This window comes from Hyperoodon ampullatus (assembly GCF_949752795.1).
Source record: "Hyperoodon ampullatus genome assembly, chromosome: 2".
NCBI lineage: Eukaryota > Metazoa > Chordata > Mammalia > Artiodactyla > Ziphiidae > Hyperoodon > Hyperoodon ampullatus.
In genome coordinates, this window is record NC_136915.1 from 84440399 (window position 1) to 84584577 (window position 144179).

Genomic DNA, 144179 nt, shown 5'->3' on the forward strand with positions numbered 1-144179 from the left:
TTCCTGAGTCAGTCTTGGTAGGTTGTGCATTTCTAAGAATTTGTCCATTTCTTCCAGGTTGTCCATTTTATTGGCATAGAGTTGCTTATAGTAATCTCTCATGATCTTTTGTATTTCTGCAGTGTCAGTTGTTACTTCTCCTTTTTCATTTCTAATTCTACTGATTTGAGTCTTCTCCCTTCTTTTCTTGATGAGTCTGGCTAATGGTTTGTCAATTTTGTTTATCTTCTCAAAGAACCAGCTTTTAGTTTGGTTGATCTTTGCTATCGTTTCCTTCATTTCTTTTTCATTTATTTCTGATCTGATCTTTATGATTTCTTTCCTTCTGCTAACTTTGGGGGTTTTTTGTTCTTCTTTCTCTAATTGCTTTAGGTGCAGGGTCAGGTTGTTTACTCGAAATCTTTCCTGTTTCTTAAGGTGGGATTGTATTGCTATAAACTTCCCCCTTAGAACTGCTTTTGCTGCGTCCCATAGGTTTTGGGTCGTCGTGTCTCCATTGTCATTTGTTTCTAGGTATTTTTTAATTTCCTCTTTGATTTCTTCAGTGATCACTTCGTTATTGAGTAGTGTATTGTTTAGCCTCCATGTGTTTGTATTTTTTACAGATCTTTTCCTGTAATTGATGTCTAGTCTCATAGCATTGTGGTCGGAAAAGATACTTGATACAATTTCAATTTTCTTAAATTTACCAAGGCTTGATTTGTGACCCAAGATATGATCTATCCTGGAGAATGTTCCATGAGCACTTGAGAAAAATGTGTATTCTGTTGTTTTTGGATGGAATGTCCTATAAATATCAACTAAGTCCATCTTGTTTAATGTATCATTTAAAGCTTGTGTTTCCTTATTTATTTTCATTTTGGATGATCTGTCCATTGGTGAAAGTGGGGTGTTAAAGTCCCCTACTATGATTGTGTTACTGTCGATTTCCCCTTTTATGGCTGTTAGTATTTGCCTTATGTATTGAGGTGCTCCTATGTTGGGTGCATAAATATTTACAATTGTTATATCTTCTTCTTGGATCGATCCCTTTATCGTTATGTAGTGTCCTTCTTGGTCTCTTCTAATAGTCTTTATTTTAAAGTCTATTTTGTCTGATATAAGAATTGCTACTCCAGCTTTCTTTTGATTTCCATTTGCATGGAATATCTTTTTCCATCCCCTTACTTTCAATCTGTATGTGTCTCTAGGTCTGAAGTGGGTCTCTTGTAGACAGCATATATATGGGTCTTGTTTTTGTATCCATTCAGCCACTCTGTGTCTTTTGGTGGGAGCATTTAGTCCATTTACATTTAAGGTAATTATTGATATGTATGTTTCTATTCCCATTTCCTTAATTGCTTTGGGTTCGTTATTGTAGGTATATTCCTTCTGTTGTGTTTCTTGCCTAGAGAAGTTCCTTTAGCATTTGTTGTAAAGCTGGTTTGGTGGTGCTGAACTCTCTCAGCTTTTGCTTGTCTGTAAACGTTTTAATTTCTCCATCAAATCTGAATGAGATCCTTGGTGGGTAGAGTAATCTTGGTTGCAGGTTTCTCTCCTTCATCACTTTAATTATGTCCTGCCACTCCCTTCTGGCTTGTAGAGTTTCTGCTGAGAGATCAGCTGTTATCCTGATGGGGATTCCCTTGTGTGTTATTTGTTGTTTTTGCCTTGCTGCTTTTAATATGATTTCTTTGTGTTTAATTTTTGACAGTTTGATTACTATGTGTCTTGGCGTATTTCTCCTTGGATTTATTCTGTATGGGACTCTCTGTGCCTCCTGGACTTGATTAACTATTTCCTTTCCCATATTAGGGAAGTTTTCAACTATAATCTCTTCAAATATTTTCTCAGTCCCTTTCTTTTTCTCTTCTTCTTCTGGAACCCCTATAATTAGAATGTTGGTGCGTTTAATGTTGTCCCAGAGGTCTCTGAGACTGTCCTCTATTCTTTTCATTCTTTTTTCTTTATTTTGCTCTGCATCAGTTATTTCCACTATTTTATCTTCCACCTCACTTATCCGTTCTTCTGCCTCAGTTATTCTGCTATTGATCCCATCTAGAGTATTTTTCATTTCATTTATTGTGTTTTTAATCGATGCTTGATTCATCTTTAGTTCTTCTAGGTCCTTGTTAACTGTTTCTTGCATTTTGTCTATCCTATTTCCAAGATTTTGGATCATCTTTACTATCATTATTCTGAATTCTTTTTCAGGTAGACTTCCTATTACCTCTTCATTTGTTAGGTCTGGTAGGTTTTTATCTTGCTCCTTCACCTGCTGTGTGTTTTTCTGCTTTCTCATTTTGCTTATGTTACTGTGTTTGGGGTCTCCTTTTTGCAGGCTGCAGATTCGTAGTTCCCGTTGTTTTTGGTATCTGTCCCCCGTGGCTAAGGTTGTTTCAGTAGGTTGTGTAGGCTTCCTGGTGGGGGGGACTAATGCCTGTGTTCTGGTGGTTGAGGCTCGATCTTGTCTTTCTGGTGGACAGGTCCACGTCTGGTGGTGTGTTTTGGGGTGCCTGTAGCCTTATTATGTTTTTAGGTAGCCTCTGTGCTAATGGGTGGGGTTGTGTTCCTGCCTTGCTAGTTGCTTGGCATAGGGTGACCAGCACTGTAGCTTGCTGGTCGTTGACTGAAGCTGGGTGCTGGTGTTGAGATGGAGATCCCTGGGAGATTTTCGCTGCTTGATATTATGTGGAGCTGGGACGTCTCTTGTGGACCCGTGTCCTGAGGTTGGCTCTCCCACTTCAGAGGCACAGCACTGACTCCTGGCTGCAGCACCAAGAGCCTTTCATCCATCCGGCTCAGAATAACAGTGAGAAAAAGTAGAAAGAAAGAATTAGTAGAAGAAAGAAAGAGAGAGGGAAAGAAAGGAAGGAAGGAAGGACGAAAGAAAGAAAGGAGGGGGGGAGGGAGGAAGGATGGAAAGAAAGAAGGAAAGAAAGGAGAGAGGGAGGGAGGAATGAAAGCAAAAGGAAGAGTGAATGGAAGAAGGGAGGGAGGGAGGGAGGAAGGAAAGAAAGAAAGAAAGGAAGGAAAGAAGGACGAAAGAAAGAAAGGAGGGGGGGAGGGAGGAAGGATGGAAAGAAAGAAGGAAAGAAAGGAGGGAGGGAGGGAGGAATGAAAGCAAAAGGAAGAGTAAATGGAAGAAGGGAGGGAGGGAGGGAGGAAGGAAAGAAAGAAAGAAAGACAGGAGGGAGGGAGGGAGGAAGGAAAGAAAAAGAAAGTGGAAAGAAGAAGGGTGGGAGGGAGGGAGGGAGGAAAGAAAAAGAAAGAAGGAAAGGAGGAGCGGAGGGAGGGAGGGAGGAAGGGAAGGTAGGAAAAAAAGAAAGAGCAGGTAAAGTAAAATAGAATAAAGTATGAAATATAGTAGCGTTATTAAAATTAAAAAGTAATTATTGAAAAAAAAAACACGGACCGATAGAACCCTGGGACATATGGTGGAAGCAAAGCTATACAGAGAGAATCTTACACAGAAGATTACACATACACATTCACAAAAAGAGAGCAGGGGGAAAAATCAAAAATCTTGCTCTTCAAGTCCACCTCCTCGATTTGGGATAATTCGTTGTAAAAAGAGGAAAAGGGCGAGAAGTCTGAAATCTTGCTAAGTCCACCTCCTTAATTTGGGATAATTCGTTGTAAAAAGGGGGGAAAGTCTTAAATCTTGTCCTCAAAGTCCACTTCCTCAATTTGGGATGATTCGCTGTCCATTCATACACTCCACAGACGCAGGGCACATCAAATGGACCGTGGAGCTTTAATCCACTGCCTCCGAGGCTGCCCAGAGAGATTTCCCTGTCTCTGCTCTCACAACTCCCGGGTCTCAGCCTTGGACCTGGCCCCGCCTCTCCGCATAGGTCGCCGGAGGGCGTCCGTTCTTCGCTCAGGCAGGACGGGTTTAAAGGAGCCGCTGATTCGGGGGCTCTGGCTCACTCAGGCAGAGGGGAGGGAGGGGAATGCCCTCTCCTCGCGCACCAGGCAACAAAAGGGAAAAAAGTCTCTTGCCTCTCCGGTAGCTCCAGACCCTTTCCTCGGACTCCCTCCGGGCTAGCACTAACCCCTTCAGGCTCTCTTCCTGCCGCCAGCCCCAGTCCTCTCCCTGCGCTCCGACTGAAAGCCGATACCCGAGCCTCAGCTCCCAGCCCCGCCCGCCCCGGCGGCGAGCAGACAAGCCTCTCGGGCTGGTGTGTGCCTGAGGGCACCGATCCTCTGTGCCAAAATCTCTCCGCTTTGCCCTCCGCACCCCTGTTGCTGTGCTCTCCTCCGCTACTCCGAAGCTTTCCCCCTCCGCCACCTGCAGTCTCCGCCCTCGAAGGGGCTTGTAGTGTGTAGAAACCTTCCCTCCTTCACGGCTCCCTCCCACTGGTGCAGGTCCCGTCCATATCCTATTGTCTCTGTTTATTCTTTTTTTCTTTTGACCTACCCAGGTATGTGGGGAGTTTCTTGCCTTTTGGGGGGTCTGAGGTCTTCTGTCAGCGTTCAGTAGGTGTTCTGTTGGAGTTGTTCCACGTGTAGATGAATTTCTGATGTATCTGTGGGGAGGAAGGTGATCTCCGCGTCTTACTCTTCCGCCATCTTCCTCCGGCTCTTTTGTCTTCTTCTATTCCGTATTTGTATGTCTTTTCTTCCTCTGTGAGATCTCCAGCTCCCAGGAACATCAGTACATTTGTTCAATCCTGTAATATATTCTAAAATAGCTTCAGTATTTTCCCATACTACTACAATAAACAAATCTCTAAAATGAGCTCAGGATTCACTTGTAATTCTTTCCTAGCCCCCACCCTGTCCAAGACTCAGGGTGTGTAGTCAAATATTTGTTCATAAGTGTCTAGGCTTCCTTCTTTCCTTGGCTCTTTCCTTCCTTTTTCTTCCCTCAGTGTGGTTATGGTATTCATTTGAAGTACAATTAGATTCATTTGTTTTATTTTGCTTTAAGTTTTTGATTTTCTCCCCATTCTTAGTGGTTGAATTTAATTTTTGAATATGTAGAACATAAACATGCTTTCAAGTATCAAAATTATGCAAAAAGGTATCCTCAGAGAAGGGATACTCTCTTCACATTCCTTCCACCCTATTTCCTCCTATCCTTGTTTGCCACCACTTTCACTGTTACCTGGTTTCTCCTTCAGTGTTTCTTTTCGTAAAGATAAGCAAAAATGGGCTTCCCTGGTGGCGCAGTAGTTGAGAATCTGCCTGCCAATGCAGGGTACACGGATTTGAGCCCTGGTCCGGGAAGATCCCACATGCCGCGGAGCAACTAAGCCCGTGCGCCACAACTACTGAGCCTGCACTCTAGAACCCACGAGCCACAACTACTGAGCCCGTGTGCCACAACTACTGAAGCCCGTGCGCCTAGAGCCCGTGCTCCGCAACAAGAGAAGTCACCGCAATGAGAAGCCTGCGCACCGCAACAAAGAGTAGCCCCCGCTCACCACAGCCAGAGAAAGCCCGTGCGCAGCAACGAAGACCCAACGCAGCCAAAAATAAATAAATTAAAGGAAAAAAGATAAGCAAAAAAAGTATGTATCCTTGTTTTCCCTTTTTTCGTACATAAAATATAATATCCTATGTAAGCCCTTCTGCTTTTTCTAAACTTAGTCATACCTCCTAAAATTACTCCATTTCAATTCACAGAGATCTTCTCTATTATTTTTTTTAAAGCTGCATAGAATTTCTTTGTGTGCCTGTATCAGAGATTCTTCAATCAATGTCCTATGCTTGAATCTTTGGCTGGTTTCCATTATTTTGCAATTTCAAATAATGCTGCAAGAAAGAATTTTGTGCACATGGATTTTTGTATTTCTGGAAGTGGATCCACTTCGTTGGGCATTTAAGTTCCTAGAAGTAGGATTTCTGGGCAAGGGGTAAATGCATGTATAATTTTGTGTTTGTATTTGTATTGCCCAACTTCCCTCATTTTTTTTTTTTCCATTCCCATGGTGATGTATGAAGGTGTCTGTTTTCCTCATATTATTGCCAGAGGGTAACTTGATAAGCTTTTGAATTCTTGCCAATGTTATTGGTAAGAAATTTACTTCCATTAATTTCTCTTATTAAACATCTTTCAATATGTTTAAAGGCCATTTTTTATTCCTCTTTTTGTAAATTGTCTGTGTTTTGTCATTTGCCCATTTTTCTATAGGCTTTTTTTCTTTCAGGTTTTATACGTTATTTATAAATTAGGGATATTATCCCATCAACTGGAATGTAGGTTGCAAATATTTTCTTCTAGTTTATCATCTGTCTTTTGACTTTACTTATGCTGTTTTTTGGACATATCAAAGTTTTTAAATTTTTAGTCCTTATATTTATCAATCTTTTTCTTTTACTGCACCTGGATTTTTAATTATAGTTAGAAAGACTTTTCTGATATCTGTGTTATAGAGGAATTCACTCATGTTTTCTTGCAGTACTTCTGTAATTTATCTATTTATTTTTATTTAATTTATTTTTTTAGTGGTACGTGGGCCTCCCACTGCCGCGGCCTCTCCCGTTGCGGAGCACAGGCTCCGGATGCGCAGGCTCAGCGGCCACGGCTCACGGGCCCAGCCGCTCTGCGGCATGCGGGATCCTCCTGGACCTGGGCACGAACCCGCGTCCCCCGCATCGGCAGGCAGACTCCCAACCACTGAGCCACCAGGTAAGCCCTGTAATTTATTTTTTACATTTAGATATCTGATCCATTTGGAGTTTATTCTGGTGTATGGTGTGAGAAATGGACTTAAATTTATCTTTTCTCAAATGGTTACCCAGTTGTCTCAACACCATTTATTAAAAAATAATTATATTTGCCCAGTGATGAGAAATAACACATTTATCATATGCTAGACTGTTATATGCAGTTGGCTCCATTTCTGGATTTTCTATACTATTCCATTGGTCTATCTATTCATGTGTCAATACCACACTTTTAATTATAGAGGCATTATAGTGTATTTTAATATTTGAAAGGGTTAAACGCTTTCTTGTCAGCTACTCTTGCATGTTTATTTTCCCATATGAACTTTGGGATTAACTTATCTACTTCCAAACAAAGCTCGTTGGGATTTTTCTTGAAATTGCAGTGTTTACTAAGGGAGAACTCACATATGGATGATGTTGAAACATCCTAACCAAGAATGGGGATGTCTTTCTATTTGTTCAAAAACTACTATTGTGTCTTTTGGGAATGTTTTATAATTTTCTTCATATCGGTTTCGAACATTTATTACTAGGTTTATTCTGAAATATTTTTTCTTTTTTGTTGCTATTTTAAATGGGGTTTTCTCATCCATTATATCTTCTAACTGGTTGTTATTTGTGTATATGAATGTTATTGATTCTTGCATGGTAAATTTATATCTTGCTACCTTTTGTAATTCTTTTATTGTTTGAGATAAATTTACCATTGATTCTCTAGGGCAGAAGTCAGCAAACATTTTATGTAAAGGACCAGAGAGTAAATATGTTAGACCCGATGGTCTAAAGGTCTCTGATGCAACTACTCAACCCTGCCATTGTAGTGCAAAAGCAGCCATAGACAAGTCACAAATGAGTAGACATAGCTGTTTTCCACTAAAACTTTATTTAAAACACAGATGAGGGGATGAATTTCACCTGTGGTCCATAGTTTGCTGACCCCTATTCTAGGGTTTTCCAGGTATATCACCATCTTATCTGCAAATAGATAGATTTACTTCTTATTTTCTTCTGCCTCATTGTTTCCAGTAGTCTAATTACACTGGATAGTAACTCCAGAGAATGTTAAATAATAGTGGAGATAGCAGGCAACTGTTGTTCCTGACTTTAGTGAGAATGCTGCTAGAGTTTCCTCATTTAGGAGCTGACTTTAGGAGTAAGGTTCATATATTTTGTCATGATGAAAAAATATCCATTCATTCTTGTAGCACAAATGAAACTATGAATAAAACTGCTCCAAGATGCTATCAGGGATATTAGGAAACAATTAATTGAGACCAAGAGAATAGAATAAATAGATCATAAGATGAAAATAAACAAAAATTTTAAACAAAACTATCAAAACCTTCTTAATGGTCACGGATTGGTAATCAAGTCAACTTTCCTATGTATAGCTTTCTTTAAAAAGATATATTTAATTGGCAATTTCTTAATTTGTTTAATGAATCTCATTATTTATTTTCTAATAATCCAGCTTTGATTATTAAAACCTCAAGTTAACAACTTTAAACAGAAATATTTGAATTCAAGTGGGTACCAACATTTATACACTACTGTGAATGGGTCTGTCTTCCTGTAACTATATTACAGAGGAAGGAACTGGGAAGAATATAGAAACAAAAAATAGAATAGGGAAAATTATACTGATTTTGTCACTAATTAGTCACAGAACATTGGCCAAGTCACTTCACCTCTCCTTAACTCAGTTTCTTCATCTGTAAATAAGGCCATGGGTCTAGATGTAAAGGTCCATTTATCTGTCAATGGACATTTAGGTTGCTTCCATGTCTTGCTATTGTAAATAGTGATGCAGTGAACATTGGCGTGCTTTTTGAATTATGGTGTTCTCTGGATATATGCCCAGGAGTGGGATTGCAGGATCATATGGTAGCTCTACTTTTAGTTTTTTAAAAACTAAATGCCCATTGACAGATGAATGGATAAAGAAGATGTGGTATATATACACAATGGAATATTACTCAGCCATAAAAAGAATGAAATTATATAATTTGCAGCAACATGGATGGACCTAGAGATTATCATATTAGGTGAAGTAAGACAGACAGAGAAAGACAAATATCATATGATATCATTTATATGTGGACTCTAAAAAAAGTGATACAAATGAACTTATATACAAAACAAATAGACCCACAGACATAGAAAACAAACTTATGGTTACCAAAGGGGAAAGAAGGGAGAGGGATAAATTAGGAGTTTGGGATTAACATACACATACTACTATATATAAAATAGATAATCAACAAGGACCTACTGTATAGCACAGGGAACTCTACTCAATATTCTGTAATAACCTATAAGGGAAAAGAATCTGAAAAAGAATAGATATAGATACTTGTATAACTGAATCACTTGCTATACACCTGAAACTAGCACAACATTGTAAATCAGCTATACTTCAATTTTTAAAAAGCATTAGCATCAAAAAAGGTCCATTGTAGCTTTAGAATCTTCTGCTCATGCTTACCTTTTTATAGCTTTCCCCCTCATAGTTATCATTATGATTTAAATAATCATCTTCTTGAACCTGTTTCACAAAGTAGGACCCAAGTAAATATAGGAATAGACATGAAGGCATAAAGTAAATAAAGTAAACTAAGTCAGTTGAATAAAGTAAAATACCTACATGTTGGTGGTATTTTTCTTTTTAATCAGTGCTAATTTTTAGGCTTTAAAAATTGTTCCACACAATCAAGGATCATGAGCACACAATCAAGGATTATTAGACATCCAAGGAAAATCTCCTATGTGGAAGATAAAGCCATGATAGAAATAACAACTTGGGGAATTCCCTGGTGGCGCAGTGGTTAAGAGTCTGCCTACCTAAAGCAGGGGACATGGGTTCAAGCCCTGGTCCAGGAAGATCCCACATGCCGCGGAGCAACTAAGCCCATGTGTCACAACTACGGAGCCTGGACTCTAGAGCATGCAAGCCACAACTACTGTGCCTGTGTGCCAGAACTACTGAAGCCCGCGTGCCTAGAGCCTGTGCTCCACAACAAGAGAAGCCACTGCAGTGAGAAGCCCGCGCACCGCAATGAAGAGTAGCCCCTGCTTGCCGGAACTAGAGAAAAGCCTGCACGAGCAACGAAGACCCCATGCAGCCAAAAATAAATAAATTAAATAAATAAATTTAAAAAAAAAGAAATAATAACTTGGAGAAAACAGAGTGTGCAGAGAGAAGACAACTTAAAAATAACTATCATTCAGGCTTCCCTGGTGGCGCAGTGGTTGGGAGTCTGCTTGCCAATGCAGGGGACGTGGGTTCATGCCCCGGTCCGGGAGGATCCCACGTGCCGCAGAGCGGCTAGGCCCGTGAGCCATGGCTGCTGAGCCTGCGTGTCCGGAGCCTGTGCTCTGCGGCTGGAGAGGCCACAGCAGTGAGAGGCCCGCATACCACAAAACAAAAACAAAAACAACTATCATTCATAGTCTCAGAGAGATAAGAAATGATACCACAACCATCATGTAAGAATAAGAGTCTATAAAAGGAACATTCAGAGAACAGAGAACTTTTCACCATACTAATTCCATTCATATTATTCTGCTCCTTTTTGAAACTTCTAAGGCATTTTTGCCTATGCTCATTTTTACATTAAATAAGTCACCTTACAGTTTTAAAGGTTTTATGTTTCAGTCCTTTTTCCCTAAAGATCACTGATAGATCTTTGAAACATTTTATGAATAGGCAATTGAGAAAACAGAGGATGAATTAATTTAGATCTACAATTTTATTATAAGCCAATTTACATTTTCCTTATCTCACAATTTATCACTACAGTATGCAGCTACACAGTTGACCGTTGAACAATGTGGGAATTAGGGGCACTGACCCCCCTGCCCAGATGAAAATCAGTGCTGCTTTCTCTGCCTCAAGAACAAAGGAATTCCACAGCTAGCCGGGAGGGAGTCCGGGAAAACTCTGGAGCTGCCGAAGAGGCAAGAGACTTTTTCTTCCCTCTTGGTTTCCTGGTACGCGAGGAGAGGGGATTAAGAGCGCTGCTTAAAGGAGCTCCACAGACGGACGCGAGCCGCGGCTGAAAGCACGGAGACCAGAAACAGGCGTGGGACGCTGGGGCTGCGGCTGCCGCTGCCAAGAGGCCTGTGTGCGAGTGAGGTCACTGTCCACGCCGCCCTTCCGGGAGCCTGTGCAGCCCATCACTGCTGGGGTCCCGGGATCCAGGGACGGCTTCCCTGGGAGAACGCACGGCGCGCCTTGGGCTGGTGCAACGTCACGCCGGCCTCTGCCGCTGCAGGCTCCACCCGCACTCCGTGCCCCTCCCTCCCCCCGGCCTCAGTGAGCCAGTCCCCGAAGCGGCTGCTCCTTTAACCCTGTCCTGTCTGAGCGAAGAACAGAAGCCCTCCGGCGACCTACATGCAGAGGTGGGGCCAAATCCAAAGCTGAGACCCGGGAGCTGTGAGAACAAAGAAGAGAAAGGGAAATCTCTCCCAGCAGCCTCAGAAGCAGCGGATTAAAGCTCCACAATCAACTTGATGTACCCTGCATCTGTGGAATACATGAATAGACAACAAATCATCCCAAATTGAGGAGCCAGGAGTCAGTGCTGTGCCTGTGAGGTGGGAGAGCCAACTTCAGGACACTGGTCCACAAGAGACCTCCCAGCTCCACATAATATCAAACGGCAAAAATCTTCCAGAGATCTCCATCTCAACACCAACACCCAGCTTCACTCAACGACCAGCAAGCTACAGTGCTGGACACCCTATGCCAAGCAACTAGCAAGACAGGAACACAATGCCACCATTAGCAGAGAGGCTGCCTAAAATCATAAAAACTCCACAGACACCCCAAAACACACGACCAGACGTGGACCTGCCCACCAGAAAGACAAGATCCAGCCTCATCCACCAGAACACAGGCACTAGTCCCCTCCACCAGGAAGCCTACACAACCCACTAAACCAACCTTAGCCACTGGGGACAGACACCAAAAACAATGGGAACTACGAACCTGCAGCCTGCAAAAAGGAGACCCCAAACACAGTAACATAAGCAAAATGAGAAGACAGAAAAACACACAGCAGGAGAAGGAGCAAGATAAAAACCCACCAGACCTAACAAATGAAGAGGTAATAGGCAGTCTACCTGAAAAAGAATCCAGAATAATGATAGTAAAGATGATCCAAGATTCTATTTCCAAGATCCAAAATCTTGGAAATAGAATAGACAAAATGCAAGAAACAGTTAACAAGGACCTAGAAGAACTAAAGATGAATCAAGCATCAATTAAAAACACAATAGATGAAATGAAAAATACTCTAGATGGGATCAATAGCAGAATAACTGAGGCAGAAGAATGGATAAGTGAGGTGGAAGATAAAATAGTGGAAATAACTGATGCAGAGCAAAATAAAGAAAAAAGAATGAAAAGAACAGACGACAGTCTCAGAGACCTCTGGGACACCATTAAACGCACCAACATTCTAATTATAGGGGTTCCAGAAGAAGAAGAGAAAAAGAAAGGGACTGAGAAAAGATTTGAAGAGATTATAGTTGAAAACTTCCCTAATATGGGAAAGGAAATAGTTAATCAAGTCCAGGAGGCACAGAGAGTCCCATACAGAATAAATCCAAGGAGAAATACGCCAAGACACATAGTAATCAAACTGTCAAAAATTAAACACAAAGAAATCATATTAAAAGCAGCAAGGCAAAAACAACAAGTAACACACAAGGGAATCCCCATCAGGATAACAGCTGATCTCTCAGCAGAAACTCTACAAGCCAGAAGGGAGTGGCAGGACATAATTAAAGTGATGAAGGAGAAAAACCTGCAACCAAGACTACTCTACCCAGCAAGGATCTCATTCCGATTTGATGGAGAAATTAAAACGTTTACAGACAAGCAAAAGCTGAGAGAGTTCAGCACCACCAAACCAGCTTTACAACAAATGCTAAAGGAACTTCTCTAGGCAAGAAACACAACAGAAGGAAAAGACCTACAATAACGAACCCAAAACAATTAAGAAAATGGGAATAGGAACATACATATCGATAATTACCTTAAATGTAAATGGACTAAATGCTCCCACCAAAAGACACAGAGTGGCTGAATGGATACAAAAACAAGACCCTTATATATGCTGTCTACAAGAGACCCACTTCAGACCTAGAGACACATACAGACTGAAAGTAAGGGGATGGAAAAAGATATTCCATGCAAATGGAAACCAAAAGAAAGCTGGAGTAGCAATTCTCATATCAGACAAAATAGACTTTAAAATAAAGCCTACTAGAAAGGACAAAGAAGGACACTACATAATGATCAAGGGATCGATCCAAGAAGAAGATATAACAATTGTAAATATTTATGCACCCAACATAGGAGCACCTCAATACATAAGGCAAATACTAACAGCCATAAAAGGAGAAATTGACAGTAACACAATCATAGTAGGGGACTTTAACACCCCACTTTCACCAACGGACAGATCATCCAAAATGAAAATAAATAAGGAAACACAAGCTTTAAATGATACATTAAACAAGATGGACTTAATTGATATTTATAGGACATTCCATCCAAAAACAACAGAATACACATTTTTCTCAAGTGCTCATGGAACATTCTCCAGGATAGATCATATCTTGGGTCACAAATCAAGCCTTGGTAAATTTAAGAAAATTGAAATTGTATCAAGTATCTTTTCTGACAACAATGCTATGAGACTAGATATCAATTACAGGAAAAGATCTGTAAAAAATACAAACACATGGAGGCTAAACAATACACTAGTTAATAACGAAGTGATCACTGAAGAAATCAAAAAGGAAGTTAAAAAATACCTAGAAACAAATGACAATGGAGACACGACGACCCAAAACCTATGGGATGCAGCAAAAGCAGTTCTAAGAGGGAAGTTTATAGCAATACAATCCCACCTTAAGAAACAGGAAACATCTCAAATAAACAACCTAACCTTGCACCTAAAGCAATTAGAGAAAGAAGAACAAAAACATCCCAAAGTTAGCAGAAGGAAAGAAATCATAAAAATCAGATCAGAAATAAATGAAAAAGAAATGAAGGAAACAATAGCAAAGATCAATAAAACTAAAAGCTGGTCCTTTGAGAAGATAAACAATATTGATAAACCATTAGCTAGACTCATCAAGAAAAAAAGGGAGAAGACTCAAATCAATAGAATTAGAAATGAAAAAGGAGAAGTAACAACTGACACTGCAGAAATACAAAAGATCATGAGAGATTACTCAAGCAACTCTATGCCAATAAAATGGACAATCTGGAAGAAATGGACAAATTCTTAGAAATGCACAACCTGCCAAGACTGAATCAGGAAGAAATAGAAAATATGAACAGAACAATCACAAGCACTGAAATTGAAACTGTGATAAAAAATCTTCCAACAAACAAAAGCCCAGGACCAGATGGCTTCACAGGCGAATTCTATCAAGCATTTAGAGAAGAGCTAACACCTATCCTTCTCAAACTCTTCCAAAAGATAGCAGAGGGAGGAACACTCCCAAACTCATTCTACGAGGCCACCATCACCTTGATACCAAAACCAGACAAGGATGTCACAAAGAAAGAAAACTACAGGCCAATATCACTGATGAACATAGATGCAAAAATCCTCAACAAAATACTAGCAAACAGAATCCAACAGCACATTAAAAGGATCATACACCATGATCAAGTGGGGTTTATTCCAGGAATGCAAGGATTCTTCAATATACGCAAATCAATCAACGTGATACACCATATTAACAAATTGAAGGAGAAAAACCATATGATCATCTCAATAGATGCAGAGAAAGCTTTCGACAAAATTCAACACCCATTTATGATAAAAACCCTGCAGAAAGTAGGCATAGAGGGAACTTTCCTCAACATAATAAAGGCCATATATGACAAACCCACAGCCAGCATCATCCTCAATGGTGAAAAACTGAAACCATTTCCACTAAGATCAGGAACAAGACAAGGTTGCCCACTCTCACCACTCTTATTCAACATAGTTTTGGAAGTTTTAGCCACAGCAATCAGAGAAGAAAAGGAAATAAAAGGAATCCAAATCGGAAAAGAAGAAGTAAAGCTGTCACTGTTTGCAGATGACATGATACTCTACATAGAGAATCCTAAAGTTGCTACCAGAAAACTACTAGAGCTAATCAATGAATTTGGTAAAGTAGCAGGATACAAAATTAATGCACAGAAATCTCTGGCATTCCTATATACTAATGATGAAAAATCTGAAAGTGAAATCAAGGAAACACTCCCATTTACCATTGCCACAAAAAGAATAAAATATCTAGGAATAAACCTACCTAAGGAGACAAAAGACCTATTTGCAGAAAATTATAAGACACTGATGAAAGAAATTAAAGATGATACAAATAGATGGAGAGATGTACCATGTTCTTGGATTGGAAGAATCAGTATTGTGGAAATGACTCTACTACCGAAAGCAATCTACAGATTCAATGCAACCCCTATCAAATTACCCCTGGCATTTTTCACAGAACTAGAACAAAAAATTTCACAATTTGTATGAAAACACAAAAGACCCCGAATAGCCAAAGCAATCTTGAGAACGAAAAACAGAGCTGGAGGAATCAGGCTCCCTGACTTCAGACTATACTACAAAGCTACAGTAATCAAGACAGTATGGTACTGGCACAAAAACAGAAAGATAGATCAATGGAACAGGATAGAATGCCCAGAGATAAACCCACTCACATATGGTCAACTTATCTTTGATAAAGGAGGCGGGAATGTACAGTATAGAAAGGACAGCCTCTTCAATAAGTGGTGCTGGGAAAACTGGACAGGGACATGTAAAAGTATGAGATTAGATCACTCCCTGACACCATACACAAAAATAAGCTCAAAATGGATTAAAGACCTAAATGTAAGGCCAGACATTATCAAACTCTTAGAAGAAAACATAGGCAGAACACTCTATGACATAAATCACAGCAAGATCCTTTTTGACCCACCTCCTAGAGAAATGGAAATAAAGACAAAAATAAACACATGGGACCTAATGAAACTTAAAAGCTTTTGCACAGCAAAGGAAACCATAAACAAGGCCAAAAGCCAACCCTCAGAATGGGAGAAAATATTTGCAAATGAAGCAACTGACAAAGGATTAATCTCCAAAATTTATAAGCAGCTCATGCAGCTCAATAACAAAAAAACAAACAACCCAATCCAAAAATGGGAAGAAGACCTAAATAGACATTTCTCCACAGAAGATATACAGACTGCCAACAAACATATGAAAGGATGCTCAACATCTTTACTCATTAGAGAAATGCAAATCAAAACTACAGTGAGATATCATCTCACACCAGTCAGAATGGCCATCATCAAAAAATCTAGAAACAATAAATGCTGGAGAGGGTGTGGAGAAAAGGGAACACTCTTGCACTCTTGGTGGGAATGCGAATTGGTACAGCCACTATGGAGAACAGTATGGAGGTTCCTTAAGAAACTACAAATAGAACTACCATATGACCCAGCAATCCCACTACTGGGCATATACCCCGAGAAAACCATAATTCAAAAAGAGTCATGAACCAAAATGTTCATAGCAGCCCTATTTACAATAGCCCGGAGATGGAAACAACCTAGGTGTCCATCATCGGATGAATGGGTAAAGAAGATGTGGCACATATATACAATGGAATATTACTCAGCCATAAAAAGAAATGAAATTGAGCTATTTGTAATGAGGTGGATGGACCTAGAGTCTGTCATACAGAGTGAAGTAAGTCAGAAAGAGAAAGACAAATACTGTATGCTGACACATATATATGGAATTTAAGAAAAAAAATGTCATGAAGAACATAGGGGTAAGACAGGAATAAAGACACAGACCTACTAGAGAATAGACTTGAGGATATGGGGAGGGGGAAGGGTAAACTGTGACAAAGTGAAAGAGTGGCATGGACATATATACACTACCAAACGTAAGGTAGATAGCTAGTGGGAAGCAGCCGCATAGCACAGGGAGATCAGCTCGGTGCTTTGTGACCGCCTGGAGGGGTGGGATAGGGAGGTTGGGAGGGAGACACAAAAGGGAGGGTATATGGGAACGTGTATATGTATAACTGATTAAATTTGTTATAAAAATAAAAAATTAAAATTAAAATTAAAAAAATAAAACAAAACAAAACAAAGGAATTGATCAATGACTCACCTGAGATGAAAGGTGAAACAGTTTGGATAGAATCAGGACTCAAACCCTACTTCTTTTGATTCCATATATTGTAACCCCTTATCGAAGATAAACTTTCCCCCAAACTTGTTAATTTAAAGACCTCCAAAATGAAAATACAGGTGTATATTTACTGAGAAAAATTAGTATGAAAGTGGACCTACTCAGTTCAAACCCATGTTGCTCAAGTGTCAACTATATTGGTAAAACAGTATGCATTTTCAGTTTTTAAAAAATTATATAAATGAAAATAGTAAAGACTTCATTGGCCTTTTTATAGCTTTTATATTTCATATCTTTCTGGCTTTATTATGGTTTTTCTGATACACCAAATTTTAGCAGCCTTTTAAATTTCCATTCCGGTGGATAGCACAGAGTGGTAGAGAATCCAGGAATCAGACAATGGCCAATAGTCATATAAAGGGACTGGGGAGCAGGATCCTAGGCTGGCCATGGAATTGTGCAAAGTTCTATTCCTGTGAAGGAGACCTGAGAAGACTCAGCATAGTGTCCAGTCCCAGCCTGGGTCAGGGCAGCACATTAGTCTTAAAAGACAGATGGTGGTATTCAGCTGAATAATGAATCAAACTTTGCTTTACTGAGGCCCAGGAGCTGTGTCTGGTTGACTGGATCCCATATACAAGTGGGTGACTGAGAATTTAGCCTGTCAGGGCATCAATACTGTAACTACTATTTAAATCAGGATTTGCTTAAAAATGATTGGAACTGAGCATGCAAGTGTGGGGCACAGTGGACCAGACAGAGAACTGAAGTGAATGTAAATGTAAAAGTAAATACAGAAATAAATGTTATCAGAAACTTGGTGCCTTATAACTCCCTAGCCTGTGTTTGTCCTTACATTGTTAATTTCAAGAGGGTGGGGACTATCTTATTTGCTTTCAAATTTCTTGTAAGTAGGTTCCCAATACATGGGTAGCAGCATAATATCAGTTTATGTTTTCCCCCTATCGTTTTCCCTTTCCCTTTCCCATTCATGGAGCAAGCTCTATGCTTCATTGTTTCAGTTGGGCTTGGTAGGATGGCTTTATGACTTTTGATTGTCAAAGCTTAAACTGAGACTGAGGTTTGAAGAGAACTAAAAGATTTTGCCTGGGACAGGAGGAGAGAGGGGTTCTTTAGCTGCAGAGTGTACCAGGTCAGCTAAATGCTAGGTTGGAAGATACTAGCCTCATCCAAAATCTCCTGGCATGGAAGGAACTGTGCAGGCTGAGACAATGATGCTTCAGTCACAGCTAGTACAGACAGAGAACTGATAAATGAAGGGGCCTCTACAATTCCTTAGTGATGTATGAGACCCCAAAACTTTTACACCCCCAAAAGGAGGAAAGCCTGAAAAGACTAAGTTTATCTATTTGTTTTATACTTAAATTTCATTTAAAAAATATAATAAGTTCAAAAATAGTTCTGGGATAACTGGATATCCACACAAAAAAGAAGAAAATTAGACAACTTCATACCATATGCAAAAATTAACTAAAAATGGATCAAAGGTCTAAATATAAGAGCTAAAACAATAAAACACTTAGAAGAAGATATAACTTCTTCTTTATCATGAAGATAAATCTTCATGACCTTGGATTTGGCAATAGATTCTTAGATATGTCACCAAAAGCATAAGCAACAAAAGAAAAAACAGATAAACTGGACTTGGTCAAAATTAAAAACTAATGTTCATTAAGGGACATGATCAAGAAAGTGAAAAGACAACCTAAAGAATGAGAGAAACTACTTGCAAACCATATATCTGATAAAGATCTAGTATCCAGAATATATGAAGAACTCTTACAACTCAACAACAAAAACAACCCAATTTTAAAAAGGACAAAGGACTTGAACAGACATTTCTCCAAAGAAGATACACAAGTGGCCAATAAGCACATGAATATGTACTCACCATCATTAGTCACTAGGAAAATACAAATCATTACCACAATGAGTATTCACACTTACTAGGATGGTTATAATCAAAAAACCAAACAATAACAGGTGTTGGTGAGAATGTCAAGGAATTGGAACCCTCATTCATTGCTGGTGGAAACACAAAATGGTTCAGTTGCTGTGAAAAACAGTTTGGCAGCTCCTCAAAAAATTTAAGCATAGAATTACTATATGTCTAGCAATTTTACTCCCAGGTGTACACCCAAAGGAATTGAAAACAGGTACTCAAGCAAATACTTGTACATGGATGTTCATAGCAGCACTATTCACAGTAGCCCAAAGGTAGAAAGAATCCAAATGTCCTTAGCTGACAAGTGGATAAATAAAATGTGGTCTATCCATACAATGTAACATTGTTCAGTCATAAAAAGGAAGGCTACAATGTGGATGAACCTGGAAAACATTATGCTATGTAAAGGAAGCCAGACACAAAATGTCACTTATTGTATGATTTCATTTTTATGAAATATCCAGAATAGATAAATCCATAGAGAAAGAAGATTGGTGGTTGCCAGAGGCTATGGGGAGGGGACAGTGGAGAGTAACTGCTTAATGGGTATGGGGTTTTCTTTTGGGGAGATGAAAATATTTTAGATCTAGATATAGGCGGCAGTTGTATAATATTGTGAATGTACTAAATGCCACTGAATTGTTGACTTCAAAATAGTTAATTTTATGTTATGTGAATTTCACCTCATTAAATTTTTTTCTGAAATGTAATAGATGATATATTCATATGGTGAAAAATATAAAAGGTACAAATTTATTCAGTGCAAATATTTCTTCCTGCCTTTCACCACAATGTTACCCTTCCTGCAACTAGTCAATATGATCAACTTCATGAGTATCCTTCCAAAGATATTACATTCATCTATAAGCAAGTAAGTATCTATTGCTCACCTCTCCACTCCTTTTATGAATGGTAACACATTTCACATACTATTCTGCTCCTGTTTTTCACTGATAGAAATTAAAGAATATTCCCAATTCCTTTGTTTTACAAAGATGCATTATATCTATGACATTTCACTTATATGAGAGTACATCTACAGAATCAATTCCCTGAAGTGAATTACTAGGTCATAGGGTATGTGCATTTCTGACTATTTTAAAGTTTTTTTAAAAATTAATTAATTTATTTATTATTTATTTTTGGCTGTGTTGGGTCTTCGTTGCTGTGCGCAGGCTTCTCATTGCGGTGGCTTCTCTTGTTGCAGAGCATGGGCTCCAGGCGCACAGGCTTCAGTAGTTGTGGCTCGCGGGCTCTAGAGCGCAGGCTCAGTAGTTGTGGCGCACGGGCTTAGTTGCTCCACGGCATGTGGGATCTTCCTGGACCAGACCTCGAACCCATGTCCCCTGCATTGGCAGGTGGATTCTTAACCACTGAGCCACCAGGGAAGCCCTATTTTAAAGCTTTTGATCAATTATTTTATAGTTTGCTCTAATTTACCTGCCCCTCAGAAATATTAATTTAAAAATTTCATAGTATGTTTTAAAAAATTTGGGATCTTTGCCAATCTGGTAGGTGAAAATTGCATTTTAGTATAGTTTTATTTTGTATCACTTATCATGTGTGACAAAAAGCATCGTTTCATATTAATTTTAATTTTTTATTCTATGAACTATATTTCATATTATTTACCCATTTTCTATGTAGCTATGGTCTTTTTCTTACTGATTTGATGTACTTTTAGGAAAATGAACCACTAATCTATGAAGTAAAGTGCAATTGTTTCCTACAGTTTTCTTTCTGCTCAGTTTATTGTGTTTTTTGTCATGAAGAAATTATTTTTAGTAGCCAAGCATCAATTATTTTCTTCTACAGTTTCTGGATTTTAACACTTGTAAAGGTCTTCCTCATGCCAAGGTTATAAGATAATTATTTCATGAATAATTATTTTATGTTTCCTTCCAATAGTTTTATAGTTTCTTTAAATTTCTTTTTTCTTTTTATTCATTCTTTGATCAATTTGGAAATTATTCTCTTTATTTTGTTTGGAGTATGAGGTATGGATCCAATTCTTTTTATTGAGATGATGCAGGATTAAAGAAAAATAAGACTTGGTTTCTTCCCTTGTAATGGTTACTGCCATTTAAATAAATAAGCATTATAGGAGCTGTGACAGAAATCAGAACAGTGTGCATTGGGGACACCAAAGAGGAAAAGAGAGTCCAGAAAAGGCTTCACGAGGGAATGTATCTCCAATACTTACTGATCAGAATTAATGCTCCTATATACTTCTGGAACTCTCTTTTATCTTGACTTCTCTGATTCTCATGTCTCTGCATTCCCATACTACCTTTTAAAGTATTCTCACTGTCCTGGCTCCTTTTCCTTCCTTTATCCTTAAAATGTAGGTGTTTCATAGGATTACACTCCACTTCTCAACTGCCCATTCTTCTTTTTAACTCTTATTCACTTCCAAGGATTCATCTGTTTTGTATATGGAAGACCTCTAAATCCATGTATATTTTTTCTAAATGTGTGTTTGAAACTCTTATTATATTTGGGATTTTATATTTATTTGATTATTTGTTTAGTATCTGTTCACCTACTAGACTGTTCTGGGTTAGGACTATTCTGTTTTTCTCACCTCTGGCCTCAGTTCCTGGCACATAGTAAGTCATTAACAAATATTTTCATATGAATAAATGTTTAGTACTGATCTTTTTTCCTATGAACTAGATCTTAATTTTCTGATTACCTACTGGGCATTTCCACTTGGCATTTCTCTTAACACTCCAAAATATTTGTTCAGGTTAACAAACATTTTCTGTGTGCCAACAGTATATAGGGCCTAAGGATATATCTTTTCTAAAGAAACAAAAAGCACAATTGTGTGTGTGAGTGCTTTTAATCAGTATGACCTGCTCCATCAGTTTGGGGTAAAAGTCACATATCATTTCATATCATTTATTTTTCCAATTAATTGCTCAATTTAGGTCCTTATTAGGAAAACCTGTGTCTTACCCTTGAGGCTGCCTTTCTCACCTAATTCACCAAAAACTGCAGGCAGTAATTTAGTCCAGAGAAGTTTAAAGTTGTCTGTCTCCAGGTAAGAGGGAACTACTGCCAAAACTCTTTGGGTACTAGCTGCTGTTGCCATTGCCAGTTGGCTCTCCTCAGCATCCTTGCTCCCCTGTCATGTTGTCCTGGGTGCACAGCTTGTAGAGTGGCTGAAGCATGGACTCCCAAAGTTTTTCTACACCTGGATACTGTTCCCAAAGAACACGGGTATTCCTAGATGGCTGAATTTGGATGGCCTTCATGACTTAGCCAAGTACTGTGCTGGAACCAGCTCTCCTTGTGGTCATGAGGCTGTTTTTGAACTAGTTCACCAGCCCAGGCTTCCTATTTCCCCTGGGAGTTTCTCTTTAGGATCCCGAGCTTATGAGACAGGACTATCTCAGTCTATCAGAAGGTTCTAATAATATGGAACCTCAAAAGGAAAGAGGTTGACATCTCAGTCTTTCTTCCCAGAAGGCAATCCTAGGCAAATTTTCACATTACCAGTTTGGGCTAACTAGGGTTATTTGGAGGAATGGTCTTGTCCAGATGTCCTGTTACATTCTTTCCCCAATCTAATGGGTACCAAACTCTCCTATAAATGTGTTAGTAAGAAGCGCTTCTCAAGTGTTTCTTTTCTAAGCAAAGATGAATTGTTCCTTGTGACCAGAGGTGTTTACCTTGTCAGAGAAATGATTGGCTGTTTCTCTTTAAAAATGTTTTAAGATCTGCCTCCCCGACACCCTACTATACATTAATAGAATTACATGTGAACATAAGTAGTACAAAGGGGGGAGTGATTAACTTTGCAGGGAGTGGGGGTGGCAGGGGGGGAAGTGGTCAGAAAACAGTTTGGGGTCGGAGACCATCAAAGCTTCATCGTAAAGGATGTTAGGGCAGAACGGGATTGGTATTTCAGGTAGAAGGAATAGCATGCTCGAGGGAAAACCACAGAGGGGAATAGAAGTGCGTCCTGGGGCAGGGGTAGAATATACCTACTGGAGGGGAAGAGTGCCAGGTTAGGAATTCAGAGAGGTAGGCAGAGCTTATATCATAACTGCCTTTCCGTAAGATGCTAAGGATCTTGGGGTCTATCTTGGTGATGAGGAACCAGTGAGGAATTTATTCATCTGCATCTCAATATCTTTCCTGACAAGCATGTGCCATTTCTGTGCCCCTGCTCTCTGGTAAATATTATTATCCTCTCAGGCACTCAACCAGGAAGTTTTGGAGTTAATAAAAATTTTTTCTTCCTACTAAGTAATGATCTCACCCATCCCCACCCAACTTGAATCCACAAAGTCCTTTCCTTCCTGTTTGCTCTGTGCTGCACTCTCTCAGATGCCCACAACATTTTACCTAGATTATTTCAGGAGTGTTCAAACTGGTTTCTCTACTTGATGTTTCGCTCCTTCAATCTGTCCTACACGCTGCCACTAGCATGGTCTTCCTTAAATGATAGCTGAGGTCACTACCCTTCCCCCAAAGCTGCAATACTCCCTCTTACATGCAGAATAAAATCCCACCTGGTTAACTTAGTGTTTTAGATCTTCCATTAAACATTTCATCCTTTTCTCTCATTTCACACCCCTTCTTGAACCTCCATCCACACCAGAGTTAATCACCTTCCTGAATCTGCTTTGTACCTTCTTGTCTCTGTAGCTTTGCTCCTATTATATCTTCTCCTAAAGCCCTTTTCTTCCATCCATTTTTCAAGGCCTGGCCCAAATCACATCAGCTGCATAACATATTACTCCAAAATTTAGTAGTTTAAAGCAACGACCAGCATTTATTATCTCCTACAGTTTGTGTGAGTCAGGAATTTAGGAGCGTCTTGGTTGAGTGTTCTGGCTTGGGATGGCTCATGAGGCTGCAGTCATCTGAGGCTTGACTGGGGATGGCAGATCTGCTTCCTAGGCTGGGAACCTGGTGCTGGTTCTTGGTAGGAGTCCTCAGTTCTTCCCTAGGGCTATTTGTTCTCTGCGCAGCTGGCTTCCCAAGCAGCAGCAATCTGAGAGACCAAGGCAGGAACCACGATGCCTTTTATGATCTGGTTTCAGAAGTACATACCATCACTTTTGCCATACTCTTTTGGTTACACAGACCAGTCCTAGCATGAGGGAGATTACACAAAGGCATAAATACCAGGAAGCAAGGATCATCTGGGACAGTGTTGGAGGCTGGCTGTCACAACATCTCTTCAAGAGGCTTTCTAGATTCCCTAGCTCCATATGCCCCTCTCCTCCCTATTCCCAAAAGTTCAAATTCTTTAAAAATCAGAGCTCCTGAAGATCTCCCAATTAATTCACACTTAAAAAAATCATTTAACATTATAAAGTATAAATCCAAAAAATTGTTTTGGTTAATTATCAAAGGACACAGTGCTAAGGAACCTTCTCTAAAATCCTAGGTTGACAGAAACTTCATTGTTTGGAACTCATATTAGTGAGCAGAACATTCCTTTCTTGCCTGGGGGATTTATACCCTCCAGGTCACTTTGATTTAGAGAATTGGCTTCAATTTTCAGTGCGGGGGGTTTGGACACAATACTGTACATTAATCTTAAATTTATCTTTCAAGAAAATAGAACCACTAGTCTGCTTCTCAAGCCAGGTCTGATATTAACCCCTTTACATACAGATTTGATTTGCTCTGAGCCTATTAACTACTGTTTTATTTAGAATCTACCTAAACTCTTCCCTTCCCCTGATACCATAATGATCCCCATTTCCTCCCTTTTTTGGAGACATACCCACAATTCCTCTGCTTCCTCTGCTGTGTGGTTTCCTTTGCTGCAGCAAGTTAATAAACCTAACTTTGTTGGGTTACAGGTTTGTCCCTGGTGGTCTTTATATGATGGGCTTATGAAGAACTAAAATTATTTGAGCTCATTATTAACTAATTTCATTTTTTAAGAATCACTCATGCTCCTTGAAGAAGGGTATCTTTTAGAATATCTTGCCCAATGAGTCATTCTTATCTTTCCTCTGAACTATAGTCTACTTCTTAAATATACCTTTTCTTTGAAATATAATCTATTTACTAATTAGACATGTTTTGAACTAACCTTGCATGCCCTTCCTTCAGTGCTACAAACTCCAAGATGATACAGTCACTTTCTCCCAAGGTCCCTAACACTTTCACAGTACTATGCAATTTATTAGTGAATTAGTAACTTTCCCTCTTGTCTTACTGAGTGACTCTTGTAATCTTTATTAGGCAACTACCAATTTATATTGAGAAAACACCTAGGAAACCACTGTTTTGTGGGCTACTTTAAAGTGGGCTACTTTAATATGTGTATTATGCAAGGTTTTATGTACTTATTTTCTGACTGACACACTTGCTTTTTTCTCGTTTCCTCAACTAAAGACAGGGACTCGCTAGTCACTGTACATATCCGAGTCTAAATGCTAAGGATAAGAAATTCTGTATCATAGGGCCTGACAGAAGAATGCTGTAATCTGTAATGCCCTTCTGATTCTGAGAGTAAGGCCAGCATTAATACAATGCACTCTTGTTATGTCTGAATGTCCCTCTGCAAAGAACAGTGTTTCTCAAACTTTTTGTTTGATCAGATCCACATTAAGAAATACTTTTTTTTTTTTTTTCTGTACGCGGGCCTCTCACTGCTGTGGCCTCTCCCGTTGCGCAGCACGGGCTCCGGACGCGCAGGCTCAGCGCCCATGGCTCACGGGCCCAGCCGCTCCGCAGCATGTGGGATCTTCCCGGACCGGGACACGAACCCGTGTCCCCTGCGTCGTTAGGAGGACTCTCAACCACTGCGCCACCAGGGAAGCCCAAGAAATACATTTTGTATCACCCCTCGGGACACATAGATATAAAAGACTGGTATAAAAATTTCTCAAAACAACTCCTTTACATGTAATGCACTCTGAGATTGTTCTATTGTGTTCTATTCTTCTAGATTTCATTAAAAAAAAAAGTGGTGGTCTCCATCTATCAAACCGATAACACAATCCCCTAGAGATTATAATCTATGGTTTAGAAAACACCGCCTTGGCAAAAGGTTTTTGATTTGTAGTCATTCTTTCCACATTTCCGTACACCTCGGAGAGCTCCCCACAGCTGTTTTCATCTAAAGGATTACTGTGCCCTCAGTTTTGTGTAAACGCTCTGTGACGGGGCCGTTTCCCTTCTTCCTGGCTCCTTTAAGAGGGTGGTAACGGCCCATACTGGAGGTGGAGTGGCAGGTCCCACCAATTCCCCGGCGCAGGCCAGGCCCGTTTTTCCAGTTCGTGTGAAAGCCTGCGCGTGTGTGCGCGCGGAGGTGGGGGGTAGGGGTGAGCCAGTGGCGACACACTGACCCAGCAGTAGCCAGGAGCAGCACGAGGGAGGCCCAGGGCCGTTTCCGAGCCCGCGTTCTCGGAGACCCTGCGAGGGTCCACGCGTGCGCAGAGCGCGTCCCGGGACCTTTCCGGCCTCCGTGGCGCCCGCGCGCGCTCCCCACGAGCTAAAGTCCGACGTGGGTTCCGGCGCGCGGCCGGTGCGGCGGCGCGCGCCAGGGGGCGGTCCTGCGCGGCCGGCACTGCCCGCCCCCCGCGCGCTCCTCTCCTCCCAGTCTCCCCCGCGCTTCCTGCACTACGGTAGTCGCCGCCGCGTCCCCGTGCCTGTCCCTGTCTCGCTAGCACAGGCTGTGCCATGGCGGCCTTCAGCAAGTACCTGACCGTGCGAAACTCCTCGCTGGCGGGGGCCGCGTTCCTGCTGCTTTGCCTGCTCCACAAGCGACGCCGCGCCCTCGGCCTGCACGGGTAAGAAGGCCCGTGGCCGCGCCGCCTTCCCGGGCCCGAACGTGAGCTCCCCGCGTTCTCTTCTTCGTCCGGCGGACGAGTCCCTTTGCCCCGCGGGGTGAAGCGGAGAGGGGGCCGGCTGCGGCCGCTGCCAGGCTCCAATGTCAGGATGTCCGGTGTCCCCGCGGCGCGGGCGTCCCCCGTGCTCCCTGCGCTCCGCCGGCCTGTCCGGCTGCTCACTCTGCCCCCGGGTGTGCGAATCTTTTTCCTGCGCCCGCTAGCAAACCCGTGCCTCTGCCCTGAGGCCGTCGCCCCTGATGTCCTCCCCTTTTTTGCATCAACACCACCACCTCCTTTTTGCATCAACTTTATGGGTGTATTCTTGTTTTGCCATCTCATCTCCTGACAGACCGTGGATTTGCTTTGTGGACGTGTATGTGTGATTTGAGGATGGGGATTGGACTCACCAGGCTGGCGGCTGTTGTCTAAGTCATTGGATGAGTGAGATTTGGCACGATTCCTTAGTAGTTGCTGGTGAAAGTCGCGAGGATGGTTCGTGTGAACTATCCTGGGTCCATTTGGCAAAGTTGCTTTCTAAAGTGGTGTCCCCTTCGAGTTGGCCAGTGAACGCCCTAGCATTTCATCGGAAAAGCTGAATCGGTTCCGAGGTATTTGGAGGGCAAGGTTCGTTTCCCTGACTCGCAGGTGGAACGTGAAAGTGTGTTCTAGATAAGGGTCCAGATCCCTTTTGATGATATGCCGCTGCTTCTCCCTCGAGAATTTTAATGTTTAAATTTAACTTTGGGAGATTATAAGATTAGAGAAGGAAGAGAGAGAATTGAGTTACTGTTGTGGCGTTACAAGACATTTTTTATTTGCTGGGAGTCACTTTCATTCAGCAAATGAGTGAGAAAAGGCTACTTTCAAAGCATTCTTGCTACTATTGGATATTTCATATTAAATCTTAGCATAGTGCTTTCATCCATTTTACTTCATTTCTTTGGGCAGGTACTGTTGCCTTCTGTTTTGATTTGCCTAATATATCTTATTAGTAGTAGATTTGGGACTAAAACACTGACAAGTGGCCTTCCTTCCCATGAAGTTCTTATTAACCTTCCCCTGGCTTCTTTATCTTATTAGTCTGGAGCAGCGGTCTTTCTTTTCCTTCCTAAATCTGCTTAACAAAGTTGAAAATGATTTGCTTCTTTGTCAGGACAGTACAGTACCTATTCACTTTTCCTCTCTTCAGTTTGCTTTTAAAATGATTTATTCTAGAAAATATAAACAAAATTTTCTGTTAGATTGTGTGCTTTCTGACCTCCCAGTTGCAAATGGAAGTTATTTGTTATCTGGGAATATGCCAATAGAAAATGCTGAATGCTATAAAATAACTTTGAATTACATTTTTGCAGAGAAGTGTTTTAGTGCATAGAACAGGTGTTTTAGTATGGGAGAGGGGGATTTGAGGACAACCCTAACAGCTCTGGCTTGCTTTTATGATTTTTTTAATTAAAAACTTTGTTTTATTGGAGTATTACATACTTGTAGAAAAATACACATAAGTGTAGAGCTTGAAGAGTTTTCACAAATAGAACTCACTCATGTAATCATCACCCTCATCTGCACCCAGATAAAAATATTATCAGCAACCCAGAAACTCTTTTCAAGTCCCTTCCAGTCACAGCTAAAGTAGTTACTGATTAATAAGGCCATAGATTATTGAGCGAGGGAAATTTTAAACATAATCTAATGGGAAATAGTAGCAATAATAGCAAGATGGTATAATGCAATCAGTTTTATTAAATAATTTAAGTGTTTATTCATTATTATGTAAAATGCTTTACAAACCTCTTTTTGAGAAACTTTGTAAACTTTTGGGGGGATTAAATTATGCAACTGTTAATTTACTGAACAAAAGATTGTTGTTAATCTTTTGCACTGGCAGTAGTGAGGAAAATCTTTATTTTACACATTAGTTTGTGGGAGGAGAATGCAAATTATGAGCAGATAAGCATGTTGTTTAAATTACTGAGGTAAAATGGTTGAATTACTATAAAACCATTAAGAATGGTGTCAAATCTATCTTTGTAGATAATATGCTTCCATAATCATTTGGATATCTTTCAGCTGCTATCTTTGGCATCATAGTTTGAAGATCAGAAAATTCTAACTTTATATTTTACTGGCTTTTTGGGTAGCTTTGATAACAGGGCTAATTAATTTTACTATCTAGTGCCTAATTAAGGAACCTGTGACTGCTTGACCTTTATTTGTCTATGCTATTGACAGTAGATTTGTCTTAGAAGATATTCCTTAGAACCAGATAGTTAATAAAGATAATAAAATCACTTTAAAAGTTACAGTGTCATTTTATTCCAGACATTGGGAGAATGAGTAATTTAATGTTCTGAGTAAGTTTTTAGTTACATATGATTTGACTGGGTGAAATTTACTTTTTATTATGGAAAATTTTACACATATTCAAAGTAAGCAGAATAACATAATGGACCTCCTATACACTTCACACAAGAAGTACCATTAACATTTTACCATTCTTGTTTCTTATAGCTCCTTGCTCCCCACCCCTTATTTTTACAGATTTTTAGGTAAAATTTATATATATTGAACTGTACACATCTTGTACATTTTAAAAATAAATGGATACAATAGTATAACACATCCCTTTCATAAATTAGAACATTTTCATCTCCCCAGAAAGTTCTCTTGTATTCATTCTACATGACCACCATACTAACCTTTTTCACCCTAGTTTTGCTTAATCGTACATCTTATTTTGTTTATTATTTATATGGGGAATAGTGGAATCTTTTTACTCATGGATAAAGGAGACCATGTATTTCAGTTCAAAGGAAGTATCTTGTTTCAGAATGTTGTATTACTAGGTGCTATGGGTTGGAGAGGTGTGTGTGTGTGTGTGTGTGTGTGTGTGTGTGTGTGTGTTACACATACATTAAAGAAATATATGACATCTTTAAGTGTGAATTAGTTAAAAATGTAAGATGATGACAATGCAGTGTACAGACAGTGATATTAAAAATTCTGAGAAAGAAGAGATTAATGTGTTTGGGAAGAGTTAGGGAAGGTTTTATGAAGGATGTGAGCTAAGCCTAGAAAGAGGGTAGGAATGAGTAACTGGAGATAAATTGAATGTCAGTAGCAGCCCTTATCAGATTTTTGCTGCCTTTTATGGGAGGAAGAAGCTTGGTGGTACTCTTTCAGTTCAAACACAAATATAATCATGTTATTTCGTCATTAAAATCTTTCAGCTATTCTAAAATACAGAATTCTTAGCATGAGTGAATGATGTTCATGATCTGGTCCTTTGCTACTTCTAGTCAGCCAGCCATATGGAATTAACACACTCTGAGTAGGAGAGGCTCTGCCCAGCAGTTGCCGTCTTATTGTAATCACTGTCATCCCCACCACTTCTTCCCACCCTCTGATGTTTATTTTCCTTCAAGACTCAGTTCAGTTAGCACTTTCGTGTCTTTTCCTTATCTCCAAACTGATGTTGTTGTCCTCTGCTCTCAGGCTGCTCTAAGCATTCCCCTACTCAAGTTACCACTCTGTATGGTAGTTTATTTTCTTGGCTTCTACCTGCATCAGACTGTGAGTTTCTGGAGGGCATGGACTGAGTCATCTTTAAATTCCTAGTTTGCACATGTCATAGGATAAACATTCAGTAAGTATTTATAGGGTGGACAAATGATGTAGAATAGTTGAAGAATTTTTAAGGGTAATTGTCTGACAGGCAGTTGGAGATGGGGTACTAGTTCAAACATGAGTAAAGGCATTACCTTCAGAGAAGTGATAGTTGTGTACCTGAGATTATATAACAGGAACTGGGGGTAGGAAATCAGTGGGCCAGTATTAGAAGGCAGGGAAGAGACCAGTCTACATTGCCAAACTATTTTATGATCTTAATAAAACCAAACAAAGAACAAAAACAGAACAAAGCAGTTTTCTTTCTCTTCCCATGAATGCTTGTCAAAGTTCAGATTTCTCTTCCTGGATTTCAGAACCTTCCTTTATCTGGTCTCACCTTACCTGGCTAATCTTTTATTCCATTGCCTGCCAGTGACTACTCTCTGTTCCAAATAGGCCAGTTTCTGCACTGTTTTCTGAACAGGCCACACTCATTCCTGGCTTTGGAGCCTTATTCATGATATTAGCCATACCTGGAATATCTATCTCTTCCTGTATCCTCTGTTGTTCAACTCTTATCCTTTAAGGGTTACATCAAGGTCACCTTTTCCATGAAGTAATTTTAAACAACCCCTTTTTAATCTTATGAACCATGTATTTAGGTACTTTTCATCTATTAATTGTTTGACTGGGTATGATCTAGTTGTTAGCCATCAGAGTGTAGCCATGTCCACCAGCTTATGGGGTCCTCCTTCGTCCTTTTTCAAATCCCCAATCTATAGATGGTAGGAATAACCAAATATTTTTGGAGAGTTTCAGGGAGCTTTTGTTTCTCTTAGTCATGCCTTACTTCTATGCTTCTGCTCTATTTTAGATCCCACTTGTATGTTGTCTCTTGAGCCTGTCATTTTGGTATCTGCCTTGATTCCTCCAAAGCATCAGTCACAAAGCAGGTATTTGTAGTAGAGCTTTACTGAAAATTTGGGAGTAGTGGCAGGAATTATATTGCAACATAGGGAACAGCTTAAAATGGAGAAGTTCTTTTATTTACAAGTTTCTTTTTTTTTTTTTTTTTAAACACAAAGGTGCTTTATTTCAAGTCCACGCCATCTAAATCTACTGAGTACAGTAACCGGGACCGGAGAGGGGACGTATTAGAACCTAAACAATGACATTTATAAGTTTCTTGTACATTCCCACTGTTGGAAATTTGTTGGCTATTTTCCCCTGAGACTCAGCCCTGTGGCCTGTTGCTGGGTCTTTTCTGTACCCCTTGGATGTTTCCATATCTCTAGCTTCTACTCCCTGTACTCTCTCTCTCCCCACTAACCTCCCTACAGCTTTCCTGCATACTGAATTCAGCTTTCCTTCTTGAGATCTGCTCCTTTCATATCAAGCTTTAGAAGGGGCTGGCTTCACTTTTCTCAGTTTCACGGGCTCACTGAATGTTCTGAAAAGTACAGGCGTGTGTCAGGTGAGGGGCTGGAGTTGAATGAGACTCTTAGGATGAACCATGAGTGGATGTTGTAGGGTTCATCACCAAATGGATCCTCAGAATAAAAAGGAGATGCTTAAGCAGCTATAGGTAAAGAAGGCCTTAAAGGATTTGCCAGGAAAAGCAGCTCTATACAGAAACCAACTGATGCAGGTCATGTTCTCAGAACTGTGCAGCTGTCTGTGGTATGCGGGGGGTAACTGGGTACTGACTGTTTAATTATTATAATTAAACTTCTCAGCTTTGGGCACATTAACATCATTGGCCAGGCATTCCATTTTAGGGCTTTTGCAGTTGCTATTCCCCTGCCTGGAATTCTCTTTCCCCATACATCCTCATTGTTTTCCCTCCCATTTTTCTTAGAGCTGTGGTTACTGTTTGTTTAAATAACAATTTTTTTCTTGCTACAAATGTAAATGTTGTCTCCTGAAGTATATTATGAGCTCTTTAGGAGCCAGGCCCCTTCTATATGCATGGGTAAAGCAAGTCTTAGAAATTTATAAAAATAGTATCATTATTTTATGACCTGCTTTTGACACTTAACAATAGAGTAGAAACACTAAAGACAATTTTAAGAAATTAAAAATCATGTACTTTGGTGTACAACAGACACTAACACAGTATTGTGAAGCAGTTATACTCCAATAAAGATCTATTAAAAAATCATGCATGTCATCACCATAACACACATATTGTTTTATTTTTATTACCTTTTATTATTTATATGCATATATTTTTACACAGTTATATACATGGTTTGCTATTTTCATTTAAAGCATAGACATCATTCCTGTGTTTCTACATGAACCTCATTACTATATTTTAAAAGAAATACATAAATACTCCTTTGTGTGACTATATCATAATTTATTTTACCCTTAAATATTTGGTATCTAGATTGCTTCTGTAATTTTTACAGATAATACTATGTGTGTTTGTGAGTGAACATTTCTGTTTCTGCTGAGTTATTTCCTTGGAATAAATTGCCAGAATTAGGATTAATGAATGAAGGTTATAAGCTTTCTTTAGTGTTTGTGGAAAAGGAAAACATAAACATTCTGGAGCTACACAAATTCCACATATTACTTTTTAAGAATTGTGCCATAGAATACTATGAATGGGCGCTAATTTAATTCTCTAATCATCATTAAGGGATGTTTGAATTTTTTTGGAGGGGGAACTACTTTAGAGATGTAAAATAATGTTTCAGGATTATTTTAATTTCCAAGAATGCATATTTTTATATGCAGAAACCTGTCTTTATTATGGAGGCACTCAGCATAGTATAAAACATGGTCTTTGGTGTTAGATATGGGTTCAGGTTTTTATTCAACCATCTGCTAGACCTGTGATCTTGGTCAATTTACTCAGCCTCTTTGAGCCTCAGTTTTCTCATCTGTAGAACAGGGATAATAGTATTTACTTAATCAGTAGTTGTGAGGATTAAATGAGAAAATGTCCTAACTCAGTAGCTGGAACAAAGGTCAGTAAACAGAAGATAGCTTTAGCTTTCCCTTTGCTTACCAAAGGACAGCAAAACATCCCATTGTTATGTACTCAGTAACTATTGAGCCTTCATAAAAATTTCCTCAAATATGCCCACGAAAATCTCCCTAAAGAAACCTTTCTAATTGATAGACTCATTCAGAGTTGGAAAGTATTTAAGTTACTTTTATGTGACATGGTTTCAGTCCTCTGTTTTTTTTTTTCAGTTGTTGCTTCCTGAATATGATACTCTATTTCTCCACCCCTTAAAGGGAGGTGTGAAACTGAATTCATTATTCTAAGTGTGGTCTAACTGACAGAGTGGAGTGGGCTGTTACCTGCTTTGTAAATCCAAAACTTTTGTTAAAATAGGTGAGGTTACATTCATTTTTGTGACAGTCAGTATTCTTCACTCATATTTTAGCTTGCACAATTGTTTTCCCTTCCTTTCCCCTTCTTAGCTTGCTGTGTTTGATTTTTTTTTTTTTTAAACCTGGGTGTGGGTATTTACAACTTATCTTTGGGCACATCACTTTCTCCTAAATTTTTTTTCATCATGCACATTTAAAAAAAAATTTATTGGAGTATAGTTGCTTTGCAATATTGTGTTAGTTTCTATTGTACAGCAAAGCGAATCAGCTATACATATACATATATCCCCTCTTTTTTGGATTTCCTTCCCATTTAGGTCACCTCAGACATTGAGTAGAGTTCCCTGTGCTATACAGTAGATCCTGCACATTTAATTAGTATCCTTTCTGTATATTTTGTCAATAAGTTATTGGACAGGACTAAGTATAGAACAATGTATTTATGTCACTATAGCCTTTCTTTTAAATGATACCTTTTGGGGGTTGTATTGGTTCTTATCTTTAACTTACCTGGTACCTTTTCACACCTTTCCTTCTGGTGATATTTTGCACTCGGACAGTAGGGCTAGGCGTTTGATCCATACTGGGCCAGTCAGAATCCTTCCTCCTCTGCGATGTTTCTGCTGTGGAGTCAGTGCGGAATGGTCTTCCTTTTTCGGTCATGGATGATGAATATCACCACCTTCTAATCTGTTGCAATAAAATATAAACTGGACTTATTATTATTATTATTTTATTGGCCTCACCACGCAGCTTGCAGGATCTTAGTTCTCTGACCAGGGATTGAGCCCATGCCCACTGCAGTGGAAGCGTGGAGTCCTAACCATTGGACTCCCAGGGAATTCCCTAAACTGGAGTTATGAAGAAGAAAGATAGGCTCTCTTTATAATTTTCTTTAGAGTTATATATGGCAAATTAAACTTTATGCAAAATGGGTGCTGTATTTCCCTATTGTTTTTTTTTTGGAGTGATTTTTTTACAGAGTGTTAGAGTTGTTTATAAATGACATTTGTAGTCATTTCTACAAAAAATTAGACATAAGGCCCTTGCTTAAGAATATGGCTTTTATCATAACATTCTTTTTATGAGGAAATAACTTTTGTTTTAGGCATCTCTTTTAAGAATATAGCCTTCCATAAGCATTAGGATAAAATGGTCTGGATAACTGATGGTTGTGTGTTTTTAAAAAAAAAAACATGCATTTGTTGTTTGGCTAATTAGCAGTCCTGAATGATTGCAATTAAATTAATAAAGTATAAAATTGAAAATAAAGCTCATCAAAGCATTCAGCTAATTTGAAATCTGTGAATAGACGCAACAATCTCACATACCACTGTAATGGTACCATAATAATAGACATAAACATGGGTTGTATGATTTACTCTCTGCTGAAGAAGTTATTGGCGTTAATTTAGTGCCAGTAGTTATCTGTTGGCATTAAAAATAAATGTACTGTGTGGAATGAGGCAGCTTCTCTAGGTAAATCATAATTTGGTTATTTAATCAGCATACTGTGTCTGTAGGTCACTACATGTCGCTATTTAAAACATTTACACTTTCATAAACCTATGAAGTAAGCAACAAGACACATAGTGTCTCCTCAGAAGGAAAAAGTATGGTCCTATAAATTTATCTTACTTTAGTGAGTAGGACTTTTTTTACATTTCAGCTTCTCTGAAATTAGGATGCAATTTACAGCTGACGCATCTTAGCTTTGATTAATATGGTATTGGCATATTGTTACATTTCCTTTTTACTGTGCATGTTTTTAATTTGCTTATAAAAATGCTTCATGGTAATTTACATCAAACTCAATCTTCTGACTCCATATTCAGTGTTACTGTCATTCTTTCTTCATTATATCTTAGAGGTTAACTTAAGTTAACTTAAGTTGAGGTAGAATCAGATCTTTTCCTCATTCCAGAACAAGGACTGGAGGAAGTCGGGTGGCATGGGAATCAATGAACCACTCAAAGAAAGGGACCCAAAGATCATGCACTAACTCATAAAACATCTCGTGCCTGCTACGTGTCAGATGCTGGGTTTTTTGTTTTTTTTTTTTTGCGGTACACGGGCCTCTCACTGTTGTGGCCTCTCCCGTTGCGGAGCACAGGCTCCGGACGCGCAGGCTCAGCAGCCATAGCTCACGGGCCCAGCCGCTCCGCGGCATATGGGATCCTCCCGGACTGGGGCACGAACCCGTATCCCCTGCATCGGCAGGTGGACTCTCAACCACTGCGCCACCAGGGAGGCCCAGATGCTGGGTTTATAGAGATGAAAAAAAGGTCCTATTCTCGAGAGTTGGGGGGTATGATACAAGTCTGTACCTTCATTCAACATTTAGTGCTAGGTGCTGAGGACACAGTAGTGAATGAGAGTAGGTCTGTTTCCTAGATGGATCCTGTAGTGAGAGAAGACAGAGCCCATTTCATTTTAGTTTTGTATTGGGCACTTGGGAAGATTAAAAATTAAATCAGGCAAGATTTTTGCTGTTAAGAAACCCACAGACCATTAAAAGAGAGAACCCTGTGTCTAGACATTTCACACCAAATTTCTAGTTAAGAAAAGAAACTCCTGGTATATTTTATTTAAAATATTATTCTCCATTTATCTGTGATACAATTTTGTTGCATCAGGAAATTAGATTTAAGGTGTTTTCAACTATGGTATTCATTTTCTTTCCCCTGCAGTAATGCCCAAGATGTGTTGTTTAGTAAAGCAGTGGAGGCACGGGGGGAGGCAAGTGTAGGACAGAATCAATGAAATGATCCCATTTTTAATGTAAGTATCAGATAATTTCCAATTTAACTATTGATGAGTGAATGCATTTCTCTCTGTATTTTATCACTGGTTCAACAAAATAGCTACTTCCCCTTACTTCATTGAAGAAAATTTCAATGTGGAAGGAAATGTTTATCCAGTACATTCTATTGAATGCTTCTTGTATGTCTCTAAGCTAGGCATTGAGATACCAAATTGATGAACATTATTTCTAACCCCTGTCTTGTGGAAACACAAATACATAGAAAAGTCGTACAAGTCAGTATGACTAGACCTGTGGTCTAATAATAATTCTGTGGAAGGGAGCGCTGAATTGGGAATGTTTGATTGTTTTGGTTGTTACCTGGGGAGGTTTCACTTTTGTGCCTGATCTTAAGAGATAAGGCATAAAAGGCATTCTAGGTAGAGAAAATAGCATGAGCAAAGGCATGGCGTTAGTGGAGTTATGATTTGAGAAGAAGGGACTGCAAAGACATGAAGCTGGTAACCTTACTATTAACTATTTATTGAGCACTTGCCATATTATAGGTTCTAAATATTTTACATTTATTCCTCACAACAGTCTTTTGAGATAGTTGTTTTTTTATCTTTATTTTATCGATGAGTAATCAGAAAGGTAAAAATGGTACCTGATTATAAGAGTTCTTACGTTTGAATTAGCCAGGTGGAGGGTAAAAGACAGAATAAAACATTTTTATCAGACCCTTCAGATAGATTTGTAACCAAGCAAGGCCTCATGCGCCCATGGACAGAAAGCCAAACTCTTGACAGCAGGTGTTTTCAGCAAAGTAAGGGTTTATTGCACGGCACCAAGCAAGAGAGTGAGAGACAAGCTTCAGATCCACTCCATCTTGGTCTTTGAGTTAGGGACTTTTTTTTTTTTAAAGGGGAAGAACAAAGGCTGGGACTAATAATCATCTTGTGACATTTCTTCATCATAGTTTCGGGAGTTGGAATGTTCTGGTTTATGAGGCTCAGACCAGGTGGTCCGTGGCTTGGGGGTCCATTAGCTCATCTTGCCCTGGAGAAAAAACCTGGGTTTGTATGTTAATGATGATATATATAATAGCAATTTTAGTACATTAACGATGTTATCGACAATAGCAGTTTTCGTCATCTGACTCTGGTTGATTAGTCTTCAGTTAGCACAGGATTGAGGTCAGAGGGGACAAAAAAGGCAATAAAGAATTGGATAGAGAGAGTAATCATAAACTCAGTGAGGGAACTCGGTTTCAGATTCAAAAGAACAGTCAAGAATCATTCAGGGGCTAAGAGAAAGACTTATGTTAAATTCAAAGTTATGTTAATTGTTAGATTAACAATTTTATTGTATATTAATTTTAAAATATAGTCATGGTGAAATACTCTTAAGATTTTTAAAACATTTTTATTGTATATTATACAGCAAATATAGAAAAGTGCATAAAACACGTATATAAATTAATGACTTTTTTTGTAACTGCCACCCAGGTCAAGAAATATCTTTGCCATCCACCCAGAAGCCACATGCCCCTTCCCAGTCACAGCCCCTTCCCTGTACTATCCTGACTTCTATAGTAATTACATTGTGGCATTTCTTTATAATTTTATCACCCAAAGGTGCGCTCCTGAGCACTATAATTCAGATGTGTTTGTAGGATTTTTTGTTCAAGTCTCTCTTAATCTATGAGTCTGCATGCCATTTCTCTTTCCCCTTTGTTATAGTTTATTTGTTGAAGCAACCAGGTGTTTTCACCTATACATATTCTGTAATTTGGATTATGCCAGTTGTATAATTTTTCTTCATTCTCTGTATTTCCTGTAAATTGCTATTTGGATCTAAAAGCTTGATCAAGTTTAGATTTTGTTTTTATTTTTTGGACAAGAATGCTTCCTAGGTGTTGATGTGGTATACTCTCTGTCATGAGGTATATAATGTCTGGTGGTTTCTTTTTGTGATTTGAGCAGCCACTGATATTTGACACCTAGAACAATGAGTTTATTAGGTCTTACAAAATGGTGATATTTGAATTCGGTTATTACTTCATTTATAAGGTGGAATGCTTCTGTAAAAAGGAAGTTTTCTTCATCTGTTTGGTTCCCCAGTGGTACAGTTCAGTTAGGAAAGGCAGGATGGATATTTGCTTCTTCATTATACATCAGTTTCTTGTTATTCTCTGGAGGTGACCAATGAATTCTTCTTAAGTGTCATTATGAACCTAATGATTCACTACTTGTAAATAAGTAGTTAATGCTGTCTTATAGATGCTTTGGAGGAACCTTTATGAATGCAGTGAATCTTATAAAAATATGAAATGTGCCTCAGTTATCAACTCTTGCATTGGTTTTATTTCTATTTAAATTTTAGAATCAGCAAGTTGGGATTTTGATGAGGATTTCATCTAACTTATAGATTAATTTCTAAAATTGGTCATAGTGCCCTTTTTTGTTGATCAATCTTGCCATGAGTTTGTAACATGTGTCAATTTTTTTAAAAATCTGACTTTCAGTTTTGCTTACCTCTGTTGAGTGTCTTTTATTTGCTTTTATCTGTATTCTTTTATTCTTTATACTTCAGTTAATTTTGTTCTTTTTCTAATGTTCACATAGATGATGAATTTTCAGTCTTTTCTAATGTATTCGTTTAAGGTTATTTAAGTTCTCTAAGCACTGTTTAGTTGCATCCCACAGTTTTTTTGATATGTAAACTCTTATGTTGTAAACATATCATTTGATATGTATATCATTCGTTTCAAATATTTTAAAAATTCCTTTGACCCATGACTTTTCACAAACCAAAGCGAATCTATTTATGTCAGTTACCTATTGTTGTGTAACAAACCACCCCAACAGTTATTTTCCCCCCTTATTTCTATGGATGGCTGGGTAGTTCCTTTGCTTGTTTTGTTTGGGTTCCCTTATGAGGAACCCAGTAGAGGAATAGCTGCACTGGAAGGTTCATATCTGGTAGTTGGTGCTGGCTGGTGGCTGGATGCCTTGATTTTCATCTAAGTGACTATATCATTCAGTAGGCTGTACCAGTTCCTCACATGGTGGTCTCAGGTCAGCATTCCAAGAAGCCAGGGTGAAAGCAGAAAGGCTTCTACCCATTCTGTTGGCTAGAGCAAGTCACAAGCCTGGCCCAGATCCAAGGGTGGGAAAAAAGATTCCTCCTTTTTAGGAATTTGTCTCAGTATTTAGTATACCAGAATTTCAAAACATTTGGGAATTTTTCTTGTATTTTTCTTTTTGCTGTTAATTACCAGCATAATTGCTTTGTGGTTAGAGTATTGATTTTTTTCCTCATTTCATTTTTACCTCTTTTAGTTGTTTGGAAGTTATTCTCTATATAATTTTTAAAAAAATTTTACTGGTTACCCTAGAAATTTTGTCATCTGTTTACCTTTTCAAGTCTAAATATTAATCAATAAGAAATACTTCATCATTCTCCCAGGCAGTAAAAGGACTTCAGAGCAGTGACCCCATTAACTTTTCCTCCTTATTTAGATGCATTTGTTGTGGGGTTTTTTTTAGTACTATAAGACATTATTATTATTGTTTTATATAATATTTACTTAGAGTTAGTTATATATTTACCACATTCTTTGCTTTCCATTCCTTCTTGCAATCTATACCTTTCAACTGAGATCAACCCTCCTCTCCCCCATAATATGTCCTTTATAAATTTCTTTAGTACAAGTCTGCTGATGATGAACCCTCTCCATGTTGCCAGGGAATGTCTTTATTTGCCTTCATTCATGTAAGTGTCTTTTTTCCTGAATGTTTAATTCTAGATTGGCAGTAATTTTCTTTTTGTACATTGAAGATTTGATGCCACTATATTCTGGTTTCCATTATTAATGTTGAGAAGTCAACTGTTAGTTTGTAACTGTTGCTGCCTTGAAGGTAATTATTCTTTTTTGCTCCCGTAGAGGCTTTTAAGGATTTATGTTTGTCTTTGGTTTTCTGAAGCTCACTATGATTTGGTTAGGTGTGGATTTATTTTTTATCTGTCTTGCTTAGAATTCACTGAGCCTTTTAATTTTTGTGGATTGGTGTCTTTCTTCCATTTTGGAATATTCTCAGCCATTACCTATGCCTTGTTTTCTTTCTTTATTTTTCCTGGACACCAACTAAGATAGTCTTATTGTAACCACTGTCTCTTATTTCTTTGTTTGCTGTCTTTTTGTTTTCTCCTTGCTATACTCTGTATAGTCAATTCTGACTTAGCTGCTAGATTATTAATTTTCTCTTCAGCTATGTGAAATCTATTAAACCTATTGATTAAATATTTAATTTTAATTGTATTTTTATTTTTAAGAATTCTATTTGGTTTTCTTAAGTCTGTGTAGCTTTTGATTATTTCCTTATCTTGGTAGATATCTTTGTTTTATTTTATCTATTTATTTCTTGAAATATAGTCTGCCTTGTTTTATAGGGTATGTTTGGAAATTCCAACATCTGAAATCTTTTTGGGTCTGCTCCTGTTTTCTGTAATTTCTACTGGTTCTTGGTTATGGAGTGTAGTTTCCTGTGTGCTTGGTTATTTTTGATTATGGTCTAGACATTTTATTTAAAATTACTTGTAGGAATAATTTTGAGGCTTATAGTAAACATACTTTCATTTTAAGAGGAAAGTTTACTTGTTAAAGTACCTGGGAACAGTATCAGTCAGGGAACAACTTAAACCAAGTTTCTTAAGAGCACCTACTAAAATTTTTAGTACAGTAGCTTAATAAACAGGTGCAAGACTCACATTTCAGATTTCATATTTTTGTTTCCCAAAGGAGTTATATCATTGTATATTCACGGTATTGTCACGTTAATTCCTGTCAAATCAACATCTCCACTCTTGAACTTCAAATCTAAACTTAAAAAAAAAAATCTTCTGGACAATTCCATATAGTTATCTTATTGGAACCTGAAATTTAACACATTTATAATGAGTCCAATTATTATTTCCCTGAATGCTTCTACTGTTATTCTTTATTATGGTAAATGGAATGACTGTCCTCGGGTCGCTTAGGGTGCAAACTGTTTGTGAGACCTGAGGAAAAATGATCTTTGCCTTGCAGGGCATAAGTTTGGAGCCGAAGGTTTCTCATACCTCCTGTATCTTTACATAGTTCTTTAAGTCTTTGCTCGTCTTCTCCTCTCTTTTCCATATTCAGTTAGGTCTTAGCTCTTATCTATTCCCTCACCCTGTTATTTCTAGCAATTTTCTTTCATCTTTCCATTTCTATAGCCACCACCTTTGTTCAGGTCTTCATCATTTCTGGGCCCTGATTGACCTTGGTTGTGTGCGTGTGCATGTGTGCCCCCACACACAAACACACACACACACACACAGAGCTATATTTGATATGGCTAAGGAAGTGAATTGGGGAACAGTAGAAATGATAAGGAACCTACTTAGAAAGCAGGTGAGAAAATTGTTAGTTTACATGAGAAATTTTGATAGCCTGAACTGAAGTCGTTGCAATAGAGGAAAAGGAGAGCATGGAGAGAGATTGGATAGGGAGAGTATGAGAAAGGGAGAATATCTAAGAATAATTCCCAAGTTTGTGGCTTGGGTGATTGGATAGAAGAAGGTACATTCACTGAGTTAGGGCCCAGCTCAGATTGAGAAGGTGGAAGGGTAGATTTGGGGTGGAAATGTAAGTTCAGACATAGAATGCATGTTGAGTTTAAAATGATTTCAGTAGATCCAGGTACAGATGCCTTATTTAAAGTCAGGAGCTTAGGAAAGATGAGGGAGCTAGGGATTTGGGGAGTCATTAGAGAATGGGTGATAGCTGATATCATGGTTTTGACCAAGGTGTTCTAAAGTAGTATCTCTAGGGCCTAGAGATAATGGATCTAATGATTCATTCTTCAGGGTCCTAAAGTCTATGAGAATTTTCTAACTTTGTGTTTTCATCTTGGTGATAAATTATAAATAAATTAGTATAAGCACATTCTGGATCATCTGAATGACTACCATAGTATTGCAGATTTTTGTGCCCGTATTTGTGTTTGAATTGTTGCTTAAGTGATCATCGAAAGAGACCACATGTATGGTAGACAAATCTGCTGCATTAGAACCTGCATCAGGCTGAAGGGTAGTAATGTAAAACTAAGAAAATCATCTTCAACCTTAGTATTCATACTGAATTATTTTGCTATTAAATTTTTCTCTTGTAGTGATAATTATAGGTGAAAGGTGTTTTCATAGAATTTCTAAGTAACTGAAATCTTATAATGAAGCTTTGGTTTGAAATCATGAAAAAGACGTAGAGCAATTGAGTAGTGTATTACTTTGTCACAAACTGGTAAAAGAACATAGAGCTAACATGTAGATTATGTGTTTACACCAAGTGAATGCCTCATAAGATGTCATGGTGTACTCTGAATAAGGTATTTCATGGTAGCTTGAAGAGAGAAAAGTGATGGGAGAGCTGACTGATCATGTGGCCCGTTGTGGGTGTGTGTATGTATATGTATTGTGGGTGGATATGTGTGTATATATGTATATGTATGTTTTATATATATATGCAAATTATATTTTTGTGAGCAGTTACATTGCATGGATCTCCATTTGTCTCTATAAATACCAATTTGTAACACTTATTATTAGTAGTATTATTAGCAGTAAGTTCTATGACATTTTCACTGAGTATTTTAATTTTTAGAATTTTGTTTTGGGGTATACTAATAAATTGATTATCCCATCAACATTACTGAAGCAGTGATTTAAGGCCAGTTCATTGTTTACAAAAGAAAAATAATGAAGATTATTTAAAAATCTTGGCTATTAACTGGAACATATAACACATAAATAATTCCTTCTACTCTTTTACTCCAGCACTGGTGATTAGTTGTAGCAGTGTTATCTCATCTATCACTTTAAATGAATGTTGATTCCATTTTTATTGGCTTTAAAATTTTTGCAAGTTTTTAAGTGATAAATTTTATTTTGTGGTTGTAGAAGAGCTGTAAACAAAAGGAATGTATACAGTTGACCCTTGAACAACATGTTTTCGAACTGCGAGGGTCCACTTATGTGTGGATTTTTTTCACTACATATGTACTTCCATACTACATGATCCATGGTTGGTTGAATCCAAGGATCTGGAACCTCGGATACAGAGGGCTTACTGTATAGTTATAGGTGAATTTTCAACTACAGTGAGGGTCAGTGCTCCTAACTCTGATGTTAAGGGTCAATTAACTTAATTTTATGCTTATACATTTTTAAAAATTTTATTTATTTATTTTTGGCTGTGTTGGGTCTTCGTCGCTGCGTGCGGGCCCCCCCTAGTTGAGGCAAGCGGGGGCTACTCTCCGTTGCGGTGCGTGGGCTTCCCATTGCGGTGGCCTCTCCCATTGTGGAGCATGGGCTCTAGGTGCATAGGCTTCAGTAGTTGTGGCGCCCGGGCTTCAGCAATTGTGTCTCATGTGTCTCATAGAGTGCAGGCTCAGTAGTGTGGCGCACAGGCTTAGCTGCTCTGTGGCATGTGGGATCCTCCCGGACCAGGGCTTGAACCCGTGACTTCTGCATTGGCAGGCGATTCCTAACCACTGCACCACTAAGGAAGCCCGCTTATACATATTTAAGGAAGCACCAAATTAAGTCAATGCTGGGGTCTGTAAGAATTTTTTTTCCTTCAGGAGAGGTTCATATATTATCTGGAGTCCAGGAAACACTGGCCTAGAAAAATGAACTAAGTGAGAAATTTTAGGGTCACAGTTATTGTTCTGGGTAACTAAACTCTGATCAAAGTTTTCAGAATTGTTTTCTTTTTTTTTACTTAGTCTGAAAGTTATCTGAAAACTTCTCTTTTAATTTTTGTCAGTTTCTTTTTCCTAGTCTCATAGTTTGTTGGGGGAAGTTTCTGCTTAATAGTTTTACATATTTTGTTGGCATTATTAAGGAATAGTTAACTCCATCTCCTTCTCCCTCACCCCTCCAACAATAAAGAACAAACAAAATGTACTTTTCTATCGTGTTCTTAGGAAAAAGTCCCCCCTAGGTTTTGGTCATCTTTTTCTTTTATAGCTTTATTGAAGCTTTACTGATGTACAAGAAACTGCTTATGTTTAAAATACACAACTTAATGAGTTTTGACATGTAAGCACCTGTGAAACCATCAGTCCCATCAAGATAGCAAACATTTCCATCACTCCAAAGATCCCTCATGCCCCGTTGTAGTCAGTCTTCTCCCTTGCACCAGCCTGAAGCGACCACTGACCTGCTTTCTATAACTGTAGATTAGATTTGACTGCTCTAGAATTTCATGTAAGTGGGATCTACACTATGTACATTTTTGTCTAGCTACTTTTAGTCGGCACAATGATTTTGAGATTCATCCATGTTGTGTGCATCAATAGTTTTTTTTTTTAATTGTTGAGTACATTTTATGGAAATAACTACAATTTTTAAAATCCATTCACTTGTTGATGAACATTTGGATGTTTCCAGGTTTTGGCTATTAAAAATAAAGCAGCTATGAATATTTGTGTAAGGTTTATATATGGAAATATGCTTTTATTTTCCTTGAGCAAATACTTAGTAGTGGAATGGCTGGCTTGTATGGTAGGTGTATGTTTAACTTTTTAAGAAACTGTTTTCCAAAGTGATTGTACCATTTTATATTCCCATCAGCAGTATAAGAAAATTCCAGTTGCTCCACATCCTTGATAACACTTGTTATGATCAGTCTTTTTAATCTTAGCCATTCTAGTGGATGTGTGTAGTGGTTTCTCACTGTGGTTTTAATTTGAATTTCCCTATGAACTAATGATTTGGAGCATGTTTCCTGTGTTTATTTTCCATCCATACATTTTCTTTGACAAAGTGTCTGTTTAAATCTTTAAATGAATTGCCACCTTATTTGATTGTAAGAGTCTGTTATGTATTCTGAATACACGTTTTTTCTTGGGTATGTATTTTGCATATATTTTCTCCCAGTTGGTGGCTTGTCTTAATTTTCTTAGTAGTATATTTTGAGAAACAGACATTTAGAATTTTGATGAATTCTAGTTTATTGATTTTTTTTTCTGTGTGTAGTTTGTACTTTGTTCTATTTAACAAGTCTTTAACTCAAGATTACTGAGATCTTCTGTTTTCTTCTAGAAATTTTGTAGTTTTAGCTCTTACATTTAGGTCTCTGTTTCACTACAGGTTAATTTTTGTATATGGTGTGCAATAACATCTGAGGTTCCTTTTGATTTTTTTGCATATGTCTGTCCAGTTGATCCAGTACCATTTGTTAAAAGATTATCCTTTCCTCATTGAGTTGCCATGGCACTTTTGTCTTAAATCAATTGACCTTATATGTGTAGGTCTACTTTGGACTTTTCTGTTTCTTTGATCTCTGTTTATACTCCAGTATCAAACTCTTGATTAGTATAGCTTTATGATAAGCCTTGAAATCAGGTGCAATTCCTCCAACTTTGTTCTTCTTTGTAAAAATTTATTGATTGTTCTATGTCCTTTGCATTTACATACGGATTTTAGATTCAACTTGTTATTCTCTATAGAAAAGTCTGGTACGATTTTGATTGGGATTTCATTGTATTTCTAAATCAATTTGGAAAGAATTGACACTTTAATAATATTGAGTCTTCTGATCCATGACCATGATATATATCTATCTAGTCTTCTTTGAACATTTCTTTGCCATGTGTTGTAGTTTTCAGCATGCAAGTCTTGCACGTCTTTTTTTTTCTTTTTAATTTTAGCCCTAAGTATTTAATATTTTTGATGATTTTATAAATGGTATGTTTAAAATTTCAATTTCCAATTGTTCTTCACTCATATGTAGAAATAAAATTGGTATTTATATATAGATGTTGTATCCTGGAAACCAGTTGAACTCACTTAGCTTTTTTGTAGATTCCTTAGGCTTTTCTATATAGTGTTTATAGAGTCTGCAATAAAGATAGTTTTACTTCTTCGTTTTCATTCTATGTGCCTTTTGTTTGTTCTGCTTACTTTATTGCACTGTGTCCTTCAGTAACAATACTGAATAAAAGTGGTAAGTGTTGGCATCTTTGTAATGTCCCAGATCTTACAGAGACTCGGTCTTTTGTTAATTGGTATGATGATAGTTGTAGGTGTTTGGTGATGTCCTTTATCAGACTGAGGAAGTTCCTTTTATTTCTAGTTTGATGAGAGTTCTTAGGATGAGTAGGTGTCGGGTTTTATAGGCCTTTTCTGTATCTATTGATGTGATCATATGTTTATTCTTCTTTAGACTGTTAATATGATGAATTACATTGTTTTCTCAAATGTTAACCTGACTTTACATTTCTTGGATGAAACCTTCCTATACTTTTTATAGCTGGTTACTGATCTTGTCTTTTCTTTTTTGTAATGTCTTTGCCAAAGAAAAACGAGAAATTTGCAAAAGCACTTCTCGTAACATATCAAGTACAGAGGTTGTCTTGAGGGAAAGCACTGTGCAGTTGTTTGAGTTGTGAACTGAACTAGCCACCTTTTTTTTGTTGTTTTTTTGGTGGAACATCATTTTTACTTGAAAGAAAGACTGAATAACTCTGGTTATTCAGCCTTGAATGTTGCAGACATTTTCTTGTAATGCCTTCAAGGAAAAACAGCTGGCAGTGTTTGTTGCTAATGTTACAGTTTAAGCTTTCAAGTGAGAATTAGAATTTGGAAATCTTGTCTGTTACCATGAGCTTGCTAGCTTCCCAGTGCTTAAGACCTTTCTGATGAGATTGGTGGTAATGTTAACAAATATAATTAAAAAATATTGTATAATAAAATGTATTACATTTGGGAGGCCTACTATATAACTCAGTGAACCAGCATTTTCCAAATGACTAATGCATGATCTTAGAGAATTTTGAGTGGGTTAAAAGAGCCACTGAAAGTGTAATATAGGGGCTTCCCTGGTGGCACAGTGGTTGAGAATCCGCCTGCCAATTCAGGGGACACGGGTTCCATCCCTGGTCTGGGAAGATCCCACATGCTGCAGAGCAACTAAGCCCGCGAGCCACAACTACTGAGCCCATATGCTGCAACTACTGAAACCCGTGTGCCTAGAGCCCGTGCTCCGCAACCAGAGAAGCCACCACAATGAGAAGCCTGCACACCAGAACGAAGAGTAGCCCCTGCTCACCGCAATTAGAGAAAGCCCGTGCACAGCAACGAAGACCCAACAGAGCCAAAAATAAATAAATAAAATAAATTTATTTTTTTTAAGTGTAATATAATATAGACCAGTGAATTTTATTGTATCAGAGTACAAGTTCAGTGATATAATTATCAGACTGCATTGCAGCATTATAGTATCACAGAAGAATATTCACAGTTATTAGAATACTCCTGTTTTACAACTACCTATCTGAATTGCAGTAGATAGAACAAATACGGACTCAGATATGAGAATCCATTTGTCGTCTATTGAGCCAGACATAAAGGAGATTTGCCAAAATGCAAAAACAATGCCACTTTTCTTACTAAATTGTTTTGTTTGAGAAAATATAGCTGTTTTTATAAAAATTTTATTTAACATGTAATGTGTTTGTTGTCTTTAAATGAGTAAATAAGTATTTTTTAAATTTATGAGGTTGAAATTTCATATGATAAATATCCGTGTAACACAAATATATAAAAGTTCTTGGGGATCTTGAGACCACGAGGTTTGAGAAATGCTGATCTAGAATAGTGCCTAGCATGTAGTAAGCAATTAGTAGATGTTTGAATGCTTCTTGACCATGTCACTTTTATAATTTACCTGTCTTTTCAGTACCACATGCACTTGATAATGTATCTTTTCTGTATGCCTTTGTTTCATACTCTAGCAACCAAGTTGTTTTTATATATCTTATCCTGGTACTGCGATTCTCTTTTCCTTGCCTTTGCCCATGCCTGGATGTTGGGCAAGGCAATGAAAAGGATTGATGCAGGAGTGCCGTCGTATTTTGGAAAGTGTGCTGATTTATTGAGTGAGAAGAAGATAGATGAGCAGCTCCTGACTGAACATGACATTGATATTGGTATAATAGATTGGCTTAAGGTCATCATTCACATAGTCACAAAATTAGATTTAAAAATAACTTCAGTTGGTTATACCCTGAAATGTAACAAGATAACTGATATTTAGTGATTGTTCTAGATATTATAGACACCTCGCCATTTTGTGTGCATATTGATAATATATTTCAAACATGTTGAATACTTTTATTTTAATGGATTTAGCTCATAAATATAGTATACTGCTCTAATTTATCCTAAGTAATTTATATGTATTTATATAGCTGGTATCTTCAAAACTGAGGAAACATTAAAGAATTCTTTAAAAAGAGGAATTTAGAAAGCCTTATTTATAAAAGGGGCTCATAATTAACTGTGCATGCTTGAACATATATATAAAAGGCATTCTGTGAAACAGTTTTGCGGTCTCATGGAAATTTAAAAACAGATGAACAATCCTGCAGTATAATTGAAACTAGAAACAGTAATAAACCTAAGCACTTTAAAAATGATAGCATCTACCGAATTGTATCAATAGTTGTTTGCCTTTCTAGCATTATTCAGTGATGTGGTATCCTATTACTGAAAACATTCACTGATTGCTGTACAGATTGCTGTGGCTCAACTAGGTATTGAACCTATAGGGTTGGGTAATATATGACCCCTGTAGTAGACAAGGAGATATGCTACCCAGATTCCCCTTCAAAGAAGGGCTCATTGTCCAGCTATGAGGAGTGCGGATTACCAGGTAGCCCCTTCTGCACACATCTCTGGGGTCTGCCTTACCTGCAGAGCTACCTCCCTCAAGGTCATGATCTCCCTGGAGCAGCATACATTTGCATACTGAGCTAGAAAAAGGTTTAAAGACCTGACCATTTCATCCCATCACAGAGCACTATGATGGACAGTATTTGATTCAGGGCTTCCCACTTGGTTGGCTGAAATTTTGTTGGCCTATATCACAGTTTGAATTCTGCCCAAACTTTCTTTCTTTGCCTTCCTTTCACAGATACTGATCTCTAATAAACATTTTGTACTCCAAACACCACCTCACCTCTACTTTGGAGAAGCCAACCTGCAATAGCTCCTGATCTCATGGAACTAATATACTGGGAGGAAATATATGTTAAACAAGAGATTTAAAATGTGATTAATGTTATATAGAAGCATAGGGTGCTATGGTAGTGTGTATAAAAAGTAGCCAAGCCTGGTTATTATGTTGTTTTGGGGGGAAGCCTGGGTTAATAGTCAGACCTGCGTTCAAGTGCTAGATTAACTACTTTGAGTAGCGTGAACCTTGGGCGTGGTACTGACTTTTCCAAGCCAGTTTTTTCTTTTTTTTTTTTTTTTAATTAATTTATTTATTTTTGACTGCGTTGGGTCTTTCTCTAGTTGCAGTGAGCGGGGGCTACTCTTGGTTGTGGTGTGCGGGCTTCTCATTGCGGTGGCTTCTGTTGTTGCGGAGCATGGGCTCTAGGCACGTGGGCTTCAGTAATTGTGGTGAGCGGGCTCAGTAGTTGTGACTCACGGGCTCTAGAGTGCAGGCTCAGTAGTTGTGGCACACGGGCTTAGTTGCTCCGCAGCATGTGGGATCTTCCCAGACCAGGGCTCGAACCCATGTCCCTTGCATTGGCAGGCGGATTCTTAACCACTGTGCTGCCAGTGAAGTCCCCCAAGCCAGTATTTTCATTTGTAACATAGAAATGACACATGGTCTCCCATCCTTTAGGCAACTAACCTGGGATTGCTCACGTGGCTGGGAAAAGATTCCCAGCAGCAAGAGAGTGAGCCAATGCACAAACGTTTTTCAAGCCCTTCCTTGTGTCAATTGCTAATGTCACGGCCAAGCCTTGATTCAAGGATGGAAAAACAGACTCTGCATCTCCATGGGAGAATTTGTAAAATAAGTGTATTTGTGTGTGTATGAAAAAATTACAGTGTAATGCCTGATATATTATAGTAGTAGTTAACATTCATTGAGCACCTTTTGTGATTTATACTTAGTAAGAGGACTGTGGATTATACAGTTGGACTATTGTATTTAATATATTCTATCTCAGTATGAAATGTAAAAGAAGAAATTCATTTGGAGAATTTGGTATATTCTTTTGATATCTTAAAATAATACTTTATGATGGGAACAGTTTGCAAATAAAGCTGTCTTGCTCTTTTTTCCTTTTCTCTGCAGTAAGAAAAATGGAAAACCACCATTACGGAACAATGAGGTAAAATTTATGTTGTCTACTCTTTGGGATTTCGTGCATTTATTTCATTTGTTTCATTATATATTTTTGAATTAGGATAAAATCATGGAATTTAAGAATTAGAAGGGAACTTAAATATCACCTCTAATCCACTACATATTATAGGAATTTTTCCTAAAATAGGAATCCTTGGTAGGTCACTTTTCGTATTTACTTGAATCTGTTCATTTGATGGAAAGTACTACCTAGGAGATAGCCATAACTGTATTAGTTCAAGTCCATGATGGAATTAATCTTCCCTCTCTAAGCCTCTATTTTGTCATTTGTACAAACACAGGACAAGTTTACTCTATTTTCTCTTAATAGACTCTCATATTGTTTGAAGATGGTTGTATTTTCTGAATCTTTTTCTCCTGCTAAGCAATCCTCATTCCTTCAAGTGTTTCTCAGGTGACATGGTTTCTAATTTTTCTTCAATTATGTATACATTCCTCTGGATCTATACTAGTTAGTTCCTCTAGACATCATGTTTAGGATAGAATGTAGTCTATGGTCTATAGAATGTAGTCTAATGTAGACGTGGTCTGACTAGCGTGGAATGCATCAGCACTACTACATTTCTTGATATGATGTGTTGATATGTTGCTAAAATTCAGCCTAAAGTTGCTTTTACTTCTTTAGCCATTACTTCTGTTTATATTAAGTGGAGTTTGTGATAAATTGTAAGCCTTCAGGTGTCTTTCTGATGAACAGCTCTTTTGACAGACGTCTGTATTCATTAGTTGATTTCTTTATTTCTTTTTTAATAACAATTTTATTGAGATGTAATTCATATACCATAAAATCCATCTATTTAAGTGTACAATTCAGTGGTTTTAGTATGTTCACAGAGTTGTACAGCCATCACCACTATCTAATTTTAGAAAATTTTCAATTGCCCAGGAGGAAATTCCATACACATTAGCAGTCATTCCTCATTACCCTCTCCTCCTGGCCCTTGGTAACCACTGATCTACTTTCTGTCTCTATTGATTTGCCTATTTTGGACATTTCATGTAAATAGAATCATGTAATATGTGGCCTTTTGTGACTGGCTTCTTTCACTTAACATGATGTTTTCAAGGTTCATATGTATTGTTGAATGTATCAGTATTTCATTCTTTTTTATTGCTGAATAGTATTTCATTGTTTAGATATACCACATGTATTTATCCATCAGTTGAGGGAAATTTAAGTGGTTTCCCCCTTTTGGTTATTATGAATAATGCTGCTATGAACATTCATGTACAAGTTTTTGTGTGGACATATGTTTTCATTTCTCTTGGGTATATACTTAGGAGTAGACTTGCTAGGTCATATGGTAACTCAGTTGTTTCCCTGTAAATGTCAGCTTATAGGGTCTATACTATTAGTCTATTCTATAATATGTCTATTCTATTACTGTAATTTTCTTTTCTTTTCTTTTCTTTTTTTCTTTTTGGCCACACTGCACAGCTTGCGGGATCTCAGTTCCCTGACCAGGGATTGAACCCGGGCCATGGAAGTGAAAGCCTGGAATCCTAACCACTAGGCCACCAGGGAACTCCCTAGTGTAATTCTGAATGTAATTCTAACATCTAGTTTGTTAAGTGGAAGGTATTATCTACAAACTTAATTTGTCTTCTCTATCTTCCTCACAATTGCTGATAGTATTGACTAGGTTAGGACCAGAAAATTCCTCTGTGGCATCTCTTAATCTTTGTTTTTTTAGTTATGGTTATTCAGCTGTGACTATATCCAACTGCAGAAAAATCTGGTCTTTATTTCTCCATTAAGGCCACAATAGTTTTATAAGAAACATCAAATTCCTTGATTAATTTGTTAATTCATTTATTAAGTCAGCCTGTCAACAAATATTGATTGAGCCCCTCATATACGCCTGGCATCGTTCTTGGTTCTGCATGTATAGCAGTTAACAAAAGTTCCTACCCTCATGGAGCTTAATGTTGTGCATGTCAGCTAATATACTAGCACAGTATCCTTAACAAAGAAGGAAATTAGAAGGCTTTGACATGACTTCTTCCTAGTAAACTTCTGCTGGCTTCTAGTGATTAGCGTCTCTTAGGTCTTCCTAAACCCTCAATATTAATGTCTATTCTCTGAATATCCTGGAGATTGACATCAAAATTGCTGTACTTCAGTTTCCATAATCTTTGAAAAATGAGACAAGATATGCTTATCTCCAGTCATTTGGCAAATTTCCATCTTCATAATCTCTCATATCTAAATTATACTGAGTAATCAAACCTTAGTTATCTTAGTTATAGCTACTATTTGTATACCGCCGTATCTGAAAGTTCTAGGACATCAGTGAAACTATCCAGTACGGCAGTATTCATTCACTCATTTTTTAATTCTTCCTATTTTTTTGGTACATTTAAAAAATATATACTTGTTTGCTAGTCATATAGTGTAAGCAAAATAAATTTAGTTTAGATCAAATGGTTGGCCAAAAAAAAGGTTTAAGGCAGTGTACGTCCTGATACCACATTTGTGAAATCTATAGGAAGTGCACACACAGACATATGCTGAAATGAAATTTGGCAAGAGATGTGCCAAATATTAACAGTTGATGTCTCTCAGTAGTAGCCATAGGCTCCTTATTTTTGCTCATCAGAATTTTCTAATTTTACGACAGTGAACGTGTGTCACTTATGAGGGGACGCAATTGAAAAGAATTTTTTATTGAAATTTTTTATAATCTTTGGTGGGATGGGTTGAAGTGAGACAAGTTTCATAAGACATGAGATTTAAGGAGAAAAATATTTAGATAGAGAATAGTATAAAGAGATAGTTGACTTGATTTTAAAATATTAATTCTTTTTGATGTAATACACAGGGTATAAAATTCAAAATATACCAAGGTAGCACTGTGCTGGGTTTGGTCTTCAGCATTCCTATGCATATTTTTGTACTTTTGGGGTGTGTGTATCTCCATAAACAATATAGGTAGAATTATTTTGCTTATTGAAAAATTTTATAAATTGAATCATTGTATGTATCATTCTCCTTTTTTTCAGCATAATGTTTTTTTAAGATCCATCTATGTTGATAGCTATAGATCTAGTTAATTAACCACTCTATAGTATTCTCTTGTATGAATATGAGCTGCTTCCTTTTCTACAGTTGTGTAGAATCTTCATTGCATAAATTTACCATAATTTATGTAGTATCTCATAATTGATGTACATTTAGGTTTTTAATTTTATAGTATTATAAAACAATGTGCAAGTTTTTTCATTTATGTGTTTAAGCATATGTTCAGGAATACCTCTAGGATAAGTTTCTAAAAGTAAATTTGCTGGGTTGTTTTACATTTTGCAATGAGTGTACATTTTATATTTTGATAGATGCAACATAATAGTTATGTTGATTTATACTTCCTCTAACAATATACAGAAATGCTTACACATTTGTCAGCACCACATGACCTTTTATTTGCTATTTCAGACATCTGTCTTTTCTGGTCAGTTCCGTTCATGTCACCTTTCTAAGTTGATTGACACATCAATAGGAACTTCTCATTGCCCTTTGACCTTGTTGCCTCCTGAATGTTAGGTACATTTTTTTTTTCCTGACTGCATTATTACTTTAGCTTCTTAAATGGTCTTTAATGGTTGTTGTTTTTTTTCTATGATTTGCATGTTATATTTATATCATAAAAGTGTTTTTTATATTTTTAAAAAATTACTGGGAAGTTTAAAGGTGGGGAAAGTCAATTGTGGTTAAAATGAATTCTTAGGAGAAGCTAGTAGTGTTTATGAGATGTACTGTCTCTGTAAGTATTTGCATTTAGATTGGTTTCAGGTATAACTTTTATTATGTATCAAGAAGAGTACAATGCTCGCTTCGGCAGCACATATACTAAAATTGGAATGATACAGAGAAGATTAGCATGGCCCCTGCGCAAGGATGACATGCAAATTCGTGAAGCGTTCCATGTTTTTTTTAAAAAAAAGAATGGTACAGCATCTTGATTATTTCTTCAGCCTGAGTCAGCCCTCCAGTCCAGATGTTTGGTGTTTCCTGACTTTAGGAAGTATATCGTTCCCTTTATGGATTCAAATGTAATGAAAATAATAAGGTCAGCTTTCAGACAGCTTAAGAAATAGGAGCAGTGACAACAGGGACAGAAGAAAAAGAGGAGGAGGAATTAATACCAGGTAAACTGCTAATTGTATACGACGTGCTTCATTGTTACTTTCTTATAACTTTTTTTTAAACCTACCTCATTGTTGGCCCTAGATCATTTCTTGAGAACAGCTGGAAATAGTTATCCTCAGTTTAAGTCAGAAGGTGGACGTTTCACCTTGGAATTATTCTGTCTAAGGCTCAAGCTAGGGATGGAGAAGGTACTGACTACAGGTGGGATGAAGTGAGGTAGGGAGGCAGTGACAGGAGGGAAAGGAGAGTAGAGGTCTAACTTTCTTTAAAGGTAGTTGATGTACATTGCTTTCTCTTTATTCTTTTCTTCCTTTCTCCGTTTGGGGAGGTGAAAGGGGAGATTTAGGTTGAAGTTGTAAGGTTTAGCTTGAGGAGAATAGGCTAGCTAGAGTAAATAGACTGTGAGTAGGGCGTTTTGTGTCTTGTTCACTGGTGTGTCCCCATGGTTTAGAACAGTGCCTTGGGCCAAGTAAATATTGAATGAATGAATACATACATGTGTGCATGAAGTAGACTAGGCCTGTGACTCAGGGGGATGGGGTTTAAAATCTTTGTACGGTTTGAAAGACCTGAACTCTGTTCCAGCCGTTACACAGTAGGTTGGTTCTTATCCAGTTCTTTCTGTCCTAGTCTTTCTGATCTAACTCTACACACCCAGTGCCTTCATCTCTTGTCTACAATTCTGTACGATATGCAGTGTCTATTTATTAGGATTACATATATAAAGCCCTTAGCACAGTGAGTGACATATGGATGGTAGCTTATTATTCTAATTCAATACACAAACAACTCATTTAAGGTTTATCAAGTTAGATATTAATTTAATTAAAACATATTTACAGCAAAGTTTGTCTAACTAATAGAATTTACTATACCATGGGTATTTGTTTATCAAGAGCACAGTAGTTAATACATAAGTGAGCTGTGATTATAGGAGTTGGGGAAAGGAGCTCAACTGGGGATGGAGTCCTTCTGGAGAGTCTTGCCTATTAAGTTTCTTCTGCCTGTTCTTCCAGACAGCCCAAGGGTAATGAAGTAAATAACATCCACTATACCCAGTTTGTGTCACTCTTTCCTTATCCTTGCAAATGGTTTTATAGCTCTATTTCCTTGGACCAGTGAAAATGAAGAAATATCTGAGGGTAATAAAATGATTTACTGCTCTTAATTATTGTCAGTGGTTTCCCTCTACACTAACAGTAAACTCTAAATCCTTCTATGGCTTCAGGGCTCTGTTTTTTTATAGGTCCTGCCCATCTCTTCAGCTTCCCTCCTTTTGTCCCCTCTGCTCTAGCAGCACTGTCATCTTGCTCTTCAGTGTGCATACCCATTTTATTCCTGAACTGGGTTTTGTGCTTGGTGTTCCCTGTGCTTTACTACCCTCCCCCAAAGAGACCTTTCTTCTCATACTTTCTGGATCATTCTTTTTCTCTTGACCCTGCCTAGTCTATCTGTAACAGTTTATTTATTGGTTTATTTTTATCTGGATTTCTCCTGCTAGAATGTAAACTGTATAAGTGAGGGAACCTTGTCTGTCTTTGAATTTGTAAGGAAGAGTGCATATTAGAAATGTTAAATGATAAATCTAGGAATCCAAAAGTTTCCTGTAATAGATAGCAGGAAAACTCCTGTTCAGGATTTTTTAAAAATTCTGTTGTTAATAAGGAAGTGGATGATGAACAAACAGTAATGATATGGATAATGGCCATTTCTTAGCTGTCCTCTGACCTCATCTTCTACTTTCTCTTGCTTACAGCTCCAGCCAGATTGGCCATTTTGTTATTAAACGATCTTTTACCTTGGTATTTGGCATTTGCTGTTTTTTCTGTTTGCAGTGTTCTTTTTCCAGATATTTCTGCAACTTCACTTCTGAAAGAATTTCTCACTTCCTTATTCAGTTTTTGGTAACAACTTAGTTTCTTGAAAGCATGTTTGAATATGAAGAGCAGTACAAGACTATGTTCTTCAAATGCAGTATCCATCTTAGTAGTTGTTTATGTTGCCTTAGATGAAGCATGGTTCTTTAATCTTATTTGTTATAACTATTTTAAAAGCTTTCTTTCTTTTTTTTAATGTAGAAAGAGGGGAAAAAAGAACGAGCTGTGGTGGACAAGGTGTTTTTTTCAAGGCTCACACGAATTCTGAAAATCATGGTCCCTAGAACATTTTGTAAAGAGGTAAGTCTTATGAAACGATAATGTTAAGTGTTCAACTTTAAAGCTTATGTGAGATCAGAACAATAGAATTATAAAGCCTTTGTTCTACTGCAGGTCAAGTGTCTCCTCGGTAGGTAATGAAGACTAAATTTTTGTCTGAGTCATTGCCTGTCATGCAAGTACCCTTGTTGTTCAGCGCCAGTTTTTAAATGATTTTCTCTTGTTTATGAAATATTATTTTATTATATTTTATGTGAAATACTAGAGTACTTCAGTACAGCCAGCCTAAATGGTGTTGCTTTATTATAATATAATGAAAACGAGATTAAATTTAGAAAGACCTTTTTATTACATTAAGATGTTAACAAGTAGCATTGATATGGCATATGTTTGAGAGTTGCTTCATATTTGATTAAATATGTTTTTAAGATACCTGAATTCTTCAAGTATTTTCAGGAAGTGAACTGGTTGTAAGAATAAAGTTTTATTATTCTTTCATTTGCTCTTTTGTCAAGATTATCTTTGTCATGATTTTTTAAGTATTTTAATGATTAAAAAATAAAATAATGCTGTGTTCTCCATCTTTAATTACCTTAGTATTCTCCTTTTGTACAACTAGAAATATTATCACTGTTGACTCTTTCTCCTCCCCATACCTACCTCTCATCCTTTCAGTCACTGTTATCTGCTAATTTTTCTTTCTAAATATTCTTACCTAGATATTACAGTGTTCTTAATTAGTCTCATTTCAAAGAATCTCTCCTTTTTAAATCTTTTCTGCCAAGTTTGTCTTCTTCAAACATAATTGTTTCCCACCGTTCAAATTTTAAAAAGCATTAGGCTTGTAATCTGTTGATAGCAGGAAAAGGATAAGATGTTCCAAAAGCACTATAATTCTCAAAGGAAAGGCACATTCCTCCATCACACTGGACTTGCTCTCCTTCCCCCTCACTTCAGCGTCATGTCTTGTTGACTCTGCCCTTAAAAGAGACTCTAAAAAATAATTTAATAACATTTGGTTTTTTTCTAATTAGATAGAGATCCTACGTGTTTCTTGAAGAAACATTGGAAAATGCACTTTTTAAATCTGCTTCGTCCCTTATATTTTAAATGTTTTTTCCAAGCATCCTTGAGTTTCTCTTCGATTAGTCCCTTACTTTCCATTTTTACTGTTCTCACTTGCTTGGATTATTATAATCTCTTCTCCTTTTCCAACTAGTCTTCTTTCTAAAACCTGAATAAGAACACTTGGCTTCTTTTCTCCTATGGGGTAAATCACAACGTGACTTTGCCCTTCCTTTGCATACCATCTACTTGGAAGGTTCTTTGCTGTTTTGTAGCCAGGCCTTGTGCCCTCGTACTTTCATGACACCATTGTTTGTGACAACACCCCCAACAAAAACAAATATGTTTAAAAAACAGCTTAATGCTCTTTATCTTCTTTGTGAAGGCGTCCCGTGACTCTCTGGATATAATTAATTGTTTTCTCATTCTACAATTTACCTGACTTTGAAGAATCTTTATTTAAAATACAAGCTCTTCTCTGGAAAGATTTTTGTATTACCCACCCCCCCCCCATCAGTTAACAGCTTAATGGTCATTTAACCTTTTAGCAGAGGTTTGCTGAATATGAAATGAATGTGAGACATTGAATAGATCTCTGGGAGTTAGTAAGAAGGTAGATGGGCCTAACTTGGCCAACCTCCCAGTTCTGTCAAGGTATATCCATGCCACAGAGCCACTTTATGAACCATCTTTGAGGGATATAAAAATCCGGGCTTAACCCCAGTTCAAGAAAGTGAAATAAACTCCAGTAGAAATCACAGATAACTGGAGGTAGAGATAGATTAATTTAATCAATTTATGAAATAAAAATACTGCATATGGGGCTTCCCTGGTGGCGCAGTGGTTGAGAGTCTGCCTGCCGATGCAGGGGACACGGGTTCGTGCCCCGGTCCGGGAAGATCCCACATGCCGCGGAGCGGCTGGGCCCGTGAGCCATGGCCTCTGAGCCTGCGCGTCCGGAGCCTGCGCGTCCGGAGCCTGTGCTCCGCAGCGGGAGAGGCCACAACAGTGAGAGGCCCATGTATCGCCGCAAAAAAAAATAAAAATAAAAAATAAAATACTGCATATGAACATATGGAAGTTCATCTGTATCATAAGGTGAGGGACTGCCTAAATCAAGCCTATCTTTAGTTTCTGACATATTCTACGAACCCAGTAATGGAATTATGGTGATTCTGAGGACAGCCTTTGCATAAAAAGGCATTTCAGGACTGTCAGTAATCAAAGTTCGGCAGATTTTGCTAAATGAGGCAATAAACTTGATACTTATTTAAAGAAAAAATTAAGCAAAGTATATAAAATAAAGGAAAAAATAAACTATCTTTGTCTAATGTTACCTTTATTCCTCAAATGATTAATTTAGGATTGAGGCTGTACTTAAGGTCTGAATTAAAAGTTAACATTACCGTTAAAGTGTCATCTACAGATAGGATTTATTAAAATCAGTAGGTTCTTCTGTTGTCAGTTTAATACCTAACTTCGAGATGGTGGGACAGGGTAGGAAGATGGTATCTTCCTTGCTGGACAACTCTGGCAAACGTTGGGGGAGCAGCTGTCACAACTCAGTCGTGTAGACTTTCTTTGACATTGTCCTCTTTCTTATGGATTCATTTATTACTTCCGTGTTTATGACTCCCTGCCTTGTCTTTCACTTAAGGGCTGTATTTTCAGTACCTTCACCTTTTTTAAAAAACAAGATTTGTTTTGCAAAAATTACAGAAGTCATAGATGCATTTGCCCCTCAATTCCATAACTTTGAAATCAAACACCTTATCCAACAAACATTCCCCCTGCCACACACCCTCTTCTCTGACTTTAGCTTCTATGCTGCTGTCATATTTTTCCCATTTAGAAAGTTTAAGGTCACCTTTGAATGGGTGTGTGTTGCAATTGGAGGCTGGAGGGTAGATTTTCATCCCACACAAAGACAATTGACTCCTATCCAGCCACTCAGCCTCTCATCTCTCCCCCACGATGATCCATCTTGCCCAGCATTGCTTAAGTAATGCTCTGTAAACAACACTTTTTAATATTTCGTTCTACCTAAAAGCTTGCAGTAGTTTTATAAGCTCTGCTGGATATGCAATACCATAATTCATATGGTTTTAACCTATTTTTATTTTCTGTTAAATCTTTTTTTTTTTTACTCATACTCCTCATTTTCTCCTTTGTTTTACTTGGTTTATTTAATGTATTTCTAATGTCATAAGCCTTTTTTGCTACCTCAGACCTTTCGATCCTGCCACGTATCACATGAAGTGATGCAAATATCCTTACCTACACTGGTCTGTTTTCTTACATTTTATGTGTAAATCTTGCCTTAATAAATAAATTGAAAGCCCTGCAAGGGCAGGGACACTATTAAGAGATTTTTCTAACAAACCGAACCAAATTTATTCTACTTAAGCAAAATTTTAGGCTTCAGTATTTGTTCTTAACTGTATATTGGTAGTTGTCATTTTTCTTTATTAGATTTGTATATTAAAAACATAGGACAATCACAATACACTGTGATTTAGGTAGTCTAAGTTATACTGCTGGTTTCTGTCATTGACTAATTATATGAAGGGAAGTCATTTGACCTGCCTGGGATTCACTTTTGAATCTGGATGAAAAATTAGATTAAATGATCTATAAGGCCTTTTCCATTTACATTATATTTTAAACTTCTTTCAAAATTATATTTAAAAATAACCTGTAGGTAAAATGTCAGCCAACTACATTAAAGCTAGAATAAAGCTTTGAATTTAGAAACCAAAAATCTTTACCAAAGTAATGTTTCTTTTAACTTTCTTAAATTCATTTAATTAATTTACCTGGTTTATTTTAGACAGGTTACTTGATACTTATTGCTGTTATGCTGGTGTCTCGAACATACTGTGATGTTTGGATGATTCAGAACGGGACACTCATTGAAAGGTATTTTTCATCTTCCTCCTGTATGTATGAAATACTAATTTGTGTCATATTTAAGTACTATTTTAAGCAAGAAATAGATTCTAAGTTAGGTATAAATACTTAAGTCAAATTATGTCTTTGTTCATTTACTTAGTAGATATTTATTGTCTCCCTTGTGCCACAGGCAGTGATAGGGATGTACCCATGAGTGAACAGGAGAGACCCTGTACCAAGCCCTGCAGAGCTGCCCGTTTATAGAGGGTCAGAGACAAGTAAACAGAAAATTATGGAACTTCCCTGGCGGTCCAGTGGTTAAGACTCCATGCTTCCACTGAAGGGGGCACAGGTCCGATCCCTAGTTGGGGAACTAAGATATCGCATGCCCCCGGGGCACGGCCAAAAAAAAGAAAGAAAGAAAATTAATATGCAGTATAATAAATGCTGTAGTGGGAACTTAAAAAGTCACCAAGCTGGATGTCTGAAATTAATGAGATAATTTGAGGAAAATATCAAAGCATTTCAGGGAATCATGTTGAGAATGTTTATTAAACAGAAAAAAATTCTTAGACATTTTCTTCAGTTTCTGAAGTTAGTGCTTTATATATTTTTTCATTATAGTCTTTGTACATATATTAATCACTGCAATTGATGATTTGGAATTTAAAAACAAAAAAACAGTTGGGATATTAACATTTATCTGTTAATAAAGGATTTATTCCTCATGATACCAATTTGAATGTCAGTAAAAAACTTTTTCTTGGAATTTTGTTTCCTGGCATGCAGTATTTTATCAGAAAATTTCTTAAAGTACTTAATATAACATAACTGTTTGAATGACAGTACTTAAAATTTTTAAATGCTCCCAAATTTTGTAAGTTTTTTTCTGACATCCTTGATTTGTGTGTGGCTTAGAGGATTTGTAGGAGAGGCAGAATGCTTTATGCAGGCGTTTTCTGACTCATCTCTCTAGAAGAACAAAGACTGTTATCTGCGTAGGATTAAAGCCGTGACCATGTGCCTCTGAATATGTGTAAATGGTATAGATGCCAATATTCAATTCAGGTCTCCCTGAATCCTTTGGTCAGTCCCATGCCTTTTTATTTTAATCAAAATAATATATGAAAAGCTTAAAAAGTAAAACATGAATATAGTTTAATATCAAATAGCCTTACAGGACTTAATCACAAAAACATTAGTTCTGTGCCCCATTCCTCCCACCTGTAACTGTCATTCCTGGAGCCAGTTGTCTTCTGTTCTTTTTACTGTTTCATCTCTTATTTTGTCTCTGCATTTCATTGTAACACACTTATGTTACTGCCTCTAGATTTTTCAGTCTTAGAGAATATGTGTGTATTTATTTCTCTTTTGGAAGATGAGAATTACCTCTTTTACACTCCTACCCATGTCTGTGCTCATTCTCTCAATGTTATATCACAGTTTTTTGTTAAATCAGAATTTATTGTTTACATGATTTTGACTTTTGTTTATAGCTGAGCCAAATGCTCTTCTTTGGTAGTTTCTTTTATATACAACTTCTTTTCCTGGCATTTATAAATTGCAGGTTTTTGTGTACATTAATATTTTGCCTACTTCTTACTAATTCAGCTCAAGCTTATTGACAACACTATAAAATCTCACTATTTGGGGGCTTCCCTGGTGGCGCAGTGGTTGAGAGTCTGCCTGCCGATGCAGGGGACACGGGTTCGTACCCCGGACCGGGAAGATCCCACATGCCGCAGAGCGGCTGGGCCCGTAAGCCATGACCACTGAGCCTGCGCGTCCGAGCCTGTGCTCCGCAACGGGAGACGCCACAACAGTGAGAGGCCCGCGTACCGCAAAAAAAAAAAAAAATCTCAGTATTGTAATATGTCAAACACTAGATAACTTACTGATTTTTATCTATTACCACCCCACCCCATACCTCTTGTTAGTTTTCTGTCCTCCGGCTCTCATTAGGATTGATTGTGCTTTAGCTTCACTAAATAGCAGTCATGTTTGAATTTACTTTTATCATGATCTTAGGAATTTTTTTAATCTTTCTTTCCTGCATTAAATAACTCCTATGTTCTGGATCTTTTGTTTTCCTCTTCCTCAGTTTACGTTCTCATTTTGGCAGAGGCAGTTTTTTTCTGAGAAAAGGTTACAAGGGAAGTAAAATTTTGAGACCTTGTGGGTCTGATAAAGTCTTCTACTCTCACACTTGATTGATAATTTAGCTGTATTTATTCATTCTAAATTGGAAATCACTTTTTTTCAGAATTTGGAAAGCATCACCCTGTTGTCTTCTATAGGGCTCTGTGGTTCTCAACCTCGGCTGCAGTATAATTAGAATCATCTGGGGAATTTTGAGACCTACTAATGCCTGGGCCCACCCCTAGAGATTCTGATTCAGTCATTACTTTTTGAAGCATCCCAGGTGATCCTAACCTTGATCCCAGCCAAGGTTAAAAACTACTGATCTAGCTTCCACATTTGGTGTTGAGTCCCATTCCTGTGCTGATTGCCCGCCCTTAGCAGTGGATCTCTTTTACCTGCTTTGGAAGCTTTTATTTCTTTATTGTTGATGTATTGCTGGTGTTATGGGAATTTCACTGAATGTTGGTGTGAATTTTTTTTTATTCCTTGTGTTTGTGCTAGGCATTAGGTGGGCTCTTTTCAATCTAGAAACTCATTCTTCATTCTGAAGAATGAAATTTTCTTGTGTTCTTAAAAAAGTTCGTCCTCTCCAGTTTTTTCTGTACTTTTTCTGGAATCTTAGTTGAGTGTTGGACTTCCTGGACTGATCTTCTGACTATAATTTCTCTGTTTACATCTCTGACATTTTATATTATAGGAGATTTCTTTTAACTTTATCATCCAGTGAATTTGTATTTGTTTTAATTTTATTTTCAGGAGCTATCTTTTTGTATGAATGTTCATTTTTGTAGCAGTCATTCTTTCAAGTCTGTGACTTTCAGTGTCCTTTGTTGTTCTGATCTTTGTCATTCGGTTTAGAGCTTTCCTTAAGCAGTCACTCTTGGCTGTGTATTCATATTTAACTTGCTAGAAGCCAAGTTGTGGGATTGTTGATTGTCTGGTTTCCCTGAAGGGAATTTGTAGGGGGAGTCTGGTCAGTTTTGTGTGTTTGTGCCCCAGTGAGGAATCCTCTAACGAATTCTAAGAAGTTAAGCATGAGTGTAATTGAAGTATTTGTTCATTGCTGCTAGCACATCAGCTTTAGCAGGATCAGTTTTGTTAAGTTCTCTTTCTATGAGCTTTGTGCACAAGTAATTTGAGTCATTTGTATAATTAATATAGAGAAGACATTTATGTCCTTTTACATGATTATAGAATTTTATATTTTTTTCCTTTGATGGCTTTACTTATTATTTAAATGTCATATCTGTTAATAAAAATACAGGCTCCCCAACTGTAGTGTTATTAATTACCTGTGACAAAAATAACAGGTTACATCCACTGTGAATAACATTATATTAGATATCTGTGTACAGTCAGTCACATGATACATATAAAGAACCCTGTACAATCATGGTATAGTATAGAAGATTATTTTTTAAAGTTTTTTCCCTTTTATTCAGATTTTGTGATTTCATGTTTTTGTAACCTAAAAGAATAATATTTAATTTTCTAAACTAGGGATTCCCAACTTTAATTAAATAGGTGCTTATTTTAATTTTCTCAAAGACTGAATGCTCTAGAGAAAATCCATCACTAAGAGTATGTGGTGCATTAATTTAATTGGTAATGATGAATAAGAGGAAAGTTATTATGTAGCATGAGCCAACTTATAATTCTACTAGAGTAATCAACTTGTTGGGTACTCAGCCTTAAAATTCAGTTATGAGATGTAGAAAAAAATAAAAAAACAAAAACTTTAAGAGTTTTTAAGAAACATATGATTTTGACATAATTTAAGCTTGCAGAAAAGCTGCAAGAACAGTACAGGGAGCTTCCTTATACTCTTAACCCAAATTCACGATTCCGAAGCAATCATTTTATTTATTTGTTTGTTTGTTTGTTTATTAGCCGCATTAGGTCTTTGTTGCTGCGCGTGGGCTTTCTCTAATTGCGACGAGCAGGGACTACTGTTTGTTGTGTTGCGCGGGCTTCTCATTGTGGTGGTTTCTCTTGTTGTGGAGCACAGGCTGTAGGTGTGTGGGCTTCAGTAGTTGCAGCAAGTGGGCTCAGTAGTTACAGCACGCAGGCCCTAGAGTGCACGGGCTTCAGTAGTTGTGGTGCGTGGGCTCAATAGTTATAGCTGCAGGCTCTAGAGCACAGGCTCAGTAGTTGTGGCACACGAGCTTAGCTGCTCCGCGGCATGTGGCATCTTCCTGGACCAGGGATCGATCCCGTGTCCCCTGCATTGGCAGGCAGATTCTCAACCACTGCACTACCAGGGAAATCCCTGAAGCAGTCATTTAAAAATTAATTGTTGAGGACTTCCTTGACAGTCCAGTGGTTAAGACTGCGCACTTCCACTGCGGGGGGCATGAGTTCAATCCCTGGTCGGGGAAGATCCCGCATACTGTGCAGTGTGGCCAAAATAAATAAATAAATAAAATTAATTGTTGAGTTTGGGTTTTTTTTGAGCATGAGCCACCTCTTCTCCTTGCTTGGCCCTGCAATAAAGCTTTCTCTGCTCCTCCCTCAAAAAAACAAAAACAAAAGTTAATTGTTTACTTTCTCCTGAGTAAAGATTTTTGAGCTTCTGCTATGCATGAGATCTTTTGATATTTGGTCAAATTAAAAGTTTTAAAATATTGTGAATTCATAATATAGAACAGTTTTATTTGAAAAATTAACACATTTCTCTAACTTGCTACTAAAGCTACATTGTAAACTTTGTCTTTTCCATTTTGCCTATTGCAAAGTATGTTTAGATTTATGTTCTTCTGCTAAAATAGAGTCACAAAGAGACTTGTTATGGTCCTTAATGTACTTAATTTTAATATCCTTTACATCTTTTAGGCTTACTTGTTAGCAGTGACTAATGACTTCGGAATGGGGCATATTTTAATAGGGCAGACCCCTTCTTTAAGGTAGAAACTGGCAATTCTGTGATATGGAAGGTAATATTTCATATCTTGTTGCTGCTGCTGGGGAGGAAGAAATTCCCCTCTGCCCTTCTAGGTTATTCTGGCTGGTCTAAGAATTAAATGGGCGTGAGACAGATTAACAGGAGAAAATCAAACAAAAGTATAATAACATGTACATGGGAGAGACCCAGGAGAACTTAGTAACTCGCCAGAATAGCTGAAGCCCTCATCTTGAATACCATCTTCAGCTAATGACAGAGAGGATGTTGGGGGTAGGGGTTTGGGACTTCACAGGGGAGGAAGGCAATTCACATGAAGATGGAAAAGCAAATGTTTGGTAAACAAATGTTTGCTGGGCCATGTGGAGACTCTGGGACACAGCATGGACTCTGATCTCTAGGTCCTGCCTACTTTCCCCGCACACACCTAGCCCATATGCGTTGCAGATATCTCTGGTCATAGCTCTGTTCTGGGAGCAGGCCATTTTATCTAAATTCTTTAGGCAGCTAAGGGGGAGGCAAAAAGAAAGACTTCCTGAGGCTTCTGTTTCTTAAAAATAATCAGCCTAAAATAATCCTTATGCCAAAGAAACACATTTTGGTGTGGCAGAGTTTGTTCCCCTATACTGCCGTATGTAATCATAAATATATATTTTATTTTTAACCACTTGGCTATAAGTAGCATTTCAAAATTACCAAACTATCTTAAGATTCCTGTATGTTTTAGAAGTAACTATGATTGGGACTGCTCTAAAATTACTTTATTGATGATTATTTTTCTTTTGCAGCGGACTAATAAGCAGAAATAAAGCTTTATTCAAGAAACCATTTTTTAAATTTGTAGCTGCTACTCCAGTGGTAAACCATTGTTGAATGATGGCATGTGCTTTACCAAAGTTTGATAATCTTGTGTGTTTCACAGCTTGGGCAGCACTAAAGCACTTTGGTTTTATGTAAAGTTTGGTTCAAATAATTTTAATTTAAACCTCTAAACTTTTGTACTTAATTACTTTTCGTCTCTAATATTCTTATTGCTGTAAACAGCATTTTTGTGTGGCTCTATTTTAACTTTTTTCTAGTTCAGCTTTAAAAAAAATTTTTTTTTACACTTTTTAGCAGCTGTGTCAAAATTGGACTATTAATTTTTCTATCGGTCTAGAGTAACATTTCCCAAAGTATGTTCTTTGGAATCTTAGCTATGATGGAGCAAATGCTAGTGCTACAAAGCCCTCTCAGAGAGTTTTACAATGCATATTATACATTAGAGCTTTGAGAGGGCCTTTGGTAAAGACATTTGTTAGCGTTAACTCAGGTTTTTGCAAATTTATTTGACCATGGAACTTTTTTGCTCTAAAAGATCAGTTCATATTACTTGGCATTATTCATCTACTCCCTCATAATAAGAAATTATTTATCAGTATGTATACCAGTCATTTTTTTTGTGTAGAGCTAGGTTTGAATCATTTAGCGCATTGTTTTTCAAAATATGGTTAATTTACTTCTGGGAATATTAACATTATCTTTGCACTAGACCACAGACATTTGGTAGTCAGAGATCCTTTACTTATAATGATATAATGGCTTTCTAGCTTTTTAAAAAAGTAGTGGAACCCTTTAAATAAGTTCTTAGTGGATATTTTTAAAACAGATAAATATTTAAAATAGATTAAAAATAGATAAAAGATCTGGTTTCATTGAAATCCCGCTGCCATCTTTTTTGGTAAAATTTTCTTAGGACCACAGTCAATCTCATTCTTAGCTGTTTTAGCTTTACAATAGCAGAACTGAGTAGTTGCAACAGAGACCTTATGGCCCACAAAGCTTAAAATGGTTGCTCTTGGCCCTTTATAGTAAGAATTTGCTCATCTGTCATTAGTCTGTCTCCTTGCCATTAGTTCATACAAATGACAGGATGTTAAACTATTTAAAAGAAAACAAAGAAATAGTACTTTGTTTTATCCACAGTAATCCATTCCTGGGTGTATAAAGTTGTTAATTGTTTCATCATATAAAACCCCTTTTGTGACTGCTTAAGTATAAGCCTGCTGGGGGTTTTTTTGTGTGTTTTTTTTTGCGGTACGCGGACCTCTCACTGTTGCGGCCTCTCCCGTTGCGGAGCACAGGCTCCGGACGTGCAGGCCCAGCGGCCATGGCTCATGGGCCCAGCCGCTCCGCGGCATGTGGGATCTTCCCGGACCAGGGCACGAACCCGTGTCCTCAGCATCGGCAGGCGGACTCTCAACCACTGCGCCACCAGGGAAGCCCAAGCCTGCTGTTTAATTACCATTTTTACGAAGGAAAGAACTAGCTATCATTCTTATTTAATTTTGCCGTTTGTAGAGTGATTTCCAAGCAAGCTGTTTAAAATGACAGAATTTCAAAAGTTAATGTTTTTGTAAGAAAATGCTTTTAGCATCTTTTTTCTTACTGATTCATTTGATTCAATGAAAATTTCCAAAAATAGTTTTAGAGATTTAGAGAGGTTTTTTTAGTGTTAAATATTGCTTCTTTTGCAACTAATGCATTGCATGTGGTGGTTTGCAGTGGTATCATTGGTCGTAGCAGAAAAGATTTCAAGAAATACTTATTCAACTTCATCGCTGCCATGCCTCTCGTAAGTGTTAATTCTTTAAAGATTTTTACATAGGGAAAAAATTGCATCTTACTGAAATCTTTTAGGATTTTTACTTATTAAGTTCTTTGAAGATTTATATACTAAGTTTTTTCAAGTTTAGTTTTGTAACTTAATAGTGGAGTTTTTCAGTGCGCAAACCTTTACACTAGATAAAAAAATTTAAAGGAATTATGTTTGGATCAGTTTCTTTGTGTACATATGTAGATGTATACAAGTGTAGATGATTTTTTCTTTGACCATTAGGCCAGGGTTTCTCAAATATTTAGTAACATGCCACTAGATGGAAATAGTACCCCTCCCAGTTGTGACAACAAAAAAAATGTCTTCAGTGTCTCCAAACATTGCCAAGTGGCCTGTGGGGGGCTAAGGTGAGGTTGTGGGTCAGTGAGCTGAGGGCAGAAATCCTGGGTGAGAATCATTGCTGTAGGCCATAAACTGTTACAGTAACTCGAACCACTAATGTAATGTAATGTAATTTAATTGGAATTTATTGTCCGAATTTACTAAAAATAAATGTTAAGTGGTCCAAATCATAAGTAATTTTCTTAGCTTGAGTCTTATCTTTATTCTATTTTATCGGCACGATAAGAATTTTATTATTGTATGTGTGGGAGTAAAAGGGAGGAGCTTGATTATACAACTTAATTAATTAGAACATAGGTCAGATTTAATAAAGCTTGAGGATAGACATACATGGAAGACCTTTTAAAATAGAAAATTGAGAAAAGCAGCGTTGATATCAATCAAAGATGGAGATTCAGCAGAAGACCAGTGTTTTCTTGAGAAAATTTTTTTATAAATGTGACCTCAGAACTATGGAAGAATTACTTTTAATATAATGGTGGAAAAGAGTAGTAAAGTTGACTCCAGAAATAATCTAGAAGATGGCATTAGTTGGTATAAAACTTGTAGTAATTTTTTTAGCAAATGCAAATACAGTGGGTATAGAGTTCCATTGTCTAGGGTTGTAGTGCTGGTAGCAGGAAAAAGAAGATATACTAAGCATAAATGTCAGTACTCCTAAAGTAAGTTCTTTACACTGGATAGAAAGGTGACAGATTTGCTCTCTGGCTTGTTTATATCTCCTCCCCCCCAAAAAAGAGGTAACAAGGTGCTTCTCATAATTAATAATATTAATATGTTCTAATATTAATTTCCAAGTAAAGGGTAATATAGCTAATTGCATTTGATTTAGCATGTTCTCTTTGTGTCTTTGGAAATGTTAAGTAAAACAGAACTGAATTATATCAATTTGTATTATCAGTTATAAAAAATTTATAGGATTTGGAGACAAAATCAATGATAGGGAAATAAATTATAATTTAGTAAGTAGAAATGAAGTAAAACCAATAATATGTGTTTATTTGTTTTAGATTTCTCTGGTTAATAACTTCTTGAAGTTTGGGTTAAATGAGCTCAAACTGTGCTTCCGAGTAAGACTAACTAAGTACCTCTATGAGGAGTATCTCCAGTAAGTGATAACCTACTTTTATATTAAAAATACGTAAACAATAATACTTATGATATTGAGATGTAGAAGTTTTTCTTTTTTATTTGATATGTATTTCAAGAGGATTGCTCTTAGACCTAGAAGCATATAGGGAAAGACATCAGCTATTTGGAATCTAATCCTAGCTCTTCCATTAATTGGCCAGTGATCCTTCTCCAGACTTGCATCTGCATCTCTAAAATAAATTAGGACAATCTTTAGGGCCTCTTCCAGCTCCAGATTTTTCTGTTTCTATGAATTTGCACTACATAGTATAATGTGAATTTTTTTGTTTTTAAAATCATTTGTTTTAAAGTCTTCTTCTTATTGTTATTTTAGAACTTTCACATATTATAAAATGGGAAATCTGGACAACAGAATAGCCAATCCAGACCAGCTGCTTACACAAGATGTAGAAAAGTTTTGTAACAGTGTAGTTGATCTGTATTCAAATCTTAGTAAGGTAAGTTTTTCTATTTTTATTGTTGTTACTTTGCTTATTTTTGAATCTAAGCAAATTTATATGGAATTGATTTGATGCACATAACAGTAGCATGTAAGTATTTAATGCTTTTATAAGAAAATTATAGAGTTGTTATAATAGTTTTAACTACAGTTACTTAATTTTTTATATTATTGGTGTGAGGTGCTTTGGCCAAGAACTGAGAATTTAGTGTCTTATAAAGGTTTTATAAGAACTTTGCAGGCTGATTTCAGTAAAACGACAGAAACTTGGATTTTTATCTCTTGACCTGTGTACTTCTGGCAGTTGTTAGAAATTCATGATCAATTTATTTTTAATTCCACATTCATAACCCTAGGCTAGGACATATTCCTGCCCAATTCTCTGCTTCAGTATCTCTAATAGATCATTTAAGTAATAGTCAAAAAATTTTCACAAGATATTAGTACATTTCAGTTTTTTCTAATTACTGTTTTTTCCCCCTTTCCAGAATATTGCCAAAGCTTTTGACTCTGACCTTAACTAGTTTTCTTCCTGCTGATTATGTCAGCTCTTAACTTCCTCTTCTTATCTCACCACCCTTACAGTTTTTGCTGTGGTCTTCTCATTAAGCCGTCTTCTTTGCCGTTACCTCCTGCATTGGCTAGCACATGTAGAGGGCATCTATAAGACTGTCTGCCCAGCATTTCCCCCGCCACTCTTCATCTTAGATGCCCCATTTCCCATCCAGTCCACATGACTGCTCTTGGTTTGTGGTCGGAGCTTGTCTCAAACTGGACCATTTGTAGTATCTTGCCTCTGACCACAATTGATCCAAATACCCAGTTTTGAGACAAAACACTATATACTACAAGGGGCTGGGTCACATTGTAAGAATAGGAATGCTCCCATTTCAACCATGTGGATGGAAGGAGGATAGGCAGTTCTAAGAAAAGCGATGTGTATCCATAAGAACTTCACCCCTCTTGATAGGCCCACTGCTAGGACACCTTTTCACTTCATGCCAAACTTTGTTCTTTATTTAGCTCTCTTTAAGTCTTTACTGATCCAGACTCTAGAAACTCAGACAGCTGCAAGTTGTTCAGTAATTCAGCTGCTTTTTTCCCTCCGCCCATCACCACATTTTAGTTTGTTCTCTGTGTGTGTGTAGGGAGGAGGTGCTGTATATAATATTTTTCATGTAATTCTGTAGACATTGTTGTGTATTCTTTATTACATCTTGGCACTTGAGTAAGTCCATAGCTCAGGACTTGTCACAGCTGCAGTAAAGAAAAATATTATCAAATTAATTGACAGTATATTTAGCTTATAAAATATCTGATTGTTTGAACTCTGACTTAAATTGAGTCATTATTTTTGTCAGTAACTTAAGCATACTTGAATTTTATATATCTAAGTATATGTCTAAATATATCTAACTTCTTGATAACTCATAAGACAAGAAAGAAAAGGTTCATCTTAGTACAAGCCAATTAATAAACCAAGCCACCTATCCTAATATAGTCAGAAAGGAGTGGCTATGGACTTAAAGTAAATGAACACAGTTTGGGTTTCTTGAAAAACAGTTCAAAATATGTACAACTTCTGGTATGTTAGTTGAGTTGTCTCTGTGTGAGGAGCAGTACATTAATGTATTATTTTAGTTCTAGGAGCTTGAGTTTTAGGTCAGAAAGTTAGATTCATAAGCTCACTCACCATATTTCAACATATAGATGTTGTGATAGAATCAGACAATGTTAAGAGCAGAAAGAGTCTCTCATTTTTCAGGTGAAGATATATAGAAACCAGAAAAGCTGTTAGTAGATTTGGGGTTAAAACTCAGGTCATTTTATTTAGTGTCTTTATACTACATTGAGAAATTGCTAAGTAAGTAATGGCTAATTATCACAGTAGAGCTACCTTAGTTGATGGAAAGTGGTAAATACTTTTCCCAGTTGATGTTCAGTAGACATTGGTCAGGCTGTCTCCATTTTGAGTTTCTTGAGAGTAAGAACTGTGTCTTTTATGTATTCATTGAGCTGCATACTGTTCCAGTACATTATACCTAGTGGGAACTCTGCATGTTGACAATTATGTGTTAAATGTTGAATAGCATTTTGTATTTAACATGTTTATTGGCTATCAGTCTAGGCAATCTAGTTCTTTTTAATTCTGAACCTTCTGATGTTTATTTTACAGCCATTTTTAGACATAGTTTTGTATATCTTCAAGTTAACAAGTGCAATAGGAGCTCAGGTAAGTTTACTTTTATTCTGTCTTTTAAATGGCTACAGAACTGGGCTGTGAATAGCTGGATGGTTTGTAAGAATTTTTATGTATCTCAAAGAATGTATTTTTTACAAGTGTAGCTAATAAAGTCTGTTTATAAAATAATACCATACTAGAGATTTTTAAAGTTTTCTAATTTAGCTTTTTAATTTTGCTTAAGCCAGACACTGGAAAATTTTTGTGGCTTTAACAACCAGAATTGCTTAAACATTGAACATACATGTATTTATTGTTGCAAAGTAATGTCTAAAAAGAAATTTGGAGACAGCTATTTTACTATGAAATTTGAATGTTTAAATACTTTTAGAGTGGCCATAACAGTTTCAAGAATATTTTATAATAATATAAATGGTTGACTATCCCATGAGCCTTATTAGGTGTCTCTCTGACATTTGTGTTAGTAAGAATGACCTTTATATTCTGAGTATTCTCGTTGAAGTCTAACTTTAGTCATTTAATATGTAGTATTATTGTTATATATTTATAACAATCATATGATAGTGTGGTTGTTTTATGTATATATGTACATGTGTATGTATATACTTTCTGTAGTTGATTAATAAATAATTTATGTAGTGATTTTTGTTCGTTCCAGAACATTGGGGAAAGCAGTTTTTTATTTTAATTTTCTTGTCTATCTTCCTAACCTTTTGATATCCCCTAAGCCAGGTTTAATCATTCTTAAAACTTGTTTTTACTGTAAACAAGTGAATAGGCTTAATGCCTCTTATCAGTATATTGTAATATTTTGATGGTACTTATTACATGTTTATAATACTTAAGTATTATATTTATATTTAAATATATCTCCATGTGTTCTTATTTTCTGATTTTGTATTTCTTAGGTGGAAACTATGTTTTAGTTAACTCTTTTGCCCATACTTCTAGTAATTGTTGAAATGCATTGAATCAATCATATTGAATTTAAAAATAATACACACTATATTCCATACACACTGTCTGAATAAAAAGATGAGTAAGACACAGTTCCTACTGAAGAGGGATTATGATCTGGTGAAAGGGTAGATATTCAAACAATTGTAATGCAGAGTGATAAGTCCAGTAATGGAAGTGTGGAAATGTATTTATTGTCCAGAAGAATTGGAGGTGATATTTGCGCTGCTTTGAGGATGATGAGTAGGCCTCCATTAGACATGTCAGGCTTGCCAGACATAAGAACAACTTCATTGAAAGGCATGTTCAGGAAACAGTTATTTCAGTATGGCAGAACATAGGATATATATATGGGAATGAGGGAAGTACTTTCGATGAGCTTGGAAAGGCAAGCTTGAAGCTTCTCTCTTAGAAGGGTCAATGCGTGATGAGGTACTTTACCACATTAGAAAGTACGGCAGCTAGAAGCAAGACGCAGGAGAAGGGAAAGGCAGATTGAGCTCATTTGGGGGAATTGAGCTTGAGGTTCTACAGAGTAGTAAGCTTCAGATGTACAGTAAGTATTTGGAAATAACATCTTGGATTCTTAAGAGTGATGGGATTAGAGGTATAAATTTGGGAGAAACGAGTGAAAGAGGAAACCTCAGGGCGTATTAACATTCAAAGAGAAGGCAAAAAAGAGGTTTGCGAGTTATTGTGGAATTAAGAGAGTATCAAGAAGAGTTCCATCAGAAGAGTTTTAGGTGCTGTAAAAGAAAGAGTGAGGACTACAGTTAGGAGTTTTTAAGTGAGCAAATTTGGGAGAGCTGGGGAAAGAGTGGTGGGAGGAGGAGGAGATGAGTAGTAAAAACAAAGAAGACCCAGTGTGTAATTTCTCAGAAAAGAAACAATTAAGGGAAAAAAATTAGTCAAAAGAGTAATTTCTCTCAAAGTAACTGGAGTTTATTATAATAAATTGTGAGTGTTGCATTCAGTGAATTTATTATATCCTTGACCTTTGTATATTTTTCTCTCCCAATAATAACAGGGCCCAGCAAGCATGATGGCCTACTTGCTTGTTTCTGGGCTATTCCTAACTCGAATTAGAAGACCCATTGGTAAGATGACAATAACTGAGCAAAAGCTTGAAGGAGAGTATAGATATGTTAATTCTCGGCTCATCACAAACAGGTGTGTACAAATGTATTAAATGTATTTGGCTGTACTAAAAATTCCTTTGTATGGATACTGAAGTCCTGTAAGCTGACTCTAAAAAGTCTAGTAACACTGTTACTGAAATTATGTCTGTGTGTATTTACTTCTTTTGAAAATATACATTATGAAGGATATCAGTTTTATAAAGTAGTAATCCTCTACGTTTCTAACCCTTTTTCTTGTTAAACTGTTTAGTATCCCTGATTTACCTCTTCATGTCTTCTATTGACTAACTTTCTGTTGATTTCACTTTAAGCAAAGTCAAAAAACAATTTCAATTCAAATTTACCTCTTCAAAGAAAATTTTGTCTCAATTTATCCACAAATGTTTTTTGTTTGAGACTATATTTGGAATACTCAGAGTTAATTCAGTCTCACTGCATGTGTCTCTACCTATTTTCCAGACAGTTTAAAAATCCAAAGAAGGAAGAAGTATTGGGCGTTGGAGCCAGCCTGACTAGTTTCAAAATCTACCTTCTCCACTTACCAGTTATATATGACTTTTGGCAAGTTATTTATAGCCTCACTTTCCTTGTTGATGCTAGGTAGATAATATAGGGTTGTCATGAGGATTAAATATGAAATATATATAAAGCTTCCAGCACTGTTTTTAATATGTAGCAAGTGCTCAATAAATTTTCTCGCATATTGATGATCTGTCAACCTTAAGTCATCTTGAGGGTCCTAATATTTATTTACTACCCTGTGTTGGCATTACAAAATTATTTAGGAAATTATTCTTTTAACAGTTCCCTCTTCCTTTATTTCCTTGGATTGCTAAAATAGTACCAATTCTAAATAGGGTTTTTGTGCTGTAGGGAGAGAGAAGAATAGAAGGTTGAGTAGAGCGGTGATCTGCCAAGTGAATGAAAGATGGTATCAGCTAGGATGCTTTCCATTGCAAGAAACAGAAAACCCTGACTCAGGTGGCTCCAACAATAAAGACATTTACTACTTCACATAAAAACTCTTAAAGATAGAGCAGTACCAGGCGCAGCATGATGGGGTGTCTGGGTCTTCTCTTGGCTCTGTCCTCCTCTGTATGTTACCCTTTTCCTCTGGCTAGTTCTTTTTGTGATCACAAGATGGCAAAAGCAGTTTTAGATCTCACCAGCCCTCCTCCCCTGCAAAAAGTCCAGAAACAAAAACAGACCATTTCTGCTGTCTCTTTAAGAGAGCAAGGAAACTTCGCCAGAAGCCTCACAACAGACTTTCTTTCACATCTCATTGGCCAGAATTATCACTAAAGCAATTACAGCAAAGTGATTGGCTTAGACCATTGGGAACTCTTCCCCTGTGGATGGGGTTGAGGCCATTCCTCAACCATTTGGATGCATAGAAAAGGAGAGAGAACTTTAAGAAAATTGGGGTTCTCTTAGGAAGAAGGACATGGAAGAGAATAGATGTTGGATAGGCAGTTGTCAGTATTCTGGAATGTTCTGTTCTTTCAGGTTTTAGGTTTAGGCTAAAACGTTCAGGAGAAGTAGAATTATCACCTCATCTTTCTCCACTGACTTAAATGTGCAGATGAAGTAAAAGGAAGTAAGAAAAGAAATTATAGATATAGAATTGTGTTAAACTGGGATTCTGATACCCTGGGGCCCTGTATTATTGTGTAAAGGAAATTGTGAAAGGCAGGTCAAACACGAAGCAACTTTATGGAAAGTTAATTTTACTTGAATGGGTTGAGGTAGGGGCTACCTTGTTTTTATGATGGAAAAAAATACAGGTACATTTTGGACTAGAATATAAAACTCACATAAATTTTTAAGGGAAAAAAGAGACTTTAAAGAAATATTGTGTGTTTATTAAGAGCTGTTTTAACTGTGCCTTCTAGATGCCTATGTAAATCTTTACTTTCCTCTGCTGTAAGAGGTACTTTGCTGGGAGAGTTTACATTATACTGAATAGAGTGGAAAACTAGACTTTAGTGTCAGATATGAGTTATAATTTCAGCTATTTGACTTGCCAGCTCCATGACTTCTGCAAATTTAGTTAACTATATTTAACCTTTCTTCATCCGTAAAATGACCCTTTTTTCCTAGTTAAGATCCTTGTGGCCCCTGTGTACCCATTCACATCAGCTCAAAGAAAGAGGAGTTGCGAGGCTATGCTGGGGTTCCAAGAATAAGAACAACTGTTCAGCTAGGCCTCCTGGGAACTGGCACTGTGAGGCGGGCAGGACTTAGTTTGCTGTTCTGTCTTTTAAAGGCTGTATGTCATGGCATCACTACCTTATTTTTTTTCTAAATGTTGTTTTCTCCTCTCCCTTCTGGTTAGATCTGAACTCAGTTTGTAGTAATGGCTGCCCTAGTCCTGCCTCCCTATATGTCATGGCAATTTCCTTCTTACTTCTTATTTCTTATTATATTTCTTATTTCTTTATTCACATTTCTGAGAATTAACCCAGCACATCTTTTCCAGCCAGGCTATATGTGGCATATGCAACATATGTCAGTAGTGCAGTCTGTGATCCAGTCAGGTGTGTATTCCTGTGCTCTGATCAGTTGAGCTAGGTACAAATAGTGGCTTGAGATGTACCCAGTAAGCTCATAGTCACAAAATGTCCAGTTATATACAAATATTCAGTCATTAAATATGGTATTTCAGTTATTTTTCAGGATTAGGTAACATTAAAATTAATTGCTAAATTATTTTCTTTAATAGTGAAGAAATTGCCTTTTACAATGGAAATAAAAGAGAAAAGCAGACAATCCACTCAGTCTTCCGAAAACTGGTAAGATAACATGTTGGAGGTTCATGTGTTTATGGAAAAAAAATTGGGGGCCTTTGCCAAGATACATACATATACCTTTAATCTTTAAAATATTTATTTTTTAAATAACTAACTATGAAGAATTTTTATACTGTGTTTTCCTAAAAACTATCAAATCAATGTATTAAGCTGTCCAACTATAAAAATGGGTAGGTTTTATTAACATAATTGTCTGTACTTTTAAAGCGTTACTTAGGAGTCTTATTTAGTGATAAATTTAGTGATTATTACAGAAAGAATTTGTTCCTATAGCATTCATGGAAATACTGTGAGCACAGTTCAGCAAACATTTTCTGTAATGGGCAAGATAATACATGTATAGTTTAGGCTTTTCAGGCCATATGGTCTCTGCTGCAACTGTTCAACTCTGCCACTCAAGAGTAACCATATTCTATATGTAAATGAATGGATGTGGCTATGTTCTAATAAAACTTGATTTACAAAAATAAGTGACAGGCTGGATTTGAACTGTGGGCCATAGTTTGCTGACCCTTGATTTAGAATATAAATGTTGTTTCTTATGAAAACTATACCTTGGTTTTTATTTACTTGCCACTTGGAAAATTTGAATTTAATTAATTTTATTGATTATTCATTCAAAAGATATGGAGCACCATCTAGGTGTCTGTGCTTGTCCAGGTGATTAGTGTGGTAACAGTGGTGTGTGTGATGGGCTACATCCTCCCTTTAAGGAGCTTACATTTTAGTGGAAGTCTTTGAAATTAAATACATATTTGAGGTGATTTTTAAAGGTTAAAGAAGTTATTTTAAATTATTTCAGAAATTGAATTTTTGCCTTTTTTATATTTAACATGACTGAACTTTGATAGTATTCACTGATAAAATGCATTTAAGGTAATGTTCTAGGGGACTGCTGTTAACTAGTTCGCTCTTCACATGGCTTGCCCATGCTTATCCTTTACATTTCAGCCCAAAAGTTAACACCTTTTTGAGGCCTTGTCTTCTCTGATGGCCTCCACCAGTTATTTTCCCATTTTAATGATCTGTTTCCTTAAAAGCGTACATTGTGATTTATAATTATCTTGTTTGTTTACTAGTTTGTCTCTTTCATTAGTATGTGAATTCCAAGAGCTCAGGGACCTTGTCTGCTTTATTCATTGTTGTATCTCCAGCATTGAGCTCAGTATGTAACATCTGTCATTCATTGAATACATGTTCCAGCCATTGTTCTTTTACAGAAGATATTAAGAGCAAGCTACCCTGTACTCAGGAAATCCACGTTTTAGTGGGGGAGACAATAAACAAGTAAACAACTGGATATTTTACAATATATGATTTTAGGTTGTAGTGAATTTTGTGACCCAAAATAAAATGGAATAAAGTGGTAGAGTATGATGGGGGCTGTTGCCTAGCTATTTTAGGTAGGGGATGGCAAGAAGGTCTTTCTTGAAGAGGTGGCATTTTATCAGAAACCCATATGAAGTAAGGGAGTTAGTCACAGAATATAAATATCTAGGAAGACAATAATCCTGGCAGAGGGAACAGCAGGAGGAAAGCCTTAAGGCAGAAGCATGTTTGAGGAACCAATATTTCTGGAGCTCAGTGAGAAAGAGCAAAGTAGAAGCAGATGAGGTTTAAGATAGAAACCAGTGCCAGATCATGCAGGGCCTTAAGTAATATGATAGATAGAAAAGTCAAGAACATTAAAAATGCAGAATAAAATATATTTTTAGACTTGTAATTTTGAGATAATGCATGCTGAGATTAAAGCTACAGACTCGGGCTGTGCAGCATCATTAGCGCTTGGTTCAAATTGAGTGTAATATAATTCTTAGAGAAAGCACAGACCAGAGGTTTCCAACTAAGACAAAGCATTGAGTGCTATTTCCAGACAGCTGGTGTTTCACCTAAATTAGCTCATCTTTCTGTTCTTTTTCTTTTGATTATTGATCAATTTTAACATGTATGTATCTGACAATATTATGAATACAGTATCATTGTACTGTTACATGCACGGACACCACATTAATATTCTTTAAGTAGTTTCCGTTCTGTTTGCATAAAGATGGTTTCATGAAGTGTTTGTTTGGCACCTGTTCTGTGATCAGCATTGTGCTCAATGAAATGTGATGTATAATGTAATCAGAGATCACAGGCACTCAGTTAATATTTGTTGAATACAAAAGTTACTTAGTTTCTTTTGTCCTCATGGTAGATTCATTTTTTTAATATACAGAAAGTATATATATTTTTTGTTTTTGCTTTCTGCCAGGTGGAGCACCTACATAATTTCATTTTGTTTCGGTTTTCTATGGGCTTCATTGATAGCATAATTGCCAAATGTAAGTATGCTTTAAAAGAGATAGTGGAATGGAATTTGTGGGAAAAGTGAAGTATTGTTGATGTTTTTAAGTCTTAACTGTTTTGTTTCAGATTTCGCCACTGTGGTTGGTTACGTAGTTGTCAGTCGTCCTTTCCTAGATTTGTCTCATCCTCGACATCTCAAAAGCTCACATGCAGAACTTCTGGAGGTAAAGTGATAGTAGTAGTCATACTCAATTGAAATTTTAAATATAACAATAAAGAAAAGCTAGTTTTAATCTTAGAAATATAAGTGAAAACTAATATTTATTTCTATGTCAGGATTACTACCAAAGTGGAAGAATGCTTTTGCGAATGTCTCAAGCTCTGGGTCGAATAGTTTTGGCTGGCCGTGAAATGACAAGATTGGCTGGGTAAGTAAGATTAGTAATAATGAGCAATTGCAGAGAATAATTCTTTTCAAATATGTTATCCTTAATGATTGTGCCCAGTTGAGGTTGAGATAAGGGGCAGTGAAGCCCCGTATTTCTTGCTCTTGCAAGCTGGTTTTGATAGAAAATTAGGAAGATTTTTCTTTGATAGTGAACTTTTCATGTTTCCTTAAGATAGCTGTTTGGAGCCTTAAACTAGGTTAGTTGTTCTCAAGCTGTCTGTTCCGTGGACATTGGTATTCAGTAAGCTGGGAAATGTCGAATTGTGGCAGTCTTTCCTTGATTCATAGAAAATTAAGTTAGTGAATAGAATTTTCTCGTTTGAACTTTTTTGTCCCCTACCATACTTTTTTTTTCCTTAGTTCTTTGATACCTGGCAACTCAGCAAAAGATAAACAAGGATGAAGTTGATTTTAATGAAAAAAATGAAAAGTTACCTTATGGTAGCTGTAGGTCCAGTTGTAAATATGGTCAGGGTGTCTAGTAAAATTGTTCTTAAACCATCAAATGGAGTTAAATATTTCAAAATTTCAGGGTCTAATATAAAGGGCTTGGTATGGTGTCAAAAAAACTATAATGTAAAAAAAAAGCACTGTAAGTTTCAGGTCATCTGAAGAAATTAGATGTCTTTGGATCTTTCCCAGGCCCGTGATTAGTCTGCCTATTTCCTCTGTTCCTTCTTTACTCCTTTGGCAGTTAAGGTCTTCATGGCAAGATAGAAGAAGTTATAAACTACTATGAGGAGTCTCTCTCTTGAGAATGCTGACATTCTTCCTACTTGTTAATAACTTTCTCATGCCTTTACAGTTCCTAGCATATGGGATGCTTCTGTTCCTTTAGGAAGTTTCTGCTTGTTATTCACAGAATGATCCTGTTTGCTTCTCTGGTTAGACTGCTTTCTCTTCGACCATCATATCATTCTTCTACTCCTCAACTTCTTGTCGTTAGTTTTGATTTCTATCACCACAGTGATTTCTCTCTAATATTAAGAACACTTCATCGTTTTCCCTCTTCAGAGGAGGAAAGAGAGGAATCCTTCAAATTCTTTCATGTTTGCAGGGAAGTAGTGTGCATTTGGCATACTTAAAATAAATGATGTCCTCAGAGAGAAAAGCCAACTTTATCCAAGGCTTTATAACTCACTCCAGCAGGAACTCAGGGTCCACACTTCCTGGACCTAAGGAATGCACTAGCATTAGTCCTTTTATAGTATTTACTAGAAAATTCCTTAAAATTCTAGTGGCAGAGAGCCTTCTTGATTTGCCTATTAATGAAGTATCTGTTGAGATGGGATCCTATGAGACCTCTTTTCTTAGCTGCATGTTCCTGCTCTCCTATTGAAGCATAATAATAAAACGTGTACTGTCACTAATACTTCATGTTGATGAGATGTCTTTTAAGTTATCTTATTTAAACTAAATGATAAGTTTAGAAACTTCAGTTAGATTTGTATAAAGTAAAAAATATGAACTTAATGTTATATGTCAGTTATATTCAAATAAATAAATAATAAAAATTAAAGATATAGCCTTTGGAGTTTTGATTATGACTTCTTTTTTTCTTCAGCTTTACTGCTCGGATTACAGAATTAATGCAAGTACTAAAGGATTTAAATCAGGGCAAATATGAACGCACCATGGTCTCACAACAGGAAAAAGGTAAATATGAATGCACTAGGTCACATATTATAAGTTTTTGCTGACATGACATGATGTTTTAATACTGATTTTTCCATTTAATGTATTGAAGGAGCACAAGGCATTCCCTTGATACCTGGTGTTGGAGAAATCATCAATGCAGATAACATTATAAAGTACGTACAGAAAAGGGTTCTTTAGCACCATAAACATCTGTTAAACTACACAGTAGCCTTTCTCTTACAGCTACATCTGCTTAGTGTTTAATGTAAAATTATTCTCTTTTTATTAATTTCCTCTATAGATTTGATCATGTTCCTTTAGCAACGCCAAATGGAGATATCTTGATTCGAGACCTTAATTTTGAAGTAAGTTTTTACATGGTTATATAAAAGCTTAAATCATCTTCAAAACATGAAATGAAGAACTGTTGTCTGAATATTTAACATAATTTTAAAGCTTCACTTAGTTTCTGAACCCACAAAATTGCTTTAAAAAGTAAGCCTTTATAAAGGAGGACTGCCTTTGATTAAGGTAGTCATAAGGTACTGTAAATTTCCAGTTATAAGATAAATAAGTACCAGGGATGTAATGTACAACATGATCAATATAAAAACACTGCTGTATGTTATATAGAAAAGTTGTTAAGAGAGTAAACCCTAGGAGTTCTCATCACACACACAAATTTTTTTTCTATTTCTTTAATTTTGTATCTGTATGAGATGATGGATGTTCACTGAACTTACTGTGATAATCATTTCATGGTGTATGGAAGTCAAATCCTTATGCTGTACACTTTAAACTTAGATAGTGTTGCATGTCAATGATATCTCAATAAAACTGGAAGAAAAATATAAAAAGTCTTTGAAATAGAAATTTATTTTTCTTATTTGACAGGACTTTAAAGTTTCAAATACTACTATCAAAAATCTTTTGCAAATAAAGTCCATCTGAAGAAAGCCATAGAAGATATAGATAATTGGAATCTCTGATGTAAGATGAATATTTAAACATGCAAATATAACATTAGTCTCTTTAAATTAAAATAATTTACCATTTGGTAGTATTTTGATGGTATAGGAGGATCTGTACCTATAAAAACAAAACATAGACTTTCATATTACTGATGAAAACAGTGTAAGGGCAGCACAATGGCGCTGCAGATTGCCACTCACCCAAGACACATAACATCTCGAGCCAAGTGAATCGTGATGCTGATCAATATAGTCTGTCAACCAAATGGGAATATGGCAGGCCAAATTAAAAAGAAAAAGCAAAAGATGAGAATTATTGTTATTGTATGATTTTATAAGACTCTTGCAGACTTAAGGGTTACTATTTAGGTTATGTGCCTATTGTGACTTTACGAATAGTCCACATCTGAAAATCTTGAAGATTAGTAACAGATGTCTATCATGTGGGCTGTCTCTCCAGTTCCAGATACCATTACTCTAGAATAACACTGCCCAATAGAACTTTCTGCCATGATGGAAATGTTCTATATCTGCATTGTCCAGTATAGTAGCCACATGTGGATATTGTATTCTTTTTTTTTTTTTCTTTTTGCGGTATGTGGGCCTCTCACTGTTGTGGCCTCTCCCGTTGCGGAGCACAGGCTCCGGACGCGCAGGCTCAGTGGCCATGGCTCACGGGCCCAGCCGCTCCGCGGCATGTGGGATCTTCCCAGACCGGGGCACGAACCCGTTTCCCCTGCATCGGCAGGCAGACTCTCAACCACTGCGCCACCAGGGAAGCCCGGATATTGTATTCTTGAAATATGGCTAGTACAGTTGAGGAACTGAATTTTAGATTTTACTTAATTTTAATGAATTTGACCTTAAATAGCCATGTGACTAGTGGCTATTGTATTGGACAGCACAACTCTAGAATTCTCTACATGCTTATGTTTATGGTCCTCTGTAATTTATGTTGTATATGGAGATTCTTTTCAACTGCTGTTTTTGAAGGAATGTTGTCTGATAGTTTATAAAATAAGGAGTATAATTATTGGATTTGTTTTCAAAGTGTTATAGGTAAGTCTTCAGTTTTTCTACTCTTAGTCATGTATATTTATTATGTACATCTCTACTTTCTTTTTAAGGAACTGTAATAATGAAAAGTGTTGGTTATGCAAAGTACTTTGGACTTATTCAACAATGAATATTATATATTGTCATGTTTATTTTGAAGCCAGGAAACAAAAAGGGAAGTACAGAAAATGTGAATATAGTTGGTAAATATTTAATGGCACAAGTATTACAGAAGTGTTTTCTCATTTAGCTCCAGGTGCTGCAGTCAGAGCTACAGCTCTAGGTGCTGCTTTGCTCCCTTGGCAAAGTAGGTGGCCACCTACAGGGCTTGATTTCAGGAATAAAACAGAGCTCAAAACTCCACCTTTGATAGATTTCCAGTAGCCCCTTTATTGTCACTACCCAAGAGTAAAAAGGGCCATGAGATTTCTCCATTGAAGAATCCTCTTAGCCCTTTCTCCTACTTTCCCTCACTTGTGTCTTTACACAGACATAGAATACGCCAACAATACAGATGCACACATTGCTTGAGCCTAGTGAGGAGAGATTTGTGATATGTATGTACAGCCACATGGAATAAATAGATCATGATTATGGTCTGTGATATGCTCACTTTGTCATAGTGTTACCACACTAATGCTGTCCCTTTTATTTTAGTCCAAAGCCGCCCTTCCCTTTAAAGCCTTTATGTTTGAATTTTAGTATACTTCTGGCCAGTCCTGATAACTTCACTCTTTTAGTCTCAGAAAGGACCTAACTTTTTTGCTCTTATTTTGGTTTCATTTTGGAAAGTCTTATTTTAGTTATCAGTTACACCCCTGCTTGTTTAAGTTTTTTTACTCTGTGACCATGTTCTATATCACTGTTGTCTATTCTGTGATTCTTGTATTGTTTTCTCCTCCACTTGGAGCAGTTTCTTTGACTTCTGTACTTTTGGTCCACTGTTATAAATTCCTCTTCTGTCTCTTTCTGACTTAGGATGTTCTAAGTTAGACTTGGCTTTTTCTCATTTATTTTGTCTATCATTTTTTAACATTGTTTTGTTTTGTTTTTTTAATTCAACAAACATCCATCACTTCTTTGTAACATCTGATTGTTTTCTATCCATCTGGCTTACTTGAAAATAAAGAGTCCTTTCTCCTGCAAAGAGGCATGATAAAACTGAGACTTGGCCATCACAAATAAATGTGTCCTACTTTATGATCAGTTTGCCTTTTGGGTTACCTAATAATCAAATAATGTAAGCTTCTTTGAGATAGGAGATTTTATATCTTATTCCTTTATAAACTCCCTCAGCAATGGCATATTTATATAGACTGGAGAAACCCTAAGAAATAACTACTTGTATGTTATAATGTGGGCATTAAAATAGTACTTTGTAACTTACTAAAATTTTTACCTTTTCAGTAAGCGAGCATATTTTAATGTTTAACGAAGCCTAAGTTAATCTTCGTAAACAGCATACTTTCATGTAATCACTCTTTAAGTCATATTTATGTGTAGAATATTTTGATGTTTTATTATAGTAAATTCATAGGAAGTAGGATTTATCAAGAAGTGATATTTCTGGGGGAATATTTTTATTGGTAAAGATATGATGGTTCAAAGCATTCATTGCCCCAGTAAAGCAATCCAGGATCCTCAATAATAGAGTGTTATTGGGACTTCCCTGGTAGCACAGTGGTTAAGAACCCGCCTGCCAGTGCAGGGGACACTGGTTCCAGCCCTGGTCTGGGAAGATCCCACATGCCGCGGAGCAGCTAAGCCCGTGCTCCACAGCTTCTGAAGCCTGTGCCCTAGGCCCATGCTCTGCAACAGGAGAAGCCACCACAATGAGAAGCACACCGCAGCAAAGAGTAGCCCCCACTCACCACAACCAAAGAAAGCCCGTGTGCAGCAATGAAGGCCCAATGCAGCCAAAAATAAATAAATAAAATAAATTTATATTTAAAAAATTTAAAAATAGAGTGTTATTAAGAACTTAATAACTGGTTTTCAGTGAAAGTTACCCTTGGCTTTTAGTCTTAATTCAACCCAGAAAAAAAATACATGTTTTCACAAATCTTTAATTTGGAAAAATTATCACTGGCTTACCATAGCTGTTGTCATAATTGGAAGTTTTGTCCAACATTATCAAAAGCCACGGAGTAAAGAAAAGTGAATGCTGAGTCTAAGACATTTGTGCATAGAAGACTACCTAAGGATTTCAGTAACTCTAGTTATTATTTATACACATCATTACAAACTTGTTTTTTAGGTTTCCTGGCATGTTGCACCAAATAATGTGGAGGGGTATTGGGTATCAGTGAAAACCACAAAAAGCAGTTAGGTGCAGAAAACAGTACATATGGCTAACATTACCTAAATAAATCAGAGTGATAGGGAACCATTTAATTAATTGTTCTCTGAACTTTAAGGTGCTCCTAGGGGAAACACTTTTATAGTAGAGTACAATTATATATAATGTATTACTAGGAATATTCACTGTATTCAACTTTATAGGAAAAAGAAATATGTATTTAGAAGAAGTCCATCAAAATAACTCTTTAAAATAATTTCTCAGAAAAAAAGACAAATACCTGGAAAAGTCATTCAGAATAGCTCATTCTCTAATACACAACATAAAATTTACCATTTTAACTATTTGGAAGTATACAGTTCAGTGGCATTAAGTACATTTAGTGTGTTGTGCAACCATCACCACTATCTTCAGAACTTTTTCATCACAGCAAAGAGAAACTCTGTACCCATTAAACAGTAACTCGTTTCTCCCCGCCCCCCCCTTAGTCCCTGGTAACCTCTGTTCTACTTTCTGTCTCACTGAATTTCCCTATTCTGGGTACCTCATGTGAATGGAATCATAATATTTGTCCTTTTGTATCTGGCATATCTCACTTAGCATCATGTCTTCAGATTCATTCATGTTGTGGCATGTATCAGAATTTCATTCCTTTTAAGGCTGAATAATAATATTCCATTGTATGTATATGCCACATTTTGTTTGTTCATTTATCCACTTGGGTTGCTTCCACTTTTGACTATTGTGAATAACGCAGAAGGCTCTGCATTCCATCAGAAAAAGTTCTTTCAGTGGCTTACAGCACCCTATAGTGTTTACCTGCCATTACCCTACCACCACCTCTGACCTCTCTGAGCTCATTTCCTACTACTCTTCCCTCCTGCTCATTCTTCTTCAGCAGAATCCTTTCTGGTTTTTGAATAGGACAGGTACATTCCTGCCTCAGCCTTTGTAGCTACTTTTTGTGGGTAGGGTTGGGACTGCAACAGTCCCTCCAAATAAACTTCTGGTTTACTCTTTCTTTCACAGCTTTGCCCAGTTGTCATTATCAGTGAGGCCTGGCCTGACCACCTTAAAAATGCAACCCCCCCCCCACAGTTTTTTTTTACCTTTATCTATTTTTTCCCTGTAGCACTAATTTTCTAACTACTGTTTAATTTACTTATTTATTATGCATGTTCCTTATTGTATATTTCTCCCACTAGAATGTATACTGGTAAGGGTAAGGATTTTGATGTGTTTTTTTGTTGTTCTTTGGGTTTCTTTGGTTTCTTTTAATCACTAATGTACCTGCATTGCCTCGAACAGAGCCAGACACTGAGTATTCAATACATATTCATTGAATTAAAAAATAGGAACCTAAGGCTCAACAGTTTAAAAAGGCAGGTTCCACAGCCAGGGTAACTCATATCTCTCTGTTGTCTTTTCCTGCTGTGATACATTGCTGTGTGAGCTACAATTATGACTCAGGTTTTTTGATTCATCACCAGGTTGATTAACTCAGATAAGACCATAAGCTTAGAAATCAACCACTCTTGATATTTTTCATTTAACTTTACGTTGTTTCAGAGCAATTTGGTGGCACTTATAAATATTTATAATACATATGTACTTTGATACATAATTTCTAAGAATCTAATCTGTAGAAGTATTTCTCACTAGTGCATCAATTTGCTCTCTCAGAGCTTCATTGCAGTATTATTAAAAGAGCAAGCAAAATGCAGATGACCTAAATATTTAACAAAAGGAGAGTATTTTAAATAAGTTATGATACATCCTTACTATGGAATACACTGCAGGCATTAAGAGAGGAATGGGGAGAATCTGAATATACTGAAGAATATCTGTGATATATTGTTTGTTTGTTTATTTATTTATTTTAAATTTTCTTTTATTTTTATACAGCAGGTTCTTATTAGTTATATCTTTTATACATATTGGTATATATATGTCAATCCCAATCTCCCATTTCATACCACCACCACCCTGCCCCCCACCCTTGACCCCCACCTCCGCTTCCCTCACCTTGGTTTCCATACATTTGTTCTCTTCATCTGTGTCTCTATTTCTGCCATGCGAACCAGTTCATCTGCACCATTTTTCTAGATTCCACATATATGCGTTAATATACGATACTTGTTTTTCTCTTTCTGACTTACTTCACTCTGTATGACAGTCTCCAGGTCCATCCACGTCTCGACAAATGACCCAATTTTGTTCCTTTTTCTGGCTGAATAATATTCCATTGTATATATGTACCACATCTTCTTTATCCATTCGCCTGTTCATGGGCAGTTAGGTTGCTTCCATGACCTTACTATTGTAAGTAGTGCTGCAATGAGCATTGGGGTGCATGTGTCTTTTTGAACTATGGTTTTCTCTGGCTATCTGCCCAGTAGTGGGATTGCTGGGTCATATGGTAATTCTATTTTTAATTTCTTAAGGACCCTCCATGCTGTTCTCTATAGTGGCTGTATCCATTTACATTCCCACCAACAGTGCGAGAAGGTTCCCTTTTCTGCACACCCTCTCCAGCATTTGTTGTTTGTGGATTTTCTAATGATGCCCATTCTAACTGGTGTGAGGTGATACCTCATTGTAGTTTTGATTTGCATTTCTCAAATAATTAGTAATGTTGAGCAGCTTTTCATGTGCCTCTTGGCCATCTGTATGTCTTCTTTGGAGAAATGTCTATTTAGGTCTTCTGCCCATTTTTGGATTGGGTTGTTTGTTCTTTTTAATACTGAGCTGCATGAGCTGTTTATATAGTTTGGAGATTAATCCTTTGTCCATTGATTCATTTGCAAATATTTTATCCCATTCTGCGGGTTGTCTTTTTGTCTTGTTTATAGTTTCCTTTGCTGTGCAAAAGCTTTGAAGTTTATTAGGTCCCATTTCTTGATTTTTGTTTTTATTTCCATTACTCTAGGAGGTGGATAAAAAAAGATCTTGCTGTGATTTATTTCAAGAGTCTTCTTCCTGTGTTTTTCTCTAACAGTTTTATAGTGTCTGGTCTTAAATTTAGGTCTTTAATCCATTTTGAGTTTATTTTTTGTATATGGTGTTAGGGAGTGTTCTAATTTCATTCTTTTACATGTAGCTGTCCAGTTTTCCCAGCACCACTTATTGAAGAGGCTGTCTTTTCTCTATTATATATCCTTGCCTCCTTTGTCATCGATTAGTTGACCATAGGTGCATGGGTTTATCTCTGGGCTTTCTATCCTGTTTCACTGATCTATATTCTCTTTCTGTGCTAATAACATATTCTCTTTATTTTATTTTATTTTTTTATTTTTGGCTGTGTTGGGTCTCCATTGCTGTGCGCGGGCTTTCTCTAGTTGTGGTGAGCCAGGGCTACTCTTCGTTATGGTGTGTGGGCTTCTCATTGTCGTGGCTTCTCTTGTTGCAGAGCACGGGCTCTAGGCGCACAGGTTTCGGTAGTTGTGGCACGTGGGCTCAGTAGTTGTGGCTTGCGGGCTCTAGAGCTTAGGCTCAGTAGTTGTGGTGCATGGGCTTAGTAGCTCCGCGGTATGTGGGATCTTCCTGGGCCAGACTCAAACCCATGTCCCTTGCATTGGCAGGCAGATTCTTAACCACTGTGCCACCAGGGAAGCCCCTACCATATTGTCTTGATTACTGTAGCTTTGTGATATAGTCTGAAGTCAGGGAGTGTGCTTCCTCCAGCTCTGTTTTTTTCCCCTCAAGCTAGCTTTGGCTATTCAGGGTCTTTTGTGTCTCTATACAAATTTTAAGATTTTTTTTGTTGTAGTTCTGTAAAAATTGCCATTGGTAATTAGGTAGAGATTGCATTGAATCTGTAGACTGCTTTGGGTAGTATAGTCATTTTCACAGTATTGATTCTTCCAATCCATGAACATGGTATATCTCTCCATCTGTTTGTGTCATCTTTGATTTCTTTCATCAGTGTCTTATAGTTTTCTGAGTACAGGTCTTTCACCTCCTTAGGTAGGTTGATTCCTAGGTATTTTTTTCTTTTCATTGCAGTGGTAAATAAGATTGTTTCCTAATTTCTCTTTCTGATCTTTCATTGTTAGTGTATAGGAATGCAAGAGATTTCTGTGCATTAATTTTGTATCTTGCAACTTTACCAAATTCATTGATCAGCTCTAGTAGTTTTCTGGTGGCATCTTTAGGATTCTCTATGTATAGTATCATATGATCTGCAAACAGTGACAGTTTTACTTCTTCTTTTCCAATTTGTATTCCTTTTATTTCTTTTTCTTCTCTGATTGCCGTGGCTAGGACTTCCAAAACTATGTTGGATAAAAGTGGTGAGAGTGGACATCCTTGTCTTGTTCCTGATCTTAGAGGAAATGCTTTCAGTTTTTCACCTTTGAGAATGATGTTTGCTGTGGGTTTGTTATATATGGCCTTTATTATGTTAAGGTAGGTTCCCAATATGCCCACTTTCTGGAGAGTTTTTATTGTAAATGGGTGTTGAATTTTGTCCAAAGCTTTTTCTGCATCTATTGAGATGATCATATGGTTTTTTTCTTCAATTTGTTAATATGGTGTATTGCATTGATTTGCGTATATTGAAGAATCCTTGCATCCCTGGGATAAATCCCACTTGATCATTGTGTATGAGCCTTTTAATGTGTTGCTGGATTCTGTTTGTTAGTATTTTGTTGAGGATTTTTGCATCTGTGTTCATCAGTCTGTAATTTTCTTTTTTTGTAGTATCTTTGTCTGGTTTGGGTATCAGGGTGATGGTGGCCTTGTAGAATGAGTTTGGGAGTGTTCCTCCCTCTGCTATATTTTGGAAGAGTTTGAGAAGGATAGATGTTAGCTCTCCTCTAAATGTTTGATAGAATTCACCTGTGAAGCCATTTGGTCCTGGATTTTTGTTTGTTGGGAGATTTTTTTTTTTTTTTTTTTTTTTTTTTGCAGTACACGGGCCTCTCACTGTCGTGGCCTCTCCTGTTGCGGAGCACAGGCTCCAGACGCGCAGGCTCAGCGGCCATGGCTCATGGGCCCAGCCGCTCCGCGGCATGTGGGATCTTCCTGGACCAGGGCACAAACCCATGTCCCCTGCCTCGGCAGGCGGGCTCTCAACCACTGCGCTGCCAGGGAAGCCCTGTTGGAAGATTTTTAATCACAGTTTCAATTTCATTACTTGTGATTGGTCTGTTTATATTTTCTATATGTTCCTGGTTCAGTCTTGGAAGGTTATGCTTTTCTAAGAATTTGTCCATTTCTTCCAGGTTGTCCATTTTATTGGCATAGAGTTGCTTATAGTAGTCTCTTATGATGCTTTGTATTTCTGTGGTGTCCATTGTGACTTCTTTTTTGTTTCTAATTTTATTGATTTGAGGCCTCTCCCTCTTTTTCTTGATGAGTCTGGCTAAAGGTTTATCAATCCTGTTTATCTTCTCAGAGAACTAGCTTTTAGTTTTATTGATCTTTGCTATTGTTTTCTTTGTTTCCATTGCATTTATTTCTGCTCTGATCTTTATGGTTTGTTTCCTTCTACTAACTTTGGTTTTGTTTGTTCTTCTGTCTCTAGTTCCTTTAGGTGTAAGCTTAGATTGCTTATTTGAGATTTTTCTTGTTTCTTGAGGTAGGATTGTGTTGCTCTAAACTTCCCTCTTAGAACTGCTTTTGCTGCATCCCATAGGTTTTGGGTCATTGTGTTTTCGGTGTCATTTGTCTCTAGGTATGTTTAGATTTCCTCTGTGATTTCTTCAGTGATCTCTTGGTTATTTATTAATGTATTGTTTAGCCTCCATGTGTTTGTGTTTTTTACGTTTTTTTCCCTGTAATTGATTTCGAATCTCATAGTGTTGTGGTCGAAAAAGATGCTTGCTATGATTTCAGTGTTCTTAACTTACTGAGGTTTGATTTGTGACCCAAGGTGTGATCTATCCTGGAGAATGTTCCATATCTACTTGAAAAGAAAGTGTAATCTGCTGTTTGGGGATGGAATGTCCTATAAATATCAATTATATCTGTCTGGTCTGTTGTGTCATTTAAAGCTTGTGCTTCCGTGTTAATTTTCTGTCTGGATTATCTGTCCATTGGTGTAAGTGAGGTGTTAAAGTCCCCCTCTATTGTTGTGTTACCATTGATTTCCTCTTTTATAGCTGTTAGCAATTACCTTATGTATTGAGGTGCTCCTGTGTTGGTGCATAAATATTTATAATTGTTATATCTTCTTCTTGGATTGATCCCTTGATCATTATGTAGTGTCCTTCCTTGTCTCATGTAACATTCTTTATTTTAAAGTCTCTTTTATCTGATATGAGTGTTGCTATTCCAGCTTTCTTTTGATTTCCATTTGCATGGAATATCTTTTTCCATCTCGTCACTTTCAGTCTGCTTGTGTCCCTAGGTCTGAAGTGGGTCTCTTGTAGACAGCATATTTATGGGTCTTGTTTTTGTATCCATTCAGCGATCCTGTGTCTTTTGGTTGGAGCATTTAATCCATTCACATTTAAGGTAATTATCAATATGGATGTTCCTATTACCATTTTCTTAATTGTTTTGGGTTTGCTTTTGTATGTCCTTTTTTTCTCTTATGTTTCCCACCTAGAGAAGTTCCTTTAGCATTTGTTGTAGAGCTGGTTTGGTGGTGCTGAATTCTCTTAGCTTTTGCTTGTCTGTTTTTGATTTCTCCACTCAATCTGAATGAGATCCTTGCCAGGGAAGTAATCTTAGTTGTACTTTAGATATATCATGCCACTCCCTTTCGGCTTGTAGAGTTTCTGCTGAGAAATCAGCTGTTAACCTTATGGGAGTTCTCTTGTATTTTTCATTTTTCCCTTGTTGCTTTTAATAATTTTTCTTTGTCTTTAATTTTTGCCAGTTTGATTACTGTGTGTCTTGGTGTGTTTCTCCTTGGGTTTATCCTGTGTGGGACTCTCTGCACTTCCTGGACTTGGGTGGCTATTTTCTTACCCATGTTAAGGAAAGTTTTAGACTCTAATGTCTTCAGATATTTTCTCGGGTCCTTTCTCTCTCTCTTCTTCTTCTTGGGACCCCTGTAATGCAAATGTTCATGCGTTTAATGTTGTCCCAGAGGTTTCTCAGTCTGTCTTCATTTCTGTTCATTCTGTTTTCTTTGTTCTGTTCCACAGCAGTGAACCCCACCATTCTTTCTTCCATATTCTGTTCCACTGCAGTGAATTCCACCATTTCTTCCAGGTCACTTATCTGTTCTTCTGCCTCAGTTACTCTGCTATTGATTCCTTCTAGTGTACTTTTCATTTCAGTTATTGTGTTGTTCATCTCTGTTTGTTTGTTCTTAAATCTTCTGGGTGTTTGTTCTTTAATTCTTCTAGGTCTTTGTTAAACATTTCTTGCATCTTCTCAATCTTTGACTCCTCCGTTCTTTTTCCGAGGTCCTGGATCATCTTCACTATCATTATTCTGAATTCTTTTTCTGGAAGGTTGCCTATCTCCACTTCATTTAGTTGTTTTTCTGGGGTTTTATCTTGTTCCTTCATCTGGTACATAGTACTCTGCCTTTTCATTTTGTCTTTCTTTCTGTGAATGTGGTTTTTCGTTCCACAGGCTGCAGGACTGTAGTTCTTCTTGTTTCTGCTGTCTGCCCTCTGGTGGATGAGGCTATCTAAGAGTCTTGTGTAAGCTTCCTGTTGGGAGGGACTGGTGGTAGCTAGTCTGGGTGTTGCTCTGGTGGGCAGAACTCAGTAAAACTTTAATCCACTTGTCTGCTGATGTGTGGGGCTGAGTTCCCTCCCTGTTGGTTGTTTGGCCTGAGGTGACCCAATACTGGAGCCTACCCAGCTCTTTGGTGGGGCTAATGGTGACTCTGGGAGTGCTCATGCCAAGAATTACTTCCCAGAACTTCTGCTGCCAGTGTCCTTGTTCCCAGGGTGAGCCACAGCCACCACCCCACCCCCCGCCTCTGCAGGGGACCCTCCCACACTGGCAGGTAGGTGTGGTTCAGTCTCCTGTGAAGTCACTGTTCCTTCCCCCTGGGTCCTGATGTGCACACTACTTTGTGTGTGCCCTCCAAGAGTGGAGTCACTGTTTCCCCCAGTCCTGTTGAGGTACTGCAATCAAATCCTGCTAGCCTTCAAAGGCTGATTCTCTGGGAATTCTTCCTCCCGTTGCCAGACCCCTAGGTTGGGAATCCTGACGTGGGACTCAGAATCTTCACTCCAGAGGGTGGACTTCTGTGGTATAATTGTTCTCCAGTTTGTGTTCTCCCAGTGGCTATGGGATTTGATTTCATTGTGATTGTTCCCCTCCTACCGTCACATTGCGGCTCCACCTTTGCCTTTGGATGTGGGGTATCTTTTTTGGTGAGTTCCAGTGTTTTCCTGTTGATGATTGTTCAGCAGTTAGTTGTGATTCTGGTGCTCTTGCAAGAGGGAGGGCATGTCCTTCTATTCCACCATCTTGATCCCTTCCATGAAATTCATTTTGTTTACATCTGATCATAAATTTTGTACAAGTCTTTATTTATACCTTTCCTGAGCCGTTTTATTATGGTATATTTCTTGTAAACAATATATAACTAGATTTTTTTTAAAGTACATTTTAAAAACCTCAAAGGCAAAGCAAAATAAAACATTATAGTTCTTTGCAGACCTCCCCAACTAGGCAGGATGAGTCTATTCAGCACCTGATATACTGTTAAATAATAACAAGTTGTAGAGCAGTATATATAGTACAATTCTATTTTTTAAAACAAGACTGTGTTTACATACATAATTACTGTTTTCAAGAATTCAAGCTTTAGATCTTTGTATTCTGATTGAGATTAAGTTGATATCATTCAATAGTGTTATTTAAGTGGGAAAAAAAGTGACTGAGTAAAAATTGAAAGTAAACAAAAATAAAAGGTCTCTTCATCCATACCCTCCACTGCTTCTACCTAATATCACATTTATAGACATAATAGAAAGCTTATCATTAGCAAAGAGCTATTTGACTCTACGGAAATGTTCATTGAGTGTATATTCTATTTAATTAATTCATAGACTCATTTCCTTTCAGGTTCGATCTGGGGCCAACGTTCTAATTTGTGGTCCAAATGGCTGTGGAAAGAGTTCACTTTTCCGTGTTCTTGGTGAAGTAAGTAAAAATTGGCCTCAAGGTTTTGTAGTCTTATTTTGCCATATAATCTACCACATTGTGGAATTTACAGCTCTTCTTCCCCCTCCTCCTTTGCTTTTATAGTTATGGCCTCTTTTTGGAGGACGTCTAACTAAACCCGAGAGAGGAAAGTTATTTTATGTTCCCCAGGTAAGACCTTGTTTGAGTTATTTTATAATCTTTGATTTCAAGATCTTTTAACTTATTTTTTTTTAAATCACTTCTAATGATTTTTGCTCTGTTACTATCAGAGACCTTATATGACCCTTGGAACACTTCGAGACCAAGTGATATATCCAGATGGAAGAGAAGATCAGAAAAAGAAGGGGATTTCTGACCTCGTAAGGAAATGTTTATATCCTAGACTTACTGAAAACACTCCACTTCAGAGTCTTTATCTTAATCAGTTAAGTATTTTAGATTTCAAGTAGTTTATAACCTTTTGTAAAGGCTTCTACAGCCTAATCATTAATTATAACTTTCCAGGTTGAGGTAAGACGTTAACCATTTTGCTTAAATATGACTTGTTGAATGTTTAACCTTGTCTTTACACTATTGTTTGTTTTCTCATTGCCCTTGTCCTTTAATTATGTACAATACTATTATTTTCTTTATGCCTCTAGATATATTTTGTCAAAATTAGTATAAATAGGAAGTAAAGAGTTTGTTTACCTTTGTGCCACATTCTTTTGTGAAATGTGCCTTTTTTAGTGATATTGACAATAGTATTATAGTCTTTCTAGTTTAAAAAATAAAGCAAGATAGAGAATATTGGTTTATATTAAGCATGATTTCACCTTTAATCATTTTGCTGAAAGGTACTGAAGGAATACTTAGACAATGTCCAGTTGGGTCATATCCTTGAACGTGAAGGAGGCTGGGACAGTGTTCAGGATTGGATGGATGTACTCAGTGGTGGAGAAAAGCAAAGAATGGCGGTAAGTGTGCTCTGAAAACACTGCACAGCGATGCATCTGGTTGCATAAAGTCACTCTTAGAATCCAGCATTTTGATAATCAAGGCATACAGTTTTGTTTTAATCTTTTTATTTAGCAATTATTATAGTATGGCTTAGTTTATATGATAATAGAAGTATAGCTTGCATGTAAATTTGGAATTCTGAAAAATTCAAAAATATTCCTATGAAAGGAAAAGATGCAGATCCAATTATATACCGTTAATCCGTCTTTCCAAAAGTTGGGGGAGCTTTGTAGCACATAGGTCCTGGTTGGGTTATGAGATCCTTTTCAGTATTTTTTCCCTATAGACACCTCTCTGTCTTAGCCTGTTCTCTCTAAAGTAGCTGAAGGTGTTAGAGATGTTAATTTTATTATCATTTTATTCTTTATTCCGTTCTTGTCCTTTCCCTCTATCATTATATTTATCCTTGTTTCAGGGCTCAGTATCTACTACCTAAAGTTATTTAGAATTTAAAAATTTTCCTAATATAAAGAAACATTTCAAAGCAATTATTTTATGATCAACTGAAGTTATCTCAATCAAACATGACTACAAAATGTGACACATTAAGAGTGATTCTTTGAGTACTCTGTAAAGGGGGATAACTTTTATTTTTTTATTTTATTTTTTGTAATTAATTAATTTTTGGCTGCGTTGGGTCTTCATTGGTGCACGCGGGCTTTCTCTAGTTGCGGCGAGCAGAGGCTGCTCTTTGTTGTGGTGCACAGGCTTCTCGTTGAATTGGCTTCTCTTATTGTGGAGCATGGGCTCTAGGCGCGTGGGCTTCAGTAGTTGTGGTGCACCGGCTTAGTTGCTCCATGGCATGTGGGAATCTTCCCAGACCAGGGACTGAACCTGTGTCCCCTGCATTGGCAGGCGGATTCTTAACCACTGCGCCACCAGGGAAGTCACAAGGGGGATAACTTTTAGGGAGTAATTTTCTAACTAGACATACCATAGTTTGAGCAGATCCAGAGGAATTTTTTGGTGAGGGAGTGTTATAACCTTGTGGAAATTAGAGAAAACTGTAGCCAAGGAAAGATAGCAGAAGAATTTCTTATTACTTACTTACTTACTTACTTATTTACTTATTTATTTATTTATTATTTATTTATTACTAATACTTATTTCAGAATTGTTTACTGTTTATCTTCAGGTTATATTCTACCTTTTGGTTACCTCCTATTCCGTGATTGTTTTGCATGTTGTTTTTCTCCAGATCATACCCATTCTATATGAACTTAATATCAACTTAATATTGTGATTTGTTTGGCTAGTGAGATTAATCTAGAGTGATGAATGAATCATAAACGAAAGAGAAGAGAGATATCAGCCATACTCAAAGTGGAAATTGGGCTGAAGGCGTGAGAATTTAAAGTGATTGGGCATTTCTGGAATCAGTTTAGAAGATGCCTATAGAAATAACTGCAATTCAAGAAAACTAATTTAAATTCCTATCCTATGACTTCAAAGAAAGTGGAAGGATAAGGCAAGATTCACAAGTGGACACAATGGAGACTCAGAAAGAAAAATAAATCTGCTTAAACTAAGGAATTCTATATGTGTGGTATAAATGTTACACAGAGGGTAGTTTTTATTAGAAGATATGAAATTTAAGGGTATGCCTAGAGGAGTGAGAGGTTATTTTGGAAGAATAGGTAGTGGGGGACTGAACCCTGTAAAACTAGATGAACCATGATAGAGCTGGGAAATGGGGAGAGCTCACCTGTAACACAGTTGCATGGCCAAGCCCTTGACAGGGTGTGTTCTGTATAGGCCAATATTTGGAGAATTGAATGTGAAGTTTAAAAGAGAGCATATTGTTTTGCTACTTTAGAAGTGTTTGGAGGGAGATAGAAAAGGCTAATGCAATAAATATTAACATGGCTGAAGTTGGGTGGAGTAATCATTTATTCTTTCATTTTTTTGGTAGGATTAAAAGTTTCAAAGTAAAAAGTTGATGGGAAGAGAAGACATAATTTTTATAAGTTATAAAAACCTATAATTTATAAATTATAAAAATTATAGTTTTTAGGAAGAACAGACGTGAGAGGTTTAACCAAAACAGTGAATCTATAAGAGTGAAGGTTGGTGTAAGACAGATGAACCAAGGCTTCCCTGGTGGCGCAGTGGTTGAGAGTCCGCCTGCTGGTGCAGGGGACACAGGTTCGTGCCCTGGTCCAGGAAGATCCCACATGCCGCAGGGCGGCTGGGCCCGTGAGCCATGGCCGCTGAGCCTGCACATCCGGAGCCTGTACTCCACTACAGGAGAGGCCACAACAGTGAGAGGCCCGCGTAGCGCAAAAAAAAAAATAAACAGATGAACCAAAGGAATTCTTAGGTAAGGAGAATCAGGATTTGAATTTGAGGGAATGGAATAAAACTACTGAATAAAGGGAGATCTGGTGAACACATTTCTAAAAGTCCCTTGAAAAATATCAACATAAATATAGGGGGAAATATTATTCCATTATTTTAACAGCAAAAAAATTAATTATGGTATGCTTGCCACAGAGTTTAGGATTAGCTAAGAATCTATTCTGTGCAAGGCACTTAGCTAGGTGCCTGCCTTTATAATCTAGTTAGGAGAGCCAGATATGCTCCTTTAATTATGATACCAGGCAGGCAGTCTTCAGTGATAATTACAAAGAAAATGCACTAGAATATTGTTGAGGGAAAGATTGATTTGGAATGGCAGGTCCTGTTTAATTCTCCCAAGAGCCCTGTGAAGTAAGGTACAGATGAGGGAAAGACTTGGAGAACTTAAGCAGCTTTCTGATACCAAACAGCTGCTGCATGGCAGAACTGAGATCCACGTGCAGGTGGGTCTGACCCCAGAACTCTTGCTCTTAACCAGTACATTACAGTATGTGGCCTTCAATGTGCAGGTGGACTGTCTGACCAGTTCTCTTCTCTCACTGTGCCTTGAAGTCTCAAGTGACATGTCTTTTTCCCCCATTGTACCCATTTGGGTCCAGCCATCAGCTAGTCCAACCCTGACCCAAACATCAGCCAGGGTTGCTCCACCTAATCGTAAATTGGGCTGTCTTATTTCTCTGACCCATAGTTTTCTTTTCTACTCTTCTGTTCTTGCTCTTCCTCTTTAGTGATGGTTTTTTTTATATTGAATTATGAAAAAGTATATATGATAGAAAAGTTGGAATATTTATAAAAGTGTAAAGAAAGGCCCAGGGCTTCCCTGGTGGCGCAGTGGTTGAGAGTCCGCCTGCTGATGCAGGGGATGCGGGTTCATGCCCCGGTCTAGGAGGATCCCGCATGCCGCGGAGCAGCTGGGCCCGTGAGCCATGGCCGCTGAAGCCTGTGTGTCCGGAGCCTGTGCTCTGCAACGGGAGAGGCCACAACAGTGAGAGGCCCGCATACCGCAAAAAAAAGAAAAAGAAAAAGAAAAAGAAAGGCCCAAACCACCTTACCAGACATACCACTGTCATAAGATTTTTTAGTGTTTTTTTAAATTCATTTTTGTAATTAATTCTTTTTCTTTTACCTAATTGGCAACTGTCCCCGTTCTTCAAACTCACTGAGGTCTCTCTATTATTGACCCATTCCTTCTCTATAATTGATCAGTTCCCTTCTGACTACCTTCTTTCCTGTCCAGCACAGACTTAACAATCCAGGGCCTAGAACATAGGAGATACACAGGAGATATTTCTTAAAGGAATGAACAAATGATCCTTCCCCTTAACTTCCTTTCCCACTTTTTGTTTTCTCGTATTATTTAAACACCAATCCAAGAGCAATTGTTTGCCTTGGCATTTCTGTACATTGGCTTCTGAGCACAGCTGGAAAAAAATCAGGGAATAAGATAGATTGGTGGCACTGCACTTCCATGGTTTCCAGTCTTACAGGGATTCACAGCATGGCTTGGCAATCCTATTACTGATTTTTGTCCCTCTGTCTCATTTTTCATGATATAATCATTTGAAAACTACCAGTCTCAGGCTTTCTACCCCATTACCTACTCCACCACTCTCAGCAGAATAACTCTCCTCTTAAAAAAGAGATGCTGTTATTTCAGTTACATGACTGCTAATTTTTATTTAGTGCTAAATAGGCGATAGGCAGTATGCCAAGCACTTTACACAGGTTATCTCATTTCATTCTCGCCATAGTCCTGTGAGATGAGAGCTGTGAGTGTCCCATTTCACAGAGGAAATAGAATGTAGAACAGTTAAGTGGCTTGCCAGGCAAAGATATCTAGGAAATGTTAAAGCTGGTGGGGGGTGGGAGTGGCCTGTCATGCTCAGTCAGCAGTATGACTGCAGAGTTCATATACTCCAAAATCTCCTTGTATTGAGAAACCAAGTAGCTGACTACATAGTGGGAGAGAGAAAGACACATGATGAGAAAATTTCCATATAATGTGCTAAGTGTGGTGACGAAGGTATGCAAAGCATTGCATGGGAACACAGAGGAGGGGCATTTGTGGAATGCCTTCAAATAATCACTCCTCTTAATAACTTTGCACCGGGCTGTCCTGACCTCCCTGCTCCCACTGTTAGTGGAGGATATGTCATCCTTCCTCTTGAGAAAGGCTAAATGTCTCCATCTATGTTTTTGGACCCTCCCTTCTCCAACTTTATCACATCCCTCTCCCTCAGTTATGCACCCTCTCCGACACCCCCCCCCATATTTAATCTCTTCTAGTCCTCTTATAGAAAGACATTTTCAGGTCTCTGTGATCTAAAAAGCAAACTCTGCCTTAACCAAAGGTCCCATGTAGTCTATACCTTTCATTCTCTGCACAGCTGAAATTCTTGATGGTCTGTCCTTGCTGCTTCCCCTTCCTCACACCTCTTATAAATAAGATATAAACCCCAAGAAAGCTGTTTTAGTCACTCATTTATCAAATATTTGAATGTTTCCTATACTATACAGGTGTTGGGTGTATAGTAACGTTTAAAACGGAGTCTCAGCTTTCGTGAATATTATATCCTAAGGGGTAGACAAAGAAGCAGACAACATAAAATTTACAGTATGTGAAGAGCTGCAGAGATGTTACAGAAGGGACCCACTTGGAATGGGGAAAGGGATCAGGGTAGGTTTGTCTGAGAAGGTGACATTAAGCAGAAATTTGAAAGATGCAAGGAGCAGAGTAAGGCGTTTGAGACATAAGGAAAGTGACATGTGCTAAGCCTGTAAGACCTGTGACACATTGTGTCCTGGTAGTTGAGAGGAGATGGTGGCTGGAATGTTGAAGTTAGAGAGTGAGTAGTAATAAGGTTGTGTGGGGCCTTGTAGACCATGGTAAAGAGTTTGAATTTTATTCTAAGTGAAATGGGAAGTTATTGAAGGGTTTTAAGCAGAAGAATGAAATTCTCTGTTATGTTTCTGGAAGACCCTCTCTGGTTACATGGAGAATGGGTTAAAGAGGTGCAAAAGAGGAAGCAGGAGGCTATTTGTGGTCATCCAGGCAGGAGAGGATTATGTTCTGGGCTAAGGACATGATTGTGAGCTGGGGGAAAGTGAGTAGGGTCCACAGGACTGACTTGAATGGACTAAAAATGGGGGGGGGGAAGGGAAGGGAGGAGGAGAAGGGAAAGATCAAGGAGGACTCACAGCTTTCTAGCTTGAGCAGCTGTTTGATAGCTTCATTTCTGAAATGTTCAAGATGGGGTGGGGGAAATGGATGAATGGATTTAAGGGAAAAATCTAGAAAATCCATTGAGTTTTAGATCTTTAAAGTCTGCGAGTCCTGTAAGATATCCAAATAGAAAGATCAAATAGGAATTTTTATGTATTAGTTTGGAAATTAGAAGAGAAGTATGGGTGAGGGAGATATATTGGGAGTTTACAAATGTAAATAATATTTGAAATCATGAGATTTGATGAGATCACTCAGAGAGAAACAACATAGGAAAAAGCGGAGAGGACCCCTCGGGGACCCCAACATTTAATGGTCAAATGAAAGAGAAAATGCTGGAAAAGAAACTGAGAAAACAGCATAAGAAATGGAAAGAAACTTAAAACCATGGTTTCACTCTCACTTTCTCAAGAAGGAGGGAATGGTCACCTGCGTTGAATGTTGCAGAGAAGATAAATTGGGCAAGGATAGAAAGTGTCCATTGGTCATGCAACATGGAGATCATTGTTAGGAGCAGATGACAATTTGAAATATCTGTTAGACAAAGGATCAGAATAAATAATTCCCAGAAAATAAGATACATATGGAAAATAAACAGCAAAATGTTCAGCATTACTGCTAATCAAAGAGATGTAAGCTATAATAACCTTGATGCTAATTTTCACTTATAAAATTAGCACAGCCTTTTAAAAATGAGCATGCCCAATACTGACCACAGGGATATATACAACAGGTACACTCAAACATTGTTGGTGGGAATATTAATTGGCAACATAATATTGACATTACTTTAGCAACAAAATGTTTAAAAATAGTTTTTGCATGAGTCATCTATAGTCTGAATTCTAAGATTTCATCAAAAAGTCTACCCTCTAACCTTTTTTAGAGAACTTTCTTTAATACTACTTTAAAACTCAACTTCATCTCCCATCAGTCTTAAAAGTTTTTGCTTTACTCTTAACAATATTTCCCATGTGTTACATTTTTCCCTTTGTTCGGGAAGACAATAAAAACAATCAGGTTTCTTTATATTGTTTTTGCTTCTGAGGAGTCGATTTTTTGAGTTAGAATAATTTTCATCTTTGCTTTAGAAGACTGTAAATGAGTATTTAAAGTAAATCTATTTTCGCATATTAATTTTAGCTCTCTAAATGATTATACAGAATATTTCTTTTTATACTTCAGATGGCAAGATTATTTTATCATAAGCCCCAGTTTGCCATTTTGGATGAATGCACAAGTGCAGTTAGTGTGGATGTGGAAGACTACATTTACAGTCATTGTCGAAAGGTAAGTGTGATAAATTCTCAGTCCCCCCTTTCAGTTTACTCTGTGTCCAACCAAATATCTACCCAAAGAGAAGATTCCAAGTTATAAAGTGACAAAATTACTATCATAGGATGATATCTTGCTTTAATATTTTAAACTGATAATTAATAGATATGAGTAAAAAAAAAATTATCAATGAATTCTGAATATAATTCTTTTTAGCCGTGTATTAGGTATAAAATAAATGTTTAAATTTATTTTCCTTTTAACTCATTCTCTATACTCAGAGTTAATAAACTGATATTTTCTTAATTTGTTCCATCAACTTTACCTAAATATCATTTGTTTTTTTATAAAGAAAATTCGAAAAATAAAAAAAAATTTTAATTAAAAAAATTCGATAGTAATTATTTGGCAACTTTTAATTTATCCATTTTTTTTCCTGGCCTGGCCAGTGTTTTACCAAGGCTTCTTTTGGTAGCCTTTTCTTAGGCTGTCTGCATTGGTTCCATTCTTTAAGTAATTATTCAGTAATCTCAGTTTTTTTGTTTGTATTTTTTTCCTGTGAGGAATTGTCACCATCATCTATACTTGCTTTGGATTTTGAGAACAAGAGCAATGTATCCTAACTGTTTTAGAGTTTCAGTGTAAGCAAATGAAGTACAGGAGTCTTTTAACATTTTGTAACTGCTCTTTGGGAGTTCACAATAAATATAAAAAGTCATGATGCATATATACAGTATCAATTCCTTCTGCTCAAAGTGTGGTCATAGCTCAGCAGCGGCAGCATCGCCTCGGAGCTTGTTAGAAATGCAGTCTCAAGCCCTACTACTAAATCAGAGCCTGCATTTTAACAAAACCTCCAGATGATTCAAATGCACTTTAAAGTTTGAGAAGAATTGGCATAATGATGAAGGCATAAATTTGCTACATTCATCTTTTAGGAAGATTTTATAGGTACTGATTTTATTTCTTTGATGGTTTTCTGTTCTTAATCAGTTTTAGTCATTTATAATTTTTTATCCATTTGTCCATACACATTTTCAGATTTATAGGCATTAGAGGTGTTTGTGGAATCTCTTACACATAAAACCATGTAGTCTCTACTTGATTAGTGATTTAGAGGCTCTTTGCTGGTAATTTTGTCCATGCAGTTTCCTCTTATATCTAGCTGTAGGCTGCAAGTCCCCACAAAGGATGCAATTCTCCTATGTATAGATTCCACTTAAAAGAAAAAATTCTTATGGAGCCCCCAGTTGATAAATTGTATTACTATAATGGCACTTGAATATGGATAAGCATGAAATGAAGTATGAACTTAAACTTAAAACTCATTTACAAAAGCTACAAAACCAGTATAAACTTATAAATTAAGTACAGATAAAACTTTAAAACACAGTTTCAAAACTGCAGCATTAGAGAGACCTATGATACTGTTTTGCTGAAACAAAACCACTGGTTTAGGTTTAATCTGAGGTCCAAAAATAATAGGAGGTCCAGATCTTATGTTTTGAATTTTGCTTACGTATTTTGACTTAAGTAATTCTATTATAAGAATGCCTTCATTAAGTTGAGATCTAATCCAGTTATTTTAGAGTTGTAAGAGAAATAATATCTGAAGTGAGCTTTCAAAAATCAGATGTGTTTTACCATCGAAATATATGTTTTATTAATAACTGACCGTATACTTGTCATGCAGTTCCTAACCTGTTTGAAAACCTTTCCCATGACAGCCAAACTTATGATACATTAAAAGTTTTAAATGATACCACTTTAAGTCACCACTTGGTGCCAGCAGAAGTGTAAACACAAACTTGGGCACATGATAGAAGTGATAAGAAGAACATACTTACTCAAAATTCTTTTTAATTATCAAAAGGAATATAAAAATTGGAACTCATGGTGGAGATTTCCTGGCTACCCTAGCATGTATCTCAGCCTCGAGAGATCCATTTTGAGAAACACTGATCTAGAGCAAGTTTTCTCAATCTCAGCACTATTGACATTGTGGGTTGGATGACTCTTACTTGTGGGAGGCTGTCCTCTGCTTTGTAGGATGTTGGGCAGCATTTCTGACATCTACTCATTAGACTTCTGTAGCACTCTCAGTTGCAACAATCAAAAAAGACCTTGCCAAATGTCCCCTATGGGACAAAATCCCCTGCCTCCCCTCCCTGGTTGAGAATCACTGATCCAGAGCAACTAGCTATATCTCTTAGTGTTGTTTTGAAAATTTGAAGAACAACCCATAAATCCTCATTCACAGTCTGAAATCCAGTAAGCTTGTAAAACCAAAAGATTTTTCATTATTTTGTAGCAAGCTCACTGGGTAGCCAGACCTGGCCTGAACTAACAGAAGATTTTTAAGCTCTTATTTATCTCACTGAATGTTCATGTCCAAATGTGTTGTTGCAGAAACATTGATGTGTTTGATTTCAGAATTCTGCCTCAGAACCCTCTGGGGGTGGTAAATACTACTTTTCCAAAATCTGAATTCTAAGACATTCCAAAATAAGGGTTTCCAATAAAAGATTATAACCCTGTATTTGAAAAACAAATTTACTGTAGGCAGTACTATATTGATTTAATTTTCCTGTTTTTGACTTTTTGCTACTTTTACCACCTTTATACTCTTTTCATATATTTTTCACAATAAAATATAAAATGTGCTAGGATATATATTTTCTGCCCAAAACAAAATAATACACTTAATTAAGCTAGTACCTATTAGTTTAGTTTTTTTTTCTTAAAGATTATATTGATACTTGTTAGTTTTTATTCTGTGGTCAATGGCCTGTACTTTGCATTACCTTAAACATTTGGCGTCAGTTATAGTTTTTTCTCTTTGGCATTGATTTTTAACTATAGCTACTGAAGACAGTTATCTTAACAGCTTAAATTATATAGATGAGTTTAATTTGTGACTCTGTGTTATTGATATAAACCTAAATCATTTTCCTTGTATTAGGTTGGCATTACCCTCTTCACTGTGTCACATAGAAAGTCTCTTTGGAAACACCATGAGGTTTGTATTTCTTATACTGAATGGTATAGTGAGAGTTTATTTTCATATATGAATTCAGGTGATTATGGTTTTAGATTTCTTGGTGTATATTCCCTTATAAATATATAACTTAAGGGAAAAAGGTGATTCTAATTCATTTTTATAAAACAGGATTTTCATAAATATTATTGTAGTTGTTAATTTTGAAAGCTACAATATATGTAAACAGTCCCTAGTTACATATGATAGATATTAGAGAACCAGTTAGTGGTTCTCCAGTTTTATAAATGACTGTTGTATAATAACTGACTAAAATGTGCATAATCTTATCACAACTATGGCCAAACAAACTTTTTCTTACCATTCTGTATTGACAGAAGGAGAAAGTCTTAAGAAGGATCAGATAGCAAAAAGTTTAGAGACAGTTTTAGTAGAGATCAGGACTACAAGGAGGAAACTGTATAATGTCAGCTATGTTTGTCATCACACTGTAATAAACAGAATTCATTAGGTGGTCACTATAATTTACAAAGATATTGCAGTGAGGTTTACATGGGTACAGGTGCTCCAGCAGTGCCATAGTGCCATTCTCAGTATGGGAGTCCTTTTCAACTCTTAATGTAAAATAATCAAACCCTAAAAATAAAGCCAGCTTAGTTCCTCTTTTCTTTTTTCTTTTCTTTTCTTTTCTATTCTTTTCTTTTTCCTTCCTTCCTTCCTTCCTTCCTTCCTTCCTTCCTTCCTTTCTCCCCCCTTCCTTCCTTCCATCCTTTCTTTCTCCCTTCCCTCTTCTTTCCTTTTTTTCCTTCCTAATTGATACAGAAAAGGGTTGAGAAAAATTGGAACATGGTAAGGGTGTTTTGTCCCATAAAATACATACCTGATTGATTATCTTTTTAACCAGATACTGGGCTAAGTGTCATGAGGGATACAGAGTACTGTCCTTACACTCAAGAACCTTACAGTTTAGATGATAGTGTATAAATGGTTAAATGAAGAACATGGGATTTGAAGTCAGAAAACCTGGGTTCAGGTATCACTTTCTGGCATTAATTGCTTCCTTCATATAATAAAGTATTGATCCTTGCCTAACTGTCTCAGATTACCGTGAGGATCAGAGAGGTAGCCTGTATGAAAGTTCTTAAAAAACCGTAATGAAGTTCTATATAGCTGTTGACTTTTAAAGATACTTTTATTATCTTAATGACATATTATAATTTGCCCATTTTCATGAATTGAATGAAAAACTAAATAACTAGAAATCAAAGCAGTTTAAAATATACCCAAGCCTTTGTGTTTTCTCAGAAGTTCATAAACATTACAGCCATAGGACAGTGAAAGCACTTGGGTTTCCCCTCTCCTCTTCTCCTGGAGGTGTAGACAGTTATCAAAATAACCATCAGGCCAGTGATCATGTGAAGGAGGGGTAACACAAAGAACTGCAATGTTAAAGAGTCCAGAATAGCTTAAAAATAACAATACAGAAAATGGAAAAACAAAGGTCTTTTCTGTAAACAGAAAACCACTAAATAAAACGGAAGGCTTTGTAACTGCTGTCCTAAGCATCTTCATAGGATGAGATATTTGAGCTCACTCTATAGTTCTCATCCTCCTCTGCTAAGTCAAAGAACAAATGAACAAAAAGCCTTAAGTTAGAGGTTCTGAGCTGATCTGGGAAACCAGCTAAAGTAAGTATTTTAGAGGCTCTCCTATACGACAGGCTTGCACTTAGTGCACTTGCACCTCTGTAGATCAGATCGTTGGTTTTGGAGTGGTAGAAGCATTCTAATTTGTGGGATGCTTACAGATTTGGTTCCTTTAAAATAATAAGGAAAAAAAATAATAAGGAAGTCTGGTGTTTTAGTTCTCTTAATGGAAAGTACTATATCCACTACAAGCAGATGTATATTGTGGCTCCTTTTAAAAAGAGCGGACATCTTCTTTTAGTCTTTCCTTGGAAAATGGTATGCATTTCTGAGTATAAACTTTTGAAGATTTTAGTGGCTTAAAATAATTATTTTCAATCATTTTCTTGTATAATAACCTCTACGTAAATTCCTGACAAAAAGGAGATTCTCAGTTATTGATTTTTTCCCCCTTCTTTCCCATAGTACTACCTGCATATGGATGGCAGAGGCAATTATGAATTCAAACAGATAACAGAAGATACAGTTGAGTTTGGCTCTTAGAATCCAGAGAACTGTATTGAACCAGCTTCAATGAAATAATTACACAATACAATTAGAAATACAAAGTACCTTGTAAAATAAACTTGAGCTTGTTTTTTTAAAGAAAACAAATTAACTAGATATAAAATAATCATGAATAAGTTGTTGAAACATTTAATATTATATAGGATATTGCTAATTGTGTATATGTTGGTTTAATTATTAATATGTACTAAGAATGTCCTTATTCTTGTGGTTAAAAACCTGCCTAAATTAAATTGGGCTTAAATCAGTGTAACCTGATTCATCCTGGGATGTAAACCATTTGAAATCAGCTACTTTGACTTTTATGGCTCTATCTTTTCCTTCAATGAAGAACCCTGTTTAAAACTAGGGTCATCACTTGTCCTGTTCTAACAAGATAGTCTTGAGTTTCATTTTCTTGTGGCCCATGATAGTGGGAAACAAACAAATCATAGTGTATTATCAAAATGTACATCTTGTCATAATGGCCTTTACTACCCTGTGGCAGATGTCTTCAGCTGCCACAGTTATACTCATTCCTTATGTCTTGGGGTACATTTGAATCCAGGAAAGCCATTTGGATTTTCTTTGGCTAAATAATAAATATGCCCCTCGCAATCTTCATTATTGAGTTGTTTTGAGGGTTATTTGTGGTGATGCAACAGAAGTATATGTGCAGTCTTGCTTACAGAGAATGGTTACTGTGTTTCACACCTAATCTTCTCAGTGATGGAATATGAAAACACAAAGCCCTTACATGTCAAGCTCAAGGTCTTATAAGATTTTTAGAATTTTTAAAGAATTAGATGGATTTGTATATGTTAGGAGCCCATTCATTAGAAGTGTGGTGGTTACATGGCATTAAACTCCAGATGAGCCATAGGAATGTACTACATGAAGTAAAGCACTGAGTATGCAATGTTATCACTGTCTTTGACTGTGATTTTATGTTTAAAAAATATGTTATAAAATTATGCACATGAGTGAATTATGTTTCCTAAGGCACTGGTTTATCTCTGTGACTCTTTAATAACCTTTTTATATTTGGGTCATTATGTTGAACTATATCCTAAGAGGAATCAATTTCATCTCACCAGACCACCATTAATGACTGTGTATTATTTGCACAGGGAGAACTGAAATTGAGTATTATCAATAAGCTAGATATGAAATCAGTTTTATCAAACTGGGATTCAGAAAGGGGCTTTTTATATTCTTGTTTCTGCATAACTGGTTTGGGTTTTTTTTTTGCAGAATTAACTGTAAGAATCACTGACTACCAAAGTTAAAACTTGATGTACTGATTCCATAATACATAACATTCAATTTTTACCACTTCTCTTTAGCAAACTTGTATACTTACCTATTTTCTGTTCAGATTAAAAAAGAATCAGATATCCTATACAACCTTTGCTTGTTCTTTTTATTCTGGTATATAAATCCTAGGTAGTTCATACAGAGTTATACAGTCTTGACTTGAAAAATACAAAAATAAACATTCAGAAAGCCCTTTTAGCATCCAGTATCTCTTTTTAAAAAATTTTTGTCAAATGTGGTTTTAATGGAATGAATTTCTTCTTTAGAAAAGCCAGGAAAAAACCTTCAGTGTACTTCACAAATGCTACCAAATAGACAGGAGACCTTAAAAGATAGTATCAGTCCTGGGAAACATTTTATAGCATAGGGGAAATTTCAGATTTTCAGATTTCTAGGTTACCCTAAACCTACTAATAGAAGTATTTTCCTAGCTGCCTCCTTATTTCTCTGTAATGAATTCTTGCAATCAAAAAAATTTTTTTGTTTTTGTTTTTTTTTCTTTATTTTTTCTTCCCTTTTTAATTTAACAAATGTTAAAGTGCCTCACCATATGAGGTATAAAGAAAGATCCCTTTCCTGGAGAATCGCAGTATACATTAACTTGTTGGTTCTAGGAAGGCTTGCAGTAAAGGAATCCAGTGTTTCCAGAACGTGATTGACCATGGAACATCTTTTCCCACATAATTCCTGTTAGTATCATCCATAGACTGAACTGGGAAATGGCAGTTTAATCTGAAGAATAAACTGAAGATAAGGACTTTCATCCATGAGCAACACACTGCATATCAAGTGTATCAAGTGTATCATACCAAGCTTCTACTTCTTCTGTGAGAAAATAGGGATGCAGACACCTAGGGTTGTATGCTATGCACTAATAGAATAAATGTATCTGGGGTTTGCCTCTATAGGAGAGGCAAAAGTTTACTTCTACCCTCTTAGGGTTTTTGACTGGGCCTAAGAATTAAATTGACATAAGACAGATTAACAGGACAAAAACATATACATTTATTTAATATAAGTTTTATGTGACACGGGAGCCCTCATAAGGAAGTAAAGCCCCAAAGAAGTGGCAAAACCTGAGGCTACAAAGCTGAACAGACAAGCAATTGTGGAAAATAACTATGTGGAGAGGCTAAAAGAAGGTAAGAATTATTTTTTAAAAGTTTTGTATAGAATTCTCTCAGCCTCAACATCTGTCCTTGATAACAGTGTTATTCTCCTTCTGGTGTAGTGAGGACATATTCCACATGGGGGTTTTTTCTCCTGTTTTTAGGAAGAAAAAGGGGAGAGTAAGAGTGCCTTTCCTGCACCTGCTGTTTAAGTGCCTGTAGCTCAGACTAGTCCTTATGCCAAAGTGGCATATTTTGGGATGACAAATCCTACCACCCTTCACCTCTTCCCCCTCCCCCCCTTAATGATTAGCATTTGGCTTAAAACTGTGGTGATATTATAGCATATATCATTTCCTTATATAATTTTTTAACTTTTAAATTTGGTGTTTAAAACCATAGTTTGCCTAAAAGCAGAGTGAGTTTTCTCCTATCAGATGGGACTTTAGCATTGTTAGTTTTAGGAAGCTGTTTATATTTTTACCTCCATCAGTAATTTTTCTTTTGTGAAGAGTTGAAATGCTCTGACCTATAAACGTATGCATGCCACTTAAAAAAATCTAGTAGCAGAAATTCATAAATAACAGTCCCTCCCCACACCCTAGGGGCAATCTCTCTCTCTTTTTTTTCTTTTGTTTTAAATTGCAGTATAATTGCTTTACAATGCTGAGGTCGTTTCTGCTGTTCAGTGGGGCAACCATTTTTAACCTGTAACTGTTTTGTGATGGTTTTATTTTTAAGCAGTGTATTATATAGCTACTTCTTACTTTGTCAGTTCTAGGCATCCCCTGCTGCCTGTATTCCAGCCACAGCCACCACATATAACACTTTATTGCAATATAATACATAAGCAGAAAGGCCCACAAATCATTGGCTCATTGGATCAATCAAAGGCTCATTGGATTTTTAGAAAGTGTTCATGTGCATTACCACCCCCCAGATCAAGAAATAGGACGTTGTCACGCCTCTGAGCCTCCTTCATGTCTTCTTCCAATCGTTAGCCCATAAAAGCCGCTTTATCCTGACTTATAAATTAGGTTGCCTGTTTGTGAACTTCATATGTAATTGGATACCCTTTGTGTACTCCCTTCAGAGTACAGGTCCTTTGCATCCTTAGGTAGGTTTATTTTTAGGTATTTTATTCTTTTTAATGCAATGGTAAATGGGAGTGTTTCCTTCATTTCTGTTTCTGATCTTTCATTGTTAATGTATAGAAGTGCAACAGATTTCTGTGTATTCATTTCGTATCCTGCAACTTTACCATAATTCATTGATGAGCTCTAGTAGTTTTCTGGTAGCATCTTTAGGATCCTCTATGTATAGTATTATGTCATCTACAAACAGTGACAGTTTTCTTTTTCAGTTTATATTCCTTTTATTTCTTTTTCTTCTCTGATTGTCATGGCTAGGACTTCCAAAACTATGTTGAATAAACGTGTTCTGTTCCTGATCTTGGAGGAAATGCTTTCAGCTTTTTACCATTGAGTATGATGTTAGCTGTGGGTTTGTCATAGATGGCCTTTATTATGTTGAGGTAGGTTCCATGTATGCCCACTTCGTGGGGAGTTTTTATCATAAGTGGGTGTTGAATTTTGTCAAAAGCTTTTTCAGCATGTATTGAGATGATCATATGGTTTTTATTCTTCAATTTGTTAATGTGGTGTATCACACTGATTGATTTACAGATATTGAAGAGTCCTTGTATCCCTGGATAAATCCCATTTGATCATGGTATATGATCCTTTTAATGTATTGCTGGATTCAGTTTGCTAGTATTTTGTTGAGAATTTTTGTGTCTATGTTCATTAATGATATTGGCTGTAATTTTCTTTTTTTGGCATATCTTTATCTGGTTTTGTTTTCAGGGTGATGGGGGCCTCATGGAATTGAGTTTGGGAGTGTTCCTTCCTGTGCAGTTTTTTGGAATAGTTTCAGAAGGGTAGGTGTTAACTTTCTCTAAATGTTTGATAGTATTTGCCTGTGAAACTGTCTGGTCCTGGACTTTTGTTTGTTGGGAGTTTTTAAATAACAGTTTCAATTTCAGTACTTGTGATGGGTCTGTTCGTATTTTCTGTTTCTTTATGGTTCAGTCTTGGGAGATTGTACCTTTCTAAGAATTTGTTCATTTCTTCTAGGTTGTCCATTTTATTGGCATATAGTTGCTTGTAGTAGTCTCTTATGATCCTTTGTATTTCTGTGGTGTCAGTTGTAACTTCTCCTTTTTCATTTCTAATTTTAGTGGTTTGAACCCTCTCCCTTTTTTCCTTGATGTGTCTGACTAAATGTTTATCAATTTTGTTTGTCTTTTCAAAGAACCAGCTTTTAGTTTCATTTATCTTTTCTGTTGTTTTCTTCATCTCTAATTCATTTATTTCTGCTCTGATCTTTATGATTTCTTTCCTTCTACTAACTTTGGGTTTTGTTTGTTCTTCTTTCTCTAGTTGTTGCAGGTGTAAGGCTAGGTTGTTTGAGATTTTTCTTGTTTCCTGAGATACGCTTGTATTGCTATATATTGAATACTTCCCTCTTAGAACTGCTTTTGCTGCATCCCGTAGGTTTTGGATCATCATATTTTCATTTTCATTTGTCTCTAGGTATTTTTTTGATTTCCTCTGATTTCTTCAGTGATCCATTGGTTATTTAGTAGCATATGGTTTAGCCTCCACATGTTTATGTTCTTTATAGTTTTTTAGTTGTAGTTGATTTCTCTATTTTTAATTTAATTTATTTTATTTTTGGCTGCGTTGGGTCTTTCTTGTTGCGCATGGGCTTTCTCTAGTTGTGGCAAGTGGGGGCTACTCTTCGTTGCGGTGCGTGTGCTTCTCATTGCGGTGGCTTCTCTTTGTTGTGGAGCACGGGCTCTAGGCATGCAGGCTTCAGTAGTTTTGGTGCACGGGCTTGGTTGCTCCATGGCATGTGGGATCTTCCTGCACGAGGGCTCGAAGTTGATTTCTAATCTCATAGTGTTGTGGTTGGAAAAGATGCTTGATATGATTTCAGTTTTCTTAAATGTACCAAGGCTTGCTTTGTAGCCCAGCATGTGATCTATTTTCGAGAATGTTCCATGTGCACTTGAGAAGAAAGTGTATTCTGCTGCTTTCGGGTGGAATGCTCTATAAATATCAATTAAGTCCATCTGGTCTGATGTGTCGTTTAAGGCCTGTGTTCCCTTATTGATTTTCTGTCTGGACGGTCTGTTCATTGATGTAAGTGGGATGTTAAAATCCCCCACTACTCTTGTGTTTCTGTTGATTTCTCCTTTTATGGCTGTTAACATTTGCCTTATATATTAACGTGCTCCTTTGTTGGGTGCATACATATTTACAGTTGTTATATCTTCTTGGATTGATCCCTTGATCATTATTTAGTGTCCTTCTTTGTCTCTTGTAACATTCTTTATTTTAAAGTCTATTTTGTCTGATAGGAGTGTTGCTACTCCAGCTTTCTTTTGATTTCCAATTGCATGGAATACCTTTTTACATCCCCTCACTTTCAGTCTGTATGTGTCCCTTGATCTGAAGTGGGTCCTTGTAGATAACATATATATGGGTCTTGTTTTTGTATCCATTCAGCCAGTCTGTCTTTTGGTTGGATTATTTAATCCGTTTACATTTAAGGTAATTATTGATATGTATGTTCTTATTGTCATGTTGTTAATTGTTTTGAATTTGTTTTTATAGGTCTTTTTTCTTCCTCTTTTGTTATCTTGTGATTTGATGACCATTTTTAGTGTTGTGTTTGGGTTGCTTTTCCTTTTTTTGTGTGTATATGTATTGTAGAATTTTGGTTTGCAGTTACCATGAGGTTTTGATACAGCAGTCCATATATATATATATATATATACACACACACACACACACACACACACACACAAGATTGTTTTAAGTTGCTGGTCTCTTAATTTCAAATGCATTTCCAATATCCTACATTTGTACTCTCCTCACGATTGCTGGTTTTGATATATTTGTTTGTGGATGATTCCTATCTTTACTATATGTTTGCCTTTACTGGTGAGCTTTCCTATTCATAATTTTCTTGTTTCTAGCTGTGGCCTTTTCTTTTCCATTTAGAGAAGTTCTTTTAGAAGTTCTTTTGTTGTAAAGCTGGTTTGGTGGTGCTGACTTCTCTTATCTTTTGCTTGTCTGTAAAGCTTTTGATTTCTCTGTTGAATCTGAATGAGAGCCTTGCTGGGTAGAGTATTCTTGATTGTAGGTTTTTCTCTTTCATCACTTTATGTTGTGCCACTTCCTTCTGGCCTGTAGAGTTTCTGTTGAAAAATCAGGTGACAGCCTTATGGGGATTCCCTTGTATGTTATTTGTTGCTTTTCCCTCGTTGCTTTTAATATTTTCTCTGTGCCTTTAATTTTTGTCAGTTTGATTACTATGTGTCTCAGCGTGTTCCTCCTTGGGTTTATCCTGTATGGGACTCTGCACTTCCTGGACTTGGGTGACTGTTTCTTTTCCCATGTTAGGGAAGTTTTCAGCTATTATTATCTCAGGCCCTTTCAGATATTTTCTCAGGCCCTTTCTCTCTCTCTTCTCCTACTGGGACCCCTATAATGTGAATGTTGGTGTGTTTAATGTCCCAGAAATCTCTTAAACTGTCCTCATTTCTTTTCATTCTTTTTTCTTTATTCTGTTCCATGACAGTGATTTCCACCATTCTGTCTTCCAGGTCACTTATCTGTTCTTCTGCCTCATTCTGCTATTGATTCCTTTTAGTGTATTTTTCATTTCAGTTATTGTATTGTTCAACTCTGTTCTTTATAGCATCTAGCTCTTTGTTAAACATTTCTTGTATCTTCCTGGTCTGTACCTCCATTCTTTTTCTGAGATCTTGTGTCATCTTTACGATCATTACTCTGAATTCTTTTTTTGAGTAGATTGCCTGTCTCCACTTCATTTAGTTATTCTTCTGGGGTTTTATCTTATTCCTTCAGCATATTCCTCTGCCATCTCATTTTGCGTAACTTTCTGTGTTTGTGGTCTCCATTCCACAGGCTTCAGGGTTGTAGGTCCTCTTGCTTCTGGTGTCTGCCCCCTGGTGGGTGAGGCTGGTCTAGAGACTTGTGCTGGCTTCCTAGTAGGAAGACTGTTGCCTGCCCACTGGTGGGTGAGCTGGGTCTTGACCCTCTGGTGGGCAGGGCTACGTCAAGGGGCCTGTTTAGAGGTGACTGTGGGCTCAGGAAGACTTTAGGCAGCCTGTCTGCTGATGGGTGGGCCTCTGTTGCCGCCCTGTTGGTTGTTTGGCCTGAGGTGTCACAACACTGGAGCCTACAGGCTGTTGGGTGGGGCCAGGTCTTGGTGTCAGAATGACAGCCTCCAGGAGACCTTACGCCAATGAGTAATCCCCAGTACCTCTGTCACCAGTGTCCATGTCCCCACAGTGGGCCACAGCCACCCCCGCCTCCCCAAGAGACTCTCCAAGAGCAGCAGGTAGGTCTGGCCCAGGCTCCTATGAAGTCACTGCTTTTTCCCTGGGTCCCAGTGCACATGAGACCTTGTGTGTACCCTCCAAGAGTGGAGTTTTTGTTTTCCCCAGTCCTATGGAGTTCCTGCCATCAAGCCCCACTGGCCTTCAAAACCAAATGCTCTGGGGGCTCCTCCTGATGCCAGATCCCCAGGCTGGGGAGCCGGACATGGGGCTCAGAACTCTCACTCCTGTGGGAGAACCTCTGTGATACAATTATTTTCCAGTTTGTGGGTCACCCACCCAGCAGGTATGGGATTTGATTATATCACAAATACGCCCTCCTACTGTTTGCTGTGGCTTCTTCTTTGTCTTTGGACATAGAATATCTTTTTGGTAGGTTCCAGTCTTTTTTGTTGATGGTTGTTCAGCAGATAGTTGTGATTTCGGTGTTTTCATGAGAGTAGGTGAGCTCAAGTCCTTCTACTCTATCATCTTGTCCCAGAACCCAAAGTAGACGTTTAAGATAATGAACATTCCTAAAAATTAAAAAGGACGTTTCATGATGATAAAAGGTTGATCCACCAGTAGTGGGGGGAAAAAAACCCACATAAATATTGAACACAATTAACCAACTTGACCTAATTAACATGTGTACCCAGCAACTGCAGAATTCACTGAGCATGATAAGTCCCTCTATTTATTTAAGACTTCTTGAATTTCTGTCAGTAATATTTTGTTGTTTTCTTTGTAGAGGTTTTGCACATCTTCATTGCTAGGCATTTGATGTTTGTTGATTCTAGTATAGTGTATTTTATTTTCTACTTGTTAATTTTTGTAAATTGATCTTTGTGACAGATTGTATTTTCCAAGGATGGTCCCATCCCACATGCTCTTTACAGTGTGGTATGAACATCCTCCAAGGAGAAGTGAGATTTATAATCCCACCCCTTGAACCTGTGAAGCTCGTAAGTTCTTGTGGTAAGTCAGGGGCTTGGGTGTTGATCAAGGAGGAGACAAGATAAACTTTAAATGCATAAACTTTATTTGGTTGGCAGTTGGACAGGATTACATGAGAGAGGAAGTCCTTCAACACGTGAAAACTGACAGAACTTAAGAAAAAATTAATTCCAGAGATGGTGGCATGAGACCACTGCCTATAAGCGGAATAGGACAAGGGGACTCCCAGGGGCAACAGGGAAATCAGAGAGGGGCTCATGTGTCTAGTGATGTCCCTCAGCAGCAATTGCTCTGAAGGACAAGCAGTGGTTTGGGGTCTTACAGCTATAGGATTGTCTTATCTATGGTCAGCAGATGTTCAATACAGTTTCATGGGGTATATAAAGTTAGGTAGGCTCTAATTGGCTAAAATTATGGTTTGGAACAATATTTAAAGCAGTCGATGTGTGAGGATTTGAGTTTGTCACAGGTGGGCTTTTAGCTAATGATCCTAGCCTGCTTTACAATGTTGTGTTAGTTTCTGCTCTACAGCAAAGTGAGTGAGTTATACACATATCCATTAGAAATTTAAATTTTAAGCATCAATTAATTGGTCAAACTATTTAGCCAAAGATATTTTGCCAAATGGCTTTGACTTTGGGATGCTTAAGGCAATACAAAACTCCAAGCTTTTTCAAACACGTATTTATTTTTGGCATTATCCTATGTCCAAGACATTGTTTTGTGATCAAGCCTTCCGTCTTCCTGGAACACTTCTCACACTTTCTCCTCTCCCTTTCCTCCATCTGCCTGGTTAACTGTGTCCTTCAGCTGAGGTTTTAGGTAGCTCTTCCAAGTCCAAGTTAGGTGGTCCCACATGAGTTCCCAAAGCACCCTATACTTCCCCTATCGTAATGTTTATGTTCTATTATCATTACTTGTTTGACATTTTACCCTGCAAATACATGAGCTCCACAAGAGCTGAGATTATACCTGTTGTATTTTATCAAATCCAAAATGCCTGGCACATAGTAGGTGCTTAATATTAGAATAAATGAATGAATTCAAATGCATAAGCATGGTTCTTGCCAGAAAAATTACCATCTAGAAAGGGGCTGTAACAGGTAAAGATCTGTACAATACTAAGGGTGGTAAGAAAGAATTGTGAGAATGCAGTAAGGAGGTAGGAAGAGTACACTGGGAATATGGGAGAGGAAAGCTCCTGGGTAAGATCCAGGAATTATTATCCAGTCTGGAAGGATGGGTAGGTAGAAGCAGGGCACATGAATCAGTGAAATGAGGCAGGAAAGCTTTTGGTCTTTAGAAAACTGTGGATTAAAGCAGAGGTCCTCAAAGTATTGTCCTAGTGAAATGTGTAGTATTTACAATATGATCATGGCTCTGCTTTTACTTTTGGCATGGATTAATAACTTGCTAAAATTTAAGTTTAATAAATGTCAACTTCTTGTCAAGGCTGTGCAGTTCTATCCATTGGTGAGGTGTCTCTTCCCTTTCTCCACCTCACTTCCCCTACCCTGCCTTTGTGAAATCAGAAGAGTGGGCTAAATGATTGGGGAAAGCACAGAGCACAGAGCTTCTCAGACTTCAATGTGCCTATAAATCACCTGGAAAATGCAGATTCTGGTTCAGTAGGTCGGGGGTGGGGTCCGAGAATTTCCATCTCTAACTACCTCTCAAGTGATGCTCAAAGGCTGTCCTGAGACCACACTTTAAGTAGCAGGATCTGGGGTGGAGCTCTAGCTGTGGACTAAAGAGACCATCACAGGTAGAGTTGCAGCAACTTGGAGAAGGTTCTCTGGTTCAGTGATTTTGCCCACCCCTCCCACTGTGTTCCTTCATTCTTAATCATTTACAGGTGTTTTGGGTTTTATTTACTATTCCTTTGCTTTTACAATCCAGTTCCTGAATTCTGGTTAAGTTGCAATCCTCCTCAGGAACTGAAGATGGCACCACAATCTTAGTCATTAAAGGACACTTCCATCCTAAATGCTGTTATGCAAAGGAAAAGCATTTTCCTGCCCCTCTGAATGTTTCTTATTCTCCGGCCTGATATATGCTTAGAGAAGACAAGTTTCTTTGCAGATGGAGCATAGTTTTCCAGTGATTTTTGAAAATCAGGCTGGATTAAGATATGTCAAAAACTTTTTTCTTAAAGCTTTTTTAGAACCCTGTTTTAAATGTTTATTAAATTTTGTATATTCAAGATGAATTGCAATTTCTGTTACAAAATTCCTGGATTGTTTTGAAGTGTTTTCATTTCTCCCAGAGAAAGTGTTGTCTTTCGGTTGTTAATTATTCATGCTCTATCTAATGAATACATAATCATGGAATTTAGGCTAAAAGAGATTGAAGAGCTTTCAACCAGTTAGCTCACTTGACAAAAGAGAAAACAGGCTCCCCAATTTTGCTTAAGTTCCCTTGGAAGAGTTTCGGTACGTTGCAACAGAAAAAATCCTAACAGACCCATATATGACAGACCTTCCAGTGCAGCTAAAGACAGAGGATCTTGTCTATGCTTTATGTATTCTTAATTTGATTTTGGCTTCACAGCAAGCTGCTTTCTGACATCTCCCAGGGCTAGGAATGCCCCATTTGTGTCTAGAGCTACTTGTAGTCTCTCATTGCAGTAAATTATAGATTAAGCCAGTGGTTCTGAAACTTCACTGGGCATTAGAATCACTTGAAGGGCTTCTTGTTAAAATGCAGATTTCTAATTCAGTAAGCCTGAGGTCAGGGTTGTGAAGTTGAAGTTCTAACAAGCTCTCAGGTGATGCTAATTCTTATTCCATCACCTGAGATGCAGGACCACACTTTGAGAACCATCAGATTAAGCTAACATTGGGGCTACATGTTTCTTCATTATGTTCATCAAGAAAGAGAGCATCCCAACATTCCCACAAAGTGCTGAGATTCACCCTTCCTAGACCAAGTTAGGGCATGTGCTTACCCCTAAACCAGTTTCTGCAGTCATGAGGAAGGAATGTGCTGAATGGCAAAGCCAGAATCACCTCTGTCTGCAGTTGAAAAGCAGGGCTGTGGGAAAGAAGAACTAGAGTCCACTATAAGTGTGTGGTATGAATGAAAGTCACCTTGTAACCATCACAAAGCTTCTCAGGCAACCACCGAAGAAAAATAACACATGCTAAATACACGTGTCTTAAAACAGGTCAAAACTGCATTTGGTAATGAGTTTATTTACTATTTGATAGAATTGGTCCTTTGTTTATTTGAGACAAGTCCTTAGGTTATTGGCTCTCAGCTGTAACTAAGGTAAAATGTCTTTGGATTTCACAAGTATTAGTCTCTTATATGTAAGTCAAACTTGGTTAATAATTTAAGATGGTAAAAATCTGTCTTCAAAGCATGAACGTTTAGTTTACCAGCAATTAGCTTTATGGGATACTTTTAAGGACCGGGATAAATAATGAACTATAATTTGGCCCACTGGAGGGCAGTAGTTTCTGGATACCAGCCAACAATTTAGAGTATGGTTTTCTGCTCCAGTGCTAATTACGATGTTGATTTGAGCAGCAGCTCTTTAGTCTCAGGGATAAGGGCGGGGGTGGAAACCTGAGTCGTGGTTAAAATTTGCAATATTGAAGCTTCCCGATCATTGCAGTGCAGCCTCATTTGGATCTGTAATGAATTCCTTCCCTGTGAACAGCCAGACACCTCATTACTACCCAGACCTGCTTTCACTCTGCCAGTACTTTCTTTAGTGGGACCATTCAAGTTCCTTAGATTATGAGACCATGGAATTGCATAATGCTGTACTTATTCCTGGCAGGGAGAGAGCAGCCTGATGGAACCACCCAGTCAGATACCCTCTCTGGGAGCTTGTTCTACCCCCATGCACTGAGCTCTTTGTCCCGGATAGCCCCATGTGAGCAGGAATTCAAGATAACAGCCAAAGCATACTTCTTTTGGGACATGCTCCCATGCCAGCCTCTCCTTTGTTGACTCTGCTGCAAATGCACGCCCTCTTTCTCTGGCTTGAATGCCACTCCAGCATTGACACAGACTGGCAAACAACCCATCAGAACCAGCCAATAAACCAACCACTGGTCTGTTTCCCTTAATTTCTCCAAAATATATATATATTTTTTTTTCAGGCCGCCATCTTTCTGAGGACGTGAAAGGTTGTTTGGCCCCATTCTTTCTAAGAATATGGTGTTATACCTAACATTTCATGTTTAGATTTTTATTGACAATGCTTTGAGTTCTTTGGAGCAAAGGAACAAAATGCACTTAATTCATGAACAGCTGGACAGTAAGCTGAGTCTTGGCTTTCAGTGCTTGCTCAGTGTCTCCTTGGTGGGACCACGTCCAGGCAGGGGTGGCCTCTGGAAGCTTTCCCCAGGCCGCGCTGGCCCAGCCTTCCACAACAGGAGGCAAACACGACTGGGCTCAACCAGGTGCCAGGAGCCTCATTTTCATCTCTACTTAGAATCCTCTTTCAGTGCAGTTGTGAGATCTAGACTGTTCTGCTAGATTTTATTTGCATTTGAATGGAGAACTCACTATTTCTACATTCTAGATGGAGGAAGTGAAGTCAGTTCGACTCAGCCATGTCTAAGAGCCCACTGGCACGGTCAAGGAGCAGCAGACGGTGACCCCCCCATCCTGCCCACAAAGAGCTCTCAACCTAGTTTGCTTCTAATAACTCTAGAAACTCCACTTCTCTCTCTCCCTATCTTACCTTGTCCTTTTATCAAATTTTCTTTCAATAATCTGAAGAATTTTTCTCCTGTTCTCCTCTCCAACCCTCATCTGCAACTCAAACTAATGCCCACGGGAAGATCTCTCTCCCGCTAAGCCTGCAGTAGATGGTATAAGATCCTCCCTTCCCTGGAAACCATACATCCATGCCCATTGCTGTGTGACTCATGGTGCCTCCCGGCAGGCAGAGTGTTACCAGGCTTGGTCATATGTCTTGCTTAGGCCAGTGGCATGTGACCAGAAGTGACACTGAGCCACTCTGGAGTGGAGTTTTAGGAGGAGGCTTAAACCTTGAAGACATGGCTCCCTGTTCTACTAGTTTTTTGCTTTTCCCTCTGCCCTGATCCAAATAGGGGCTTCACCTTTGGTTTTGGTCCAAGAATGAGAAGACATTAAGAAGAGCTATAGTCAATCTACAGCCACCAAACTGTAAGTGTAATGTAAAGATACCATTGTCATAAGCCACTGAGAATTTCAGGGTCATTTGTTACTGCAGCAGAGCCAACTAATACAAAGGCCAAACCATAAATAATAACTAAATAAGATAAATAAGATATAATAAATAGTCACAATTCCCAGTTACCTTTATTTATATAAAAGTATATTAAATAAATTATCTCAATATATACAAACAACAATATTACCTCTATAAATAGAAAATCCCCATATATAAAACCTTTTTTCAAATTATATAAATATGTACAATGTTGATCATAAAGTGTGAAGTACCTTAAATCTTAAACTCTATGTAATTTGTTGGTATAGTGGTCTTATAAAAATACAGCTATCTGTCAAGTGTTTCAACAGCATTTAAGTCAGTTAAAGTGCTAAACTGTAATGCATGTTATGAATGTGCCCCAAATACAAGTCTTCTGCTTTTAACACATTCATATAAATGTTTGCTAATTGTTTCGAACCTCCAAAAGTACTCAAGAAAAAACCCTTAAACACCATATTACAAAAGGACAGACATACGTTAGAAAATCTACCCAGTTTCCATTTTACTCTCCCACATGCTTTGAAGTCGGCCTCTCAAAAGTTCTCCAAAAATCCACCCAGGATTTTTTAGGGCATTTGTTCATTTGTTTTTCCTTAGATGATCTGTCTTCAACTTGAGTGTAGAAAATATACAGTCTAGAGCATGATATGTGCAAAAGGTGCTGTAGCATTAAAATAGAAATTTTAAAAACTTGAAATTGGTTGTACCGCTCATTACATTCCAAAGTGTCTAATGCTGATGTTGAAACCAGAATGCTAATTGTGAGAACAGGTCGGATAAGAGCTTTCTTTGAGCCCAAGGGTCTCTAAGCTCCAAACAAACACTCATTTGTGTTTCCATGTATTCTACTGCCTTACATGTTCTTGGTCACAGTGCAACACGAGCTCTGCAGAGTTGGCAGATCCAAGAGCAGGATCTTTCATGCAACATTGAGGGGCAAGCTCTCCTTCCCACTTCGCCCTGCTCTCGCCTTCCTGCACTTATACAGAGACACAGACAGGACGATGATGAAGATGATGACCACAAGCGTCACTGCTACAACGATGAAGAACATTTCTGAAAAATAAAAGGTACCAAGTCAACTCAGAGAGAGAGCTTGAATCCCATTTATCAGTGGGCAGAACTGAAGGCATAACCCCAAATTACACCATCCTGCTTTTGCGTAACTTGAAATCTTTCCTGCGCTCTTTCCACCACAACACATTTCGATTAGGAAAGAATCTGTCAAACGCTAGATGTTTGCAGGCAATTGACAATGGTGAAAGTGATTTAATAAACTGGATAATGCTCACAGTCTAGAAAGATACATGAAGATGGAAGCAAGAACGGCTGTTAGAAACAAGTGGCTAAAAATGATGCTGAGTTTGGTGGCAACGATTATAGAAGCTGAACTATGAGTGCAAAGAGAGATACCGAGCACTACCAAGATTCAAGTAAAGAAGAGATGATAACTGGTTGGGGCAGTAAGAAGGTTTCCTGGTGGAGGTGGCATCTGAAATGATTCTCAAAGGACCCAATTCAGCAGATAGAGAAGAGGCAGGGGAAGCAGCGATCTAGGTGTGCATGAAGTCAGAGAGCAGCGGAACTCAAGCTGGCTTTAGGAGGATGGACCTGAGGGCTGTGGGTATGAGGGCCCAGACGGTGCAGAACCAGAGGGAAGGAGAGCCCTTTCCTTCTGTCGGTGTCAATAAACGGGAGGGAATTTTGAAAGTGTTTTTTAAAGGCTTAAATTACATCTTAACAAGGCACTAGGTCATTATTGCTATCCTTTGACTTTTTTGTTCCCAAAAGTACTCAGAGCACTATCCCGCTCAAGCCTGGTGGGAGATTCCTGGGCTCTCATCCTCATGCACGTGTCTGAGCCTCCATGGCATCTCCAGATAAGATCCACTCCTCACTTGGTGTCAGGGCCCTGGTGTGGCACATATGTACACACGCACGTGCCGGCCAGGGACACACACATGCACGTGGTATACCTGACAGACTCAGTCCCTTCCCTTCGTGGGTTACAACCTTTGTGGCAACAGCCCACAGTAGGTGCTCATAAATGTGCATCAGGTGCTACTGCACCTGGTCCAGAAGCTCCCCCCAAGCTCCCCAAATCAGAATTTAAGTATGAAGAAATGCTCAGAGAAATCTGCATTTGATGCTAAATTCTAAACACGTACCATGGGCCCAGGGCTCAGCAGAGAGCTTAGCGCATGGTATGTGCTCAAAAAAACACTTGCTAATACAAGGGAACAACATAGGAACATCTCTAAGTGCCTAAAATTATGAGTACCCCCAAAACCACAAAAAACCAAGGCAGTTTTCCCCTGAAGAAAGTACATCCTGGTCCTGGAAGGCACCCCTCCCTCCCAGATGGATCAGGGGTAGAGCCACTCACCCGTGGACGCAACTTTCTCTTGGCTAGTGCACTCGATGGGACTTCCTGGACTCTTCTGGTTAGCTCTTCGTGATGGAATCACTGCTTGAACATTGAAACAGTAGTTTTCTCCTTCATCCACATCAATCAAAAACTCATTAGTGTTTGTCGTGGCCTTTTTCTGTTAAAAGATAGAGTCCTTTATTCATCTGGGCTCAGAGTGAATTCTGCCCCCTTTACTAAGTCACTGTGATAGTTAAAGCCTACATGGACACATCTGACATAAAGGATTGGAAGTGAGTTGGCTCATCAAGTTCCCCCGATAACTGCTAAGGATGTTTTTTTTCCACGGATGAAGATACCCAGTTTGGGCACATCCAACCCAGTTTTTAGCCCCTTTAGAAGATATCTGGGGCTTCCCTGGTGGCGCAGTGGTTGAGAATCTGCCTGCCAGTGCAGGGGACACAGGTTCGAGCCCTGGTCTGGGAAGATCCCACATGCCACAGAGCAACTAGGCCCGTGAGCCACAACTACTGAGCCTGCACGTCTGGAGCCTGTGCTCCGCAACAAGAGAGGCCGCGATAGTGAGAGGCCCGCGCACCGCGATGAAGAGTGGCCCCTGCTTGCCGCAACTAGAGAAAGCCCGCGCACAGAAACGAAGACCCAACACAGCCAAAAATTAATTGATTAATTAATTAAAAAGATATCTTCAGTAAAGGAAAATAGGAATGAAGTATTAATTGTTGAATGGAAAACAAATCTTGTCTCTGGGATCCTCCGTAGAGGAAGAAATGCAGGAGCCGGTGGGAACTTTGGAGATGACCGGTCCAGCCCCTTGGCTGAGGAACCTGAGTATCCGAGGAGGCCCTGACCAAGGCAGCTGGAAGTCACAGGTAAAACCAGGACAGCGGCCCCTCCCACTCCGCCACCCTGTCCTCTCAACCACCCGCTCTGATATTTGAGTTGGAAAAGAAGTAGGCTGTAAAATCAAGGATCTACAATTTAAAACGAGTCATAAAAACAAAAGAAGGCTCACCTTTCCTGTACTTGAAGCTCTCCAATAATAAAGTACATAATTCAAGTCCTTGCCAAAAACATCACGGAGGCTTAGGAATGTGCCGCTCACTCTGACTAAGGTACGTGCATCTTGTATGGTCACATTCAGTTTTGTCCCAACTTGTTCAGAACTCCAAATTGTTGGCTGTCCAAGGTTTGCTAAAACACAGAAAATGAGCTTTGTTGGAACCAAAGAATTCTAGACAAAGTAGAATCCCATTAATCACGGTTAATAACAACTTGGTCATCCCTCATGAAACAGCTCATAGAACCAACTCCCTAGCCCCAGAGCTGGGCCCTGAGACGTTCTACAGCAGTGCTGTCCAGCGGAAATGTAATGGGAGCCACAGATGTCACCTTAAGCTTCCTAGGAGTCACATTAGAAAACGTAAAAAGGAACAGGTAAGTTAATTTTAATAATATATTTCTTTTAACCCCATATGGCTAGAATATTATCATTTTAACATTTAATCAATATAAAAACTTTTGGAGATCTTTCTCAAAATCCAGTGTGTTTTACACTTAGGGCATTAGCCATATCTCAAGTGCTCAACAGCCACATGTGGTTAACCAAACAGCTGCATAAGGTTCCATATCTTAGATAAAATAAATTAGAGGCTGTGGGAAACCCCAAGAAATGTCCTTGGTACCTCAAGGAACCAGTTTTAACCACCAGGTCTCTCTCTTTTTTTTTTTTTTTTTTTTTTTTGGCAGTACGTGGGCCTCTCACTGCTGTAGCCTCTCCCATTGCAGAGCACAGGCTCCAGACGCACAGGCTCAGCGGCCATGGCTCACAGGCCTAGCTGCTCCGCGGCATGTGGGATCTTCCCGGACGGGGGCACGAACCCGCGTCCCCTGCATCGGCAGGCGGACTCTCAACCACTGCGCCACCAGGGAAGACCCCACACTAGGTCTCTTTGATGGCTCAACTATCTCATGTGCTTTGGTTGAAGGACAGTAAAACAAATCCCAATAATTTAACAGGAATTATATGCAAGTATGTGTGTGTGTGAGCACACACAAAAACATAAACTATTTTCCCTCTTGCACTGAAAAAGGATTTGAAGTGGCTGACAAAAAACTCAAGAAGTATAAAAAGGAATCAAGAGGATGCTGCCAGTGGAGGGAGAATAAATGTCAATGACCCTGCAATTACTGCAGGCGGCTGTGGGTAGGGTCGCTACTCTAGCTAAGTGCTGGGAGAGACACACAGGTAGAAGCACTAGGGGAGTTTGAAGATGGGCTCTGGCACATAGGGGCTCAGGGCAGGCAGCCAGATTCACCTGGGGTGAGGCTGGCCCTATTTCCACCCTCAAAGTAGGTGCTAAGGGGAAAGGCGGCTGCCTGTCCCTCTGGCCCCTTATCTCCATCCCTGCTTTGAGAAACTCCCCTCTGGGTCTCAGAAGGGTAAATATAAAAGCACCAATAACACTACACTTTCATTCCAAGTCTTCTTGCTAGAGCAGCTGATTTCACTCTTCTCAATGTGCTACATGTGTTTATTTAAAATACCTAGTTCAGAACCATAGCCGTGACAAAAAATTTACGTCTCCTACTTGGCAGGAATCCTCTGCTCTCCCTTAGTAGACGCTCAAGTCAGTTTACTGGGCCAAAGGCTGGGGAGAAAAGCATTCTGCGTTTTCAAGACCAGCATGAAGGAAGCAGGATGGGAGCTGGCCCAGCAAGTGCCAGCACATCACAGGACTCAAATCATGGTCAAGCGATTAAAAAGGTCAGCAAGCCCAATTATGAGATTGGAGGGAAATGGAACTCTCCCCATGGAATTGTGACCATCTGTGAAAAACCCTAAACTGGGACTTCTGGTCTGATGGGACTTCTGAAAATTCAGAAGTGAGGTATATAAAATCTCCTAAATATATATGGGGAAATACTGGAATATATATGGGAAAATACTGGAACCTCAGGCTTGGTGAATTTCCTACTCCCTGCCCCTCATCCAGCCAGTTACTGGTAGGGTCTGGGGACAGACTGGTGGAGAAACCTACTTGATGACATTGTTATCAACTCCAAAGTTCACGTTCCGTGAACCTCCTGCCACATCCGGAATGAGCGAAGAGGGCTGTGGCACTTACCAGTTTCTGAGAAAGAAGATGTGTTTATGGATAAATATTTTTTTATGTCATGGCTCCTAAGGGTCACAAGCTCACAAGAATATTCAGAAGTTTTTGAAAACAAGAATGAACGGTTACTACAAACCAAGCTACTTACTCTCTAGGTAAGGTGTGAACTCCGGGGAGTTGGTAAACGGAGGCTCCCCAGTAGAACCGATGGCATCCGATGGGTAGGAAAAGACCCGGGCCAAGTATGTCTCTTTCACATTTTTCGCGATCTCATCGGTGACGTCACACTCTGTGTCTGTTGTGTAGAAGCATTTGTTTTTCCAGTTTCCTAATCTAGGGCTGAAGGAAGAGAAATGGAACATTATGATTTGCATCCAACAAAACAAACTGTTTTCTGGCTGGGGTGCTGTGTTACAAGAGCAGCTTCCACAAGCAATCCCGAGGAGGCGTTTGGTATGCTGAGCACTTTAGATGAGTTTGAATCCTCACAGCAACCTGCGGGTGGCTCTGTAATTGTCTCTGTTCTTACAGATAAGGCAACGGAGGTAAAGGGAGACTGGGTGACCAGCTCCAAGTCACACAGCTGGATTTTGAGCCAGACAGCAATTTGACTACTGGGTCTGTGCTCTGAACCGTTTTGTTAAATATCTTTCTTAAAATGTAGATGATCTGTCATGACTATGTGGGAGAAAGGGCAATTTTCCATCAAGACCCAATTATTTATTACAGTCTACTTATTATATTCTGTTTACCACATTCTATATTCTATTTAATATATTCTATCCTATTACATTCTATTGTGACCATTCTTGGTGTGGTTATTTAACAGTTATTGAATCTACTATAAGCCAGGCACGGTACTGGACCCTCAACCATGTTACTTCGTTTGGTATAATCCTTCCAAGAAGGTATTGGATCTTCCTCACATATGAGGACCCTGAAGCACAGAGCTGCTTGTACAAGTTACAAGGTAACTTGTAACAAGACAATTCTCACAGCTTATGCGGTGAGAGCTGGGTCTGTTCCTCTCATTATACTACATGCCTCCCTCACTTTTACAAGATGTGCTGTCAAAAACTATAGAGCAACAATACAGGTGGTTATCTGTCAAAGTCTAAGACAAAGAGACAGATCTGACGAAAGAGCTTTCTTTTGTAAGATGTCATTGAAGAGGAAATGATTTAAAGAACTGCCAAAAATGAAAGTATCCTGAAATGATATAAAGAGCTTCTAAAAATGAAATTATTCTACAGAACCAAGATAATTCCTAGACAAATGTCACTGCAGCTGGATCCACACACATCTGTCCCACATAAGTTGACAGCTACCCTGCCCATCCCCATCATCAACCACCAGCGTTCCCTACCCTTCATTCAAGGCCACTTTCCAATCCCACCTTCTGCAGGAATCTCCAGATCTCCTTGCTCAGAACTGATCTCTCCCTTCCCCATCCCCCAGCACTGACATCTCATTAAAGCACTTAAGGTGAGGGTGGTACCAGGGCTCCACGCCCTTGTGCTCCCCCATCATGCAGTTGGGCTTTAGGGCTTGCACATGGCCAGGCCTTGCTGGGTATTAGATGGTTTACATTTCCAGGTTGAACTGGGGGAAAACAAGCTGCCATATGGATTCAGTTGTCTAAATCCAGGCATGAGAACCATAAATAAGTATTTTTTTTTAAAGTCTGAACTAAGTAATCGGGCTAAGAGGGTGTGAGTAAACACCTCTTGGTCCTTAAATTCACAAACAAAGATTGATACAGAAATATCAGTTTACATATTCTTAGATTTCTCTAATTTTCTGTGATAAAAGTAGAGATGCAGTCTTAATTCCAGAATGACCAGAATGCATTTTTTAAAATTACATCATTTCTATTTTAAAAAGTGAATGAGAACCTGATGATTCTTCTCCACTGCTATGGCAAACAAATGGTTCAGATAACAGGAGCAACACTGCTGGGTGCTGAGGCTACACTCCGTCTGAGAGATAGCATTTGGTTCCTCCCAGCTCACAGTAGCAACCACAGTCCTCTGACCAAATTTAGCACAAGCAACTAAATCATCAAAAGTACTAAAGCCATAAAGTGCTGTGAGCAGGTTAGGAAGGGGCAATTCTGCAGTTCAGTTTCTCTGAATGCTATAATCAGCATGAACAATATAAACGCCTCCAAGGTTCCTCTGGGTATTGCAAAATCTCCTGATTTGGAAATAATAAAAGTTCCGCCTGAACTTCTAAAAACTCCCAACAGAATCCAGACTCACCAATTAAGAAGCAAGTTGTTTTCTACAAGCTTGGGGAGTTCTGTTTTAGAATTCAGAACCTTTCATGGAATCAATACTACAAGGGCTGGTCGGTGCTAAGGCTTGAGCCAGTAACACTTTGCAACCACCGGTGAACACTGTTTCCAAAGGGGAAAAAGGCAGTTGGTGCTCCAAGGAGGGGCTTCAGGCACAGCAGCGGCGCCCTGTGTTTGAGGACAGGCTGGTGGTGAGGTGGGTGGGTCAGAAGGTGCAGCAGGTCAAGACACTTTCTCTAGGGAAGGAAACTGGGAGGGAGGAAGGCGCACTGAGGAGACTAGTGGGAATGACTTTCTTTCCCCCTCCCGGCTTTGGAGCCCCACATCAGACCCGGGGAGACCCACTGAGGGGTGGTGGTGCCCGTTGCTGGGTAAACCGTGGTACCCGACCCTGCTGGGCGAGCCCCATCAGCGCAGTCATGAATAAGTCCCTCACCTTCCCAGGGCCAGTTTCCTCTTCTATAAAATGATTGCTACGGTCCCTTCACCCAGGAATCCCATTTACCCGTGGGCTGGTCGCCGAAGAGTGCGGGTCTCCGGCAGGGGCGAGGGACTGCTCACACGTCCTCCAGCACAGGTGTGGAGACGGCCGGTGCGGCGGGAACCACCCCCAGCCCGGGTCCGCGGGCGCCCCCAAGAGGCAGCTCTGCACTAGGATGTTTGCAGAAGGGGACTGCGTCCACTTTAGTAACAACAGTCTAGCAAAGTCCAAGAACTTTGAGTTGACAAAGGCTTATGTTTAAAAAGCTGGTAAATCAGAAATATGTTTCCTCGTGTTTAACAAACTTAATATATTTCGGAGGTAAGCATTCCTCCTAAAATCTTATTTTCACTACCCAGAAGGAAAGGGTCTACTAAGGTAAACTTCAGCTCTGTATCAGTGGAATTACTAACTCTCAACCAGTAGAATCTGATTTGACAAGTTTGACCATAATCGTAATTATTACCTCGAGTTATGAAATTCCTTTAAATCTTTCTATGTAGCTATACAAGCATGCATGCACACACAAATTCTCTTCCGTGTTGCCTTGGCAATGGTTGTCATGAAGTTGATTTTGGAAAAAAAACAAACAAACAAAATAAAAACACCTAAAAGCCCCACTCCATACTTAGCAGCTGCATTCCAAATGCTACAAAAGGCTTGGCACAAGCTAAACAAAACAGCAAAGCACCTTTAATTTTAGCCAGCGATACTTTTGTGCCTTTTACAAGCAGTGTTAATTTCCACAGCTGCTCTCCTCTACTTAATAAGAGCTCTACCAAGCCTCCTAGAACATTTCAGAAACCAAAAACTTGTTAAGAATATGGTGACAACCATCAAAAAGAGGACATTGAGACTGAATATGCTGAATTAGGGGCTCTTGGGGACAGCTGCCAATCAGGGATGGAGACGGATGAGCAGAGCAGCCCTGACAGCTCAGGGTGCAGACAGAGGAGTATTCTGTTCCTGCTCAGTGAGTCATGAATTTGACCGCCTCGAAGATCACGTATGCAACCGAATTTTGAATCATGAATCCAAAGATTAATAAATCAAACACTGTTTAAGGGCAATGTATACATCCGAACTCCTCCCCACCTCTTCTCTAACATGTTAAATCCCGCTAGCAGTCTAGACAACACGGAAAAAGAGCTGTGTACTTAGATGAGATAAATTATCAGCGATCAGTGCCACCGTGGCTTGCTCAAGAAGGTCTCCTATCCACAGCTTATACTCCACTTACAAATTTCCCCATCATCTCCAAAAACAATTAAAATGTTCTATCAGTTTAAGGTCTGGAAATGTTGCAGGCTTGATAGAGTATGGCTCTGGCCAGCAAATTACGATGAATGCCCTCTTCTTTGTTATCTGTTAAATAATCTCATCCAACAATCAGCTTTAAAGACATTTATATTCAGCACAGGAAAGTGGAAACAGCAAAAATCTTATTTTTCTTTTTTGGTACCTAGCTTACCTTATCTGAACAGTGTAGACATGATTGATGGGTTTGGGTTCCCACTCCAAAATGGTCTTGAAATTAGTTGACTTCCAAGTTAAATTATATGCTACTACTACATCTGTAGTGCCTTTAAACAACAGAGAAACAGCTATTAATGTTTACATGAACTTCTCAGCACACGATTTCATGTTGATGGTATAAAACATCTTCCCACTCCCCAACATCATCATAAACCTCATATTAATATTTTTCCAACCACAAAAGCTTTAACTGAATTATCATAAGAAAAAATCTGCAGTTTTTTCCTAAACCCAGAATTTCCTCATGGCAAGATTGACCGGGTAATCTGAGGAAACACACAAGGATCTTGAAATCCTTGTTTGAAATTATTCATGGGGTAAGCCCTGTGATAATGACCTGGAAGCACAGCCCAGGAGCCATCAGTGGCCCAGGGTGTCCAAGGGCAGGACTCCAGGTTCAACTTAGCAGGGAAAGCCGGCTAGGAAGGGTTTTCCATAAATTACGTTAAAGGGCAAAGCCCACATATGTAAGAAGAGTTAGGACTGCATCCAATAAAAAAAACCCAAACCTTGACTTTTTTCATTTATATCTAAAATGTCTCTATACTGAAACTTCCACAGACACCCATGCAGCCGTTAAGCCTGTTACACCGTCGGATGTATTCGGTTAGGATGCCTTAGTGTTAAGGTCTGCTTGGCCAGTTCTCAGCAGATCAGCCTCTGCCCTGCCCGCACACAGAACAGGCTTACAGGGCACGCACAATGTGGTGCCTGCTCCAGTCCAAGCGACATTTTGCAAGGACTGCCTCTAACGCAATCTAAAACACAGACGATCAAGATAAGACCGAGAGCCGCTTTTTATTATGGAAAGTGCATATATAATGAAGGATAACATTCAAACATTGCACGCCGACCCGTGCAGGTGAGGAGCCACTCCCACCACCTTCAAGGTGTCGGCTCCCTGGGAAGCTCTTTCCCTAAACTTCAAGCGAGAGCCCCGAACGCACTTAGGCAACGCTGGACGCCACGAGCAAGCATCTCTAGCAGAAGGGGCGGCGGGTCCCGGGCGGGTGGCACCTCAGAGCGGCAGGGCGAGCCTGCTGCCAGCCAGGACTGTCCTCTCTCCTCACGATGGCGGGCCCCAGGGCTCGGAGGTGGGGGGGGGGGGGAGGGTGACACTCACCTGTGGCTCCGGCCACCCGGACCAGGACCCAGCCGAATAGGAGCGCCCGAGCGACGGCGGCCTCGGAGCAGGGCACCCAGGGCCCGGTGGGGGTCGCCATGTTCACGAGCTGACGGCGAGGTCGGGAGGATTCCTTGCGCCCCGGAGGCTGGGGAGGCGGGGAGGCTGCCGAGGTTGGACTGAAGGCGCCTGGGGCTGCGGGATGGAGCAGGAGGGGCGCGAGGAACCCCGAGTCTGTGGGAGCCCGTGCCCGGCGCGCTTTAAAGAGCCCCGCGCACGCCCGCGCCTCCGCAGGCCCTGCGCCAGCCCCCGCCCCTCCTCCCGACTCCCCGCCCCCAACCAGGCTCCAGCAGCCTCCCTGGGCTGCTCCCGGCGAATCCACATCCCGGCCCCGCCTCCTCCCAGTAGGAAACTCCGAAACCCTGCAGGGCCTGATTCACCCGTGATTCAATCGGCCGCCAAGCACGAGTGTCCTTCGGCCACTGGCGGCGCCAGGTGCTGAGGGGAACCAGGGTCCCAGCCGCCCAGACCCCCTGACTCCCAGCTCTGGCCCCCAGGCCACCGACCCCGATGTCCCGCCTGAGTGGGCGGCAGGTCTGTTGGGAAGGAAAAGGTGGCGGTTGGAAGGAGTTCGAGGTGGAGGAGAGGGATCCCTCCCTTCCATTTGGCGATGCAGTGTCCCCGCCGGCGGGAGCGCAGTACTTACCGAGTTTAATAGAAAGTACTGGCTCCGGGCTCCTCTCCGGCCCCCAGGGCATTTCCCGGGCGCTTTGCGCGCGTCGGGCTGAGGCTTGGAATCTGCAGCCAAGTAACAGCGTGACTAGGAGGAGCAGAGCCCGCTCCTAGCCGTGATTTCGGCTTTCGCCCCGAAGGCAATGATACCTGGCTCGCCGACCTCCCCGGGCCCTTAGCCTGGGTGCATCCTATGAGATGGTGCCAATGCAGGTGTTTCTACGGGTTCGAAGGTCATTCAGCTCAGGCACAACCCAGCCCAACTCGGGTTAGTGACCGAGGAAGAACTACCCCAAATCTGGCACTTTGCCTCTGGGAGAATTCCAAGGTGATATCTTGAAGATGACGTTGAAGAAGACGTTTGCAGGACTGAGTTCTGCTCAAGTATAAAGAAACCAAAAATGAAATTTAAAAATATAGTCAGACTTAAGCTTTGGTTTTTCTGAATTTTCTGGCTTCCTCTTCTGGGCTTTGCTGTAAAGTTGTCAGGCAGGAGAATGTTAACTCTTATTCTACTGAGCGGCTCTGTAGGCGTTCTCGTCAAAGTATTGTCATCATTCTGTACTGTACTCTGTAGTTGCCTCCGAGACAGACTGGAGAGTTTTTAGGAGAGTGGAGTCTGTTTTCTCTCTCCTTCTCTCCCAGTTTCTTTCTAGGGAAATTAGCCTTGCGTTTTAGTGCACACTCTATACACATTTCCATATAGCCTGCTGAGCCATAGCATTACACTTATTTTAAAAGAAATGAAACTTTGCAAAATTAAATTTTCCCCCTTTCCTTGAACTGAAATAGCACATCCAGGTTTAGCTCTTGTAGTCCTTCCTTCCTGGAGGCTGAAAGCTGCACTTGCTGGTTTCCTCTTTGAGCTCTCCTCCAACTCTAAAACGAAATTTATATTTGCAAAACTAAGCCATGCAATCCTCCTTTTTGCAGTCTCTGGCCTGAGTCATTTTTCCTAACAGATCTTTAGCCCCACATGGGTTGTGATTCTTTGTGCTCTGGAGTTGAAGGTAGCTGGGAGAAAATGTTACACTTCAATCAAGTGCCTTACAAGACCCAAGGAATTGTTGCTCTGTCTGCAGAGTAATTGATTGTATTTGGAGCCACTGACTGTCCTGAAATCATAAAGGGCTTTAAACAATCAGCATTGTTTAAATTGTCAAGATCAGCAGTTTGATAAGAAAAATATGTTTAACATTATATTGTGATACCAAAGGTGCCATAAATTTTGATAAAGTAGAAGAATATTTATTTTGCATATTCACTAAAGTTATCAGGCAGGAAAGAGAAGAATTTGTAGGGTGTTAGCATAGGTTTTTGAGTGAATATAGAATGACATTCTTTAAGATTTGAAAAATGCACAACAGCCAGGACATGGAAGCAACCTGAGTGTCCATCGACAGATGAATGGATAAAGAAGATGTGGCACATATATACAATGGAATATTAGCCATAAAAAGAAACAAAACCAAGTTATTTGTAGTGAGGTGGATGGACCTAGAGTCTGTCATACAGAGTGAAGTAAGTCAGAAAGAGAAAAACAAATACTGTATGCTAACATATATATGGAATCTAAAAAAAAAATAAAGAATGGTTCTGAAGAACCTAGGGGCAGGACAGGAATAAAGACACAGACTATAGAATGGACTTGAGGACACGGGGAGGGGGAAGGGTAAGCTGGGACGAAGTGAGAGAGTGGCATGGACATATATACACTACCAAATGTAAAGTAGATAGCTAGTGGGAAGCAGCCACATAGCACAGGGAGGTCAGCTGGGTGCTTTGTGTCCACCTAGAGGGGTGGGTTATGGAGGGTGGGAGGGAGACGCAAGAGGGAGGAGAAATGGAGATAAATGTATATGTATAGCTGATTCACTTTGTTATACAGCAGAAACTAACACACCATCGTAAAGCAATTATATTCCAATAAAGATGTTAAATAAATAAAAAATAAATTTAGAAAAAGAGTTAAATGTAGACAAATCTAAAACACATGTACAATATAGGAATTAGGAATACCTTTTTAATTAAAACTGCAAACCCCAAAGCTATGTAAGAATGTGAAGGCATATTTGAATATATGAAAATTAAAGTTTTTGTGTATACAAAAAACTCCACAAATAAAGTCAATTATCAAAGGTTAAAAAAATAAAAGATTTGAAAAATGCTAAAAAATAATTACCACTTTCAAGAAGAGGAAGAAAACTGGCTATGGTAAGTAACATTTCATAGAAAAGTTTTTTTCCTGGTTGATCAGACTGTGGCCAAATGATTTCTAGTGCTGCTCTGCACAGTTAAAATTTCACTTTTGATAATTTTTTGCACAGAAACAGATTGATTATTAAAACAGTTTTTTTTAACCCCCTTCAATAAAGTGGAGCTCAGCAGTTACCAAAGTTTCCTCCTATATGATACACCTTGGAGATTCAGAAGTTTGAAAAGGTCCTAAACTATAATAATAATCAGGCTGGCCTGACCAATCCCCTTATGATTAGATCTTAGAATGTCACATGACTGGGGGGACCTCACAGACATGCCTTCACAGGTGATGATCCTGTGCTCAGCTTGCCTGAGTGAACCCCACTTGCCTAATCTCACAATACATATCTGGTTTTCTGACCCCAGGAGATTTCTTTGCATGACCATGCTTTCTTCTCCCAATGCATGGAAGTAAGATTAGGTCATAAACCCAAGCTCACTTTAATTAGTTTGTCCATCCGTAGGTGCCCAGCAATGCTCTGCAATTAGTGTAGAAAATATTTGCAATTTGGGGACCTCACTGTTCTCCCGCAGAAATATTCTGATGGTTTCTCCTTCAAACATGCATGCATGGAGTCATGTAGCAGGGTTGCATTGCCTTTGCATAACCAGTGATGAAATGTGGTTGGTGAAGAGTCTGAAGGTGACTGGGGCAATGTTGCAGCGCTTCCTCTGTACTTTTATAGCACTCCCCATCTGTTTCACAGACTTGACTTCGTTGAATACTTTACTTGATTTCAACTGTGTGTTTGTCGTCTGTCTTTCCCACTAGAGCTCCTTCGGGGAATAAGGACTGGGTTTTTTCCTTCACATTTCTCACACAATTACAAGCACCTGGTAGGCTTTAATACATTTTGAACCAATAAACACTTTGAAACCATGCATGCAGCCAGATATTTTCACTGGCATTCGAGAGATGAAATTTGTCGTCGAAATTCTGGCCGGCAGTGAATGTTCCGTAAGAGCTCAACTTGGTAAGAAAATACAAATCCACCATGTGTTACAAGGTCTCACTTGACAGTGAGCCCCAGCTGTCTAATGATTAATGATCCTTGCTACAGCCAGAAAATCTAATCAGGAGAAGTGGCTGAAGAGCAGAAAACAAATGTCAAAGTTTGGGAAATGGTTAGCATTTTCCTAAAAGACTCGATATTAGAGTGATTCAGAAGATTTTCAGTCATCTGATGAGCTGTTGCTAGCTTTCCTTGCTTAGAAAGGCTTAATAACTTTTCCGAATAAATTGCACAAAATGTATCTCTCCCCAGGAAAGGGATAGGTTAAGCGTTATGATAGAAGGTGAAATTGAGAGTAATTTATATGAAACTATTATATTCATATAAAATAGTAAAAAGAACAATAAAACCATTTACCCAAAATTCATGTAAAAGGCAAAGTATGAAAAAAGACCAGAGGGAATAAGTGTGGGAACACAGAGCTCCGGGGGAAAAAAAATGTGACTTAGCAGAACCTAAAAAACATCTGGCAGGGTATAGTTAGTCATGGAAAAGTTGACAGCCATGATTATGCATTTTGTGAAAATAATTATACACTAGTCTAACAGTTAACATTTAGACCGAAATTAAATAGTTGAGAGTCCATAAAATGAAATCTGTTGTCCTGGTCATTCAAAATACTAGCTGTCTAGAATAGTTTACAAGAAACTTTGCCAAATGTTATCCCATAGCACCAGTATTTTGAAAAGTATAATTTTAGAGAAAAATCTTCCAGTTCAAATCTTAGACAGGATTATTATTTTCAGCACACAACTATCTTTATAAGCTTAAGGCTTATCAGACTTCCTGCCAAATTTCATTTTGATGAACAGTAAATATTCATCATACATTATCTACATACAATGTTGACAAAATAAATAAATCATAAATGTAATTTGTGGACATTGTTTTAGTAAGAAAAAGTCATTTAAAATTAAAGCCTTTAGCATATGTTCTTGGTAATATAACATATGATTTAAAAGTTTTTATATTGTATCATGTTATGAAAACATCCCTTAATTCCCCATTTCTATATCTCCTTATACCTGACTGTTGGGCTGGACCCCACAGGCCTGCAAGCCGTGCAGTTGCCCAGTCTGGAGATGGAGATCGAAGAAGAGCCTGGAGACAGCGACAGAGACATTAATGGTTTAATAGATGGGGAAATCTTACCCAAAGTGTCCTGGAGCAACACCCCACCAGCAGACAGTGAGCAGGAAATGGCAGCAGTCTTTACTACTTGGGGAAGAAGGAGGCTACCATTTATAGAGGGAATTGACATCAGGTTGTCTCATCAGTTACCAGGGACAAATTAAGCCCTATAAGTAAGGACTGGATAGTCATGTGAGTGAAGCAGGCACTAGTCAAGTAGAGGATGTACCGAGAGCAAGAGACCAGGCGTCTTGAGTGGCCTGGACTTACCCTGACTTATGCACTAATTTGATGAACAGAAATCTATTCATTCAATAAATGCTTGAGTATCTTGCCTGATGCTGAGTTCTCTGCTAGACTTTGGATATAAAACAAAAGAATCCTTCCTATGTACATACATTACATCCTATGTAAAGATTTGTATGATTTTCTGCCAGCATTTTAGTTTGGATATGAACCATCTTAACAATGTTATTTATTAATAAATTTTGTTCCATGCAAATTAAAAAAAAAATAACCTTTAGGTATGTCATGGTCAGCCCATCATACAGGTGTCTTTAACTCAGAAAATTATATGTGGGCTTGAAGTATATACACTTTATCTGGTTGGGTGTATCGATGAACTCTCAAAGTTTTGTACATGGAAAAAAATGAATTCCAATATAGAAAGACAACCCTATTAAAAGGCAAGTCTAATAGAAAAAGATAATTAGGTGTGGAATTCCTCAGATGAAAATTTTTTTAAAATAATGAAATAACCACCTCAGATGAAAAATTTTAAAAATAATGATATAACCAGTTTAAAAACATTTGCATAGGAGGATTCATTCTTTTTTAGATAATTCATTTGCTGACATTTTATAAAATAGCATAGGTCACAAATGCTCCAAAATTTTAGCCCATCACTCATCCAATCACTTCCTGAATAAGCCAAGTTATTTCCACACTGGAAGCATGTTTATAATGTTTGGCTAGTTGTAATTGCTGTCCTAAACTATTACCCTTTAAGTTACTATATTGTAGCAACTCACAGTTCTAAATCAGCTACAAACAAACCATGAAATGACTTCTATTCCCTGTCATCAGGGGAGTAACAGGACATATATTCTAGAGGGTGCTTGTGGTACCAAGGCAGTAGTTTTCAGAATTTGGTAAACTTTATACACAGCTGTTAAAATGACCAAATTGAAAGGATTAGTTTTAAGCCTGGACCTTAATTTTAAGAATAGTATTTGTTAAAAAAAAAAATGAATGAAATAATGCTATTTGCAGCAACATGGATGGACCCAGAGATTATCATGCTAAGTGAAGTAAGTCAGAAAGCGAAAGACAAATACCATCTGATATCACTTATATGTGAAATCTAAGATATGACACAAATGAACTTACCTGTGAAACACAGACTCATAGACATAGAGAACAGACTTGTGGTTGCCAAGGCGGGGGGTGCTAGGAGAGGGCTGGGTTGGGAGTTTGGGATTAGCAGATGCAAACTCATATTTAGAATGGATAAACAACAAGGTCCTCCTATATAGCACAGGGAACTATATTCAATATCCTATGATAACCATAATGGAAAAGAATATGAAAAAGAGAGAGTGTGTGTATATATATACATATAACTGAATTTCTTTGCTGTATAAGCAGAAATTAACACAACATTGTAAATCAACTATACTTCAATAAAATTAATTTTAAAAAAGAATAGTGTTGGGCTTCCCTGGTGGCGCAGTGGTTGAGAGTCCGCCTGCCAGTGCAGGGGACACGGGTTCGTGCCCCGGTCTGGGAAGATCCCACATGCCGCGGAGCGGCTGGGCCCGTGAGCCATGGCTGCTGGGCCTGCGCGTCCACAGCCTGTGCTCCGCAACGGGAGAGGCCACAGCAGTGAGAAGCCCGTGTAATGCAAAAAAAAAAAAAAAAAAGAATAGTGTTGTTTTACATCTCTTACCCTTTATGGATTTGTTAACCAAGACGTTGCTTTATATAGGTTAGTATTTATTGAGGAATTCCTATGTGTAGGGCCGTGTGCCAGGAACTATTCTATGGGTCCTTTCTCTAAAATGTCTTTCAATCTAATCAGGGAGTGAGACTAATATGGAAGCTTCCACAGGAGGAGGCGGTATAAGTGAAGCAGGATATGTCGCCATGTCTCTTGCTAGTCCATTGAGGGCTCAGTGCCTGCAGAGACTGCGTTATCCTTAAGTCAGGTCCCCGGGGCCTGGCACGTAATAGTTGCTCCATAGCCATAAAACTTTGTTTAAAGACCTAAAATGTATTTGGGACCTTTGAGGAGAGAGTTCACTTTTCACCGGGGGAAGAGAGAAGGTTCCCTGGAGGAAAGCAGTATCTGAGCTGGACCGCAGAGGAATGGCAGGGCGGAGGAGGGGTGAGCAAGGGCTGAGGCCTGCGTGAGCAGAGTGCTATGCGCGATGGGTTTGGGGGGCAGGGGTCCTGTAGGTGAGGAGTGTGGCCAAAAGCTAGGACGATGGCTGGCAGGCAGCTTTGTGGGCTCCGCTAAGAAGCCTGGACTTGATTCAGCAGAGAGAACCTCAAGAAGCTTATTCCTCTGATCATGCTGTGCCAGAAGAATTGATTAGGGGGCCACATCAAGAAGCTAAGCCCCTAACCCACGTGGTGGCCAGAATAGAAAACAAGGGCAGCTGTAGGAAACAGTGCGAAGGAGGAATCTGCAGACTTAGCACCTGATTGTGGGTGGCGGAAGGAAGAAGAGAGAGGAGGAAGGCCTCGGGGGAGAGAAACGAGGCACCACAGTTCAAGGTAGAGCATGGAGGAGAAGGTCTGCAGCTCAGCAGCGAAGAGGCTTACACAAGTTGAAGTTGAGGGGGGCAGTGGCCGTCCAGGAACTGTGCCCTGCACGGAACGCTGGAACTGGGGCACAGGCTTGTGGAGAGACTGAGGTTAGGGATAGAAATTGGGAGCCATTTGCTTAGAAGTCTGGTCAAAGCTGTAAAAGTGGACAAGGCCCCCAAGGAGGGTTAGGGTGGCAGCAAATCCCTCTGCAGACAGCAGCACTCCAGTCTGCTCAGCTCAGTTAAAGGGGAAGGCACGGGTTTATGCGTCTGGGAAGCTCACAGCCCAGTGCAAGGGCTACAGAAACCAGAGCCCTCTGAGGCTGGGTTTCTCTCTCTCTCTCTCTCTTTTTTTTAATGTATGTGGTCATATTTATTTATTTATTTATTTTTGGCCTCGCACCTATGGCATGCAGGATCCTAGTTCCCTGACCAAGGATCGAACCCGTGCCCTCTGCGTTGGAAGCTTGTCATCTCAAACACTGAACCACCAGGGAAGTCCCAGAGACTGGGTCTCTCTCTCATTCTTGTCTGCTCTCTCTCCCATCTCCCATTTCAGCTGGCCTCCACTTGTCTCTGCAGGGAGACTCCACTTGGTATGGCCTGGTTGCTGCCAACAGCCCCAGGGCCACGTCCTCTCAGCTTCATCACCCCAAGGTGCAGCCGTCATGCCAGGGAAGGACTTTGACTGTCCCTGCTTGAGGCTCATGCCCACTCCTTGGGCCAGTCAGCATTGCCAGAGGAACATGTGTCGGCTCCTGGGGCCAGGATGTGGGTCTGCTCTTGGAGGGAGGGTGTTGATAGCGTTAGTGGCCCGACAGCAGCAATGGCGACTGCTGGGCTTAGGACTGAGGCCGGGAGCTGGAGGAGGGAGATGATAGAGAAAAAATGGAGAAATTTCCAGAGAGATGGGGGAGGGCAGGTGGGACCCTAACCCTAAAGAGAGAGAGTTTTCATAAGAAAGAGGAGGTCGCGGCAGCTGAGCGTGAGCAGAAAACCAGTTACATATATAATTTTAATGGGTATAAAAAGATTCAGCTCCTAAAAATAACTTGGCTACCCATCTTGTCAAGTTTCTCACTTCTTTGGGTTAAAGCAAGAAAGGCCTCCACCGTTGAACAGCGGGAGAGACACATCAGGCTTATCAATCATTCATATCAATTCAACAAATATTTATCACCCCCTACCCTATGTGCTAGGCGTGACGTTAGGTGCTGGGGTCGCAAAAATGAAGGAGATGTGTTCCTGCTCTGAAGAGTAGGAGGTAAAGTGCAACACGAAACACACAGTCCCACACAATAAGTACTGTATGCATTAGTTCCTTGAATGTTTATTGAGCACCTACTATGTGTCTAGCCTGTGCTGGGCACCTGGGGGGCTGGGGCTGTTAAAGACACAGTCTTCCACCTGGTCAGCAGCCAGAATCCCATACTTACCCTCTTGCCACCTTCATTGCCCTGTATTGAGGTTATTATGATGATATTCTGTTCTTTCCTGGTCTAAGCACCACACAGGTGAGAACATGTCTGCCTTGCTCCTCCACGGAAGGCCAGGACCCATCAAATATTTGCTAGATGAATGGACAACACACTAGACATAGCTCTGACATGATGTCACTTTCTGAGACTCCAGGAAATCTGCAAGCTAACTTTGTTCCCTCTATAAATAGCCTTTTATTTCTTCTTAGCTGATGTCATGATGCCAGTGGAGAAGCAAATGATCATTTGGAAATATTCAGCGATCTATTTCTATTATTTGCAACTAGTGAAAATGGCTGGAAAATATCATTCTAGCATCCTCTAGGCATTAGCTGATTTAATCCTCATGACAACCCTGTGAGAAGTAGATAGAATTTTATAACATGAGTTAACCCAAAGGTCAGAAAGGTTAAGGAGTTTGCCCAAGTTTCCACAGCTGAGAAGAGGCAGAGCTGGGATTTGAAAGCAGGCAGTTGAGCTCCGGGGTGCGACTCCCTAACCATCACACATGCTACTCTCCCCAAGGACAGCACTAAAGCATGCACATGGCCTATGAAAGCTCCATAGAAACCAACGCTTGGATTCAAGTCCCTTTCTCTTTTTCCTCAGTGTTTCCTACCTTGTGAAGCTGGCCCTCTCTGAAGTTCCAGGCTTCGAAAAAAAGGGAATTTCCAAAAGAAACCTAAGCCAAAACCTGGTCTTATTCAAGAATAAAGGATTCCTTCTTTTGCTTTGTTTCCAACTCATTTAGTCCTTAATGTTTTTCCACATTCCCCCTCTCTAGAGCAGAATAAAAAGAGATTCTACCTGAAAATGGCTTCTTTTTGCCTTGACAGCATGAAATAAATGTTCCTCAGCATTTCTGTTACTCATTAAGAAACATGGGTCATGATTATGATGAAGAAACTAGAGTTTGGGACAGGAGGGCCCTTCTGACCTACTTCTTGCTATGGCATAATGGAGCTGATGAGTTCGTTTAAACCGTAATCACCTCCACTTATCTTTGCTCACACCTCCACTTTTCTCACACACGATGCAAATGTCCAGGCTCAAGAGGGAACTTGTTGGACTCCCTTGTATTTCCACTTGTCTGTGTAGGATGGTTGCTCCTTACCTGAGAGCCCAGGAGGGAGGCTTCTCAGCTGAGTTCCTCCCTGTGGGTTACAGGGGCTGTCTGCACCACGGACTTGACTCCTCTGTGGGCGTCACTTCCCCAAACCCGGGCTAGGTTGCCTCATGCCAATCTCTGAGCCTGCCTCTGGGAGCAGGTCAGGTGGCACCAGCACCTGGGTGTCTGGGCCTTGCTTATTAAACCGTCACTAGTCTTGTGCCCTGCCTATGTGGTCATTTCTGTATCACCTTTAAAGCTGCTTAGACAA

The 144179-nt window shown here is 38.4% G+C and overlaps 2 protein-coding genes across 5 annotated transcripts; one reads left to right on the forward strand and one right to left on the reverse strand.

The window, feature by feature from the left end:
- Nucleotides 1–26508: 26508 nt before the first annotated feature.
- On the forward strand, nt 26509–108469 carry ABCD3 (ATP binding cassette subfamily D member 3; the record flags this gene model as incomplete). Of its 4 annotated transcripts, none has more annotated exons than XM_079724943.1 (23): nt 26509–26618; nt 50543–50579; nt 56840–56938; nt 60813–60901; nt 68460–68529; nt 69924–70021; nt 70379–70502; nt 72681–72737; nt 74692–74834; nt 77526–77595; nt 79868–79937; nt 80029–80126; nt 80239–80330; nt 81915–82006; nt 82089–82161; nt 82290–82353; nt 95300–95377; nt 95483–95548; nt 95650–95739; nt 96217–96336; nt 103146–103250; nt 106198–106254; nt 108345–108469. In XM_079724943.1, the coding sequence occupies 23 exons, from the start codon at nt 26509–26511 to the stop codon at nt 108420–108422; spliced, it is 1980 nt and encodes a 659-aa protein (XP_079581069.1). In that variant the 3' UTR covers nt 108423–108469. The 4 variants fall into 4 exon arrangements, with proteins under 4 accessions (XP_079581069.1, XP_079581068.1, XP_079581070.1 ...); XM_079724942.1 differs by having other exon boundaries at nt 82098–82161; XM_079724944.1 differs by lacking the exons at nt 56840–56938; nt 60813–60901; nt 68460–68529.
- Nucleotides 108470–123158: 14689 nt separating this feature from the next.
- On the reverse strand, nt 123159–133477 carry F3 (coagulation factor III, tissue factor; the record flags this gene model as incomplete). Its single annotated transcript, XM_079725404.1, has 6 exons — nt 123159–123495; nt 124826–124985; nt 125841–126019; nt 128090–128280; nt 132190–132301; nt 133378–133477. The coding sequence occupies 6 exons, from the start codon at nt 133475–133477 to the stop codon at nt 123359–123361; spliced, it is 879 nt and encodes a 292-aa protein (XP_079581530.1). The 3' UTR covers nt 123159–123358.
- Between the last annotated feature and the right edge of the window lie 10702 nt (nt 133478–144179).